The sequence below is a fragment of the Siniperca chuatsi genome, linkage group LG17 (assembly GCF_020085105.1).
Source record: "Siniperca chuatsi isolate FFG_IHB_CAS linkage group LG17, ASM2008510v1, whole genome shotgun sequence".
Lineage (NCBI taxonomy): Eukaryota > Metazoa > Chordata > Actinopteri > Centrarchiformes > Sinipercidae > Siniperca > Siniperca chuatsi.
Window position 1 is genome coordinate 7,915,824 of NC_058058.1, and position 141,206 is coordinate 8,057,029.

The 141,206-nt window shown below is 40.4% G+C and overlaps 8 protein-coding genes across 18 annotated transcripts; 4 read left to right on the forward strand and 4 right to left on the reverse strand.

Moving 5' to 3' along the window:
- The first annotated feature begins 33,801 nt into the window (after positions 1–33,801).
- Positions 33,802–71,807, forward strand: nedd9 (neural precursor cell expressed, developmentally down-regulated 9). 3 transcript variants are annotated; one of them, XM_044172927.1, is made up of 7 exons: positions 33,802–33,863; positions 52,213–52,632; positions 64,757–64,855; positions 66,130–66,255; positions 68,019–69,194; positions 69,790–69,879; positions 70,819–71,807. In XM_044172927.1, exons 2-7 carry the CDS (start codon positions 52,219–52,221, stop codon positions 71,365–71,367), a joined length of 2,454 nt encoding a protein of 817 aa, XP_044028862.1. In that variant the 5' UTR covers positions 33,802–33,863; positions 52,213–52,218; the 3' UTR covers positions 71,368–71,807. The 3 variants fall into 3 exon arrangements, with proteins under 3 accessions (XP_044028862.1, XP_044028861.1, XP_044028860.1); XM_044172926.1 differs by lacking the exon at positions 33,802–33,863 and adding an exon at positions 35,896–36,098; XM_044172925.1 differs by lacking the exon at positions 33,802–33,863 and having other exon boundaries at positions 52,180–52,632.
- An 8,077-nt stretch (positions 71,808–79,884) lies between these two features.
- Positions 79,885–83,487, reverse strand: smim13 (small integral membrane protein 13). Its single transcript, XM_044172928.1, has 2 exons — positions 82,978–83,487; positions 79,885–81,426 (listed from the first exon to the last, which is right to left on the reverse strand). The coding sequence occupies exons 1-2, from the start codon at positions 83,051–83,053 to the stop codon at positions 81,236–81,238; spliced, it is 267 nt and encodes an 88-aa protein (XP_044028863.1). The 5' UTR covers positions 83,054–83,487; the 3' UTR covers positions 79,885–81,235.
- Positions 83,488–90,087: 6,600 nt separating this feature from the next.
- On the reverse strand, positions 90,088–101,442 carry zc3h12ab (zinc finger CCCH-type containing 12Ab). Of its 2 annotated transcripts, none has more exons than XM_044172931.1 (6): positions 101,257–101,442; positions 99,439–99,980; positions 96,442–96,581; positions 93,157–93,391; positions 92,968–93,068; positions 90,088–92,354 (listed from the first exon to the last, which is right to left on the reverse strand). In XM_044172931.1, exons 2-6 carry the CDS (start codon positions 99,948–99,950, stop codon positions 91,366–91,368), a joined length of 1,977 nt encoding a protein of 658 aa, XP_044028866.1. In that variant the 5' UTR covers positions 99,951–99,980; positions 101,257–101,442; the 3' UTR covers positions 90,088–91,365. The 2 variants fall into 2 exon arrangements, with proteins under 2 accessions (XP_044028866.1, XP_044028865.1); XM_044172930.1 differs by lacking the exon at positions 101,257–101,442 and adding an exon at positions 101,008–101,180.
- Positions 101,443–107,126: 5,684 nt separating this feature from the next.
- Positions 107,127–108,061, reverse strand: LOC122864750 (protein TsetseEP-like; the record flags this gene model as incomplete). The annotated part of the gene is made up of 2 exons (XM_044172364.1): positions 107,127–107,166; positions 107,466–108,061. Coding segments are annotated over 2 exons (636 nt in total), but the record flags the coding sequence as incomplete, so codon positions are not given.
- A 1,207-nt stretch (positions 108,062–109,268) lies between these two features.
- LOC122864751 (cell surface glycoprotein 1-like) lies at positions 109,269–112,933 on the reverse strand. The gene is made up of 3 exons (XM_044172365.1): positions 112,881–112,933; positions 109,590–112,619; positions 109,269–109,308 (listed from the first exon to the last, which is right to left on the reverse strand). The coding sequence occupies exons 1-3, from the start codon at positions 112,913–112,915 to the stop codon at positions 109,269–109,271; spliced, it is 3,105 nt and encodes a 1,034-aa protein (XP_044028300.1). The 5' UTR covers positions 112,916–112,933.
- Positions 112,934–117,452: 4,519 nt separating this feature from the next.
- Positions 117,453–126,618, forward strand: oscp1a (organic solute carrier partner 1a). Of its 6 annotated transcripts, none has more exons than XM_044172932.1 (11): positions 117,846–119,366; positions 119,568–119,597; positions 120,531–120,685; positions 121,178–121,345; positions 121,560–121,640; positions 121,741–121,844; positions 122,807–122,935; positions 123,036–123,090; positions 125,198–125,412; positions 125,498–125,558; positions 126,094–126,618. In XM_044172932.1, exons 1-11 carry the CDS (start codon positions 119,255–119,257, stop codon positions 126,214–126,216), a joined length of 1,233 nt encoding a protein of 410 aa, XP_044028867.1. In that variant the 5' UTR covers positions 117,846–119,254; the 3' UTR covers positions 126,217–126,618. The 6 variants fall into 6 exon arrangements, with proteins under 6 accessions (XP_044028870.1, XP_044028867.1, XP_044028868.1 ...); XM_044172934.1 differs by having other exon boundaries at positions 117,872–119,366; positions 125,267–125,412; XM_044172935.1 differs by lacking the exon at positions 125,498–125,558 and having other exon boundaries at positions 117,453–119,366.
- Positions 126,619–127,325: 707 nt separating this feature from the next.
- lsm10 (LSM10, U7 small nuclear RNA associated) lies at positions 127,326–130,372 on the forward strand. 3 transcript variants are annotated; one of them, XM_044172944.1, is made up of 3 exons: positions 128,176–128,194; positions 128,294–128,327; positions 128,618–130,372. In XM_044172944.1, exon 3 carries the CDS (start codon positions 128,654–128,656, stop codon positions 129,065–129,067), a length of 414 nt encoding a protein of 137 aa, XP_044028879.1. In that variant the 5' UTR covers positions 128,176–128,194; positions 128,294–128,327; positions 128,618–128,653; the 3' UTR covers positions 129,068–130,372. The 3 variants fall into 3 exon arrangements, with proteins under 3 accessions (XP_044028877.1, XP_044028880.1, XP_044028879.1); XM_044172942.1 differs by lacking the exons at positions 128,176–128,194; positions 128,294–128,327 and adding an exon at positions 127,326–127,480; XM_044172945.1 differs by lacking the exons at positions 128,176–128,194; positions 128,294–128,327 and adding an exon at positions 127,508–127,630.
- Positions 130,373–131,644: 1,272 nt separating this feature from the next.
- eva1bb (eva-1 homolog Bb (C. elegans)) lies at positions 131,645–140,755 on the forward strand. The gene is made up of 3 exons (XM_044172946.1): positions 131,645–133,081; positions 137,220–137,373; positions 138,841–140,755. Exons 2-3 carry the CDS (start codon positions 137,307–137,309, stop codon positions 139,248–139,250), a joined length of 477 nt encoding a protein of 158 aa, XP_044028881.1. The 5' UTR covers positions 131,645–133,081; positions 137,220–137,306; the 3' UTR covers positions 139,251–140,755.
- Positions 140,756–141,206: the final 451 nt, after the last annotated feature.

Genomic DNA, 141,206 nt, shown 5'->3' on the forward strand with positions numbered 1-141,206 from the left:
AATAGTAATATTCTTTGTATTTTCCTCCTGATTGTGGAGTGTGCAAAATGATTTTTTGATGTGAATTGATCCAATAGGTGGTTGTGAGCAAATATAACCCGCAGCTGAGATCAGCTTAACGAATGAATGTCTAATTGAATACAGCATACATAAGCTTTGTGTGCTTTGTCCTGTCAGCAGCTTGTCTGGTGAAACACTGGTTTCATGAAAGTGTGTGGACTCTTGACTGTGTTTTTTTTAAAGTATTTTTTTATTAAGTACAGTTTGAGCAATTTTTTGCTGTCCCAGACAAAGTAGATAATTATCAAAGAAACATGATAAAATCTTGTTCATTGACAGCTGATTTAGAGCTTTGGCAACCAAAGACAGCCAATATTATGTCCGAAATTTAGGCCCAAATTCTCACAATGTGACTGCTGCAATGCCCCGCCCACGTCTACTACCCAACCAATCACAATACGGCATGAAATGACACCGAACACACTGGCTGACACAACATTGTAAGTGCCATTTTTTAAATTAAGTTAAAATATTAAAAAAAAGGGGGCAGCACTCCAGCCAAAGCTTGTATTTTTTGTTCTGCTGTATTTTCAAACCCTGAGAGCGGCACAGACGGATGATTTGTTTTGTCCCTGCTAAAAGGTTTATTTGGGGGGGAGTTTTTCCTCGTTCAAATTGAGGGTCTAAGGACAGGGGGTGTAGTATGCTGTACGGATTGTAAAGCCCCTTGAGGCAAATTGTGATTTGTGAAATTGGGCTATATAAGTAAAATTGACTTAACATGATGCCAGTTGATACGATTTTTCCCCCCAACACTTTGTCACTAAATAGAAGTGAAAAAAAAGATGTGTCTCTGCTTGCATTTGTTTTTTCCTATTTACATGCCACTACAATTCACCAGACATTCATCACACAATCTGACAGGCCTCAAAACTGATATTGTACCGTCTGATACAAATTACGATCAAGAATTTATTAGACCCATCACCAGTCTCTCACACAGAGTGACATGTAACCAGCTGAGATCCCGTGTAGGGGCTTTGAAACCACGGATGTATTAAGATGTCTGGATACGACCCCGGTATCCAGTTCTTATAATACATCCGTACTTTAAACCAATAAAGACAAAAATGTGTGGGATGTGTCCATTTCTCTTGACATCCTATTTTCAGAATCATTTTAGAGAATAAGATGATTGCTTTTTTTTTTTTTTTTACCTGAGGCAGATGATCCAATTTAATCCAGTGTTTCCAAAACATTTGCTACCTGCTGTCTGAGCTGCATAACAGATAACACACATTCACTGTCAGTCAAAATAACTTCCTTCAGATTCCTTCGTGTTTTCTCTCTCTTTGGCTTCTTTTTTGTCGCTTTCCCTTCAAATATTTAACAAGGGTTCGGATGTACAACAGATGCCCCCGTCTCATTTTGTCCTTTATTTGTATGCATGTGGTGGTGGCCGGGGTGGGGGTCATTATGCATCTTGGCTGAGCGACTTGATGGGTCACAGTTCAGCGGTGGAGCTTCAAATGAGGAGGAAGGGAGGCCTGGCAAGGATGGCTGCTTCTTCCATTTGCATTACCTGTGTCTCTGGTGGCTGCTCTCTCACTTACAGACTCTCTGTGTCTTTCATCAGCAAAGAGCACAGAGCACCCATGGATACCTCAGCCTGAACTTGAAGACATAATGGGATCACACACAAAGGACGAGGCATACTAGGCTTTTACAGTCTCCCTTAGAGAGTATTATAAACCCACAGGCTTTATGATCGGGCACAGGGAGCCCATTTGGACAAAAGGCAGCATACCAGGGGATAAAACTGGGTTGGAAAATATTTTTTTTTGTGTATATGCGTGTGAGAATAGAGAAATTCCTGAGCATAAAACGTCCCGCTTCACCATCTGATATGTTTAGCAGAGTTGCCCCATCTCAAAGCCCCCAGAATGCAGAGTATTTTCTTGATCTGGGCTGAGCTAAAGGGGAAGGCATGCGGGCCTGATCCCAGGGTCACCACGCTTAAAAGCTGATGTGGACAGCAGCCAGTCGAGTGAAGACGCTGCCACAGAGAGAGACTGACTCAGTATGTTTGTGTGTCTTCTTGTTTGTCCTTGTCCTGCATGACTGCCTCATCTGAGTCAGGCAGGACATCAGGGACTGACTCAGGTTCTGAGGTATGAGGTATTTTGGTTTTATGTGTCCTCACAAAGCGAGACAGCTGGTGGGACACGGTCCACAAGCCTCATCTTTTCCTGCACAGTTACAGAACTGTCTTCTTTGCCAGATGAAGAAAAGATCCATTAACAGGAACAGCTGCCAGGAGAAAGCTGGAGGTGTGTTTGGAGAAACTGTGTATTATTGCTGCTGATGAAACCCTTGTTTCTTAAAAATGTCAGCTTTTCAGGGACTAAGAAAAATGTGATGAACATAGACCACAGTAAAACATGCACGTAGTACCTGTCACGCCACTTATTGTGCAGGTTTCTGAGGGAACTTTTTGTTTTGCGTTCAGTTCAGCCTTGGTGAACAAGGAGAAACTACCATAGTTAGTGTTGCCAATAAAACAAACTCACCCCAAAACATGATCCTCTTTAAGCCTTAAATGATAAGTCTGGTGAATCTATATCTTATGAAAAGATGTAAACCAACAATCAATTAATAAGTAATGTCTGTGTCAAAAGCTATTGAAAGCACATAACTGTCCCACACTGTTGCACTGATGATATGTTCCTTCATTACAATGAACAGTTTACTTTAAGTCCCACATACAGCATTCTGCTGCTGTAAATACTCACTAGCACTACAAACGCACGATTTACTCCTGTTTGAGTAACATTTGGTAAAAGCTACAGTGTTCAGCTGTTTTAGGAAATTAGTAGCCTTTTCTAAAAAATGAAATTAGATCTGTGTGTTCTGTCCTTTTAAAGATTTTGGCCTTCAGTGCAAACCAATGGGTTTGGTAGACTTTGTAGGGAAGTTTGAAAGTACTGAGAGATGGACAAAAAACACTGTTGGTTTTGGTCTTTTCATGGGATTTGTTGTCAATAAGAAAAATGTAGAATAATGTCAGCCTCATCTTCAAGAAACAAGTCACCACCAATATTTCTTCATTAGAAGAAGGGAAATTATTGTGACTATCTCTTGAGGGGAAAGAAATGTTGACTTCTTTGTTGTTTTGAAGCCAAAAACCATTGGAGGAACTGCATATTAAGGCACCAATGCACTGGCTAAGCTTTAGCCAAAGTTACAGGATGAAAATCAGTAACCAAAATGTATTGATCACAATAATAACTCTCAGACTAAAATAACAAAAGAAACAACCAGTGAAACCACCTCCAAACTTTGGCCATCAGTGAAAAAGATAAATGCCCACAGAAACTAAACCAGGTTTCACACGGCAACAGCGACATGTTTAACTATCTACCCAGATTCCCATAATAACAGGGTTCCCATCATAAATCGCCCCCTCTCTCCCATTCAGAGAAGGATCCACCCTCGTGGCTCACCAGCCAGGCAGCACATCTTGACTCCATGACACTCCTGAACCCCAAGCCACAGAGCTTTCACCAGTGAGGCCCCATGGAAAAATTAAACTGGACACTGCGAGGAAGCCCGGCTTTGTGGTCATGGCATGGGAATATGATTGGATAAACACACGGCAAAGCCTCAACCCGGTTCACTCAGTGCCCGGTGGTGATGTGATGAGAGGCAGGCAGTGAGATTTTTAATCAGTGGAGGGGGGGTTTTGGATCTGCAGGGCACATGCTGTTCCAGAAAGCATTGGTGGGTCTGCAAAGCACAGAGTTTTACAGAAGATGGAAAAGGACATTTATCCATGTAGAGCAGGCCAGGCAGCAGTGACATGCTAAGTCACTGTTTATTAAAAACAGGCCTAATTATCCAGCCCGCTCTGCCTGCCTGAGCTATTTCAGTCTGCAGTGAGCAGGTGACTTGTGTTACAGCAAACTGGGTCGTGTGTTTGTACGTCATTCACTCTCTAACCTCAGCGTGCCCCTTCTAGAAAAAAGCTCTCATTTTTCAATTAAAGCCAATCATTAGTGTGTTAGTTCCTGTTTGAATCTGTAACCAGCTGTGTTCCTGAGATCATCAGTGTGCTGCCCTACAGTGTGTGTGTGTGCATTTTAAAACAAGCCAGTTTGGTTTGAAGGAGCCACAGAAAGTACATTTACTCTTTACTTAGATTCTCTTATAAAATGGATATTTCAATTTTTTTTAAATGCCTAATAAAATTGCCAGTTTATTAGGTACACCTAGCTAAAACCAATGCAGTCTAATACAATAGCTGTATCTAATAAACTGGCAACTGAATGTAAAATATAAAAACCTTGCCTATCCATTCTTTTTTTAAATGATATATGTGGAAAAAAATCCAATAGATTTTTTTTAAAGGAGAAAGGAAATGGAAGAAAGAATTCTTTAATAAAGAATTATTGACAAAAGGAAAAAAGTTATCCAAGCTACCTAGCTTGGATAACTGTCAGTTAGCAACTTGTTAGCTTGGTCGCTAAAGACTCACAAAGTTTATTCAAGAGATGTATTTGTACCATCAACTCCAGCCTCATCACTGTACAATTATTTTAAACTCAGACAGAGGAGGCTTAGAAAGAAGTGAATGGTAACACACAACTAATAAGCTACGGCAGCTTCCTCCATTTTGGACTCTCTGGCTCTCCGTTCTCTTAAAAGAAAGCAATGGTGCGAATTTACGTGTCAAAGTTGAACTTAACGCAAAACACCCACACAGATATATTTCAGCACAGTCAGTGAATTCACTGATTGCGGCAATTCCACTGAAATTAATTTATTCTGCTGCAAAATTGAATTGCTTTAAATGCTGGTGTGACCCAGCCGTAAAAGCAGATAGTTGCTAAAATCAGCTGAAGAGTTATTGCTGAGAGCTTTTGAAATTTTTCTTTCAAGTTTAAGCTTTGTAGGCAGTTGAATTGTTTGTATTTCAACACTGAAAGTATGAACAGAGTAAGTATTGAAAGCAGGTGAACTGCCAGCTGATTGGTAAGACGTGAATGCAGTTGAAATGTCAGTTGAGATACCCACCAATAAATATGATTATAATCTATGTGACAAAGTTATTGCTGTTATGGGAGCAGAGAACCTTGCTGTTTGTTTTTAAAAGTTAAAGTCACCATTACACCTTATCTCACAAAGCAGACATATTTTTGTGGATGTAATTTTGACTAATTCACTGGAGAATACTGAAGAAACTGTTATTTAATGATTTACTTACTTATTCCCAAACTGGATATATAACAATTTGGATGGGAACTCTTTCTTTGTCTCCATCCGTCGTAGTAAAATAAACTCATCAGACTCCCAAATTATCCTGAGTGCCAAGAAGAAAAATTCTGCTATCTGTTCCTCATCACGTCTTTTTTTGTTCTCTCACTCTGATGAACTCATTTGCATGTTATTATCCCGCCGTCTTCCACGAGAGGGAATTGAATTCTAAATGCAAATTGTAGAAATAATTACTACTTGGCTGCACAGCGACTATTCAGCTCCGTTTGTTAATGGCATCATCCAGAAGAAACAGGATGGAGAATTAATTTTTATCTATAAATTTTCTCAGTTTCTTTCTTTGTCGTTTTTATTCCATTTTTGTGCGTCTCTCTCAGAGATTAATTGTTTACCCAAAGAGGAAAGTTCATTAACTAGTCATTAGCCTGCCTTTGTCAAAGTAAACCTTTGGTAACTGTGAGTCACAAGAGTGTTTTTTAACAGATTGGTGTGAGGATTAATTCAAATTCCACAACAGATTTTTCCTCCAGACTGACGGCTCTCAAGCCAAAACAGATTTCACTGTAATCACAAATAAATCATGGTGACATTTTAGTGAATTAAAGCTCAAAAACAAATACTGAAGGCCTGGACATGAGGAAAGTTTACTGATTTGAAAAAAGATGTTACATTGGCAAGAAGGTATGATTTTGATCGTACGTGACTAAAGTTTCATTACAAGATCACACAATAACACACTCAATCCACTAATGTAAAGCTCTGAAGAAAAGCTAGTAAATTGACCTTGAGTTAAGATTATTTTGATCAAAGGGATGACTATGTTACTTTTATACACTGGCACTAGCATCAACAAAATTGAAATCTTGGCTCTCCAAAAATTCTACTACTTTAACATTACTGCACCCTTTTTGGCTTTTTGGGATTTACCAGGACAGGTAAGAAAGGATTTTTAAAGACACTTTAAAGAATCTTTATTAAACAAACTTGACATTAACAAAACTGAAAGTAAATCATTTCACACTGTCAGTGTTTTTCACAAGTCCATATTTTAAGTGCAACTGTGTGAACAAGCAACAAGCTTCATCAGGTTCACTTCAGGCTCCATGAGTGAACTTGTGAATAACATTGATGCAGGCCTGAAAGAGTCCTTCTGTCATCAGCACCATTCAAAATGTGCACGAAGCAACCAAGGTTGTTAAAATTACTTTTTTCTATGAAGAAATAGTCCCAGTGAAAGCTATAGATAGAATGGTATGCATATTTTCCTAAAAAAAACTGGACATTGTTTGTAGAAACAAACATTGCTCTCATTTTTTCAAATGTAATTTTTCTATTGTTAAGCACCACAAACAAAATATCCACTCAAATTTGTTGTATAAGCATCTCAGCGGTGGATATCTCAAAACGTGTGCACATAAAAATGAAACTATCTGCACAGCTAGTAGATACCACCAGGGGTTAGTGGGAAAAGTTTTTTGCAAATTGACTCAAGTGACACTTTAAGGTTTGCACAAATTTTCTTCTATACCACATAGATACATTTATAAAGATTTACAGTAGCTCACCGGCATTGTTTAAATTAGTTTTTTAACTTTTTTCTACCTGCAATCAATTCAATTGTTATTTTAAAAAGTGTAACAGTTTGATAATTGTTTTGTATTTAATTTTTCACTAAATGTTGTTAAAATGTACAACCCTGACCAAAAGTAGTTAAAAAAAGGTTAAATACAGTAAGCACACAAAATAAAACCACAGAAATAATAAAGCAAATTGAGCAATAAAATGCAATATAATGTAAATGTGTTGCTGACAGTTTCAACATGTTGAATTGTAGAGAAAGACAGAACTGTATGACTTAATTTACATTTGCAAATGTTCTCACAGTTGTTTATCTCAGATTTCACTTAATCTCGACTTTACTTAAACTCTAATAGAGCCAACATGTGTGTCAGTGTTTGTGTGACATGCACACGCCCAGCTGATGACAGAGATGAACCTCCGTCCGTGTTTAGACAGGCTTGTCAGAGAGTCTAGCAGTGAGGCTAATGGCTGGCTTTTGCTTTTTCAGGTGGAACCACAGACAGTCACTGAGGTCAGACAGAGACGGCGGCCTCCTGCACCCGCTGCTGCTTCCTGCTTGCCTCTGCTGTCCCAGTGGAGCTTTACAGTATCGATACATCTCTTCATTCTGATATTGGCCTCGCAGTGTGGCCCTCTTCTTACATTTCTTTTCCTTTACTTGTTTTCCTTTACGTATCATTTTTCGGTGTATTGTATTTAATGTCAGTGTTGTTATTTGCTCTGTAAGTATGTTTTAAGCAGTGGTGGAAGAAGTACTCAGATCTTTTACGTAAGTAAAAGTAGCAATACTACAGTGTAAAAATACTCTGTTACAAGTAAAAGTCCTGCATTCAAATTCTTACTCAAGTAAAAGTAAGAAAGCATTATTCTCAAAATATACTTAAAGTACCAAAAGTACTCATAACGCCGGACTACCAATTTCAGAATCATATTTATTATATCATTGAATTATAATTAGTGATGCATTAATGTGTACATCACTTTAACATTGCAGCTGGTAAAGAGGGGGCTAATTTTAATTACTTTATATACTGCTGGGTAGCTTAACCTACAACAATACATCATAATTTAATTGTTGATTTTTATTTTGTATTAATATTACAAAGTAACTAGTAACTAAAGCTAACAAATAAATGAGTAGGGTAAAAATGTGGTGGAGTAGAAGTATAAAGTAGCATAAAATGGAATTACTCGAGTAAAGTACAAGTACCTCAAAATTGTACTTAAGTACAGTAGCCTATAGCAAGCTCAATACTGATAAGCAGATCTATGGTATTAGATATTCGAAGATATTTCAACATGAAATATTTGATTTTAGCAACTTCCGTCCAAAAATACTGGTATCATAGTGGTAGGACTTAAACATACAGGAACCTCTAGGAGGGTTAAACCTGCCAGTGACATAAACAGACACGTTCACTCACACTTTGTCGTTTGGTGTCTGTGCTATCAGTCTACCCACATCTCTCTCACTCTCTTTTTCTCGCTGAGTCTCTTTCTCACCCTTAAACACAACAGGAGCTGAGATAATCCTCTCAGAGGAGCCGCTGTGGTGACGCGAGCCTGTGGGTGGTCTTAATGGTCAACAACCTCTCTGTCTTTACACTCAAAGAAACCAAAGCTGATGTGAATCGACTGGCAGCTTCTCTCACTTCTGCTTCGTCTTCCCACCACCTCAATGTATTCACTTTTCACCTGATCAATAATGAATTATTTTTGCTGCTAAATACAAGGAGCTGATTGCATCAGCTGTATGTAAAGTTAAACTTGTTAAATACTTAAATTAAAACTGGGCTCAGCAGAGACTTACACATCACTAAAATGGGTTGCACCACGCAAACTAGGTCTTAAGGGATTAGTTGTTACTAAATATTTATACACATTAACTGCCAGGTGTGACTGTTATGCATGTTAGCTAACTAAGAAAGCTAGCTTGCTAGTCTAAGACTGAAATAGGTAATGGGAAACATCTGACGTGATTAATGCCGTGTCTCCACCATAGACTGTATAAAATCAGGACGTAGTCTTTGTGACGTCACCCATAGGTTTCTGAAGTCAGTCAGTGTGGTGGCTCTGGCCGACGCCATCTTGGCAGTGTCTGACTCCGCCAGCTCCCGGATAATCCGAAAATGGGCAAAAATGTGGAGCGTGGGTGAGCTGAGGTGGGCCGAGTGAAGCCGGCCACCTGTGATGGCACCCACCTGTCACTCAAAGTGGCCACATCCTTAATTATGCATAACTTTAAGCCTTAATATAATTTAATAATAATAATTTTTATAATTTAAATATAAAAAGACCTCAGGTGGATGGCCTGGAGGCAGGGCCGAAAGGTAGAGCAGGATGACCAGACGAGTGGAGCAACTCAGGAGGTCGGTGACGAAGGCGAAACCCCTCCAGAGGCTGGACTGGATGCCAGCGGCGAAGACAGAAACTTCGCTGGTGGCGAAGGCGGAACCCCTCTGGAGGCTGGCAACGTGGCTGGAGATCTGAGCAGGAGACCGGCGACAGGGCAGCAGGGCTGGAGACCGGCGGCAGAGAGGCTGGCAGAGGAGCCGGTAGACCCAGTGATGCCAGGAAACCAGGAGGCTGATGCTGAACAGGAAGTGGTGATTGCAGCAGCTCAGGAACAGGAGACAGCCATAGCTCAGCAGGGGCAAGACGATGCTGCAGTTCAGGATATTCAGGAGACTGCGGATCAGCAGAAACTGGAGATTCCAGCCGCTCAGAAACAGGCGATCAGGCGAGTCAGGAGGTTGCGGCCCAACTGGAGCAGGAACAGGAGGTTGCGGCCCAACCGTAGCAGGAGACGGCTGCAGCACAGAAAGTTCAGGAGGCTACTGCAGTTCAGGAACAGGACACAGCTGTGGCTTAGCAGAAACTGGAGACTGTTGTAGCAGTGGCTCAGCGGATTGCGATCCAGCAGAGGCAGGACATAGTAGCTTAAGTTTCTTAAGTTGTAATGGTGCAACGCAATTTAGTAATTTGTAAACTAGCTAGTAGTTAATAAGAACTTAGGAATGACTTTACACACAAACTTAATAAAGGATATAAGAATAGCTGGTGCAACCCAAATCAGGTGTGTTGATTCATGTCGCACCACGGCAAAGATGGGAAAAAAGACACAAGCCTTTCAATAATCATTTTTCTCTTTCTGACATCTCCTGACCTTCCTCCAACACAAAATATTTCCATCAGTTACCCCACAGGGCTTGCTGCTTTCTCTCAGCCTGTTTCCATGCACATCCCGCTCCATGTTGAATCCCTGATGACAAAAACCTAGACTCAGTAAATCTCCTAGTGAAGCATTGGCGAGCCTCTTGTCAAATGATGAACTGCACACATGTAATGTCTCCTGGAGTAAGTGGCAGTCTGTGAGCACTAAACCAAAGGCTGAATGATGAGGTAACGCATGTCTGCACAGTTATTGTAGGAAAGGAATATCAACCAAAGAACCATATCAGAGAGCTGAGACTGCAACGACCTGATGAGCTGATTCTTTTCCTGCAATTATTCTTCATATTTTCACACCATGATAAGTCATTAACAGCATAAACATAAAAGATTTGTCACAGCGGTATAATCAAGGCTATTAAACTTGTTGAAGTAGAACTTGTTAGTTTGTTGAGGTTACTGTCTTTCTTGGTTCAAGCTACCAACACCAAGTTTTAGTATGAACCTGAAATATTTAATTAAGACCTGTACAGCTACATCGATCCCATCCACGCTTGTCGCCATTTTCATGGGAGATTTTCTGTTGCCATTTCTGCCATTGGCCCTGGCACAGGAAGATGACGTCCTTATACTTTAAACCCACCTACAAAATTAGGTTGATTTTTTTTAACTTTGAAGAGAGTCAGACTATTTTCCAGTCTGTATGCTAAGCTAAGCTAATCGCCTCCTGGTTCAAGCTCATACTTAGCGCAGACATCAGAGTGTCTCATCTAGTTCTTGGAAAGAAAGAAAACAAGCGTATTTCACCACAACTATTCCTTCAGGAGCAAGTATAGCCCCAGCTTAAAGCATTGCAACATGGCTGATTGGGAAAACGTGCTGTGTGCAGTTTTACAGGATTTGTAGGCATTAAGTTCAATTTCTCAAGCAGTTATCCCTTGTTGCCATTTAAAGCTGATACCGTGCAAAGTGTAGTTTCTTAAGAATCGAGATTAAAAACTAAACTATTTAATCAATCAACCTGTTAACGTGTTGACCTTTGATTAGAAAACTGATAAAGTAAAAGAGCAGCCAATGCATTAATAAACAGTTGCTCTTACTACTGTGGTGTCACCCTGCTGAACTTCTCGGTGGGACACATAAAAAACAAAGATTTAAACCATATTTGGGTGCAAGACCTGGAAAAACAAAAACCTCATGAGTAAACAAACTTCACACTTCATTCATCATCGACATGACTGTGCCAGATTTTACATCTGAGTGACACTGGAGCAAGGGTTAGGTGTCTAGTATTTAGCTTTCAGTCTGGTGCATGTTTACAAGTATTGACTGAACTCTCCTGAGGCACACAAAGAACAAATGTGGTGTTTTTTTTCTTTTTCACAGGAGACGTTTCCCTTAAGAAAACATGCAGCGCTGTCAGCTCACGGTCCCTCAGCAGCTCTGCGAACACGTGCTGTCAGTCTGTCTGAGGATGAATCCCCGGGGACCGTCCGGAAGACAAAATGACTGTGAGATACGTGATGAGTGCAAAGGTCAGGGGTCGGGGGGCCTGCAGGGTTTAACCTTAAACTACACGCCACAGATTCAGTCATGCAAACCTGCAGATGGCTGTTTGAGGTCATGTTGTTTCATCCACGGACAGTAAAGCCAGAGTTGTTGAATGAGAATCTATTTTTTGGTGTATCACGATCATGGACAGATTATGAGACAATGGGCCCCTGGGCACAAACATGTAAAAGGCCCCCCACCTCTCCTACACAGCAGCAAAACCTCCAGACTGAAAGAGATACAAAACAACTAGACTTTGTAATAGTTTTGCATTTCTTTGTGGTTGTTATTTGTCTTTTTTTGGCCATTTTGCATCTCTTCATGGCCGTTTTGTGTCTTTTAGAGACCGCTTTGCGTCTCGCTTTCGTCGGTTTACGTCTCTCCCTGGTCGTTTCGTGTCTTTTTGTGGTCATTTTGCGTCACTTTGTGGTCATTTTGCATCACTTTGTGGTTGTTTTGTGTTATTTTGTGGTCGTTTTGCGTTTCTCTCTGGTCATTTTGCATCTCATTGTGGTCTTTTCACATTTTTTTGTGGTTGTTTTGCATTTATGTGGTCGTTTTGTCTCTTTTTGTGGCAGTTTTATGTCTCTTTGTGGGTGTTTTGTGTCTTTGTGGTAATACGGCACATCATTTTGTGTCTTGTTGTGGTCGTTTTGCATCTTGTTGTGGTCATTTTGCACCTCATTGCGACCTTTATACGTCTCTTTGCATTCATTTTGCATGTTTTTGTAGTTGTTTTGCGTCTCTTCGTGGTCAATTTGGGTCTCTTTGTGGCTGTTTTGCGTCTCTGTGTGGTCGTTTGGCGTCTCTTTGTTGTCATTCTGCATATCTTTCAGTGACATTTTGCAGGTGAAGTCCATGGGGCCCCCTGACCACATGGGCCCCTAGGCCTGTGTCTGGTAGGTGTAAATGAATCAGAAAAGGACATAGCCATGTTGCTCAATTAAACAACCCCCTTTTCTTTTGTTTGGCCTCATGAGTCAACATCTCACTGAGCTGCATGGTGGCATATGTCATGCTCATTCATTGTGTGTCCCCTCCACGGTCCCCAAGGACTTCTCTTAACAAGGCGGGGGAATACCTGATCTCTCTTGTGCTTTAAGTGGTTATCTCTCAGGTTACACTCTCTGCTGGGGATGAGGCTGTTGCATTTAGTTCCCTGTTTTCCCACAGAAACTCAGAGTAGAGAGGCCTCAGTATGTTCTGTCCTGCATGAAACATTGGAAACCAGACACTCCTCTCTCCTCGATCCAGGCTGAAGGGATCGGAGCACGCAGGGAGATCATCTTTCAGCTCTCACGTCTGAATGTGGCTTTACCTGAATGGGCCATGCCGGGTTCAGGCTTGTCAGCTCTCTACTGTAGATGCTAAAAGAGGAGCTGCAGCATTAGCAGCTCAGGTAGTTTCATTCATGACCTTTACTGACCAGCCTTCATCTCACACACCTCACTTTATGACAGTGAGGAGTAATCCTGATAATTAAAGCAGAGATCTAACGATATATGTATCCCCACCATATTAAATACCAAAATGATAAACAAACTGTGGTTTGAGAGTGATGCCAGTAGCCAATACCAATAAACTTAAGATTTTTAACAGTGAAATATATTTAAAAATATCTGCTATTTGGGCTGTATGCGCAGATACTGAATTATTTTACTTCAAACAAACATTTTTGGAAATGATTCCTCAAATTTTGTCCTTATAGAGCTGGAACAGACAGTATGATAGTTACAGTAAATATAATAAAATCTGTTCACAATATACTTTTCCTGGAAATGACATTTTTATAATCAAAAACTGAATAAAAACAAAAATACAACTGAAAATATTTTGACAAAAAAAAAGGTTCACTTGCCAGCTTTTTCGGAAGCTTTCAACTGTCTTCCTTAGCAGGTGGAGTTTGCTCAGTTATTAAATAGAAGAAGATTTTTCGTCAAACTACTGTTTCTATGGTCAATAATGAACTTTCATGCTGAAAATAATATATAGCAAGTATATATAAGTAACTGATAACTAATCCATCTTCACCTTTTGGAATAATGTCATGGCATTTATAAATTCTTCTATTATTTTTAACCTTTATTCAACCAGGAAGTCTCTTGAGAAACATTATTTCATGAGTCCTGGCCAAAATGTCAATGTAGTGTTATGTGCTATGGTGCAGCAAATTTGTACATTTTGTCCCTTTCATGTAGTCGTTTCTTTACCATTGTCGTAAGTCAAAACTTCAAGAACTAGTGACACTTTGTGAGTTTTTGTATGTATTTGGAGACCACTACAACAAAAAACAGTCAAAATAGATGGATTCTTGTTCACACACAGCTGTGTGTCTTCAGCTCAGTTCAGCTGAGTTCAGGTCAGCCCGTCATGGTTCAACAGGTGTTTTTACCATCAGACATCACAGCCTCAACACCAACACTGCTGCTGCTTCCCTCTTAGCATTTCACCCACTCTAAAAACTCAGCTTCAACCTCCATCTGCAGGGACAACGCAGTCACCTCTAGCTTGGTTGCACAGGACTGTGCATAGCTAAACAACTAAACTAATAATATTTTTCCACCTGAGAGATGCTCAATTCTCCTGGAAGACATTAATTTAGTGCTAAGAAGATCTTTGTGACACACAAACCTACATTCAGGAGTATAGAACCATGTAAACCAAACTTTACTTAGTTTTCCTGCCTTTTAAGACTAAAATGCCTCACCGTGGTTTAAGTTAATTGAAGTTATGCAACAATAGGGTATTTTAGAGCCAACAGACTTTTTGGTTTATATTTGGATGCTTTAGCTCAACATCATCACTGTGGCAAATCATTTGACCACCTTTTTATTTGCCACTACATCAATGCTGACATTGCATGTAGTGGATTTACAACCTCCGTTCTGCTGTTTGGGACCTAACGCCCCTCTGGCATCGCACCAAAAGTCTGGTTCTTCATGTAAAGAAGGATTCTTATGCTTCAGCACAATGGGGATGTTTTATTTTCCGGTGGAGATTCACACGTACAGGGCCTGGGTATGTGGGTCGTGTGTGTGTGTGTGTGTGTGTGTGTGCTTATGTATACATTAACAGGTGTTAGAAACTGTAACACCAGAGGCCAGACCAGAAACAAGACAGTGTGGAGGAAATGGATTTCTGGACGTGAATATTTAACACCACCATGTAACTCTGACTCTGTGACCGGCTGCTCTGTTGTTCCTCAGAGTGAGTTACTGCAGTTGTCTTTCTTGTGGAGTCAGTCTGCTGGTTAACTCATTACAGAAACACCCATCAACTGCGAGACACCAGCAGTGGTGGAATGTAACTAAGTACTTTTACTCAAGTACTGTTAAGTACTAATTCGAGGTACTTTACTTTAGTATTTCCATTTTATACTACTTTATACTTCTACTCCTCTACATTTGTCTGACAGCTTTAGTCACTTTTCAGATTATAATTTTTCATACCTTTCCTGTTTGGTGAAAACCATGTATCTCCAAATGTGGTGATTTTGAATTAGTATTTTCTGATAAACTGAAGGATGAAGTGTTTACTCTCCTTCCTCTTAAGCTAAATAAACTATTTAAACCCTCCTTGGATGAGCTGGAAAATGCATCGTCAAAAAGCTGAAAACTGTTTTTCTGAGCTCATGAAAACTTTTTAGAGATACGTGGTTCTCACAGGACAGCAACGCTACAAACAGATCTTATAGACCATAATGCATTGCTGTAGATTAAACTACCCAACTGTATATAAAGCAGTTCAAATAAGCTCAACCTTAAACATCTACATCAGTAAAATGCAACATCCACATGAATGCAGCAGTAATATCAATCCAGAAACATCAGATATGATAATAAAACACTGACAGGGAACATTTTACTGCAGAATGAGTACTTTTACTTTGATACTTTAAATACATTGTGCTGATAATACATACTTTTACTTCACTAAGGTTTTGAATGCAGGACTTGTAGTGGAGTATTTTTATTGTGTGGTATTAGTACTTTTACTTGAGTAAAGGTTCTGAATACTTCTTCCTCTACTGTCTGGTAATCATACTTTATATACCGAATCATCTTTTTACCTATTGTAAGTTGTTTGTTTCCTGCCATAGCGTGCCAAATTTAATTCTTCCTTGAATTGTATTCAGTAGAAGTGGCTCACAATTTTAATGTCAAGCCACTAAACCGTACTTTGTAACTTTTGATTGAATAAACCAGAGCAAAATCTGATTTTTACAATCAGTCCATGTTGAGGATAAATTCAAAATAAGCATTAGTTCAATACGTTTTCGTCTAAATCTTAAACCTACAAATCAAAAAATCAGAGGTTAAATTACCCAGCGGGACACTGCAGCATAATTTCATCCTCCTATAAAAACAATGATACCACACACTCCCACCACCAGGCACAAAGCCATGCCATGGATTACTATAGTACCTCAGAAGCTACGAACTGGTTTCCAGCATGAACTCATTCTGGATGAACATAAGGATTCTTGGTTTCCCTCTTTAAGTGCTTCTTGTTCCTGCTAATGGGCTGCTGGGAGGGCAGAGGAGTACATGGGAAACAAGCTTGTTAATTTATCTTACAGCAGGATTTCTATGGGCTTCTCTTATGTGACAAAGGGGGGCGAAAACAAAACCAACTGGCTTGTTCTCTGGTTTTGTTATGCAGTAAAAACCTACCAGTCAATGAAGAACATTCCTCAGTGTGAACAGGAGTATAGACATGTTAGTTAAAGCTCAGATGATAGCCAGGATAACAAAGTACTATACTGTGGCCTTAATTTCATGTGTGTTTTCAGAACGGAAATAAAAAAACTACTGTTAACTGGAGCTAAGTGGAGCTAAAATATATCAACCCTCATTTAAAGAGTTTGGAGGGTGCTGTTTTTTAGCCTTTCCAAAACAAATCAAACACAGACACCAATACGCCGCTCCAGCCAGCTGAGACGAAAAGGAGCGTTTCTGATACTTCCCCAAAGACTTTTTCATTCCTTTCAATTTATTTATATATCGCCAATTCATAACAGAAGTTATCTCATTGCACTTTTCCTATAGAACAGGTCTAGACCACACTCTTGCGCATTCTTGTATTTTAAAAATACAAAACTATTTACAATACATTTAACACATTGTCATTATTTTAGACTGCAAAAACTGATGACTTAAAGTGTCTGTTTTTGTTAATCTCTAAAACCGATTTATTTATGACATTCAAAGTTGACACATTGACAAACCGTCAACACGTTTCTTTCTAAAGCCCAAGGTCGGTTGAGGGTCTGAATGATCAAACTGTCACCAGGACAGAAACAGTCAAGTTTATACTGAAACCAGCTTCGGATGTTTCCTAAATAACATGCACAGATTGGAGAGGCACCACAGGGAAGAGGGAAATAGACTCTTCTGTACACATGTAACCTTGAAATGGGGTTTAAATGCATAATGGGCAGGGGATTTATCATTATAATCCAGAAGAAGGGCACTGATGTAACGCTGTGTTGCATCATAAAACACTTTATACAGATTGGATGAACTGTTTTGGTCAATCTGTAAATCACCTGTATGTTGCGTCATGAAGCCAGTTTGTTGACAGTGAAAACATGTTTGTTGACCTCAGTTCTCCCCTCGGTGCTCTTCATGTTGTCTGGGATGAAGACTGAGCACCACAACAGCAGGGCCAGTGGCCCCAGCCATCGGCCCGAGGCTGGGGTCACTGTGTATAAACCACAGTTTGATCCCTTTGAGTTCACACATACACATATATTATCTCTACAGGTCATGTGTCCAAGCGACAAGTCAGGGTAAAACTGGTATTTTTAGCAGTATTTTCCCAATAATCCTGGTTTATTTATTTTTAGGTTTGAGCCAGAAAGCCTCTTTATGCTTTCCCATGGTGGAAGTATTCATATTTACTAAAGAGAAGCAATTAGTCAATTAATTGATTAGTGGATTTATAGAAAATGTATTGCTTTTCTGTTTATATCAGTGTAAATTGAATATCGTGAGGATGAAAGGATAGGTTTGGTTTTATTTTTCCCAAGTTTTGTGTGTGCATCCAAAGAAGAGCTGAAACGATGAGTCCATTACTCGATTGACAGAAAATGAACTGGCAGCTATTTCATCAATTACTTGTTTCAGTAATTTTGTAAAATGCTAAACATTTCCTGGTTCCAGCTTCTAAATCGTGAGGATTTTTTCTGCTTTTCTTTGTCTCATGTGATTAAAAAAATGATTATCTTTGGGTTTTGGACAGTTGGTCAGACAAAACAAGACATTTGATATCAGCTTGGGCTCCAGGAACTTGATGATGGGTATTTTTCACTATTTTCTGAGATTCTATAGACCAGATTATCAGCAGATCAAAATATTCAAAATAATTCAAAACAGCCAACCAGTTAATTTTGTACAATAGGAAAAACTATTTCCAAAGCCACAGTCTCCAAGTCAATTCGTCACAATAAACACGAAGCCTTCATTTGGTTTCTCCCTTATCGTCTCGTTTCATTGTGCCCAAGCATTGTCGTATCAGTGCACTTCATTATGTTTCTCTCTGTTCGCTGTCAATCAACTGCTGCCCACACAAAGAAAAAAGAAACTCTGCCAGGATATGGGGCGAACATTTTGGGTGTCTTTGTTTGCTGGAACAGAAGTTAATTTCAAGCTTGGTTTGACACAAAGAATGATAAGAAAAACCTGCTAATTACGCATGGCATGCATTGCTAACAGATTGGGTGAACTATAAACTAAAGGAAGACAGGAGTAAATAGTCGATAAGGGAAGAACAAACCTTGAAATTTTGCGTCTGATGCTGAGACGTCCTGACAGCTCAGTAAAACAAAAAGCTGCATCTGTTCTGCAGAGACGGATGTGAAACCAGCATGGGAGCAGGTATGAATCCCCGCAGGCCTCCACGCACTCAGTCTGCTCTCTCCTGTTAAAGCTCTGACCAATATTTCATTGATTTTTTCTCCCATTTCTGTGACAAGGTAGAGAAAAGGTTTCAAAGACATCACATCCTCAGAGCTCTAACCCAAAAGGAGCAGCAGTGGAAAAGGCTTAAGGTTGTCGTGCCGGTGGGACTGCAGTCTGGCTGGGCTTTGCCGAGAGGGGCTCGCCTGGTTAGGAAACAGCCGCCATGACCCACTTCTCTGCTCCGTCTGAAGCTCGTCTCTGGATTTGATGTGGTGAAATCGGCTGAGCAGACGTGGAACAAAGGTGGTTTTAGCTTTATGATCTCTTAAAGTGTGGACCTCAACTAGAAGTGGCTGTACACAAAGGGCAGTTGAATCTGACCGATATACTGTAAAGTACATTTACTGAAATTCAATTTTGAGATACTTGTATTTTACTTGAGTATTTCCATTTTATGCTACTTTATACTTCTACTCCACAACATTTTGGAGGCAAATATTGTACTTTTTACTCCACTACATTTGTGTGATAACTTTAGTTGCTAGTAAATTTGCGGAATTACATTATCAATACAAAATATGAACAACAAATATACTGATATATTATTATAGGTTAAGCTACCCAGCAGTATATAAAGTAATTAGAATTAGACCCACATTCACCAGCTGCAACATTAAAGTGATGAACACGTTAATGCATCAATTATTCTAATCCAATTACTGTATATAAAATATATATGATTCTGAAATGGGTCATTCTGCATAATGAGTACTTTTACTTTTGGCACTTTAAGTATATTTTGATGCTATACTTTTGTACTTTTACTTGAGTAAGATTTTGAATGCAGGACTTATTTGTAACAGAGTATTTTTACACTGTAGTATTACTACTTTTACTCAAGTAAAAGATCTGAATACTTCTTTCACCACTGACTGTAAAGTACAATTAAAAACTGACCTGCATACAAAGTTGCACAAACTGCAATTTTGTTTCATTTTCTAATTTACAAGCAAATAAGCTGACAAAGAAACCACCAACAACAATGGCTGCAGGGAAACAGAAAGAGAAGAGACGTTATAGCAGGTTAGTTTGTTGGCACTTTAACAGACACAGACTTAAAACTGGTTACTGGATCATGTCTTTTCTGTGAGCTCCATTCTTGGAAGTGAAGATTCAGTTCAAAAGATACGGCTTCAAACATGTTAAGGTGTGTGGATTAAACCAGGTTTTAAGACCAAATCTGTCACCAGCTACTTATTTTAGAATCTAACCAAATTTCCACCAGATCAACAGTCTTTTGATATTCTGTTTAAATGGGGTTTTCCGACTCCAGATTAATTTCCCAAATGATGAACAATCTGGCTCTTGGACAATCAGATGGATTTCTGACATGTAAGAAATTTTGGTCTTCTCCATGCTCAATTTTCTCCTCCATGTCCGTTAGTTCACACACACCTGTGTTAATCAAATTAAGCTGCTGGTTCGGTCTGATTACAACATTTAATAACAATTATTGTAAATACAAAAAAATGTATCCTACAGATCCAGTTAACCTGTAAATTCCTGCTTTCTTGAGTAAAGGAGAAACACAACCGGTCAGGTGACATTTTAAACCAATCACAGACAATTACCCAGTGTGAGAAAGATATTGACACTGGCTATAATGACAACAGCAGAAGTTTTCCTGTTTATTTCATGAGCTTGTTGCAGTGCAAAGCAATAAACAACTCAAGATGTGCACCAGAAAAGGTTGAGAGTCATCAGCCTGAACTTCTGCCTGATTATAAACAAATGAAGAAAGCTTTTGTTTGACATCGAAGTTAGACTGTTGTGTGACGTCCACAACAATGCAGACTTGTTCTTTATTTACACCACTTTGTGTTTTCTGCAAATGTCCTCCTTCCACCTCAGAAATTCTTTGAGATCCACTTAAACATTTAGCCATTGCTGTGGAGCAGGATAACAAAAGAGCTTAAGTTGCCCTTGTGTTCATTCACTGGAGACGTAGTACGGCAAACAAACAAGGAGAGTGAAAGGCTAACCCTGTTGTGTGGAGTCAACTACATCCTGTACAGTATAATCCCTAAACGGAGGTCTTTTGTTGTGAAGGGCTGAGCTAACTGCAGGGCGTGGTTGTATTACTGTACCATACCTTGACAAAGCTGTCAGGAGGAAATACAACTGCCTTCAACTAACACAAAAACCAAAAGAAAGAGGAGAGCCAGGGAGGTTGATATGAACCAGTCTGAAAGCAGAAGTGAGAAGAAAAAAACAAAACCTCAAATGAAAGCTTTAGTATTGTTGTTTTGTCCTGAAAACACCACATGAATTATAGTTCAGACATAAAAAGGCATGCGGTCGAAAAGCTTAAATCATATTCATAGCTCTGAACAAAATCAGGTCATTTCATAATGGGAATGTTGTATCCCAAATGACAGACAAATCCAGCCTCAGTGTGACAGTGATATACAGTAAACGCCCCTGCAGGCTGGAAACAGGTTGAGGATGGCAGTGATAAGTGAGAGAATGGCTCACCAGACTTGTTATTATAACAGGATGTGGCCATTTGTGGCTCCACTCAGCACACATCCAGCTGCAGAAATGCAGAATAGGAAATTCTGCTGATAAACTTTCTATTGTTCCAAAGTGCCAAGCAGACCAACAAAATAAACACAACATGGGTTTGTCCGCTGGCTAGTCCAAACAACAACACTGGCCTTGTGAGATGGATGTAGCAAGGTGCTGTGTATACCACAAAATTAAAAGTTAAATGTTTTTTGTGTATTTGTCTGCACATTAATAACATAAGGGTAAAAAACATTTTTATAAAACTAAATGGATGTCAGTCAGAAGCACTTACATCAAGAAAGTGACTATTTATAGCAAATGGTTATAGTTAGATTTGGGGAGGAAAGCCTCTGGTCTTGATTGAATATGATTGGATGTCACTAATCAGCTGGAAGCCAAGCAGCTGAAGAATGAACCAGTGATTGTGAAGCATGAATGAAGCAGCTGATCAGCAAATACTGAACTAACAGTATGCCCCTTTTGTGTAGGGGAAGGTCTCCCAAATACAAAAAGAATTGCAAATATAATCACGTATAATAAAAAACATAAAGCAAACAAGATTAATGTAAAAAGGAATTCGTTATGAGCAAAATATCTGCTACAAAGGTGGATTGTATTTTCTTGTCATGAATTTTGAGGCTGTTCCCGTCGACATATTAAATAATTGTAAAGTTTTTTGGGGGCCAAAGCATCTACAGTTTGGCTAAGGTGATTTGGGCTTGCTTTTAAAACTCACATGTGCTGATTACCAGACTGCTGATTACTGCTGCCAACTGACATTGTTTGATAAGTTTAATTTTTTTTAAAGGCAAAGTAATTTACTTAAACAGCTGGGCACTGCAGATTTTAGCAAATGTTACTCAAACAGGAGTAAATAGTGCATTTGTGGGGGACTATTTTCAGCTGCGGATTAATACACATTTGGTGCTCTAATAAGTATTTCAAGCAGCAGGACGGTGTGTGTGTGTGTGGGATTGACTCAAACTACTCACTAAAATTGACTAAATTGAATTTGCAGCTGATTGTGCTAGACTGAAAAAAGGAACTTAAGTTTTGGCAGATTAAAAGGAGTTTATTATTAGAAAGTCTCTTTACAGAAACAATCATACGATCATATAAAAACCACATACAGTAAATATAGATTGTAGTCTTTTAAATCTAAACAGTCCTCTAGAGATTTCGTTAGCGTGCCCTCAGTCAGGACTCTTCTCGCTCTCAAACAAACATCCTTCCCCTCGCTTGAAGCGTAACGTGGCCTCCTCACAGTTTGTGTGCATAATCAGATGAAATGTGGTCTCGGTAAGTGGGTGAAGCCGGGATGCGGGCTCGGTTCAGCAGCAGTGGAGAAGCAGCAGTAAAGCCTCATGGGAGCTTCATGCAGGCAGGTTATATCAGGTCAGGATTGGAGCTGGATACCCTGCAGCGGCCGGCAGAGTTGGTATCCTGCCCTGTTTTCAATCCAGCCGACTGCTCGGGGACCAGCTCTGGTGGAATTGGTTTAGCCCCAGGTAGCAGTGGATGAGGAATCCATATTTTCAGCTAAGTAGGGAAATCTGCACTGCTGTTCGGAGCAATAACCTCAACATCAGTGGTGAAAACCAGACGTGTATGGCTCAGAGACAAAAGGTTGGCTGTTTGCATTGTTCCTTTTGTGTCTTTTTATGCAGGAAACAGCTTTTCCATCAAAAAAAAAAAAATTGGTATATTTTATAGTCGTTGAGCTGAAATGAGCTTTGGATAGAAATGCAGACCAAATGGCACACGATATAAATTTCCAAACACTGTATTTCATGCAAGAATAACGCAACAAAAACACCATTTCCCAGGATCACAACACATCACATCTTTGACTCAAGCCCCAGTTGTTTCATCCATGACTTGGAATATGAAATGATTTACAGTGAGGCACATTTTTCACCCACATTAAAACTCAGAGCTGCTCCCCACGAGCCAGAGGAATACAAATATAAACATCACTTAAAGTTCCTGCGCCCAGATGAACTCAATAGCAAAAACAAATGGCTGGTTAAGTCAGGCACTGAGCCTTGTGCACATTCTTTCACCAAATGGATTTTGCATCTGCTGTGAAGGTTTTTGTCTCTTTTTCAGCATCTGCTGCTTCTGAAATCTGAATACAGAATCAATCTGAGGTGGTAAAAGTTTCTGGAAATGTTCTTGTCATGTGAGAGTACAGAAACCTGACGGGCATTAGTGGGAAAGAAATAAGAAAAATGTGATTGTGGTGACCATTTTTTATTTTGGCAAAGATTAAAAATGCACTTGTACAAATAATATATAAAAACATGCTACTCTGAACCATTTTGGAAACATTTCTTTAAAAAAAAAAAGCAACATTTCTGTCACAGACATGTACATTTACTCATGCACTCTAGTACTCTAGTACAATTTTGAGGTACTTGTACTTTACTTGAGTATTTCCATTTTATACCGCTTTAAATTTCTCCTCCACTACATTTCAGAGGAAAATATTGTACTTTTCACTCCACAACATTTATTTTGACAGCGTTAGTTACTAGTTACTTTGCAGATTCAGATTATTAATACATAATATTAATCAACTAATCATTCCATAAAGTGATGGATTAAGATTAATTAATCATTCCATAAAATGACGCAAGCAATGTATCTTAAAATTCATGGAATACAGTAGAAACCATTATGTACTGGAAATACTGGGCAGGCAATACAAAATATAAAATATTTAAGTTCAAATAAAGAGGAAGGGGACGAAACAATATGGTACCAAATACGTAAAGGTTCGTCAGTGAGTGTACATTTCAGAAATTAAGAGAATAAATATTATTTTCATGCATTTATAATTAATAAAACTTTGATACAACTGTTTTTCATGGGCCTCAGCTCAATTATGGGTGCACATGTGCATGCACATATACATGTATTGCTTTGGTATCGTTTCAGACACCCTCATGAGCCTTTAAACACTCCCAGCTAGTTGATGAGTTGATGGAAGACACCTTTTGCTGATTACGTTCCTTCTGATTGGCCAGTGCTGATTGTCTGATTGGCTATTTAATCCTCTAGAGTGATGTGGTCTGTAAGTTGCCGATAGTCTTATGACAAAAACTGTTGCTTTGTTCCTTTCCTTTCATTCATTTTGTCACCGTCCAGTGAAAACCATGTTTCTCCAAATTTGGTGATTTTGAATTTTTCACATAAATTGAAGGATTAAATGTTCTGTTATGGGCTGAGAAAACTCTCTTACTTCTTATGTTACCCAAAACATTTAAAAACCCATTGGGACTCTCTCAAAAATGCATCATCACAAAGCAGAAAACAGGGCTGTTCACACTTTGGATATACATTGTTTTCACAGGACAGTGAACATATGAAATAAATTGATCTTTTTGGCATCTCAAGAACCTCTGTTAGTTCTTTGTACATGACAATAATGCTTAACGCACCTGATGTTTTTGGTCAAAAGCACAAACCTTTCCACATTGTTGGTTTTGTTTCAGCCAAATTAGCCGTCTGAAAAAGTATAAAGCAGCAAATTTCAGGTTAAAAGTATTTTACGGAGCAGCAACATTGCTCAGCTCTGAAAAAACTAGATGTATTCAATCTGAAGGCCTGTGTATAACTACTGTGTGTGGCTGCTTTTATTCAGATTGACTCTGACTGCATGGGGGGACATGACATTGAGATGAAACCACTCCGGATGGCCGAGAGCAGAAACTGGATCAAACTGCTGACCACAAGTTTGGCTGTGTTTATGCATGTGTATGTGTGTAAGAAAGAGAGAAACAGAAAGTAGAGGACGTTTACTTGATGGTAGACATATTGGAGGTCCTCAGCTGACTGGCTTTCTAAATATAAAACTCAGCCGTCTTGAAAATTCTTGAAAAAGACATGTTTTGTATCTGTGCAGATGTTGATGCTGAGGTTTCCTCACTGGAACATCAGATCAATCATTGTGCGCTAACAATCACTGCCTTGTTGTAAACATCTGTTTTGTATGCTAGCTAATGTGCTAGTGGCTTGTAGATGAATGTTTTCATGGCAGTCAACAGAAAGGGGTCAGAAAGGGAACATACATGAAATATACTTTGGTTTAGCACCAGGAGGATCTTTTCGAAGATCTACTGTAACTATGCATGAAATGTTTTCCTTTCTAACAAACCAATTAAAGTGTGTGCGTGTTTTGCTGAGTTTAAATGCTACTGCTGACAAATAATGGCACGGATTCTGCACAAGGTTTAACTGAGCTAAATTCAAGTATTTTGGGGGCATTTTTATGCCTTTATTAGACAGCGGACAGTCGAGTGACATGCAACAAACATACATATAGGTCCTGTGTTGTGTCCACTGACGACTGTTTCCCTGGTTGGAGAAACAACTGACCAATCAGCGTTTAGTAGACGGGATTAAAAACGTCATCTTCCTACATAGTTAGCTTCAGTAGCTACATGCATGGAAAATAGCAACAGAAATGGCAACGCAAAGCTTGAGATCTGTTGTTTTAAGTCAACTTTAAAAAATGACAATTCTTACCTGTATATTTTTTTATTGTTGTGAAAAACAAAACATGAGGTTAGCTTCTCGTTTGGTAGCAACTGCTATCGCGGCGTCCGTTTCAACTGAAAATGACGATACCGATAACGTTACCGATTGGTTAAGGGCAAAACACAACAGATTAACCCCTCTTCCCAACAAGAAATGGATTAGGCTAGGGCTAAAGTTAAATCAAAACATGTCTACCCTTGGTTTTAGGAATGCTAATGTTGGTCTGTTGATCGGTCATTTTGGGCCAGACTGAAATATCTCAACAACTATTGGATGAATTGCCCTGAAATGGTATCCGTGGTCCTCAGATAATTAATCCACATTACACTGACTTTCACTGGTTTGTAGCATGCTGAAACACTGAACTAAGATGGTGAACAGTGTAAACATTATACCTGCTAAATATCAGCAAGTTAGCATTATCATTGTGTGCATAGTTAGCATGCTGGTTTTAGCATTTAGCTCAAAGTACCGCTGTGCCTAAGGACAGCCTCACAGAGATGCTAGCATGGCTGTAGACTCTTAATCTTGCTTTCAGTCAACTTTCTCTTTCCATTTTTGTTTTTCAACAGATAGCCGGTTCGTGTGACCTCCAGGGTGGTGCCAGACATGCTTTCAAAGCCTCTACTCCTACAGCTTGTTGATGTAATCTGTTTGTTTCCATTTCACATTGAACAAACATCATTAATACCAGTGATGTCCCTCATTTCACCGTGTCTCATCATGTCTCCTCCACCCACAGCCAACACCAAATCCAGATGTAAGCCAAAACGCTTGCTTTACTTTTCAGCCGCAGATCCCGGGCAGAGCTCCGTGTCCTGACAACATCGACCAGAAAGCAATCAGAGCAGTTCAGACCCTGTTCTCAAGAGCCACAATTAGATTTGTAGCGTTTTCGCTCCAGACTTGGTGTTGAGCAATCCGCCAGCCCAGACTACACCCTGCTATGAGTTCATTAAGAAACTACCCACACTACACCCATTCATCTCAGTCAGCAGGGTATGCAGGAAACCAGAACCCCATTTCCAATACACCGCCAGCCATACCAGAAGCACACACTCACAAAGACCTCAGCACGGATGGCTTGCATTGTATCACTGACTTTCCTTCCTGCATATTCACATACTTGCTCAACCCCTCTGGATATGATTGTGCTTTGCCCCCATTGTGTTTTGGTAGGGTTAAGTTAAGAAAACATTTACACGCAGGTATGAAAACAGGGGAGCAAAGCCATAGTGAACATGAGAAGTGCTGGCTAAATAAAGCAGGAAGGAGAAAAGGTTAATGTGTACAGTGCAGCCAGAAGAAGCTAAAAGCAGGTCACTTGGCAGAGTTTGTCTCGCAACAAAAAGGTAAGTAACAGAACCGGAGGTGGAAGGCAAAGGTCTAATCGTGTTTGTTTTCTGTGCGTGTTTTTGTGCATATTTAAACATGTGCGTGTGTGTACTTGAGTGCACTCTGGAGCGCCGTATTTTGAAAGCCGGGGGCACTGGCGGTCCTCACCGTCCACCAACAAGATGGGGGGGGAGTCGTTGCCTCGTTTAGATCCTTCACTTCCCAGAATTCCCACCCGCATCGCCCCTGCCCGCAGAGCACAAAAGGAGGGATGGATCCTCTCCATAAATAACCAGCAGAGCAAAGCCAAAACCACAGTTTTTCCTCTCCATGCTTTGTTTCAAAGCCCCGGACAGCTCACTCCAGAAAGTAGCTGTCCAAATGTGCTGGATCCATCACACGGGCAGATAAATCTCTGGCACACATTTGAATAAAGGAAAAATAAAAGTACAGAATTATGTAGATAGAGGAGAAGAAAACCGTGAGCTGAATCAGATTAGGCTGACTTGTCTGCACATGAGATTATAAACACAGAATAATGTCAGAACGTGTTTATATTGTGCGTCATGGAGAGTCCAATCATCTGAAACATCACTTTAACTTAGTGCTGAAATGCTTAGGCGAAAATCACCAATTTTGACAATAGATTAATTGTTTTAGGTCATTTATTAAGCAAAAATGTCAAATATTTGCTTGTTCCAACTTCTCAAATGTGATGATGTGTCTGTTTTATATTATTTAAATTTTTTAAGTTTTAACGTGTTCAGACAAAACAAGAAATTAAATGTCACTCTGGGCTTTGGGAACTTGTGTATGGAGAGACCCAAAGTGTTTGACATGAAATATATAACCAAGACACAATGAAAGGAATAATCAGTGAATAAATACACATAAAACAGTCAGCTCATTAAGACCAAAGCAAGAGCCAGTAACATAACTGGCTCTGCCCTGTTTGTCTTGGTTGACAGACAAAGACTTTGTAATGAAAATTGGCATTATGACATAAAACATTCTTTGGGGGAAAAAAGGACTATTTGAAATAGAAACTACTGGCATTAAATAAGAAGAATCTGCAATATTCTGTTATTGTGAAAAGAAGCAGGAAAAAACAACATTTCATAATATAATTTTATATTAGTACTAATTTGTGGGTTATGTTGCTTACAATGATTTTATATCTTAATTTATTATTTTGTTCTTTTGTGGTGTTTTGCTACCTTAAACCAAGAGGCTCTGCAGTGGAGTGCTACCATTTGTTTCCATCTCATTTCTCCTGTTTTTTGGGTAGTAGTTGATTAATTTGTTATTTTGACCTGGGCTCTCCCTGCAGTTCAATTTAAAGCAGCTCTAATCAATATTTTATATTAACAATGAATCAGATGAATGCATGTAATGTGAAAGTTGTGACAAACCAACAGAGAATTATCACCTGACTCTGCAGTTTCCCTTCAGCTCGTTGTTTTGGTTTTACGGCCCGTAATTTTACTGTTTTGAGTTAAAAGGGGAGTGAATATTGGACTTAAATTTATCAATGTTTTGTTTGACATATTTCTCCGATGCCCCAATTAATAGCTTCTGTATTTGGTAATAAAAGATTCATCCACTAAAGAATCCAACTCCTCATATTCTTCATCTGGCTTTATGTAACACCTCTTTCTTCTAGACCAACCTGGGGTCATAACAATAACGATAAATTGATGATGAAAATTGTTAGTTGCAGCCCTTCATTAAATGACACACAAAAGACTTACACACATACACACAGAAACACCGTCATCGTCTCAAGCTCAGCTTAAAGTGTCTCATTTCACTTCCACAATGCTGCAGCTTTAAAGCACCCTGGGATTAGTGGCTTGATTAAAGCTGCGTGTGCTCACACATCCCTGCAACACACACCACATACAGTAAACACACATGCTTACGGGGCCACACACACACACGCACACTCTCCAATCAGACATGGAGGAGAGGGGGTCAATACGCTCAGTCTGTCACCTTGCCAACTGAAGGTCTTATCATGCTTCCAACCAGGCGGAGAAGCATCTTGCAGCAGAAATGTGAGTGTCAACACGTTATCAGGCATCAGCTTCCTCAAATCACAGCCCAGACTCTAAATCCTGGACCAGTCGTTCCCCGACCTTTTCTGTCTGATGAACCCCCACAGACCCTTACACTTCGACTCAAGTACCTTCATCAACACCAGCCATCATGTTTGTCGATTTGAAATGATTTTTAACACAGTTAATCATATGGAATTGTATTGTTACAACATTATTTTCATACAATTGAACATTCACTGTTTAGTTTTGGCCAATATTTGTAATGACCAGTCATCAAATGTCTCCAAAATCTAAAAGAAAGCAAATTTTCTCCCCTCAACATTCAGTGTTAAACTGACTCCCAAAACACACTGAATGGTCACTGAACTCCATGTTAATCAGCAACAGTGTTCATTTACAGACTGTGCAAACACCCTGTCTGACTGAAGATTTCGCCCTTGCTGTATTCAGACTTAGAACTGAAAAGTCTTCTCCTGCTGTGGATTGAGTGACATATATACAGGCTTTGCTGGTCAGTTGAGTGGATGATTGGGAGCAAGACCTGATTCTATACTGTGTCAATATCACACGTATGACCTTGGTGTACTCGCATTTAAAGTGCAAAATAAGTATTTTTCCCCGCTCCTGTTTCCACTAATAAAGCTCTGCTGTATGCAGGGATCTGTATGTCGTCTGAATTTTAAAACCGCTCTTGACACTGAAGCATTATCCTGCAGTAGCTGGTGACAGGATGATGAACAGTTGGCTCTGCAGCAGAATACAAGACCAATCCAGAGCCAAATTACTCACAGGGGAAGGTGTGCCCGGGCAATGTACAATGAATGAACAAGTGAGAGGGATTAAAAACAGAGTGAACATTGAACTCTGGATTTTAAAAGATGGCCTTGGCGTCCAGTTAAGAGTAATTCACGTTCACAGTGAGCGCATACGTGTGCAGCACAATCTAAGTCTAATACAGACTTTTATGGCCTTGTTTTTCAGCGACCGTGGATCACTTATATCACTGCCAAGTTGAAGGCCAAATAAAGCAAAGCCTTTAGCCGCGTACAAGGAGCTATTCAGGTCATTGAAATACTACTGTGACAATCAGACGTAAATGAAACCCTTCATGTTAGTGAGGTTGGTCAAACTGGAGCCTTGGAACGGTTGCTAAAGGCTACAGAGCTATAGTGCTGTGACTGTTTCCTCTGATCTGTGGTTGATTCAGCTAATGATGCAGAAGGGAATCAATCTACTGTAATGTTTGAGCAGTGTGACTGAGAACTTTAAGCTCAGCGAGAGTAGTTTTTAGACTGGGAAATGTGATGACTTGGAAAAGACTGATCCCAGTTTGGGATCATTGTGGACTTCACGGAGTTCACTCTGGAGGTGGAAATCACAAATCATTTAAATCAGATCATTTCACCCAATTCAGTACAAAAGCCTTTTAGTCACTGACTATGTACAATAGTCTGTTTGTTGATTTAAAGGAAAACATTTTGGGAAATAAGCTTATTCACTTTCTTTCTCAAAGTTAGTTAAGAAGATTGATATCAGTATCAAGTCAGTTCATTAAGTATGGAGCTGCAGCCAGGAAACGATTAGCCTAGCTTAGCATAAAGACAGGAAGCAAGGGGAAACAGCCAGCTAGCTAACTTTCCCTAAAAAAACAAACAGACAATGTTGTTTTCAAATTTGTGTGTGTGTGTTTATGGATTAAACAAAAAAAGAGTTTATTAGTAAGCTCAGACAAGCAACAGAACAATGCAACCACTCCATAAACTTTAAAACTAAACACTGAAAGGTACTTTTTCTATAAATCCTTATAGCTGTCTTGGTTTCAAAACAGTAACGTTATGTGTGTGTGCGCACGGCACTGCGCGCAGTAGTGTTAAATGTTAGCCTAAACATGTAAAATCAATCTAGATAATGTCATATCTGACTTGCAGTCCAAGACCAATGTTGTTGAATCATTGCAGCTAAATGTTAGCAACCTGAGTCAGCTGTGTATTTGCTGTCTTGAACACACCCCATTTCTCCTGCAAATAAATGACCTGAATCACTCACTCAGTGAGGGAGTGTATCCCTGCACGTTCGCTCGCTTTGAGGATTTTGTGTTATAGATCAATTTTCATGCCATCATGGCCGCACCTCTAGATCACCTCTTCTTCCAAAGAACAAGAAAATAAATACCTGAGGCAAGTCTGCAGTTTAAAAGCAGTGAGCAATAGTGTTTTGTCAGAAGTACTAAGAATTTACGAGAAAAGTAATCAGAGGGAGGATCCGACTACACGTTGTCTTTTCTTTTCTGTCTCAGGTAGATGGATGAGAATGTGTCCACTCCAAATGTGGATGTAATGAGAGCATTACCTTGAAACGTCACTAGTGGATGTGCTAATAAATTGCACTTAAGGGAGCTACAGTGTGCGGAGCCTTTTTCATGTTTCCACTCCAAATGTCGCCACGAATCCTTAAAGAGTCTGAATTTTGTTAAGGGTCAGTTCACCCAAATTAGAAAAAAACAACCTATTATTATTTCACTTACCTCTAGTGGTATCTCACCATGCAGATAGTTTGGTTTCAGATATCTTCCTCTGACATTTCTGCCTTTACACCAGTGAAGATGAATGAAATTTGGTTTGTGGTGCTCACAGCACTGAAAAACTTCCCAATTTATGTCCACTGCAGTGCTAATGCAGGAAGCAGTGTGTCATTAAGGCGTGGACCTCTGACTTTTTTTATAACCACAATCTTTTCCAAACCTTAACCAAATGTTCTACCTAAGTAACCATACCCCAGCCATAGTTAATTTAGTTGCTACTGTATGCACAGATAAGGTGGAAAGCAAGAATTTAAAAAAAAAGCTTGGCATTTGATGTAAAAAAAAAAAAAAGTCGGTTTTGCAGAATTATGTGTCAACGTTCGTGTCTGGCGTTAGGGCTTGGCAAAAACGGTGACATCTCTTTCCTTAATCAGTGTCCCTGTTACTCTGGATAATCCAAAGAACAAGCTGTCAACAGCTTTCTTCAATAAAAACGAAAACATGTTGAGGTCTGTGGGTTTTCGGAGTGATGAGACACTTTTTCTTCGGGAAAAGAGATGCTACTGCTGAATTGCTAAATGTAATTTTTCCATTCACCTCCTCGGGTGGCAGAAATCTGAGAGACGGATATCTGAAAACAAATAAAACCAAAACTATCTGCATGGCCTCTGAGGCATAACTTCTCAAAGTTTTGTGTACAAATAGCAGAAAAACATCATGACCCCAACTGTGTGTCGGACTCATATTTTCTCACTCTTCTGTCTTGTGTGTTTTGTGCATTCCTCTGTGCTGCTGCCCCGGCCACAAGGCTGCACAAGGTCACAGGGCACAAAGAACGAGACACTGAGGACGGGTGGGGGGCCTCGCCTGTCTGAGTGCAGGCTGTGGAGGAAGGCAGCAAGGAGGGTGGTGGAGGGGGGTGGTCCCATAAATCTGCCTGAGCTGGTTTGCGAGAGTTTGAGAGACAGTGTTTCACAGGCAGCAGTGAGGGGCCACCTCCACCTGGTCTGCACACAGGAGCTGTTGTCAGGCTTCTCCACCAACCACCAACCAACACCTCCTGTTTCTGTCCATCCACCGAAACAGCAGCGAGGATCCCTGCTTCAGGCAACAGAGCCCTTTGATCTCCACTTATGGAAGATGTATGGCTACTCTGCCCTCTGTTAAACCTGGGTCAGATCTGCAGGGGCACTTATGTAACCCAAAACATCACAGACACCTGATGGCACCTAAAAGGCAGGCGGCTCATTTTTCACTCGCACAATTACCGGCTATTTCCGCGCTGAAATGTGCTATAATAACACTGAAAGACCTCTGCATCTTTAAAGACTGGAGGCCCTTTCTGCTCATGTAATACAGTAGGTGTGAGACCACAAATATTGCGGCCATGGTGGCAGTTGTCATGACTACCGGGGCTCGCCGCTCGAGCCCACATGCCAATACAAATCTTCCCCCGGCCAGTGATTGTTTGACTTCTCCCCTGAGATTGAAAAGGAGGATTTTGGGGCTGTAACTCAAGCTTGCAAGAGGAGCTCTCTAAATCTTTAATTTCTCCCAATGAAGAGCTGATAAAGCACGTCAGGCTTGAGTTGAAACCAGCCAAAATGACACGCCACTAGAGACTGAAGACCGATGTACTCATTCAATCCAGCCAAATGTTGTGAGGAGAGGATAAACAACCTTTTCTGCCTCATTTCAGGCTGTTTTCTTCTGAAGCGTTGATATAAACAGATGGGAAAATTTGTTTTGTCATAGGAAACAGGTGCTCACATGCACATAATCACATGCCATACACAGAAAAAAATAGCCCCCCATACCCACTTGTGGTGCAGAGAATGGGCTCCAGCTGGGCATGGTGTATATTACACAAACGAGTGTTTTGAGTGCCCTTACAAGAGGCATTCATCTGAGGATATGAGTATTCACAGGGGACAATGACAGCAGATAGGGTCCCCTGTGATTGTGATAAATGAGCTGACACAAATTAGAGCACTCGGAAGCACATGAGAGGCAGGCTAATTACAGGAGATTTCTACCCCTTTAGAGAAAACAGCCTCAATAACAAATGCACGTTAGGCCTGTATGTGTGCTAAATGTTAGAGATGACAGAAACAACTTATTTTCCATTGGTGTTCTGTGTTCATGAGCTGCAGATCTTGAGTGCGACAACAACTACTTTGCAGAGACGAGCTGTGTGCACTGAGGAGGTGTTAGCAGGGTGGTGCAGACAGGCACAGGCTTTCCTGTCAGCTTGTCAGAGATCAGCTTGGGTGTTTCTTGTCACCTCCATTAGATGCTGAGCTGAGTGTACGAGGTTACATCTCTGCTATCATCTGCACTGTCTTCACTCAAGCCAGGGTGAGCGCTGAAAACAACCTGTAAATTAATGTCAAATAATCTGTACTATCTTTGAGAAACGCATGTTTTTGTTGTGTTGTTAAGTGTAGTTTCAGGAATTTATTTGGAACTGTATTTTGTATTGTACAGAGAGATTGAGATTTTTTTATTCATGATGTTCTTTCTGCTTTGTGAGTAACTTCTTCAAATTAACCAGTTCCACCAGTTCCAGGTAATACTTGTGCTCGTTGATAGAGTCAGCAAATTGTAAAGTTGGTTGTAAAATTGGTTTTCAGATTGTAGGAAACACCTCCAAGTTACGAAGTTTCAACTAGCTACGCAGTTTTGTGAACCAACTTTCAAAGAAGGATTTGTCAAGACCAGTGAATTACATCTCTGGATATCAGTAGTGTTGATTCATATTCAGTTTAGATTTCTCCTTATTCTGAAGAGCATTTCCGCAGGTGGAGCAGTGAAGTGCAGCAATGATAGTCTTTTAAAAGAAAATACGTTACATCTTTCCCTAATTTTTACACGTATCCCTTCATCTTGTATTCCAAACGTTGATATCACAAGAGAGAAATCACAAATACCAATTTTTTTGTGCAGCCTGTGTTTTCAATGTAAACTAAAGCTGTAGTTGTTGATGTTTAAGTACATGTTTGTGTCACCTGAGCTCTGCAGTGCAGCTTTGGAAAGACAAGTGTTCAGCACAGGCTGCAGCTCAGAGGAAAACTTATTTATTTATGTATTTATTTATTCATTGAAGAGCAGGGTGATGGTGTTCGGAGGCATGGGTAAAAAAGGATGTGTTACTGGGTGTTGTAATTTTCTTCTGAATCAACAGAGACATTTCCCTGCAGATGAAAATGCTACATAATCGCACTTCCTTCAGGGTTCATTCAGGGTTTCACTGCTTCTGAGGAAAACAACCAGCACTTTTTTATTTTTATCATATAGAGGCACAAGAAACTTCCTGATATGTAATCAGTGAAATCATGTTTTAAAAAAAATACTTTAGCTGAAGTATATTTGCTAAATCAGACATTATTCAATTCAATTCAATTGTATTTATATAGCGCCAATTCATAACAGAAGTTATCTCATTGCACTTTTCCGTATTGAATCTCCAGATAATGTATTTCTTATATCTGTCAATTTTTATGTCGTTAAAAAACTTAATATTTTGCTATTTTGGTTGTTTGTCCATTGTGAAGTTACTGTAAACTAAATACATCGCTATGGCGAAGCGACCGCTGTCTCTATTTTGATAGCCGTTCGAGTGGACAGACTGTTGAACCAAACTCCATTCTAAAAGCATGTGTTTTATGGTAGGGCCACATTTTTTCACAGTAAAAACTTTAGTCACACCATCACTAAGACTCTTTTCTGATTCGCTTTGATCTACAGGCACAATCGGCACACATGCCATTTACTCAGTAACATCATTAACTAACCTGTGATGATGTGTTTGCCACAGAGCTGGCCTACACGTATTGAATGGCCGGCGTCTCGCTGTTTACCATTTTCATCTTCTCTGTGGATGGCCTGAAGCCACAGATCTGTTCTTTTACTGTACTTCGCCCCATGGGGGGAAAAAAGAAATAATAAACTATACATTTTTTTATTTTTGTGTTTGACGTGCAAAATGCAAAGCAGCTTTAATTTAGGGGGCGTGGTCGTTCTGAAGACAGGAAAGTGACGTATGCCTGCACTCATATGGTACCAATATAATATTGCCAAAACTTAGAGCATGATTATCCCCCAAACAACAAGACAAAGGATCGACAAAATCCATTAATATTAACTTTTTTCATCAATTAATCAATATATATTTCGGGACATTATTGAACCACTGCTGAATAAATGTCTTTTTATGAGACTATGTCTGTTGTTCCGGATGCACATGATTTAATCTGCAGGCCTGATGATGACGTCAGTTTTCTAACAGAGCAGGGCGTGCGGTTCGAAGGGGGCGGGGTCAGATTGTTCCTTTCGACCAATCAGCGCCTTTTTATTTAAATGAGCTGGTCGACCGTCAATGTGGTGGAGAGCGATCTGGTGAAGCGGAGTAGAGAGAAGCGGTGCGGATTCCTGCGTGCGCGTTTCTCCCGTCTGTGAAGCGCTGGATGGCTGGTTAACCACACAGAAAAACACTCCAGTTACTCAGATGTGCAGCTCTTTGATGCGATAAAGCGGATCTATTTCTCACTTTTTCCTGGAGTCACAGAGAAGAGCTGCAAGATGAAATACAAAGTAAGTGAAGCGGTACAGATTGGATCGGTAGTTTCTGTCTGTTGTGTTCATAATGTGCGCTGGAAAAATTAATCTACAACTAAACTGGGCTCTTCAGAGGAGTCGACGAGGGTGCTATGATTGGGAAACTTTTTCACTTTTGGTTTCATGGCGGTAAATATAGGCTAACTTCTTTTAATGAGCGCATCCGGGTTTGTTTAAAGAAAAAACTGAACTGGTTAAAACTAGGAAAACTACACTTGCTGTCACTCTTGTCACACACAGTGTGTGTGTGTGTGTGTGTGTTATTTGAGGCTACTGTTGTTGGTATGTATCATCTCTATCTCCAGGATGCATTTATTGCCATCACAGGGGCGCAAATACGGTAAAAACGCACCCTCCGCCCCTTAAAAAAAGTAGAAATAGGAACAGAAATGTGTTGTCTCTCATGTGCTTTTGATCATTTGTGCTCATATTCTCCTACCAGTGTCAAAGACTGTTAAGCCACTGTAAAAACATTTCACTGAGAGTCCAAATTGCCATATAAAAAGTATAAAAAGCACATTCATTATTGCTTTATATCGTAACGTGTGTCCCCTTTAATGACTCCTTATTGCTGCTGGACTTTGTTTGGTTATCGTTTTATTTGGCTGAGATTAGCTGCGGGCAATATGGATAAAATCTATATACAGTTATGTATATTTTCTAGAAACGCAATTAAAAAACTTTCAAAATACACAGGACAGTTATTTTTTTAATATCTGTTACAGCACCACACTGTAGTGTATGGTAGTATATTTTCGATTGATCAATTAATTGTTTGGTGTTTTTAATGTCAGCAAGTAGCAACAATTGACAATCACAGGTTCCCTGAGCATCTTAAAATGTCAAAACTCAAAGATATTCAACTCTTACATCTCATGAGCCAAAGAAAAGCAGCAAATCCTCAAAACTGAGAAGCTGGCACTAGGACATGTTTGGCATTTTTGCTTGAAAAATGATTTAAACGATGAATCAGTTGTCAAAGTGATTTATTATTATTAATTGTCTTAGTGATTGATTTGATAATGTTTCAGCTCTACTGTGATAAATTACATTTTCTCGAAACTCAAAAACTGTTTTACCAATAAAATAACCAGAAGTCTGTTTTTTGGGGGGCCAATCCAGTGAGTTAAATGACATCATCACATTGATGCAGTAATCCTGTTGATACAACCAGAGCTGTTAAAGGGAAAGTGACCTCTGTATAACATAACAGAAAAATCTCCTGTTGACTCTAAGGTCGACAAATTTATCACATCATGTCCTCAAACTGTCCTTCTTGCTCTGGTCTTGATTTGATCTCTCAGATTACTCTTTACCTCAGCTCTGCAGCCAATCAGAGGCTCTGTTATGACTGTCACCGTGAGTCATGGAGGTTTATTTTGTGACTGACAGCTTGATGTCAGCTTCATCTGAGCTCCAGGAAGCTTTGGGTTGACTTTTGTGGAGAGTTGACATGTTTTGACCCCTGCTTTGTGAATGCACTGTTTGGGGAAACAGGGCATTTTGAAAGAGACTTGGGGCCTCACCTCTCTGCTTTATTCCATTTATCTTAAGCTACATACACTTAATTCTCGCCATATTAGGGAAACAAAAACTGTACTGTCATGCAAAGCTGGGCAAAGTGTTTGGATGATTCAGTGGTTTTCGAGGGCAGTGGCTTCACTTTTTCACTAGCTGTTTGCTGAAGTGTGAAGTTGCCAGAGTTTTGGCTCAGACTCTCAACTCAGTACAGTTCAAGCTGTAAGCTGTGCAATTTGGGTCTCTGTTCTTCAGCGTCTACTGGGCCTGGTGTCACTCTTTAGCAGGGTGTGGTTGTGATTGGAGGGCGTCCACGCTGTGTATCTGCGTCATGGTCTGACTCATTGTCCTGTCAAGTACACAGTTCATGGAGCGGAGAGAGCCGCAACAGTCCAGGGTGATGGTGATGGTTTTGGGCGCCAGGCCAGTGAGCGTAGCAAGGATTTCAGGGGGAGGAAACAACTTTGCAACCAGGTCTCCATGATCACTGTTTTCATCCTAAACAAGAAGATCTTAATAAATGTGATCAAAACCCGCATTTCCAAGCTGTTATATGTGTGTAGGAAGTAGATCTGTACCTTATGCAACCTCTCTGACGTAAAACTGCGTCTACACTTCTTGTTTGCCTCTACCACATTCAGGCAAGACAGGGAGAGTATAGAAATCATGCAGAGTGCTCTTTGCTTATGATAAACGTATCTGCATTATGCAACACCGCCAGAGTAAAAGTAGGGCGGCAGGGAGAGAGAAGAAAGGTGGGAAATCAGGCAGCCAAAGAGGCCTCGTCTTGATTAGACAACACGTGTTGCGTCACTACTCTGTTTATCAAGTTTCTTTGCAGGTCAGCCTCTCACGCATCCTTTAAATATTGTCAAAGTTTACCATGTCCCCTATCAGATCTCAGCATTTGCTCTTGATCTCAGCCGCAATGAATTATTCGCAGCTATATTAAGCGCTCCTTTCCTCGCTGAGTGATAACGTTAATGTTTCAACAGAAGCTTATCGAGGTCGCTCCCCCGTCCCCCCACCGCCCCCTCCTCCTCTCTGACATCAGAGATAGTTTCCAACAGTGTGTTCAGGTGTGAAGGGAAGGTTTGTCTTTCATAGGTCACCTAATGCGTGTAATCCCCTTGATGGGTTCGCACACAGACGGATCTCTTACAGCGCCCGTGAGGCCCAGGGGTTTCTGATGAGGAAGAGCATGACAGACAAAGAAGCTTAGCTTAGCATAAAGACTTGAAACAGGGGGAAACAGCTAGCCTGGCTCTATGAAAAGGTAATAAAATCCACCTACCAGCACCTCTAAAGCTAACGCGCTATATATTGTTTACTTCGTACAAAAATCGAAATGTTGTTTTACAGGGCAGCTACAGCCAGCAGCCAGGTAGTTTAACATAGCATAAAGATTAAAGAGTAAAGTGTTTAGTGTTTAACCCCCCGTAAAACCCCAAGTTGTTTTTACTTTTTGGTTTTTTACAGCTTAAACAAATGAGATATAACATATTAATTAGTGAGCTTTAGAGGTGCTGGTAGGCAGATTTTGTTACCTTTGGACAGAGCCAGGCTAGCTGTTTGCCCCTGTGTGTCTTTATGCTAAGCTAACTGTCTCCGGGCTCCAGCTTTATATTTACCGTACAGATATGAGAGTGATATCAGTCCTCTCATCTAACTCACCACCAGAAAGCAAATAAATGTATTTCCAAAAAATGTCAAACTGTTCCTTTAAAGGTTTATGACACAACTTTCTGGGGCAAAATAAGTTTTAAAAAAAGTCCTCTCGCCCAGAGACTTCCACAACCTTTTAACTCATTCCTTCGTAGCTGACGTAACTGTTGCAGAAATAGCTTCACAACCACAGTGAAGAGTGATTAGGTGAACCCACATTCTGGCCAATGTGTGTGTGTGTGTTTTCCTCAGTGTTTCTTTTTTATGGGTTAAGGTTCCAGGCACTGATCCAAAAAGCAAAGAGAGCTGGAGGAGAGCGGAGCAGACATTGTTCTGAGAGGGAGGAGGAGGAGGAGGAGGATCTGTGATGCTGAAAGGGCCTGCAGAAAATGAAAGAGGAAGTTGTGGGGGGACGACGACAGGGCAAACAGAGTTGGATGTATTGGGGGGGAGGGGGTCGAGGAGCACCCCGTGAGAATGAGAGCATTTCAGGCGATCGTGCATGGGAAGGTTGTTTGGAAGATGCACATGATTGTTTGAAGGGGCCCCTTTACATTAGTAATGAGTCTGAGCGTTGTGCAGGAGGTGGCGTTGTGTAGAAAGAGACATGTGTATTCTCCTGAAAGAAGAACAGAGCAAACGATCCTTTCCTCTGCTTGTTCGTAATTAACCTTTCGAGAAACCTCAGCAAGTTTTACGCACACGTTCAAGCAGTGAAATCGCTTTTCCATGTGGCTTTTTCCTACTTCCACAGGCTGTCTATCTTATTATGAGATTGAATTCAACACAGACCATTTATTACCCCACTGTCTGTTAAAACGTCGTGGTATTACTATTATCATGCTGTGACGTCGAGTTTTTTCAGCGTCTTCAGTACATTTCAGTGCAGATTTACTTGCCCTTGTGCCCCAAATTCGCTGCTGTGCAAGATTTTCAGTGAGCGTGAAGAGCTTCTCCCCCAGCGAGAATGAATAGCAGTCCTTCTACCCCCCAGTCCCCCCTCCCCGCTGCGTCCTCGCACCGTGAGCCAGCCATTAACATTTGAAAACGGTCAGCGGGGAGACAGACTACATTGTGTGCTCATTTCAGCCAGAGAGAGAGAGAGAGAGAGACTACCCAACATCAGCAACAATGCATATAATCATTTCCATGTTTGACCTTTGGCGGAAATAATTCTCGCCACCCCCTTCTTCTCCCTGAGGAATGCCAACTATTTTGCAGGGTCATCTCTCAAGATGTAGTGGGCCTCTGTCAGCTTGGTTCGACCCTGTGGAGAGTCGGTCCTAATGGCAGATAAGAGGAGACATGACAGCTGGGAACACCGGGGAAGAAAAGTGTTTAATACCACTGAACTGAATTAGTACACACAACCTGTCAGTGACTTTAGCTGAACATGTGATGTTAGCATGATTGTGCATCTCAGAAGAGCTGAAAAGATGAGTTGTTTCATAGTCTGCAGCTGTTTGATAATCAATTAATCATGTAAGTCATTTTTCAAGCAAAAATGCCAAACATCTCTGGTTCCAGCTTCTCAAATGTGAGAATTTGCTGTTTTTCTTTGTCATATATGACAATCAAACTGAATATCTTTGGATTTTTTATGTTGGTTGGATAAAACAAGCTATATGAAGACGCCATCTTATTATAATGTGCATTTTTCCCTGTTTTTTGACAAAATGATTTAATCTAGAATAAAACCAGCAGATTAATCAATAATGAAAATAATCGTTAGCTGCAGCCGTACATCCCAGAAGTGACTAAACTGATTCTTTAAATTGGTTTCAAGTGATTTCTAAACTTTATGAAGGACAAATCCTCCCTCACCTGCTTTTAAATTGTCACTTATCCATCATTATCCATTTCCTTGAGTTATTTTATGATGCAGAATGATAAAGTATACATTTTGGAATTCCCACTTTCTTACTTTAGCTATAGTTTGTGATTTCTAACATTTTCCTGAACCCCTTTTAGCAGCTCTCAGAGATCAGGCGTCAATTTGGTGCATTCACCTGTAGATTATGTGTTTGTTGAAGCTTCTGTTGGTAGAGAAATTGGAATCTGTTCCTTTCCTACAAAAGCTTTATCTGATTATTGAAAGTTGGTGCAAAATCGGCCAAAAATAAAAATGAGAAACCTTTTTTGAGGAGCGACACTAAATTTATTGTTGATCACTTGGGACATCCTCCTCATTAAAGTAGCAGGAAATGAATCAAAATGATGTTATATGCAGAGCTGAAACAATTGCTCAGTTGACTGAAACTAATTTGATAATTGATAAATTGTTTCAGGATTTTTTGTAAAGCAAGAATTGCAAATATTCGCTGGTTCAAGCTTCTCAAATGCCAGGATTTAGTGTTTTTTCTGTTTTCTATAAAAGTAAGTTGAATATATTTGGGATTTGGAAAGTTTGTCAGACAAAACAAGACATCACCTCGGGATCTGGGAGCTTTTGATAGCCTTTTCTTTTCCACAATTTTCTGGCATTTTATAGACAAAACAATAAATCAGATAATCAAACAAATACTCACCAAATGAATATATGATCACATGGTCAACCGCTGACCAGTTAGCCACATAAATAAAGAACATATAAAAGCAAAGTACATCATCAGTAGATGTTTTCAAAAGCACTAAAGTGTTAAAGATGGTGAATCTTTCCCTCTAATAAACAAAAGATTTCTCCTTTTATCTCACATGCCCTTCGAGTTTCAAAGGGGGAAGATGGCAGCCTCAGTCATTGGGCTTTCTGTGTCTGTGAGATCTTTTGCGTAGCGTGAAATCGGGAGGACACTGGAGTGAATCTCCATCTCATTTGGCTATTCCTATATGTAAAACCATTCAATGTGGCCCTGCAGAGATACCATGAAACATATTTCACATCTCGGCTAATGCCCCCTGGAGGGATTAGCTCTCGTCTCCGGGGGTTACCACGATGCACTCATGTACCCTCGTTTGGCATCAATGCCAAGCTTGGAAATAATCCACCTATCTACTCCGCCAAAACCAAGCGCTTCTTGGCTGGGGCCCCACGAATACCATCCATACTGTCGTGTTGTGATGCTGTTACTTTTTTGACCCCTGTGGGTGCAGTAAATTGTCTTTTCAGGTCAGAGGTCAGTGTCAGCAACCAAACAAAGCCCCTAGAGCTTGCAGAGATTCATAGCTTTGCTCAAAGTCACTTCAGCAGCACGGATGCCTGCCAACATGGGGCCTCAACGTGAAGGACAGTTTCTCTTCCTGCTGCTTTACACCATTCACGCAGCCCTGGAATGAGTTGGAAGAATAGGAGAGGCAACGTTGCACAATATGCTTCCCCAGCCGCCCTTTCAGTTCACAGAATTCGATATACTTTTGAGAGAATATCTCCAGTGTGGCTTTCACTTCTAATTATAGGTTGTACTTGGCGTTCAGGACCAGAGCGAGGGAGTCCAAGATGTGAAGTGATAAGACTAGGTCAGTCGTAGCCTGGATCTCTTTGAGTTCTACAGGAGGCAGGAAGTGCTGCAGGCTAAGGAGTGGGAGGGAAACAGAGGAGGGCGTCATGTCAAAATTCCTTGTAGTTTAGGTGACAGTAAAAAAATAAAACAACTATGATGAATGGACAGAGTGAGGAGAGGCTGGAGAACAGTCATTTAAAGCAAGAAGTTACTCAAATCACTTCCTGTGACTAAATCAAAAGGTGGCTGACAGTGTTACAGTTGTGTACTGCCCATGTCGTATTTCATCATCATTTTTACTGCTGTCATTGGCTGAGGTGGCAAAGTCCACAGTCAGATTGGTATAAATTAGGCAACTAATTATTATTTTCATTATAAATTAATCCGATTGATGAATCGTTTTGTTCATAAAATGCCAGAAAATTGTAAAGAATGACCCTCATAATATCCCAGTCACAAGATGACCTATTCATATTGTGTACAATCCTTAGAACAAAATGCCAGGGAGGGCTAAACTGCACAGTACTACACAGAAAAATATATTATTATATTCTAAGTTATTTTGACTAACTAGTGCTAGAGTAGTCACTGCATCACCGATCTTGTGGTGTGACCTTGCCTTTTAATGTAAAAATATTGATCATTACATCTTTAAATCTTATCTCAACACAAGCAGCCACACAAGAACTGTAAAATAAAGTGCTGAGGTTTGATACCCACCCTTCAAAGAGGACTAAAATGTACATATTTATTTTTGTTTTGTTTTCAGGGAGTTTTAGTCATGCAAATTCACTGACTAAACAAATATCTCAGCTCTCAAACGGAGCATCAGTGGTTTGTCGCAGCTTGCAGTGTGGTTAGACACAACATGGCACCATCACATCCTGTTGAAGACAGTTGCCACGCTGTTGCTGTTTAGATATTTTGGGGTGTGGAGATTTCCTAGTGAGTGCTGCAGCTCGTGAATCACAAATGAGAGAGGGAAGTCGGTGGGTGTCATATTTACACTGGGGATACAATAGTCTTTTATGCAACACCATGCAGAATGAGTAGAGCTTTTTGTATCAGTCTGTAGGAGTGTGGTGTCTTGATATCTGTGGTCCAATGAAAATCTTCAGAGAGATATAACTAAACAACAATTAGTCACAAAACAAAATGATGCTATTCAGTATGTTGGAAAAGAAACAAAACAACAAGCCTGGGATTTCTCTCTACTAATCAATGGCTGATGATCACAAGGCTGGAATACGCTATTGATTGTTCAACAGTTAGTTACAGCTCTTGTCATGCCACTGTAACTGTGTCATAAGTATTGATTTACAATCAATCAGTCATTGTGTGGCAGCAGTGCGTGTGCTGGATCACGTTTCCCTGTGTGCTTATCGGCTTAAAATTAAACCACCAAAGTTGTGACATGGACCTTTTTTTTTCCATGAGACTTTTTCAGAAATAGAGGAGGTGAAGTTTCAACGAGCCTGCTGTGTAATTATGTTAATACTCTGCCACTGGCTTGCAAAGAGGCTGTAATCAGAGGGTCAGCCTTCCTGAAAACTGTCCAAATGAAGAAATTACCATGTACTCAGTGCTCTGAACCGCTTACGATGAGCCCTCCCTACCCAGAACCCTTCACACGGCCCATTTATTTGAACTGGCTCTCACCCGCAGCAGGCTGCACTCTGAGGAATGGCTCGTAAAAAGTCATCAGGTCCTCATTACCGTCATTACTATAATTATTTTCTATATTTAACCATGTGAAATGAGGCCAAATGAGTGTGCTGGTTCGCCCCTTTCTGGAACCACCCCGGGACACGTGTTACAGTGGTACGGCCCTAATTTTCACACGACGAGGTACTGTGTTATGTTCTCACAGTCGGAGCGTACCACTTTTTTTGGGAGCAGGTTCTGTTTGTTTGGGTTGAAAACATCCTCGTCTCTTTGAAAGCAGGGCCACTCCCGTTGCCGTGGTGACGTGGGTTTCTGCTATGTGGTGCGGTTGTGTTTTTGGCCGCAGGAGAATTTGAGTATTTGTGAACTTGTTTAGCCAAAGCCACCTTCATTATTATTAGATTGATGTGTACCCCAGAGAGGCAGAGCCAAAACCACCCAGAGAGCTCTTGCTGAAAGCAAAGGTGGGGCCCTTTCAGCAAGCGGTAAAGTTACATAAGGGACATTTTATTTTTGGATTGGTCAGCACAGGCTCTCCACACAAATGAGAGGACGTTCTTACTGCTTGTGTTCAGGCAAGACGCTGGTGGAAAAAAATGCCTTGTTGACGTAGAGGTGTGTGAGTCTGAGCAGAGAGGGGCTCAGACCGTTGGCTCTTCAGGCTGTATATCGAGCTCCAGGTGCGAATCTGGACTGCTCAGCTTTGCACGATTCCTCACTTTCTAATGACGAAAACATACAAGGCCGTGAGAGCGTCTCTGGAGCCAGATGTTGCAGAGGGCAGTATGAGACCAGGATACCCTGAAATAAAATGTGTACTTTTAAATGTCTTCTGAACCTGTTTTTCGGTAATTAGGCGAACGTTTGTTAAGCTTCATCTTTAACATCTTTGGAGCTGAAACAATTACTCGATTAGTCCATTGACAGAAAAATAATTTTTGACAATTGATTAATCGTTTCAGTCATTTTTAAAGCAAAAATAGTGGAAAAAATGCCCCAAATTCTCTGTTCCCTGCCTCTCAAATGTGAGGATTTTTGCTGAAAATGAAAGAAACAAAGAGACAAATGAAGTAAAATCTGAATAAACTTTTAAAATATTTAACTTCAGCAATTTCCCAGAGCTGAAGGTTACGTCTTCAAATTGTTTTTTGTCTGACCAACAGTCAAAAATGCAAAAAGATATTCATGGCTAAAACTCAGCAGCAAATCCTACCATTTCTGAAACATTGTTTAGCTTGAAAAATGATTCAAATGATTTATCGATGATTAAAATAGGTGCCAATAACGAATAATCGATTAATGGACGAATTGTTGCGGCTGTAAATCACAACAAATGGTAGAAGTCAATAACAAACATTTAACTGGATCAGGTCACAAAGAACTAAGGTAAAATAAAACGTAGTAAAGTTAAATAAAATCTGAATAAACTCTCTGAAAAGTCTTTTTTTTTTTTTAAGAAGAAATTTAAAGGATACTGAATTAGACAGCCTTATTTCCTCAGACATATTGTTCAAGAGCTTGAACCCTGACAAAAAAACCTGTGTATGAAGCAATACCCACGCTCATATGGGCCTAAAAGGTCAGAAATATAAAGAGCAAAGCCATTAAAAGACCTTAAAGAGTCTTGAGATAAGATCTTGTTTTTACCATCTGTCTCCACCTCTGCCACCCTGTGTTATTTCATTAAGATTTGAGGTCAGGACCAGAAACTCTTCATATTTACATGGCAGTGCCTCGCTGACTTATAACAGATAACTTCCTGGAAGCTCGCACTCATCTGTGGGTGAAGCAGAAGGGGCCCTCCCTGCCTGCCTGACAAATGGCAAACACATGTGTTTATAGGAGGATCAATGACAAGTGGTGTAGTCACTGTGTTGTGACTAACCAATGTTTATGCCAGAGATGTGACGCCCGCTTTAATAGTCAGTTTCACCTGCTCCGATGACAGTGGTGCAGCGGACTGAAGCAAACAAAAACACGACAACAGAAGCTGAGTCTTCCCCCTCTGCATCACTTCAAAAGGATCTGCATGGAGCTGTTAGCCATTATAGCTAACAGCTTGTTTGTTCAATATGATTAGGGGTGATCTTTTGTGTTTCACATCAGTCATTGTGTTTGAAGTCTACTCTGGCTCATCTATGACTCGCTCTTTATTGGTGGAGGGGCTATTAAAGTAATCATTTATATTGTCTATGTTTACCTGCCCACCAGCTCTGCCCCAATAAAACTAAACCGCAGTGAGAACGAGGGTTAAGTGTGAGAAAATGTGTCCAACAGTTCCCTTTTGGGATCCTTGTGGTCTCCAGACTCTCCACCACAGATGATTCTGTATGTGTTCATGTTTATTTTTTCCACAAACTCAGACTGATGTCTGAAAAAGTTCAGATCCAGAGTAGTTTGCTCATGATTACAGTGGTTTCGTGGTCAGTGATTACAGCTTGAGCTTTTTATCAAGGTGTTAGTAATCCTAATCGACCTTTTAAGGTATAATGATTATAGCATTTAGCGCCTAATATTAACCCGTGTGTTTTGTTGACATTGGCTTTACTTCCTCATTGTTTCAAGTATCAAGTCAAGTATCTTTATTGTCATTGTAGAAAACAGCGAAGCATCACCCTAAGCCACGTAGTGCAAAATATAGTATAGAATAGAGAAATAGAAAGAGGTAGTTGCTAAGAATAAATAGATATTAAATAGATAGTCAGTACTTATTTACACATTAAAATAGAATGCGAAAACACAGTTATCAATAATAGTTCCTAGTGCAAAAGTAATAATCACATTTGCAAAAGCATCCAATTTTATGCTTCAAATATATTTTTCTTTCATCTGACCTTATTAAAACCAAATATGTAGAAAAGTATTGAAGTGGTAACTTTTAACGTGGCCACAAACTGGACTTGCACATGTGATGAAGGTGACAAAATACAAAAATGACCATAAAGCATTGTTATTACACCGAACTTCTAAACAGACTCAACGCGCTGCAACTTAAAAAACATGCAAATAGTGTAATTTTAGTTTGAGTGCAGCACATTTGTTGTCAAATGTCTGAAGATGTTTTCATCATTTGTGTTTTGTGTCTAAATGTTTTCTTAAGCTGCAGTGTGCTGAGCTTCCACAGCTAGCATACATTTGGGATTTGTGAGTGCTGCATTAAAACACCAATCACAGATATAGAACATGTGGTTTTACAGCTGCGGAAGTAATCCCAAACAGAAGTAATGTAATTTTTCTTCATTTCAAAATCATGTTTATAATCAATTCTCATAAAATTAGGAAAAGTCATAAAGTATCAACGTGATAAAACAATATTAAGTATTTATTTTTTTGAGCTGTTAAAGAAGGCCCAGGACCCAAAACAAAACAAGTCCTAAGATTAGTAACAAATCTGCACTGAGGCTTCATGGACGTGTGAATACTGTATGTTTGAGTGATTGTGTTGCTGAGCTGTTGACACCTGTGAGGTATTTAGCAGAAACTCAGTGTGGTTTAGAGGACAGATGCTAGGTCTCAGTTTCTCTTCCACCTTTTCCTCCACCAGCTTATATTGTATCTCTACAAAGCGTATAGCAGGACTGAAATTGCCAGGTCTGATCAAATGAAGGTGGCTTTCAGTACCTTTTTTTTATGTGTGTGTATAAGTGCACACCTCGGTTTGTCATTGGGTGGTTGGTGAAACTGGCATTCTTGATTTGGCAGCTGGTTACAGCGATCACTGTACTTAGCAGAGACAAAGGAACATGATACATGCTGTTCCTGTGTCTGAGATGATTTAATTTCTCCTCTGAGCATCAAACACAAAGCAGTTAACTACAGAAGGACACTGGGCCTCTTGCAAGAACCACTCGTACGAACAGATCTGTTCTTAAGTGGCACGTACGAAGGATTTTTGTTGCATTCACCACTTTTCTCGTACGTAGAATTTTCTCTTAGGTACGAACTTAATTTACAAGTGATCCAGACCTGTCGTACGAGTCATGAACAGATAATCAGTATAATTTGTCGTCTGAATATTTTGTTTACTGAGAGGTAAATGATGTTATGATCTTATTGGCATATTTCGGCACAGCAGCTTCTACATTTCGGTCGTTTTTTGGAAAATTCTCTCAATCCAACAGCTGCCTCAGAGTTTTTCTGCAGGTTTGCTGTCCAGTATCATCCTCTGTTGCACCCGGCAGTGTAACATCACCTACTGTAGGATATAATATTCTCTCATCTAATATCTCAGAGACTGTCTCGTCCCCTTGACGGCCTTTCTTATTAGTCATGGGCCGCTTTTTAGTGTTTAACTTCATGTCAGACCATTACTCTTTATTCTGTCATCGTACAGCACTGCTCTGAGCTTTAATATTAATATTTTCTATTGTTTCAGGTCCCCTAACATCACTACTGACACTGCTAAACCTGTTATCTTTTCGTTTGCAGGAGTTGAAGCTCCGTAGTGTGAAATAATTTTTTTTTGTTGTTGTTTTTGTTTTTTTACTCCTTGGTAACATTTTTGTGAATGAAACTTTCCCACAAATGCAGCAGAACAGGTCACCTTTATATGGGAATTTTATGGGCGTTGATTATGCCAATGATCAAATCTCACAAACACGCACACCTCCTCTTGAACAGGTGGCATTCATGAGGCTAAAACAAGCGATTTTACAACAAATTTGTGCAGTTAAGAGAGTTTGGTGAATCTGACGTGGAAGACTCGTACGAGCAAAAGTTTAAGAATACAAAAATGTTCTTGCATGAGGCTCAATGTCTCTTTAAACTTGTCCCTCATTTCTCAGAACAAATATATTCAAACTGTAATTGGAGCTGCAGTTGTAGTCACAGTAATCAGCATTTTGTTTCCTCATGGATGCCTCTGCCAGCCTTGATCAAATTATTGAAATGAGCAGACATCCAGGTCCGCTTCCCATTGGGCGACGTTGACCTCTGGGGATCACAATCGAACTTGTTGCAGCTAGCTGGTGGCAGGGGGTGATTGTGAGGTTGTAATTGTGCGACAGACGTTGCTGGCTAATGGCCCTGACAGTGTACTTAGTACAATAACCCGGCCCGCAGTAAGAGATAACAATGTTTCTAGCAGAGTTTCACATGGGAACTGACTGAATCAGGCCGGGTAGGAAAGAGGAAGGCCAAAGAAGGTTCAAGAAAGCCTCAAACCAGCAGCATTCACAAAGTGCGCTTCCTGATTCTCACACTGAGCTACTGAAGGGTGAGGTGTTAATAACATGTGCCCCAAAGAAAAGGTACTAGAAAGACAAGTGAAACTGACACTTGTCCTTTTAGAAGCTGTATTTGGAGGTTTAAACAGTTGAAGTCACTGTTTTTTTGTTTTCTCATAATCCTCACTCTGTAGAAATATTTCTTTTTGATCCAAATGTTCATGTAGCTTTTAGTCGATTTAGGAATCCAATTTTATCCTCCATTCGGCTCATTTCATCTGATGTCAGTGGATTTAATCCAGTTCACTATGCTGCAAGATTTAAAGTCAGCAGCGGTGTGTTTTCAATCCTGCTGTTCCTCCCCAGTGTCGTCTTCATCATAAGACTTTTTTTTGCCATTTAATTGCTGAAGTAGAGGCAATAACTGTGAACAAACAAGAGATGTATTATTTGTTTCAAAAATAAATGAAGTGGGGTTGGTCGCATGAAACACAGACGAGCTCGGAAAACTGAACACTCTCCTCTGCCTCAGTATCTAACGTTAAGTTGCCCTTGAGCAAGGCCCTTAATCCGTAATTGTATTTATGGAGCTTACATAGCTTAAAGTTCAGGACTGTTGTTGTGCCGGGCAGCTCTCAGGAGTTAAAGTTTGTTATTATGTGAAATATGAAGCAGCTGAAAAGGAGTATTCATGCTCAGTTAACTCCTTCCCTGGATGAATAAAGGCTAAAGGAAAAAGATTGACGCATTTACTGAGGCAATTAGTCTCAAATGCCTCTCTCAGACACAGAAGTGGCACACTCTGGGGCTTTTCCTATCTCCAAAATCTGTGGTTTTGTGTCATTATCCCTCAGCCCTCACTGGCCCCTTAGATAACTGTGCCCTGGAGCACGGCGCAAGCTGAGAAAATCCCATCAAGTTCATATTGGTTTGAAAGACATCTGGTGTGGAGCTGGGGGCTAATGCAATCCTGCATGGTAATTTGAGGTTCAGAAAGAAGTTCACCAGCATGTCATTCACCAAAGTCTCTTAAAACTGCCATAGAAGTATTGTAAATAATAGTAAACACTAGTGTTTTTTATTTTAGGAAATACGCTTCTTCGCTTTATTGTGGAGAGTCAGATGAGGACATCGATGCCACTCTCATGTCTGTACGATAAATAAGAAGCTGCAGCTGCTTAGCTTAGCAACAAGACTGGAAACAGGAGGAAACAGCTAGCCTGGCTCTGTCCTGGACCACTGATGAACACGTTATATCTCGTTTGTTTAATCCGTACAAAAACCCACCTTTAAAAACAACTAGTGGGGGTTATGTGCCGAACCATTTCTTGCCCGGCAGCAGCGACTTCCTGAAGTCTTGTCGTCACCCTGAGGTTGCCAGACAACCAGCAGAGACTCCAGGACCCCCTATAAAATTGTTTTTACACTTTTTTGTACTCTTTGTTTTTGTAGAGATTAAACAAACACGGCATAATGTGTTAATTAGTGAGCTTTAGAGGTGCTGGACAGAGTAAGGCTAGCTGTCTGTTTCCCCCGTTTCCACTCTGTGCTAAGCTAAGCTAACCAGCTGCTTCCTGTAGCTTCAGATTCAGATTGTATTTACTCTAGACCACACATCGTGGTACGGAGTGTAAACATAAAACAAAACAGCACTACAAAGGTAAACAACCAGAATAGATCTTTAGCACAAAGTAATTTAAAGAGAGGCAGAACATTACTCAAGAAAGCACCTAGTTTAGATGCTATCCTTGGTTTATCTGTCTGCAGTTATAAGTTTAAACATATAGACGGATGTTTTACAAAGTCTTTTGGCAGGTACTTCTTTCTATTCTCAACAATATTTGTATTTTTACATTCAAACAAAACATAATATTCAACCCCCAGGCAGTTTCCATTACATTGATTACAAAAGCTTTATTCCTTTCCAGGCCTTTGTATCTTCTTGTTATTATGAAAATTATAAATAGCCTAGGCATACCTCCTGTTTTCACAAAGTAGATTCTTTTCAAATTTAAAGGAACAGCATGTAGGATTTAGTGACATCTAGCGGTGAAAATGCAGATTGTAACCATTTGAACACCGCTCGCCTCAGCCCTCCCCTTCCAAGCGTGTAGGAGAAACTACGGTGGCATGTAGAAACATGGCGGTGCAACATGGTGACCTCTGTAGAAGGGGACCCGCTCCCTCTGTAGATAAACGGTTCATTCTAAGGTAATGAAAACCCAGCAATTCTTATTTTCAGGTGATTATACACTAATGAAAACATACTTCTAAATATTATATTTAATTTCTGCCAATAGCTCCTCCTAAATGTTACATACTGGACCTTAAAGTCCTCTTTAAATTCACAATATAAGTCACATGATGACATACTCTGGAGCTCATAGTGCCACTTCTGCAGGAACTGAGCTTTTCTCTACTCATACTTAAAGTAAAGAAATGAGAGTGGTATCGGTCTTCTCATCTAACTCTCAGCAAAAAAGCAAATAATCAGATTTCCAAAAATGTCAAACTATTCATTTTAGTTTTAATAGGATTTACTCAAACCTGACAGTATGTGACAGAAGGTAAAAGCTGTTGTTGCTACCTGTTAAACTGTTAAACCAAATATTTGTCTAAAGAATGTCTTTCTTTCTGCAGAACCTGATGGCCAAAGCGTTGTATGACAACATGCCGGAGTCCCCTGAGGAGCTGGCCTTCCGTAAAGGGGACATCCTGACGGTCATTGAGCAGAACACGGGAGGCCTTGAGGGCTGGTGGCTCTGCTCCCTGCACGGCCGCCAAGGCATCGCCCCTGGCAACCGTCTGAAGCTGCTGATTGGACCCATGTTCGAGGCCCAGTCGCCAGCAGCAGCAGCCGCCGCCGCCGCCGCCGCTGGCCAGTCCTCTCCTCAGAGCTCGGCCTATCAGCAGAAGGCTGGCTCGGGGGCTCAGGGGATCTACCAAGTGCCACCGTCCCTCCAGAGTCCACAGCAGAACATCTACCAGGTTCCTCCTGGACAAGACATCTACCAAGTCCCACCAAGGAGTACTCTAGCTGCTGATAACACTCCGAGCAAGGTGAGGCAGAAAGAAAGGAGACTTTAGTTTACATTTCCCTAGGGCTGCAACTAATGACTATTTTCATTATCAGTGAATCTGTCAATTAGTTTTTTGATTAATCATTTAATACAATCATACACCATGGAGAGCCAATAAGGCTGGACCAGCTGATTTCACTGATTAGCGTTCCTTCAAGTAGAGGGGAGGAACTCATCAGTGAAACCACCTGCCGAGGTGATTGGTTGGAAGAACACCTGTGGACTATTGGATCTCTATGGCAAATTATTCGTCAATAAAATGTAAAAAAAAAAAAAAAAAGAACTGAAAAATTCCCATTACATGTCGCCACAGCCCATTGTGACATCTTACAATTGCTTGTTTTGTCAGCCAAGCAACAGCCCAAGAACAAAAATATTCAATTTACAATGAAATAAAACAGAAAAAAAGCAGCAAATCCTCACACTTGAAAGGCTGGAACCAGAGCATGTTTGGCATTTTCACTTGATTTCTCCAAAGGGTTTTGGCTTTCATCCTTAATCTGATTAGATATTCAGACATTCTCTTGCATTGTGTTTTAAACATAGTCATAAAGTAGTGGGTTACAGACTTTAAAAAAACTCAGTATTCAATATTTATCTTAGGGGGATGAAAGCATAGATAAATAGAAAATGAGTGGGTTTAGAGAAAATGGAGACTGGTCTGTTCGCTGACCTCTAGAGACAGTTCTTTGGGATCAGAGCGGATTTAAAACATAACATAAACTCTGGTGGGTGTGGCCTTTGCTGGCGAGTGTGGGTATTAGATGTGATAGGACATGGCATTTACACCATGACCTGTTATCCTGCCAGTCTGCCACGACTCTCATCGGTGTGATTGCACACGCAGAAAGATTGTGGGTCTGCGATGTGAAATGTGGGCAGGGTGTGCCGGGCCTGGCGCTTACCACAGAGCAGGGTAGTGTTTTTGTGCAGTGCTCCCATTTGGCTTTTCTTGTACATTGGCACACTGTGTGTACTAGAGCCAGTCTAAGCCACAGAAGGGCAGTGAATATGGGAAAAACTTGTGGAAAAGCAAACAGCACAGAGCTGTTTTTTTGGATTTTGGTGGAGCCCAGCTGCCTGAAAGTAGTTTTTTCTGTATTTAAATGCTGTACACAGGGTCGCTGGCAAACCCATTACACCTGGCATGGTCCTTCACAGTATAGCTATATATATAATATAATATAATATAATATAATTCTCCAAGCGGTGTGTCCATTATATGTTATTTTATTGGTTGGATGGTATATCATTTAAAGCATGTATCTAAGGCTGTCCTAGAAATAACAGCCTGTTGTTGCACACAGAAACAACCAGATTCCTGGTGAGTCTCACATTTGTTCTGATACATATGCAGATGAATTGGACAAATAATATTCTTGTATGTTTATTCGGTTACAACACAGAGGAATAACAAGGATAAATGGGGCAAATAGAGAAGATTTCTAAGGGACATAGAGACATATAAAGACTTACCAGTAGAAATATAGAAAGCATCAGATGTCTGAAGAAATAAGTACAATTTAGAAATATAAAAATAGACAAAAGAAAATTAAAACATGAAACATTTAAAAAAGAGAATATTGATACATTGCTACATAGGAATATGTCAGTAGCTACTGCACAACAGCAGATCCAACATTTGTCAAAAAATGTACAATCCATAAAATTGTCTAAAAATCAAACTGCTCATTGTGTGCGAACCAGATTGGATATTGCTGATTTTAGCTGGTTTAAAGCGAAACTACATTACTTTTGACAGAATAATTAACAGGATTTCACTTTAACAAACAAACAGTTTAATTCATAAGCAATAAAACACGTCCTTAATCTGTGTGTAACGACCAGTCACTTATGGCAGGTAATGTTAGCTGATGTTAGCTAACATTGGCTACCATAAGGGACTGGATGTTGGCTATTATTAGCTACCAGCTAACATTAGCTACTGTAAGCAACTGGTTATTCCATTTTACTACGGCAGGTAAGGTTAGCTAACATAAGCTACCATAAGTAACTTGATGTTGCCTAATGTTAGCAAACATTAGCTAACTTCCAGCTAACATTAGCTACCATAAACAACAGGTCATTCCGTTATCTACCGTAAGCACCTGGATGTTACTTGCTAACATCAGCTAACATTAGCTACCATAAGTAACTAGGTAATTCCAGTCACGTATGGTAGCTGAAAAGCTCAAAATTAAACTAGATATTGCTTTATAACTGACATTACTGAGCTAGTTTGTTGACATGGACTCTTCTCAACTTTGTTACACTACATTTTATCATCTCCTTTTATCCAATAATTGTCATTTATGGCAACTGTAGCCATTTTTCAGCAAACAAGGGTGAAGCAGAGTGATCCTTCATTACAAATGGAAGTCAGTGGCAGGTGTGTGCTTAAACAGGAAGGAAGAATATTCCTGTTTATTCAACCGTTTAACTAGTTCTAGCACCTCAGACCAGCTCATCCCTCCAGGAGACGAATAGTAATTACATGCTGGATGAGCTTTTGATATCCTAAGGGTGTTTTTTTTGTAGTTTTTTTTTTTTTTTAAATAAATCAGCTCCAGCCATCATAGAAATGAGCTAAGGTGTGCATTTTAGTAGGTAAATAGGCAGCAGGCGCCGAAGGCTTAGAGGACTTTGTGTGATTCACTGTTTGATAAAGTCAGTCAGAGCTAGGGGGCTGAGAGGAAAGACCTGTCAATCAACCTGCAGCAGTCCTGTCAACCAACACCTCTCTTTTCCACTACCAGGCTTCAAGGCTTAACTGAGGAATGGTATTAAAAAAGGCTTTGGTGATAACATGGAAAATTAAATGTGCTTCTAATGAGAGTACGTTTTGTGCTGTAATCATGTTATTGGAGAGATTAAATTAAATCTTGGACTGTTAACTTTCCCTCCAATCTGTGGTTATCAAAGTGGTGCAATTTTCGGCGGTTGTTCCTGTCTATTAAATAGAAAGATTTTGACTGTGTGTTATACTTACGTCCATGTGTGTCAGTGTATTGCAGGAGTCCAGACAAGGCTCTGTTGTTTTCCAGTGACGTCTGACTGTTGGACAGAAGCGCCATCAGTCTCTGCGGCCACAGTCGGCCCTGTTAAAGCCAAACAGCCATATCTGTAGTGAAAACTGCAAAGAACGATTTCAGGGAAAGTGTTGTTGGCTCAGAGTGGAAGTTGAAGGAGTTATTTTGGACATCCAGGGTTCAAAAAGTCCCCTTCATTTTTTGCACAGACATTAATTTAGCTCTTTGGTAAAAAGTCCCAAAAACACAAGGAAACATCCAAACTGATTTAAAATTCACCGTTAACAGTGAGCAGAAGCTAACAATTATGTTTTGTAGAAAACTGATAATACTTTAACCAGTTTTAGTCCGTTCACTTTCAAATTCTGAGTCAATTAACTATTTCTTTCTTTGAGAACGACGAGTTTGAGCTTAAATACAAGTTAATCAACGTTAAATATGACGCACAACTCCTCTCCAACATACTATGCTTTAATATATTATTGTTAATCTTAACTCAGGAGTGGGGTTGACTCTCCATTTTTCAACACAAAATGTACACATCACCAAAATTAAATACGTGTGGTGTTTTGTTCCAAATTGCAATGACAAAGCGTTTGCAGTTTTGTTTATTGTAGCTTCTTCTCTATAGAAACAGTGGCTAAGTATTTAGAGCATTTGACCAAACCAGTGGACAAAATAAGACTGTAAAGCTAAAATAATTCAGACTGACAGCCATAATATAAACCTATAGTACAGAATTACCCAAGAGACTTTAAAGTGGGAACAGAACCAGCAGCACCTTCCACTTTGAAACTCTATAAGCACAGTACACTGCGTCGTAGTATTTGTGGAGATAATTTTTGCTGACATGAAATCCAAACCTTGACCTTTGCTCTTCAAAACACCAAACTCAGTCTTGTTTACTACTGCGTGTCTCTGTGGAGCAGTATTGATGACAGGCTGCGAGCGCTGACTCATGCTGCATGCGGTGGGATGTGCTAAGAGCCGATGGAGCTGAAGGGAAAACAGCCATTTTCTTGTTGTCAAGTGCAAACGCGCATGTGAGCGCACATACACACACACACACACACACACAGATACACGCTCGCTTCCCAAATGATTATGGAGGCTGATGCAGGCTTCCTAGACTGAAATCCCATCTCAGATTACTCTAAAGCCTCCCGCAGAGAAAGGTTCCTGCATGTCCTTCACCATGTGTGTGTAGAGTCATGTCTCGTCTGCACATATCCTCCAGAATGCGTCCTCGGGTTTGCATGCCAACTCCGCAGTGCAAATCCAGATTGGCGACTGGTTATTTTCTCTTCATGTGGTGTGGGGCTCTGGTATATAAAGGCACACTGAGGTTTGGCGCTCTCTGCCTCTCTGGCTGTTTGGTTTGATGCTGTGGCCTTGTCCTTGGGTGACCCTCCTGGGAGGGTGAGCTGCACAGCTGCCCCCCAACCCCCACCCCCTTCAAGACCTCCGAGCTGGGACCTTGTGGGACAGATGCCTGGAGCTCTCGGCCACACAAAGAGGCTCCTCACATGGAGGCCAGGAGAAGAAGCCTTGCACCGCCTGCTCTCAGAAGCCCATCTTTCATCTCAGTCTGCTGCTCTTGATTTCCTCTTTTCTTCTTCAGCTCTGAAAGGTGTGTCTGTTTCACTCCGTCAGTTTCTCCTCAGTGTTCAGAGTGCGCTTCCGCTTCCCCCTCTGACTCAGGCGCTGAGGTCACGGTGTTCAAAGATGGGTTGGGTTCAGAGTTCAAAGATCTCCGCCGAGCTTCTTATCTACTCCTACCAGACGGCCTTTTCATTCCTCACTTCCTGACTCATGAGGTCTGCTCCTTGTATGGGCATTTCCTCCATTCACTGTGTCATACCCATAGATCCAGTCTGCTCACTGGTGCCATAAAGAGGTAGGGGTGCAACAAAAGGATTAATAAACTCCCACACAACTCAAGGAAGTGCTCTGATAATTGTTTATGGGCTACGAGGGTGTGCCATCTACCTTAATCAAAGTCCCCTTTTGGAAGTAACCAGGTTATGTGAAATGAATGGCTTGTTTGTTTACTTCGGCCATATTTTCTCTGCCTAATCATGCGCACGACAATCTCAGCACCAGATTAGTGAGTTATTTTTTCCTGGAGCAAGCCAGCTCCTTCAGACGCCTGTCTGCTTGCCATTGTCGCAGTTGTGATGAATCGCTGGCCCATGAGGTTTGACCGAAGGGGCAAGGTCATAAATCAGTTGTACTGTGTGCATACTGAGAGGACTTTCTCCCCTTGAAAGTTTTTAAAGCAGAGAATGTGATAAAGTAGCAGAAGTAGGAGGAGAGAAGACAGGAAATGCTTTGCTGAAAGTTAACATTTTTAGGCATGGCTGTAGAGATGGCAATTACCAAAACCCAAGTTGACCTTCACATTGCCTTTTTTTAATCCAACCAACTGTCCAAAAGAGATTCAGTGTCATGTAATAGAAGACAAAGAAAACCAGGAAATGTTCACATTTAAAAGCCGAAGCAAGTGACTGATTTTGGCATTTTTAACCACACTAGCAGCTCTATGGATGATAATGTCGGCCAGTTACTTGGTCTGTCCGCCACTTTGGTCCAGACTGAAATATCTCAACAACTACTGGATGGATTGCCATGACATTTTGTTGACATTCATGGTGCCTAGAGGATGAAGCCTACTGACTTTGGTGAACCTCTGACAGCCATGAGGTTCACATTATTGCTTTTCAGTGAAATGACTCCACACCTATTGGATGGATTGCCATGAAATTTGGTTCAGACATATATGTTTCCATCAGGATGAGTTGTAACAACTTTGGTGATCCCCTGACTTTTCATCAAGCGGCATCATCAGGTCAAAATTTCAGTTTTGTTCAATACTTTGGTTTAAGACCAAATTCCTGCAAAACTAATGACATTCCCATCAGCCTCAGCTGTACTTTGTGTTGGTAAACATTATACGTGCTAAACATCAGCATGTTAGCATGCTAGCATTAGCATTTAGCTCAAAGTACAGCCTCAAAGAGCTGCTAGCATGGCTGTAGATTCTTAGTCTTGTTCCCTATTAAGATTAATGCTTAGGGGTCTGTAATGGCAAGAACAAATAGACTCTCTGATATAACATATACATATGACTCTTTTGTGTACCAGGCATATAATTGTTTGCCGTCAATACTTGATCTGTGTATTATTGTTTGGACTGCGTGATGAGAACAGTTCATTGATAATGATAATACGGAACTATAAAACACGCCATTGACTGTTATGTCCAGGCTTCAGGGACACTCTTCTCCCCAGTCTGAGGAGCCTGACCCTGAAGACTGGATAAATAACTGATGCTCCTTTCCCTCTGTACTCATTCAAAGCAGATTATACTGATGTATGTTTTTGCTGCTGTGAGTCCGTCTGCAGACGCATGAAGTAAACCTACAGAAAGACAAGTGGTTGCCTTGAGTGTTTCTTTAATCCGCAGAATTGCCACTACAGGTCATTCATTTCTGATTTCACATTATCCTCTTATTTTCTTAGAGGATTGTCTCATGATATTGTTTTCTTAGAAAGTAAACTCTGAATGTCAGACACATCTTTTAACATTACTTCTCTTCAGATAATCATGCCACCGGATTAAGAAGCAGCTTTGATCAGAGAGGATGAAAGATGATCCTTATTAGTGCTAAAATCAGTGTGTTCTCTTTTAATGCTCCTCATTAAGCCCGCTGTCTGTTTAGGTTTAGCCACTTGGACGTGTTATGGAGGCGTCTGACAGCCTCAAAGGATTCACAAGTTAATTACCTGCATTAATTAGTTTGGCACTTTAATAGGCTGGTGCAGCTCCGAGTGGCTGAGGGGAACATTATCGAGCAGTTCTATGGGGCGAGGAAAATAATGGCCCGCAACACTGCAAGAGACGTCTTTGTACTGTGATTCAGCAAAGCAGAAAAGAGCATGTTTCTTAGCAGAAACACACCCTACATTTAGGAGATGCAGTCACATATGACAAATAGCATGGTTCGATTGGCGCAGCTGGTGGTTCAGTTTTTGTTTTCCTTGCGCCCTTGGCTGACACCCATTAAAAGGTGAACCTACATGCACTGTGCTGACAGAGCTAAAGGTAGAAACCGGGGAAAGCTCGACGTCAGTGTCATTGTGACTGTCTTTTATAAGCCGACCTTTGTTGAAAAGCCTCATTAGGGTTGTTGATTTGTGTCACCAGGCTATTAGTGTGTGTGTATGTGTGTGTGTGTCTGTGGGGGGGTGTATGTTACCAATGAAAAGGTGTGAAATGATGATTTCCTGTGAAATCTTGCCACACGCAGCTGCCATTTCTCACCCACAGGCAATTGTGCAGAAATGAACCATACAAGGGCTGGGCGATATGGTGGAAAACATTATAAGGATATTTACAGATTTACAGATTACAGTCTTCCAAAAGATATTCCCTCATTTAGTGTTTTGATGATGGTGGTGTTCAATTGGATTCACATCATTTTCATACTCAAACCTTTCAGTGACAGGTGGAAGCATCTGTTATTGTTACTGTATGTTTCCCCACTTATTTATCCAGTTTTTTTCTCAAATTTGTCATCCAATTTTATATTTGATATTTTTTATTATTTCAATATGGCAGATGCATGTCAAAGCTATGAACTGTATCCACTGCTCTGCATTGCATGAAATCAAAGTCTTCATATTTGTAAAACAAAAACTTAAGTAGCCAGCTTAGATTTTAATTACAATTGCACAGAATCATTCATTCGATATTTGTAAGTCAAGTTGTATTTGTATTGCACCTTTCAACAAGTGCTTTACATACGACATAAAAAGGCAAGATGTAAAAGAAGCACAAGGTGATTTAAAAAGAGTAAAATAAAAAATAAGCTAAAACTGAATGAAACTGATTTGACAGGTAATTAAAAGTTACAGTGCAGTGCAAGATATGAATGAGTAGTCCCAAATTTAATTCAGTAAAATGCAGTTGCAAACAGAAATGTTTTACGCCTTGATTTAAAAGACGTGAGAGTTGGAGCAGACCTCAAGTTTTCTGGAAGTCTATGTGGTGCATAAAAACTTAATGCTGCCTCTTCATGTTTAGTTTTGACTTTGGGGACAGTAAGCAGACCGGTCCAAGATGAAAGGTCTGGACGGTTCTTCAGGTAGCAGCAGATCAGAAATGTTTGACTTTTTTTTATTTATTTAAAACCAATAGAAGTATTTTAAAATCTATTATTTGTCACACAGGAAGCCAACGCAAATCGATCTAATGTTGTGTTCTTTTTGTAAAGCGATAATAGTCATATGATCACAATATGATTGTGCTGAAAGTTGCTAAACAATAATTTATTATCTACTGCACAAACAAGCTCAGGAGGTAGTTGCTGACGTTATGACGACACCTCTTAAATGATTCTGAAGTAAAGCTGGGAAGTCCTACCTGCCAAAACCTGAGCCTGCCAGGATGCTAAGTAAACACAATACTGCTGAAAGAGCTGTGAGTCACTCACCATAACGCGTAGGAGCGTTAACAAGGCATCTATTTGGGTCCTCTGGGCACTAGTTTAAACCTGATCCCTCTTTAGTCACTCCATTTGCTCTGCCTCCTCCATGAAGGAATCCTAAGAGCCTATCACCTAAGTGGGAGCAAATGTTTGCTCTGTCGCCCCAGCTCGTCATGATGTCATCGCTCTCTGAAAGGGCTGCCACCGCCGCCGCCATGCAAGCGCCAACCTCATTGGACGCGGTAAATATTTACCCACTAGCAATTACAGCAGCGCCGAGCGGCCTTGGAGCAACAGCCTGCTGGGTAAACAGAGGGTGGAGATGGGAAATAAATGAGCAGTGTGCATCTGGCAGTGGCTGAGAGGAGACACTGATGAGAGGAGCCACTGATGGGGAGTGCTACTCAAAGCAACGAGATGTACCTGTGGAAAAGGTCACTGAGGTCTTTGACAGACACCACGCTGCCATCTGCATGTGACAGCTGAGTCCAGACCCCCCCCCTTTATCGTCAACACACAGGCTCAAACCGCAGGGACGGCAGCCGGGCTAAAGTGACCTTTTACCAAGCATCCCTTTGTAGTTACTTAGTGAAAAGCTATCTCCCTACTTGCTGTGTGCTCTGCCTTTTTTAATTATTTTTTTAATTTTATTTTATAAACAATGAAAATAAAATATTTAAAAGTTAGAAATGCAGCTCTCAAGCCTTGCGAATAAAACTAAAGCAACTTAAGGTACTTAAGTAAACAATTATTAAAATTAGGCCCGATATCCGAAATTTGCGTCAACATTCGCACTCCTTCTCGGAGTCATAACTCAGTCAAATCTGAACACACAGACATGATGCACATAATTTTAGGTTCAGTGTGACTCACACCTCGCAAGGATTATCTCTGATGTCCATTGCGAATAAACATCCATAAATCCGCTTAGAAATCATAGAAAAAAGACGCTCCCTATAAGTCCAGAACTTTCCTGAGAATCATCACATTTTCAAGTTTTCTTCAGTCTCAAAGTAATCCAGTAATAGTTTGTCTGTACATCTATGGGTACGTTGCAAACAGGAACTGCTAACAGCTTTTAATGGTGACAATTTACCAAAATTTAAACAAATATAGGCTCAGTGGGGTTCAAGTTGTAGTCCCCAGCTGTAATTAACCAATTCATATGAACCAATTACCCATAGTACATACAGTATAGAGTACAGTAAACCAATTGTACAGTAAACAGTCAGATGGTACATCCATGAACAAATGAAAGTAACATGGTTTCCATGACTGTACTGTGTATACTATAAAGTAGATATAGCATCCTTTTTTTTTGGCAGTTTTAACAGCCTGAAGTGTGCGAGCAACAGAGCGTGACAAGAACCAAAAGCAGCAAGGCTATTTATTCCTCAGCTGGTTTATTTCAGAGCCCGGTCTGATGCGTTTAAAGCTCACAGTGTATGTTTCAGCTCTGACCCCACAGTCCCTGTTGGGAATGATGTATACAGGGACAGGAATGCCAGCAATGAACACCTTAAATCACCATGGGCTTGTTCAGATTGGACTTATGAGAACCATATGGACTACTGTTAGTCAGACTCTGGCTCAGATGAATGGCATTCCTTTCCATACTAGGCGACGTGCTCTCATTTTCCGTTCCTCTCACTTTCCCCCTCTGTTACCTTTTTTCATAAATCTCTTTTACAACCCCCCCCCCCTCCTCTTCATCTCTGCTGCTTCCTCAGAAACATTAATCCCATTCTGAGTTGGCCTAGGTTACAGCTCCTACTGCTCACGCTCCGATAAATGTCTCCACAGTACGAAAGATGGTATAAGAATATTAACTCTGCTATATGGCGACTCATGAGTGGATATTGGGACTAAAGTCTTATACCTCCCTGGAGACTTTCCCCTCTGCCAGAAAGCCATGAGTATGGTTCCTATTTTCTAGGCCTATTAATGAACCCTGCTCACTCCAGAGTGGCGATAGTGGTGCGTGGGGGCAGGAGAGGAGTACTGGGCTCAGGGAAGGACATTCCCAGCATTCCTCTGTCTGTCTGATGCAGCAAGGAGGTCTGCAGCTCTGCTTTTAGAGGGCCGACTGGCGGGGGACACTGGGATTAGGAGGTGTGGAGGGACTGATTAGCACTAACAGGAAAAGAGGAGGGAAAATGTGATTAAAAAATGTCACGGGCGTATGTGAAAAAAGCAGTACGTGTTTTGTTTTTTCCAAGCGGTAATCACACCATTATTCTGTAGCCTGTCTGCACCACAGCGTAAAATATTTTAAAGGTGTATTAAATCCTACAGCGCAGAATTCCTGGGTTTATAACAGGGTTGTTCATCAATACCAATGACCCAATGATTACTTCACCAGGTTCTGAGATTTCTGGATTTAAAAAGACACACTCCAGCCAGTACTACGATAAAACTTCTCCAATACCCTTTTAATCATAAAACATCTTCCATTCAGATGGAGTAAAAAGCTTGGATTTAAGTGCTGCTGAAGTTTTACTTTTGCTCATTTTATTGCTCAACTGAACCACATTAGTTTTATGTTTTATTTAGTCTTTATTAGTTGAACTGCAGAATTGTGATATTCTGTCTGTTTTCCAGTAGAGCCCTTGGTTGAAATATTAACCCATCAGTCTTTAGTTCTGTATTCATTTTTCTCTTGCTCTCAATATTTCAGCTTTTAGGCTAAAAACACAATCTTCTATACAGCCTTACTTTATCTGGTACTGTATGACCATTAGCTAATGTGGTCTAATGTTAGCTAGCTTAACTTGCACTTCTTTCTCTTGCTCTTAATGTTTAAGTTTTTTGAAAAATTATTATTTTAAAGTAAAGAGCTCAAACGATTATTTGATAAATCAATTAGTCGACTGACAGAAAATCAATCAGCATTAACAATACAATTTTCTTGTTTCAGCCTCTCCTCCAGTGTCAGGACTTGCTGCTTTACTCTGTTTTTCTATCACTGTAAATTGAATGTGGCTGAATGTGGAAAATGGCTTTTGGGCTTTTGGTCAGACAAAACAAGACATTTAAAGATTTCACCCTGGGCTCTGAGAAATAGTGATGGGCATATTTTGTTATTTTTTGACATTTTATTGACAAAACAAGTAACCAGTTAATTGGAAAAATAACCGATAATGAAAGTAATTGTTAGTTACAGCCCTGATTTTATTTATTTTTTGTTGGTATTTTTGCCTTTATTAGATATTATCCAGTATCGAGCTGACAGGAAATGGTCCCAGGTCAGACTCTTTGCTCTGCAGCTCCAGGTCTCTGTTTATCTCTTGGTTTCCTGGGTTCTTTACAAATAGCCTGAAACAGGGAGGATGTTGGTCCGTCTCTGTTGCCAGAACATATTTGCCTCAACTGTAATCACTCATTGTCCCCGGGTCACTCGAGGACTGGGAATGAAAACAGGCAAAAACAATGGAGAACGAGGACAGATGTACAGAGGTCTGAGAGCTGGGTGGCATGGAGTGTGTTTGTAATTTGTATTTGTCTGGGCCACTGCTGTTTCCCAGGTGTCGTTTTTTAGACAGCAGCTCTGATTGTTTGTCTCTCCCACCCTGCTGTGATCGGACAGGTGGTGACCCCGACCAGAGTGGGACAGTCCTACACCTACAGCCCAGGCCAGCACAACCAGCAGGACCTCTATGATGTCCCACCCAGTAGATCACAGGGGGTAGGTGTCTCGTGTTCCCACTGTGTACAGTTTACCAGTATGACCTTCTGTCTACTTAAAAATCTAATAGTAAAGTCTAATGTAAATCTAATAATGTGAATAACCACCAGTGAACATTGTGATTGATTTCAAGGGGATTTAATTGACATTTTGGCTGAAATGTACTATTACATATAACATAAACAAAAAGAAAAGAAAAATGATCAAATAAAAACAAGTCAAAAGTAAAATGTCTGAGCAAAAGTTTTCATGAAAAATGCCAAACGGGCCATAAAAGCATTTTTTTCTGTAATATCAGTTTTCTTAATTTTAGTGTTTTTGCATATTTTAGCACATTTACTACAAATCTCACATACTTCACATTACAGCTATGTTTTAACCATTTGAATGCATGTTTCCTACCTTTTCAGGCATCCACGTTTCCATTAATATCCGTATATTAAAAAAACTCAGTCAGCAGGTTCTTGAAACTACCTTGAGTCGTAAAATCCATCACAGTGTACATTTAGTCTGCGTTAATTTTTGTCAAAGTTGCATTATAGAGAAAAAATAATGCAGACTTGAGGTTCACTGTGGTGGATTACACAACTCGAACATGTTTCAAGAGTTTCAAAAGTAACCTATTCCTACCAAACAGAAAAATACATCCAAAAAAATGGCAAGAAGTGTAAAGCATGCAACTAGTATGGGTCTTTATTTGTTAAAGCTTAAATGGGTTCTGTGTTGTGTTTTTGATCAAATCAGAATCAATCAGTTCTGGTGATTTAAAAAAAAAAAAAGGCAACTGTCCCGTATGCACCTTTTGCTCTGATCCACCACAGTTAAACATTAAGAAATAAATCAATCAGTCATTCAAACAAACAAATCATCTGTAGTCAACACAGCAAGAATAGTTTGAGGCAAATACAGTAGGAGGTCTGCATTTGTCAGAACGAGAAAACTGTTTCTTTGATCTTCTGCATGTTATGTGCCACATATCCTGTTCTCTGCAGTCACATTATTTTCTCAGAAAGGATCCTTGACAGTTTTGTCCTGTCATCTTAAGCTGATAAACCCTTCAGTACTGTTGTGATGTTAGTTTTGAATAAAGCTAGATTTATGGTATATATATGCATTATTTAAAGCAAAACAAATGGATCTTCTACCAAATAAAGGGCTGCAATTTAACATTTTTAAAAGAACAACCTAGTTCTTGGTGATCATAACTGATACTAAGTTTTATGTGAGGTTTTACCCTTATTTGGTGTTTATCTTATGTTTCTTTCATGTTTCAGGTGTACGATATTCCACCTGGTCAGATGTATCCCGGTGCCAGAAATCAAGGCGTCTATGATGTTCCTCCGTCTCAAATGGACCCCAGGACACAAGGCGTTTATGACATACCTCCCTCTTCACAAGGGGTAAGAGAACATTTCAACAACAAGTTAATCTTCCACCACAATGAAAGGGCACATCAGTCAGACAAAGTTGAATTAAGGAAGTGGTAGCTGCTTATGACCAGAAAATGTTATTTTATGTTTGTTGATACAGTTCCTGGTATTTCTCTTAATTGTAATAAATGAATAATATGTCAGACGTCATATTTATGACATACTTGAGGCAGCGCTAAATTAAAGCTTTGCCTGCCAGTTGAGTTTAACCAAAACTCCATGAGTATGGTTCTGTGTCTGAACTCTCCAGCAGGGGAAAAAAAAAAGTCAAGGACATAACTCTTCTCTTTCCAGACCCTCTAAGATTTCACCAGACTTCCAGACCCGACCAGGCAGAGCGCCATCAGTTTGTTTGTAATAACCTGAAATATGCTGGGACCTGTTATTTGCGTCGTTCCTGATTACAGTTTGGGCAGGCCTGTCTAGCTGTAAAGAGTGCATTTCAAGGCTGATGGAAATCACTTACAGGCCACCATTTTATTCACCCCACTGCGCTCCCATCATGCTCTGTGCCATGAACGTCAGACTCTGCTCTGTAAAGTTGGTGGGAGGTTAAATCTTTGTTGTAACTCTGACTCTGCATTAGAGGAAGTAATCAAAGGCAGAAATTTTTAGGTTTTAAATATAGTATCTACACAAGACAGAAGATCTTTCACTTCCTCTATTTCTAACTGCAGTTCTGCTGTACAAACTTTGAAAACCCACTGACATTCACTGCGTTTACATGCACTCAGCGGGTTACAGTCGACTTCTTCCAGTAAGCTGATTTTTTTTAAATGTCATGTAAACATTAAAAATGGTTTCACACCTGGAGAACGCAGATTTATTGTGCATGACAAAAGACTGCAGACAGGGAAAGTAACGGCAGAGAGACTGGACGAAAGAAGAGATCAGTACACAGAGTGATGCGTCCTTGTATTTAAAATAATTCAATTCAAAATCCAGCTAAAACTGTTGCCTCTAAACTAAAAAGTAGCCTCTAAAAGCATAAATACGTTGGTTGCCACTGCAGAACATTTGACTATTTGTCAAATTCATACACGTCACGCTGTGAGGAAATGCTGCTCTGTCAGTCTGTGGTTTCTGTCTCTTCTACTGTTAAAATAAGAAAGCCGTGGTTCCAAAATAATGTCGGGGAGAAATCTGATTACTGACCTTCTGCATGTATACACGGATTTGCAGTAATCAGGTTATTACAGAGTATGTAAATGTGTACTCTGATTACTTACTGACCTGATTTCTCTGATTAACCTGGTTATTTAAGTACTTCATGTTCCTGATTTGCAAGGAAAGATGGTGTGTTGTTTTGGTACAAACCTAACCATGTTCAGGTGCCGTTTGCTACAGAAACAGGCAGGTTTATTGGCGTCCCTGAAGAGAAGAAACTTTGTTTGTTATATGATTTAGGTGAGATTGAAGATAAAGACCATTTTATATTTTATTGCTCGTTATATGATGATTTAAGGGCTACTCTTTTTAGTAAAATGTCCTTCATTTCTGATGAGTTTTTCTGGATGAATGATTATAAACTTGAGTTGTGTTTTAGAAATGGAACCTTTTGTGTGGCTGATTTTATTTGTAGAGTCTGGGACAGAAGACAAAGTTCTTTGATTGCAATGTGATGTAAGAAGTTATGTCCATGTCTGACAGATGTTTCACCATTGCACACTGATTGTGCTGCATGGTTGTGAATTTGCACTGAATGTAAACCTAATGATTCTCTTCACCTGCAGGTCTACTCGGTGCCTCCCTGCAGGACCAACCCCGCCCTCCAGGAGGGAAACTACGACTTCCCACAGCCTCTCAAACACAAACAGGAAGGCATCTACGACGTACCGCCACCTGTCCTCACCAAGCCCACACAGAGCCCCCAGTCGCATTATGATTTCCCCCCCAGTGTGGAGCCTCCTGCACATCACAAACACCCAAATACCAACGGAAACGAAGGCATTTACGACGTACCTCCACCCGCCCTTCATCCAGGGGTGGGGTCTCAGAGGGACATATACGACATCCCCCGGGGCATGCAGCCCCCCCAGCACAGAACTTCGCCCGCTGACAGAGACGGAAGCAAAGGCATCTACGACATCCCCGCTCAGGATGCTCGTGCAGTAGCAGACGTGACGGACGGTGTGAACCGTCTGTCAATCTCCAGCACCGGCAGCACGCGCAGCAGCATGTCCACCTCCTCGTCCTCCACAGGCTCCAACTCCGAGGGCCGCCTCGCTCTGGATGTGGATGCTGCCGTCCAGAGGTTGTACCGCCTGCAGCAGGCCTTGGAGGCCTCAGTCGGGGGTTTACATTCAATGGCAGCTTCCCCTCACTGGAGGACTTTTCCCTTCATGGAGCGCCACACTAACGACGTCCGCACAGTGCTAGACAGGGTCCGGGCTGCTCTCGGGGACTTTGTTGTGTTTGGCAGAGGGGCTGCAGCAAACGCCACAGCTCTATCAGACTCCAGCCTGCACACTAAGCTGAAAAGGCAGCTGGGACGCCTGGAGGATTCGCAGCAGATCCTCCTGCAGATCTACCAAGGCCTGGAGAACTGCAGCTGGGCTCTGAACACCCTAGCGTCGTCTGGCAAGCACCACAACAAGAGCGACGACCTGGATCGCTTCGTCATGGTCTCCAGGACTGTTCCCGATGATGCCAAGCAGCTGGCCTCCACGATAGGCAGCAATGCTGAGCTGCTGTTTAGGCGGACGCACATGGACGGGTCTTTCTCTATCGGGAGCACACCTGATGAGAACATGATCCACCCGCTCACCTCCCCCTCCTCTGATAACGACAACTACGGAGGCCAGACCAAGCCCTTCCCCGTGCCCTCCAGCCAAGACAAAGACAACATGAACAACAGCGAGAAGTGTGTGAAAAGCTGGATGGAGGACTACGATTATGTGCATCTCCAGGTAAATCCTCAGAGTGAGAAAAGCCTGGGCTAAAAAGATGTAACTCGGATCATTACGTTAAAGTATGTGTAGAATTGTAATGGGATCAGTGCAGCTATCCTGATGACACAAGTTTTTTTTGCGAAAATTCGTTAGTCTAAGTGTTGCTTTTAGCCCAGGGTCCGGTCCGTTTGGGGCATTTGTGTCAACCAGAAAGTATTTTTAATGCTACAATTAGATGTCACCAAAGTCAAAAGGGGCTTTAATACATGATCTGTCTTGTTTCTGTGAGAAAACCTTAGATTCTTACATAAATAGTTTTTTATGATGACACAGTATTTCATCCTAAATCAGTGTGTTATGTTAGCAACAGCTGTCAAGTTAAGTCAAGTCAATTTGATATACAGTATATAGACAATATATAGCCACTAAATTGAAGATTTCAATCTTCAATCCTTCTGGGGCTTTTTTAGGATTTGAAGGGTCATAGCCTACACTCATTCCTTTATTTGCTTTATTCCCACAGACTTTATACTACAGAGAGTGTGTCTAATTCATGTAGGATGCATCAAAGGTCAAACCTGGGCGTTTCTCACCTACTTGTCTTCCTCCACAGGGCAAAGATGACTTTGAACGTCAGCAGAAGGAGCTGTTGGACAAAGAAAACATTATCAAGCAGAGTCAAGTCCAGCTGGGCCAGGAACAGGTGAGGCTTTCACTTTCTACATGATTCTCTATTATCAGTCATAAATATTTATATATTCATACCTTACCATCAGATACACACAGCTGTTGACCTTTTGGGTCTCATGGGTGCAGAGACTTTGTGAGACAAAAGTCAGGCCAGAGGGAGTCGAACATTTGGAGCCTTTTTTTGCAGCCAGATGGCCCCTCATAGCCTTACACATAGAAAATAACTAAACTGAGAGATTAGATGCCCTGAAAACATGTTTTCTCAAACAGCTTCCTACTATGAGTGTTGCCGTTCGACATGAACACACAGTTTTCTGCCGAAGTTGGAACATTTTGGGGTGTTTCATGAGAGAAATCTGTCAGTGCTCTCCTCATTGGTTTGAAGTGCAGCATTTATGCACATTTAAATCAAAATGTAATGACAATTGTTGGGTTGTTTGCTTACGTTTCCCGACTGCTGTCAATCAAATCTGAAACCACAACAACACAGTTCTGATCTAAACTCTTAATAAATAACTAAGGATGTTGTTTTTTGAACCTTAACTTTGATTGTTGCTTACTTAGTCATTCATATTTAATGTTATAGACAAATACAAAACCAAAAAATATTTCATTCACCATCATATATGATAAAAACAAGCGGCAAATCCTCATGTTTGAGAAGCAGGAAAAGAGCAAATAATTTGGCATTTTTGCTTGAAAAAAGACTGAAACGATTAATCGATTGTCAAAATAGTTGATACATTTTCTTTTGATGGACTAATCGATTGCGGCCCTGGTTGGAAGCAGATTTCTCTTTTTGTCTGTCCTATAGCAAGGGGGCAGAATTTTAATCTTAGATGCATTTTCACAGAGTTTGACCTCAAATGATTATCTCAGTAAAATCAGAAGGATGTGATAAATGTTAACAAGCAAGCTCGGAAAATAATAAAAATCTCGTCACCCTTCACAGATCAATCAGTTCAAGAAGCTAGAGCAGGAAGTGATCAAACCCGTGGAGAACGACATCACACAGTGGATCTCACACCAACACTCGGGCAAAACCTCTGCCTCCCCCTTGGACTCGTCCTCGTCCCTGTCCCCCTCCACCCACGTTTGTGCTCGGGACCGCCAGCTGCTCAGCTTCTACTCCGAGCAGTGTGAGCAGCACTTCGTCACGCTCCTCAGCGCCGTGGACGCCTTCTTCAGCTGCGTCAGCACCGGGCAGCCTCCTCGCATCTTCGTGGCGCACAGCAAGTTCGTCATCCTCAGCGCCCACAAACTGGTCTTCATCGGAGACACCCTGTCCAGGCAGGCCTCAGCTCCCGAGGTGGCCAACAGGGTGATGAACTCCAGCAACGTGTTGTGTGACTTGTTAAAGACGGTGGTGGCTGCGACCAAAACGGCCGCCCTGAACTACCCGAACACAGCTGCCATCCAGGAGATGGTGGACAGAGTCACTGATCTCTCGCACCACGCACAGCAGTTCAAAGAACAGTTGCTGCAATTGGCCAATTTGTGATTTTCAATGTTGCTCCAGTACATTTCACCACAGACTCCATGTGTACATTAATCTAGCATAAATATATATATTTACAGTATATGTATATATATGTATTGCTCTTCATCTTTAAGCTTGTTTTGGATGTTGTAAATAGTCTGTTCTGTAAATATTTGCTCTATTTTTGTGTAGATTGTTTTATATTATGGTATGAATATATATGTAGCTGCAGTATTGGTGTCTCTGTAGGATTGTGTAGACATTTTTCACAACATTCCTGCCGCATATTATGAAGCACCTTATGAGATGTCCTGTTTTTTGTTATTTTTTCATTTTTACCTGTAGAATGTCGTTGTTGTGTCTTACTGCTGGGTGTGACAGTAAATCTCCTTGTAAATCACATTAATGTCGATTTAGGTGTGTGGAGCTCTCCACAAAGTAAAGGATTGTTTTTAACCATGTGACTGTGTCGTTTCATTTCTGTGACATATCAGATTTGTTATAGTAAAAGAGACATTCCCAAGAGAGGAGGAAGAGCGCAAAATAAGTCAGAGGAAGGTGTTATTTGAGTTATAGTTTGAATTTAGTAAACACATTTTTAAATGTAGCTTGGATGTTAGGAAAGGTCACAAGGCAATACTAATTAATTTCTATAAATATTGATAATTTTCATGCCAAAATGTTATATTCTCTCTCAGAAATGTATTTGTCACACTTTTATAAACTCCATATAGGCAATTATGGGACACCGAAACTCTAAATAATATAAAGCTGACTAGCCTTTTCTGCCAGAGCTTGATGAAGACCATAAGATGCAGTTTGAAAGCTCTGGAAAAACAAATTGCACAAGATTTATATTTGAGCATGGGTGGAGACAGTAGTTTGACAAAGAAAATCATAATTCTCTCAAGGTCTGTGTACGAGCTTTTTTACGGAGTTAGGTACTACTTTCAAATCAAGTATGAACTTTAACACTGAAATATGACTCTTGTATGTAGTTTTTCTGGAGCTTTCAACCACATCTCATGGTCTTCATCAGCAGACGGTGTTAGCTCAGTTTTCATGTGAAGCTCTGTGGGGGGAAAAAAGCTAGTAAGTGGACCTTGAGTTGAGATTTCTTTTTGTCAAACTACTATTTCCAAAGTCAAAAATGACTCACGCCCACATATAAAGCTTTCATTTTTCAAGGGCTTTCAACTGCATCTCATGGTCTTCATCAGCTATTGGAGTTTACTAAGTCATGTCAGCTTCTGGCAAAAAGAGCTAACAAGTGGACCTTGAGTTAGGATTTTTTTTTTACTTTTAATTGTATCTCATGGTCTTCATCCACATATAGTGTTTGCTTAGTATCATGTCAAGCTCCAGCAAAAAAACACAAAACATATAGTAAGTGGACCTTGAGATTTCTTTTAGATAAGATTTCTTTTTTGTCAAACTACTATTTCCAAGGTCAAGAATGAACTTTAATGCTGAAATATAAATTGAATGTAAATATTAGTAATGTAATAATAGTAATGTAAATTGTTTAAAAATAGTTTTTCTGGAGCTTTTAACTCCATCTCAGGGTCTTCATCCAAGAATGAACACTGACACTGAAATATGAATCTTGTATGTTTAATATCTCTTTAAGTTTGGGGGACGTCACTATTTCAGTGGTAAGAAACAGAATTTACATGAAGAGTTAATTTATCCAAAAGCTTTTAGTTAATAAACAGTCACCTTTGCAAATAAAATATCATTGCAGGTTTTTTGTTTTTTTTAATGCAACTATGGTAACCAAACGTCTTGTCAAACTCAATAACATCCTCGTGGACCCCTGCGGGGTATTTCTGATTTCAAGTCATATCTGATCAGAGTCATTTGTACCCCCTAATCTTAAAAAGGGGTCAGTTAAAGATGGGGGCTGAAAGCAGGACAGGGCTGCTGGATCAGGTGCCTGTGCCAAGCATTTCTTCACTTTGCTTGCAGAACATTAGATATGACACACAGAGAGATTAATGAGGGGCAAGTACAGGACGAGACATATGTTCTCTGGACCGTGAGAAACGTCTTTTTCAGACCGACCCTATCAGCTGCACCACATTATCTGTGGTTCAAAGTGTAGTGAATTGATAAAATGTATAGAGTGACGGAGCGTCTTCTTGGGAACATAAAGTCGGAGGTTTGGGTGTGTACAACTACAGTAACTAACTGTAGGATACAACAAAAAACAGCCTTAGTGTTTTTCTCATTTTCACCTGCCCCTCTTTCATTATAATCTGAGTGAAATATAGTCTCTCCCTGTGGAGAAGCTGCTTTATAGAAAATCTCATTAAAAATCCTTCAAGCTCACACAGACTGGCACTTACGAGCAATCTAACTGTTTTTATTATTCATTGCATTCCTCTCTGTGCTCTCCAGAGAGATGAGAAAGAAAGGAATTTGCAATGACTTTAAAAATGGTTCCCATTTAACACAAACTGCAGACAGACATGGTAAATCAGGAGACGTCAGGTCCATATTACAAGTCTGTCTTCTCTGCTAATCTGCCCTGCAAAGAGAGCAGAGAGCAGAAACTACAGAAGCAGTAAAGTTGTGAAAAAAGTTTTCAGGCTGGCTGGTAAACTGAGTAACAGATAGAAAAGTGTAATGCCTCCATTTTAGGCCTTTTTAGGCGGATTATTTTATCCAAAAAATTATTTCCATATAACCTACATAATACCTAACAAGACTAAGACTATGCTATGCTAACAAACATGCTCACATTTAATCAGAATCAGCTTTATTAGCCAAGCATGTGAACACATTTGACTCTGAGATGACAGTTACTGCTACTTAGCTAGCTAGTTAACTTTAGCAGGAGATTAGCTGGGTTTGTTTCTCCGTCATGATCGGATTTTCCTACTGCCTCATTCAGTTTTGTTGAATGACTATCTGCGTGTTGGTTCATCAAAATTGATATTTTTCAATTACAGATAAGAGCTAGGGAAAAATCAATAAGTAAATTTACTTTTAGCAAAGGCTAGCCATGGCTATCGCATCAGCTAGCTTTCACTTGATATACAGTAGCTCTCTTTATTTAGCTGTTGTTTTGCTTTTGTCACACATCATCTGAGAATTGGATAATTGATAATATACATGAGGACAATATCCCCAATCATGTAGTTACTGGGTAGTGTTACCAGTAATTACATGTCACCCACTGCCATCAAAGAGTTTATGGCGCAATTGTGCCTCCTGATGTTGTCATTGCCATTTAGCTACTCAAGTAATGTGCTTAAGTACAATTTTGAGGTACTTGTACTTTACTTGAGTATGTCCATTTTTTGCTACTGCATACTTCTACTCCACTACATTTATTTGATATCTTCAGTTACTAGTTAACTTTAGCTAAGGCTAGCCGTGGCTATCTCACCAGCTAGCTTTCACTTGATATAGCTCTCGTTGTTTAGCTGTTGTTTTGCCTTTGTGTGGCAGTAATCTCAAGACATCTTGTGGCTCTAAACAAGTGCGGAAAATAGCTTTTGTCTGATTAATGCTTGAGACCTGGGGAGAGCTTGGTGAATCAATGAGTTATTTTAGTCCTGGCAGCTCTAATACATCCACTCAGGCCAGAACACAAAGTCCTGGACTCAACAGCAGCAGCAGCTTCTGTGTGTGTGTCACCAGGGGTAGCGTGCCAAACATCTCATAAATGTCTTTGGTTTACCACAATTGCACAACCACGCAAGGTGCTGCAGAGACAGAGAGCTGAAGCTGCATTTTGCTCAATCCCCTGAAGCAGTTGTCTCCACGCTCCCCGATGAGATACCGTCTAGTCGAGCAGAGAAACAGCAAACAGGTGTTGGACTGCTGAGATGGAAATTTGCAGTGATATACAAGAGCAGCAGCAATCAAGAAGTCAGCTGTTCACCTGTCTGTTGAGTGAACAAACAGTGAAAGGTCATCAGAGAGGTAAATGTGCAGTACCTACAGCCAACAACAGGAGCAGAGAGCTAAGCTTGCTCTTGCTGTATATCTATAGTTAGAGGAGCAATGGAGAGTCTATGTCATTTCCTTGGCTTACCACAATAATTTCCTGTAAAGTATTTGCAGGCTCTGAAATTACAGCTTCGTAGCTCAGCAGGGCCTCCGTTTCTTGAAAAAAAAAAAAGAAGCCCCAGCTGCAGGCAGAAACACACTCAGCCAGATCTGAGGGAGAGGTGGCATCATTAGTATGAATAAAACTACGAGTGAAGGTTTGCCTCAAAGTCAATTTACTGTAAGGGTGGTTTGTTAATTTTATGCATCTGTTTTCCAGTAGATGGTGGATGCAGGATATTCTGGACGAGTGGATTCTCAACATTTGAGTCATACCACAGTGAAATGTAGCAATTACTGTACTCAGATCTTTCACTTATGTTCTTGCAGTGGTGGAAGAAGTACTCAGATCTTTCACTTAAGTAAAAGCAGCAATACCACAGTGTAGAAATACTGCAAGTAAAAATCCTGCATTCAAATCTTTACTCTAGTAAAAGTACAGAAGCACATACTTAGAGTACCCAGATTTGAAGTACTCATTATGCAGAATGCCCCGTTTCAGAAGTAATTATTTTCGATGCATTTACTTTAATGTTGCAGCTAGTAAATGTATATACTGCTGGGTTTTTAATAATACATCAAAATGTATTTGTTAATCATATTTTGTTTTAATAATCTTAATCTGTAAAGTAACTACAGCTTTCACATACATGTAAGAGCAAAAAGTACAATATTTCCCTCTGAATTGTAGTGGAGTAGAAGTATAAAGTAGCACAAAATGGAAACACTGAAGTACAGTACTTGAGTAAACGCATTTAGTTATTTTTAATCACTGTGTCCTTGGTGTTTTTTATGCCTCTGCGTCGGTGAATGGTTTTGGCCGGAGGCATCATGTTTTCGGGTTGTCTGCCCGTCCCATTCTCGTGAACGCAATATCTCAGGCCTTGAGGGAATTTCTTCAAATTTGGCACAAAGGTCAGTCATCTGGACTCAAAAACCGTGTTTTTTTTTTGGCCATAACTCAAGAATTGATGACACTTTTGACTCAAAGGTCAAGGTCACTATGACCTCAAAATGACCTTTGAGATGTTTTTTGGCCATAACTCAAGAATTTTTTCCCCCCCAGTTTATTTGTGCATATTAATAAACAGTACTGTTAATAAACATTACTTACTGCCAGAGTTAGCCAGAAGGCTAATTTTCATCCGTAGTACCTGGCCAGGTGTGAAGTTGGCAGCTTAAAGTCAATCTAAAGTCAAGAAACAGCGCAATTGATGTGGTAATTATGACAGATTTTCATACAGATGTTTAATGGGATACAACGATGAAGTGATGACTTTTTTTTACCAAAAAGGTCAAAGGTCAACTTCACTGTGACATCATAATGTCCTGGAAAAACACTTTTTTGGCCATTATTCAACACCATAACTCAGGAACAGAAGGGGAGATTGTTCATTGAACATGCTCATGTTTTTGGTGAACAGTGAACTGAACGTATCCCTTTGCAACTAATGAACGTGACCGCGAGAGTTAACGACGTTCACACACTGTGTTTTAGGGCACCCAGCATGCCGGTGTTTTGGGTCAAAGAATCTGATGGGTCACAGATTTTTGAAACGACACAGGGAGCTGAAGCATCCGACCAGTCTTGGGAAATATCTGCGAGTGAATGATGATCACAAGAAATCATTAAAGGGTAAGATGAGCCGCAAAGTTCCTCCACCCAAGTCAAACTCACAGCATTTTGTAAAGGAAAAATAAAGGAAGAAATGTACGTGAACTGGTTCATTTTAATCTGTGTGAACTGAACTTTGAGCTAGCTCTTGTGAAGTGTGAACTTGCACAACACTGGTGACCTTATTTCATTGGTCAGACACTGAATAGGTGACACTTTTGGGTCAAAGGTCATTGCGACCTCTAAATAGGTTTTTAGCCATAATTTAAGAATGAGTTGGGCGATTCCAGATTTCACACACATGTTGACTGGGACGACACAATGAGTAAACAATAACTAGCACAGTACGGGCTTTCCTCCGTCTCGTCCATTCTGCCTTTCACTTCCTGCCTCATTCTGAATTTTGAGCGTCATCTGAATCACATGACTGCAAACAATATACTGAATGCCAGGAGAAAACAAAAACACCACATTTTGTGTAGCTATACTCTATAAGAATCCATCTTTACATAGAAATCAAGTACCTGTTTATCCAATACATCTATGATAATCCTTCATTAATCAGTTCAACAATGTATATTCACTGAACTCGTACATATGTATCATCAATATAGTGATAACTTCCATTTAGCCAAAAATACACTTTTACCTTTTTATTCAGTTCCTTCCAAGTACTCACTGCATATATTATGAGTCTGGACAAACATGGATGTAAACTACAACTTGACTGGCTGGCGGAGGCATACAACCGCGGGGGCGGTAATTCTAGTTTGGTTCTCAAACTGCAAATATGAAAATGTAACTGCAGATGCAGTTGTGAGTGAAATGATCATTTGAGTTTCAAAAGAACTGACTGACACAGAAAAGGGTCTAAAAAACCACAAGCTCTGAGGAAATTCAATACATTTCAACGTAGTAGTATATGTAACGTACTGCTTTACCCTTTTGTTTCTCAAACTTTCCAATTTGAGAAATAGATCTGTATTAAAACTCAATTTTATCCTTTAGATGTCGCTGTGCTACATGTTTGCAGTCACAATCATTGCATCCTTGCATTGTATTAAGTACGAGCAGTTTAGGAATAAGCTAATGACCCTTGAAGATGAAATGGATTAAGCCTTGTCAAAGACTAAAATGGCCTTTTAAAGCCAGACATACTCACATAGATCAGATTATACATACAGTAGATTCATTCACTGCATTGAGTTCTGGGACATTAATTCACAGCAGCAATTTGAAATCAGCCAGCAGAGCTAAAAGGGTGCAGAGAGACGGGTTAGCAGAGGACTTCACTGGAGTCAGGACATGTGTTTTTGTGTTAGTATTTGTTTTATTGTTTGTGTTTTATTTTTGTTTGTTTTAGCATCTGTTTTTGTGAATTCCTCTCAAAAACAAACCAGCTGCACTGTTTGTCCCAGAGTATTAGAGAAACTTCATGAACCCTTCACAGATGAAAACTATGCAAATAAACTATTATTACTGTATTAATATTTCTATTGATTAGAACATTTTCCTTTTTTGTCTTCACATTTGATGATCCAGTTTTAAGTTGAAACACATCTTCAAACAAAAAGATCCATGTGAAAGGATTTTATTCTTTATCTACATGGATTCATAATCACAAATACTGAATAGACCAAAGTGATAAAACAGCTACAACAACTAAAGTGTTTTCCTTGAAGCTTTTTGTTATGGTGCTGTTTTCTACCACTGCGATACTGCCACCTTGTGTTCAAACTCTAGGATGTCAGGGAAACATCACGGTTCACGGATTTCACCAAGCTACGAGACTTTGAAAGTGTATAAGAAGTTTCTTTGGTTCACAAGAAAGTGACACAAACCAGCAGGGCTGTCAGCTTTTTATCTGTAGGTACCAAAGACACCAACGTTGTGCACAAAGTCTGCCTGGAGAAACATCAAGTTATGTCATTACCAGTTCCCAGTGGTGGAAGAAATATTCATATGTTTTACTTAAGTGAGAATAGCAATACCACAGAGCAGAAATACTCTGTCACAAGATTTTAAGTATTAATGTCAAAATATACTTAAAGTACCAAAAGTGCTTCTTATGCAGAATGGCCAGAAATTAATGTGTACATTACTTTAATGTTGCATATGGTGGAGGTGGAGCTAATTTTAATTACTTTATATACTGCTGGGTAGCTTGTGAATTTATTTAAGTTTTACCTTGACCTAATAATTCATCATAACTTGTTTGCTGATTATATTTTGTATTAATAATCTGAATCTGGAAAGTAACTAGTAACTAAAGTTAGTAAATAAATGTAGTGAATATTTGCGTGGAGTAGAAGTATAAAGTAGCAGAAACTGAAAATAATAAAGTATCTCAAAATTGTACAGTACTTGAGTAAATGTACCTAGTTACTTTCCACCACTGAGGTTAGCACATTGACTCTTTGGGGCAAATAAACACAAACGGTCCAGCGGTCAAATTCATGCAAATGGCGCTAGGCGAAAATTATAAAACAATTATCATCTTTAATCGGTTCTGATTATTTCTCGATTAATCGTTTGATCTATATAAGATCACAAAACACTTAAAAATGCCCATCACAACTTCCTAGAGCCCAAAGTCATCAGATGTCTTGGTTTGTCTGACTAACTGTCCAAAACCCAAAGATATTCAATTTACTGCAGTCAAGGTGAGGAAAAGCTGCCAAATCTCACGTTTGAGAAGCTTAAACAAAAGAATGCTTGAATTTTTCAAAATAACAATCGATTATCAAAGTAGTAGCCGATTAATTCACCCGTCGATCGACTAATCACTTCATCTCTAATGAAAATGAATTTCCAAATGGTTAATGCATGGTTATTTCCACGTGTGTGTATATAGAATGAGGCAGTTTATGAAGTATTTTGTATGTTTAATACACAGACAATTTATAGCGAATATAAAATAATACTTTGAACCATCAATCACATTTCCTCCAAAGTTAGTTTTCCTAAAAAAAACTTTTCCACTTAAGAGGCAAACAGGTCAGGGCTCAACATATTTATGGCATTATTTATTTGAAGCTACTGCTCCACTGAAGAAGAAGAAAAAAGGTGCAAGAGTTACACGAGTTGTACCTGGAGGGAGAATATTACATAAGTATCGACTTGGCTCTGATTTGCACTGTAATGGAAATGAAGCTACTGTCGTCTATACAAAAGGAAGCCATGTAACAAACAGTGGATGCCATCTAAACAGGCACTGGTACAGACGGAGGCACAGGGGAGGGGAGAGGGTTCAGACACCACTCAGGCCGCAGGGAGCCTCGTTTCAGTGCTCCCAGAGATCAGCTAACAATGTGGAGAGCTGCTTCTTAACACCAACCGTCCTTGAAACTTTCCCCTGACTCTTCAAGTATAAATCTATAAAAAAAGGACAAGGTGAAGGAGAAGTTGCAGGAAAAAGGTCACATTTTACACAACTGGAATGAAGCCGTGTCATTTGGCATCTTCCTTGGAGGTTTTTGGGCCATTATCTACTGGATGGTAGTCCATAATAATATGTATACTGTGCAAGAAACAATCAAATGACAGCATAAACATTCCTTTCATTGCACTTTGTTACGCTTTTAAAAAAAATGAAATTATCCATGGTACAAATCACTTTCAGTTTTGAGTTGATCTTCAGTTGTTAAAATGATGTAGACGAGACTTTTTAACAGTTATCTTCCTACTTTGTTCAAAGAAAGACTTACTTCTGTTAAAAACAGACTTACTTCTGTTAAAAACACAAGATTAAAACATGTACATAAAGAGAATTCACATCTCTCTTTGTGTGATGGAGCATCTTTATACTCCACAGAGGTGGCAGGAAGCAGCGTGGCCGCTCATGAAAGCTGGCCATCACTATTGCAGGATAACAGGAGGAGCATGAGTGGAGCCCCACACTCCAGTACATATACGACTGTACATAATTAAACATATGAACAGATGACAAAGAAATGGACAGTAATGTACGTAAATGGCTTTTCCCTTTTGAAACCAGCATATCTGCCTGGTCAGTTAAAAGTGTCCTGTTTAAGAGGAGGGCTGAGTGTCGACTACTAAGTGTCCACAAGGTCCTTGTGTAGTGTAGAGTGCAGGGTCAGTGGGAAACATCTGTGATGGTCACACACACGACGTTTGTATAGGGCTGACGAGCAGTCATGGTAAGAGAGGTTTCATGAGTAGTTGTGAAGGATACACAGTGGCCGTCTGGGTCGTCTATGAAGTGCTTTCTGGAGAGGTGACTCTTTGGCGTGCGGTCCTGGGCCGATTTCGTGTTGGGGCGTTAGCTGTGCGTTCACTCTTGGTTTCGGACGGCTGCGTTTCGGCCTGTGGGGTGCCAGCGTCCCCGACAAGTTCACGCAGGAACTTGAACTTGGACAGGAAGAGCTGCCAGACTACATACCAACCTGAGGGGTAAAGAAGGGAAAATAGATATTTACAGGCATAATAAAGAAACTCTTAAAACCAGAGGGGCTCCTTGTAAGAAAGTTGCCCTTTGTGCCTCTCATGTATTAACAAAACATTTGAGACACAGAGGTTAACATGTTTTTCTGAAAAATAAAATGCTCACTAATCTCTGAACGGTTGTTTAACAAAACGTACCACTGTTTTGAAGTTATTTCACGAATGCTCAAATACTCTTTTAACCACCTGAGTGAAAACATATTCTGGCAGCTGCACGATAAAGAAGACTTTTAACCTTTTTCCCAAATTGCGACTGTTGGCAGCCACAAATGACACTTCCTTACTCAATTTGTACACCATTAACCAAAACTGAAAAGTATTATATGCAATATTTGTCTATATTGATGTTATTTTATAAACACACTATTTTGTATGAAAATATATCTTTCTTCTGTTATAAAAATGAACAAGGACATATAGAATTTATGGCTACCTGGATAGGAAATAGAGTTATAACTCGAAAAATGGGTTAAAAATAAAAAACATTGTGCAGTGGACGGAATATGTTTTCATCTGGATGGACAAAAGAGCAGTGGTGAAATGTGAATACGTACATTTACTCAAGCACCGTACTTACGTACGGTTTTGAGGTACTTTACTTGAGTATTTCCATACTTCTACTGCACTACAGAGGGAAATATTGTTCTTTTACTGCACTACATTTATGGAACACCTATAGTTACTAGTCACTTTTCAGATTAATATTTTAAATACAAAACAAGTTATCAGCTTATGAAATATGATGCATTGATATAGATTAAACAACCCAATGATATAATAATATGACAGGGGACATTCTGCATAACGAGTACTTTTACGTTGATACGTATTAAGTATATTTTGCTGATAACACATTTGCACTTGTACTCAAGTAGCATTTTGGATGCAGGACATTTGACTTATAATGGAGTACTGCTACTTTTACTTTAGTAAATTATTTGAATACTTCCTCCACCACTGTAAAAAAAAAAAAAGTCTTTACATTTATTTTCCGTCTTTCCCTGCTCTACCTACACCTGTGCAGCTGGCTCAGGTGTGTCCAGTTAAAAGCGTATCATGAGGTGGAGGCAGAGGAGGGAGAGATGGGCAAAAACACAGTGTGGGACTGAGTCAACATGCACCTGCAGACTTGAGCGGCCATGTTTATGTTCTGACATCTGCCAGGCTCCTCCTGTGCGCCTGATATAAATAGAAACTCCTTACTGTAATCGAAACTTGTCGGTCAAAGACATTTAATACACTCTGACCTGCCATACAAGCCAATTTTAAAGGAATAGTTGGATATTTGGAGGCAAAGTGATTAACTATTCCTGAGAATCAACGATAACCGATACACCGAATCATTCAGCCAATTTATCAGCTATTGTAGCCTCTTATTAGCTAGCAGATTTGCGTCCTAACTAAATCAATCCGATGACGACAGTTGAAGCATTGACTAAATTGCTTAGCGAGTTTTGTAAGTAACTCATGAAGGTTATCTTATTTAAACTCACCAAACAGCATGAAGAGCAGCGCACAGACAAGTGTGGCCACAATGACCAGCAGTGTGAGCCCGACACTTTGCCACATCTTAGCTGGACACTTGCATAAAGAAATGGATGCGGTGTATTTTGCTGCTTCTCGCCACACCAAAAAAATGTAGCTAGGTCAGGTTAGCCGCCCGGCAGCTGAGTTAGAGAGCTAGCCGAGACGAGAGAGAGAAAACAAACAGCAGCACATCGCAAACTCACACCAGCTTGTTTGCTAGCGTGTAGCTAGCTAGCTTATTAGCTAGCTGGTTGACAAACGCAGCCGCAGTAGTTTAACAAGCCGAGGGAAGACTGTAACATTAGCTAACGGTAGCTGGTCTCAGCGGGGTAAAGTCCTTATTCTATGTGCTACATAACTGCAACATGTATTTGCTAGTTCTCACAGAGGAGTAGCTACAGTAACTGGGTTAAGACAACAAAATCAGCGTCATGAAACCGACTCAAACTGCGACTGCGCAAACTGCATTTGACTTCCGGGTAGTGTAGCTCATTGAGTCGGGTATCTCTGCAGACCGGAGACTTTGAGTGGGCGGGGTAACTGTCAATCATTCATGTGTCAATCAAAAACTGATTTCACCAATAAGCAGCCTGGATCAGTTTTTAATTCGGCTAATCATCTTTCTCGTTGGGAGAAAGGGGGAGGTTCTACACGTGTTGCCTCGTTTCTCAATGTTTAGAACCGACGTTTTCCGCTATAGTCAAAGGATCAAAGTATCAACAGACAGCAACGTTTTTAATCAACATTTTAAAGTGGAAGTTTTAATCATAACAAAATATAGTAACTTTCACCACTGCTCAATCACAGACAGCTGTAGGATAATAATGTGATTTAAACTGTAAAAAAGCACAGTTGAGCAGTCTAAACATACAGTATTAGTATAAAAGTGAAATTCAGCCTGCTCAAAACATGAAAATACATGAAAAATATCATTTTAATTTCAATAAGGAAGGAGCCTACTGTTATTAGTTACTTCTATACTTGATTACTGGCATTGTTGCATTATCAATGTTACACCAGGGTCACATTACATGTTAATAACTTTTTTTCTTTAAACTTTATTGAACAATGCAGATAAAAATCTGCGTACACAAAAATAAATGAAAAACAGTCAATGAAATATCACAATTTTACAATGGCTTCCAGAAGAGTGGTAGGTGTTCGTGCTTCTCCATTGCAGAAGTTGTTTCGGGAGGCATAAAAGCATTTCACATCAACTGAGAAAAAGTCTGAAGTTGGATCACTGTTCGTTATATATGATGTATCCCTAGCAGAGAAAGAAGTTTGGGGAGAGTCATCAACTTTTCTGGTGTTAATATGAGCAGAAAAAAACAAAACCATGTGTTCAAAAAAATTAATTAGTTTACTAAAGCAACCGGAAACTAACAAAGCACGTTTTTGCCCCAAAATGGAGTAACAGCAGTTAAAAACGTGTAATAATGATTCAGATTACAAAATATGCATAAAGGAGGAATATCTTTATATTTAGTTATGAAATGTTAATAACTCTGTCTTCCTTCTTTACTGTAACTGAATCAGTGCATGAAAGCACTATTGTATTTATTCACAAGTCCAGCAGGAGGAGTCATTGTCAAACGTCTGTAACCTGGTGAATCGTTTTCAGGAAGCAAATCCCATTTCTAGGAAAGCTGTCTTGTGGGTGTAGCTGATGTTTTCCTGTATTTTGACGCTGCACAGCTAATGAGCAACTAGAGCCTTTCTGCAAACGTTCTCGCTATCAGATCAGGTCCTTTTTTAACTGGACTGTGTGAGTTGCACGGGAAGCTGCATTTAAACAGTATTAAAAGAGGCTGTGAAGCAGGTAAAGTAGCTGATGTCAAGAAGTGTCTCATCTGGAGATACATGTGTTTCAGTGGTAGAGCAGGAAGAAATGTGCCGCTGTGTCCTCTTTACACTTTATACCTTCACAAGTTAACAACACTGCTGAGGAATTACAGGACGTGAGGAGACATTTAATAAATTCAAGAGTATATTTTACATAAAGTATCAGAAAATGTAAATACAATGTGTACACGTCCATGTCATTCACTCTCATTCTGTGTGAAATGAAAAGCGGTGGAAATTAACTAAGTACTGTACTCAAGTACAGCTCTGAGGCACTTGTACTTTATTACCATTTTACGCTACTTTATACTTCCACTGCATCACATTTTGGAAGCCAATATTGTACTTTTTACTCCACTACATTTATTTGACAACATTAGTTACTAGTTACTTTGCAGATTCAGATTATTAATGCAAAATAGGAATCAACTAATAAATTATGATGTATTATTAGAGATTAAGCTACTCAGCAGTATATAAAGTAATTAAAATGAGCTCCACCTTTACCAGCTTCAACACTGAAGCGATGAACACATTAATGCATCACTAATTATAATACAATAATATAATGAACTTTATTCTGAAATGGGTCGTTCTGCATAATAAGTACTTTACTTTTGATACTATAAGTACATTTTGATGCTAATACTTTTGTACTTTCACTTGTAACAGGGTATTTCTTAACTGTGATATCGCTACTTCTTCCACCACCGCTGAAATCTAGGAACAGCAAGTCATGTCTTGACTTGCAAGTGTATCCTTTCATGTACACCTGCCTAAGTATTTGCATATTATGTTAAGACGCAAACAAAACATGAGTCATACTTCAAGATGGCATTCGTCCAAAAGTCGTCCAGCCCAAGTATGTGAGTCTAGCTCACGTACCTGAAAGCCCTTAGGACTCTTCTCTCTGTATCGTATGAGGTGTTTCACCTGCAGGATTATTATTCTCAGGTTTTTGATTATTATTTTATAAGTCTAAAGCGGTTATAACTGATATGTTTATAATGACAATGTATCAAATGAAAATGTGAAAACAATGTGACGGTGTGAAAGGTGTCACTCGTAGTGATGAACCTTCGTTGTTTAGATGTCCGGACCGCAAATATACTGTTTTGGTTCACTCTCACTGCTCTCATAGCGTCGTTTTCGGCCGCAGCAGGCAGCTGTTTGTCCCCGAAAAAGCTCCAAAGTACCTGCTCAGCACCAAACAGCAGACAGACATACTTAGCGACTAGCTGGTGAACATAGTGGAGCATTTAGTAGCTAAAGAGCCAGATATTTCTCTCAGGAGTTGGTGGAGACCAAAACAAAGCTAAAAGAAAAATTAATATTGGACTTATATCCTCCAAATGGCCAGAAACATGACTCCAAATTAATTATAATGTTGCTCCGTAACTGTCGGATGTGTAAATAAACAACTGTTTGCTAAAGAGTTCACCACATCACCTTTTAAGGTGATGATATGCTAATGTTGTGATTGCAACTTTCTGTTGCCCACAAGTGGCCAAAAAAATCAGTTATCGCAGGTTTAAGAACAGAGAGAGACGACTTGTTTTCACATCTGATTAAAAAGTTGCTAAAGATCTCAAAGTTCAGCAGACCCTCAATCAAATAAACACATGTTGTTTGGTGAAAGTTCTCTTATATTGGTTTCTCTTCCCAGGAATCTCACCTTTTCCAATGAAAGTAGGATGTTTGACTTTCACAGTGTTGACTTGTGGTCTCAACATGTATGGATGCCAGATAAGTTTTGTTTCTTTTTTTAAGAAGTTAAGTTGTTTTGTTTGACAAAACCTGTGGATGGAAAGACTTAGTATTGGTATCTGTGGGGACACTTTGTAACTGATAGCGATTCGTATTATCAGTAGGGAGAGATGACTTGTAAGAAGTAGGCGATTTGTAAATTTGTAACGGGGACCCCCCGCTGTAGGGCAAGGAGGGCTTCCTTGTGCCTTTTTTTCAGAAGCTAGCCTATTTTTTGCCCCTTGAACTGATTTTTAGGGGCATTTACTACACTCTGAAATAAATGCTCATTTTGCGGCACAAACTGTTTTAAACCGTTACAACACTGTGGTTTAGATTTGGTTATGTTTCGGTATACAAATGACTTGGTTAGGTTAAGGGAAAGATCTCTTCTTTAATCATGAACCTGACATTATTTATTACAAAATCCTCCTACCAGCTTTAGAGGTGCTGGTAGGTGGACTTTGTTACCTTTGGACAGAGCCAGGCTAGCTGTTTCCCCATGTTTCTCCATGTCTTTGAGCTAAGCTAAGCTAACTGTCTGTAGCTTCATTTTTACTTAGTCGTGAGAGTTGTATCGACCTTCTCATGTGGCTCTTAACAACAAAGCAAATAGGCATATTTCCCAAAATGTCAAGCAATTTCACACTGCTACAAGCTGTTGTTTGGTTAAATTATGAGTTCATATGAGGGTTTTATATGTTTCTTAGCTACTCCAGGACTCTCACACAGCGTTGTCAACACTCAGAGTGATGCAAATCACAAACAGGCCACAGTTCATCTGACTCTGTGAATGCAGATGAACATTATATTGTGTTATTTTATATAGAGTGCATACAGTCTTTACCTCTCAATGTGAACACAAGCGTGTTGGTACACATCTTAAACTGGAAATACTAAGTACAAGTTCCTCAAAATTGTACTTAAGTGCAATACTTGAGTAAATGTACTTTGTCCATAACCTCCAGAAGTGCTAGTTTTTGTACATTGCATCATTACATGGGCCTATATCCATTCATAAATGTTTTCAACATCTTAAAAATGCATGTTTTACTATAATTTCAATTAATAATCATTTTTTCTTTCCTGTGTAACTGTAGCTTTAGTGGCCTAATTTCACACAACGATCAGTGAAGTTTTATTTTATCTCACAGTATCTACAGTCTACTGAAATTAGACATTTCCTTGTTCCACATCCTCACTCAGGTACATTTGTGTGCCTGTAATTTTCAAGTGCGTTTGACTGTGTTAATATGTATTGAGTCAGTGTCAAATTGCACCGTAAGCAGGGAAAGTACAGTAAGAGCACATCAATGGAAAACTGTTTCCGTGAATGACTCATAAATCTTTGGACCCAATGTTAGAGTTGGTTTTTTCCCCCGCCAGCAGCTTGTTGTCTTGCTAAGCGTCCCATGACTAAACGTGCGGACTGTTTAACAATATATGAAGCAATCACTGACCACGCTGCTCATTATATTCAACACTTGCCTCATGCAAACACAGTACAGTACAGTATAATGGACGCTTAAGTGTTTTTTTCATGTTTAAAGAAATCTTCTCGACTGATCTGATTTCAAATGAAACTTTCTCCACAATCCGCACATTCTGTGTTATCTGACACCAACAAAATGGATCATCATTTGATCCTCCTGCAAACACATTTGAACAACCTGCTTCTTTGGCTTCTCAGAAATGTTCCTTTTTGTCTCTGTGTAGATGACAGAAATTATACTAAACTGCAGTTTAGCTTTGGTTGTATGTTGGAGAACAAGTTTTGACAGCTCGTTTGTTTTAACCTGATGACCTGCTGACTGTATGTGTTCAGACGGCACAAGAGATGTTTTACAGAACATTCAGTACATAGGCATCAGTGCTATGGAAAGACAAACATGTTTTGCACAACTACTGTAGTACATGTATATACGCCTCAACTTGTTTGCATATAGTCAGTTGTGGAATAACTAAGTACATTGACTCACTGTACTTAACTACAAATCTAAGGTACTTGTAGTTTACTTGAGTATTTCCATTTTATGCCACTTTAAACTTTTACTCCACTACATTTCAGAAGCAAATATTGTACTTTTTACTACATTTGTCTGAGAGCTTAAGATTAAGATTTTTCATACAAAAGACAACTACCCAACAAAGTATAACATAGTTAAAATTAGCTCCACCTTGACTGAGTACAACAGTAAAATGCTACTTACACATTAATGCATCAGTAGTAATAATCCCTAACACTCACTGGGGCAATTTCTGCCTTATTTTTTATACTTTATATATATTTTCTAACAATACTACTTTTACTTAAAGGTTAATTTCCAGTGAAGGAATTTGACTTGTAATGTAGTATTTTTATTATTGCAGTATTGTTACTTTTAAAGTAAGTTTTAAGTAAAGGATCTGAATGCTTCCCCGACCAGTAAATGTATTTACGTTTCAAACAGTATTTGAAATCATTGATACACCTATGCAGACATGTCAGTTTGTCTTTCATATGTGACAAAGTTGTATAAAACCTTTTGAGGCTCCAGAAGGAGCAGTGCGAAGTCTGGTAAATTACCTCAAGTGATGTCACTTGAGTCAGCGTCGGTTGCGGCTGAAGACTACAAGGCAGAAAATGGAAAAAATCTGGGGGTGTGAAGTTAGAAAGAAGTGAGCTTACCAGACCCCTATAGCCCGCTCCTCATCTCTGCTGCAAGCCATTACTAGTTTAACACACCTGAATCTCAAACACAACTGTTATCGGTCGAATTGCATTGTGGGTAATGTAGGCACCATGTTTTGACAAGGAAGAAGAATGTGTGGAATAAAAAAGACGATATCTCTGGTTCTGCAACATCGATTTTTATACTTTTTAAAAACTGTCCATTAGTCCAACAATGTTATAGGAGTATTTATATTGCAGTATTGCTACTTTTACAATAGGATCTGAATACTTGCTACTCTTCATACGGTATATGAAATAACTCATACACTTATGCAAACAAACTTGTTGGACAAAATTAAATTACCAAAATATTTCCATCAATAAACTGTTGACCTGAATGGGTGTGAACAGAATTTACTTGTGCAGACAAGATTCAAGTCAAGGACTGCACAGCTCACACACACACACACACACACACACACACACGCACACATACGTAAGTCAATCAAAGGAGCTTTTTGATAGGGGTGTGTGAATGTGTTTTGCACCATATTCACTGCAGCAACTGTAGCAAAACTGTGAGCATATGAGTTTCTAAATTTGTGATTCGTAGAATAGGATTTGTGCACCTGCAATGAAGAATTGGAGAAGGTGTAACTGTTGTGTTGTGTTTGTGGGAGAGAAAAAATCTTCTACAAGTTGACAACTCCTAAAGCATTTTTCTCTTTCTACTGATACACGTGACTATTTTCTGCAACTAAAGATTCCACTGTCACAAGTGCTCAGTTGTTTCGCTCCAATAACACCTTCATAATATTCAGCTAGTCTTAACTTTAAGTTGACTCAGAGTATTTTTTATTTTGTAACAATGACATTCATAACTGTTACACAACATTGAAAGAAAAACATCCAGCTTTGTCATGCTCAATCGACCATAGTAATAGTATGAATGTGACTATAAATTACACACTGACAAACATTTTTGTTAAACTGTCTCTACTAATGCTCTACTGACAGCCGTATTTTCATCTTGGGTCTGATCCCGAAAAGCAAAACAGTTACAGAACATCAAATTTATCATATTCTCATCTCAATATGGACAAAGTATCACAATAACAAATGCAAAAACACATTAAAAAAACAAAACTGGGAATACAGAGCATTATAAAGCCAGTTTTAAGTTTCAAATCTCATTTTCTGTGAGATTAAAGGTGGGGTATGCCATTCTAATCCAATACGTCTTTTTGTCAAATTCACCAAATATCTCCTCATGGTCTGCTAGCTGTCCGTGTGCGCTGAAAAAAACCCACACAGCACTGTTCCAGCCATGATTTGTGTGTCAGGTAACGTTAAATGACTTGCTCACGGACATTCATTTCTGTAGGGACAGTTGGCTAACCCACAACCCAGCTAACGTTAGTTACATTACTTGCTGTGTTGTTGTTCACTCTATATCATGGTATTTGTCATGTTATTGGATTTCTCCAGAATCGCATACCCCACCTTTAATTATTATTTACAGTAAGCGTTGGTTTTATTAGTTGTGCACCACAATAACGCAACATTATCATTTCATCATGACACTTTTACTGAAGGATTGGTACAAATTCATTATTGTTCAACCCTATTTAATAGTTGACTGTGAAAGCGGTGCACAGTGCCAATATGACACAAACACATTTTTATATGTGAGTTTCAAATCTCATCCATGCAAAATGTAAAATTAACACCTCTGTGACAGCATCAGTAGGCATAATAAAAGTAGATTTTATGGCAGAACAGTTGTACTGGATTGCATTAAATTGTACCTAATAAAGTGGACACTGAGTGCATTTTATGAGTAACAGGGTGTTTGCCCTTTTAATCCCATTAAGTGGCATTAAAATCCACTTTTTCCTTTTACATTTTTAAATAAAGATACAATTTGTATCAACTGCATACTGGCTCTTATTTTATCCAGTTCACTGAGGCTACTTACAATGTAACATAGTTCCAAAGCATTCAAATACAGTTTATAGCAAGGTGGATACCACAATACAAAAATACACAAACTCATGTTTATCTTTTCAGTCTTTCCACTGAAAGACGTGGGTTCAGACTGGAACTGGACTCATCTCAGTGACCGGTTCTGATTCTGCAGCATGAGGATCTCAGCAACCAGCATCTGTGGATCCATCATCTGAGGAAACATGTCCATGGCCGTGTCCACCAAGTGGGCACTGAAGATAGCGAGGAGCTTCTTCCGGACAACCTCTCTCTCCTCCCCGCCGCCGGGACTTGGTTGTGACCCCTTAGGAGGCTCCCAATGTAAGCGTTCCCCCGGCAGGCTGCGGACCACAGGAGGATGAGCCCTGAACGGATCGGACCAGTACCGCTGCTGGTGGCGGTGGCTGCGGACTCTGCTGTGCTGGAAATCTGTCGGCTGACTGTACGCCGGCATGCTGACTGGGTATGCACCGTAGCTGTCGTAATGAGGCGGGCCATAGTGAATCATATCAGAGCTATGGCTGCTGACAGGCCCGAGGCTGTAATGCTGGTTGTGGTGCAGGAAAGCTGGTGTGGTCCCCCGAGAGGAAGGGCCGTGTGAGCAGCAGCTGCACTGTGCGCTTCTAGGAGGGCAGTTCTGCTGTCTTACACTGTGGGTATGCTTAGAGCTCCCATATGTTGCCCCATACTGGTGATCACTCTGAGCCTCCATTAGCTGACTGTCTATGGAGCCTAAACCAGAGTCCAGCTGTTCCTGAGAGCCACTATACCGCACTGAGCCGTGGTCAGAAGACGAGTGTTGGCTTGTCTTCTCCTTTCTAGATGTGGCCCTCTTGCTGGAGCGGTGACTCCCCTTCACCTGAGCTACATGTTCATTTTTATGATCTTTCTTTGAGGAGCCACTCTCGTGTCCCAGGGTCAGTTTCCTTCCCATATCCTCCACCAACGAGAGGCTCTGTCCAGGCACAGGACTAGAGAAAGCTGAAGATTGTGTCAGAGAGGTGGAAGGGTGCTTAGCGTTCTCCCGAAGCTCATCGGCAACCGAGCGGTTGGACTGTTTGGCTCGCTCTGGATGGTGGAATTTACACTTGATTCCATAAGTACATTTCTTTCCTGAAAGAAGAATGAAACAGAAGATTTTAGCAGAAGAGTTAAGAGTCTAGAGCCACGCTGGCGGCTCTGTGAGATACATGCTAACGTCGGCCTGCTAACATGCTCACAATGACAATGCTAACATGCTAATGTTTAGCTTTTTACTGTTTTATATATAGCTAAACGCTAAAAGCTAACGTCAGCATGCTAAAATGACGGTCACAATGCTGTTGTTGATGGTTAGCAGGTGCAATGTTTATCATGTTCACCATGATAGCTTAGCATGTGTGCATGCTAACGTTTGCTAATTAGCACTAAACACAAAGTACAGCTGATTTGATGGGAATGTCATTAGTTTTTTAAGTATTTGGTCATAAATCAAAAACCTATTGGACATGGTCAAATTTTTTAAAGTTAAGGGATCACCAAAATTATTACAAGTCAACCTGAGGGGAACATGAATATTTGCACCAAATGTCATGGCAATCTATCCAAAAGTTGTTGAGATATTTCAGTTTGGAACAAACTGCTAGCATGGCTAAAAACATTAACGTTAGGCATAACACGGACAGCATTTGTGTTACATCTCAACGCCAGACAGGACCAGTAATGTGTTATAGAAGTTCTCTCTCACCATAAGGGCATGGCTGTTTTTTCTGGGTCTTCGGGACCCTCCGCAGGAAGTTCTCCAGGGTTGGTCCATTGCGGCCCAGAGGATCATCAGGAGGCATAAACCTGCATCAGGGTGAAATTCAAACATTAGTCTTAAAGTACAGCTTCACACATAGCGAGGGAAGCTCTGTATCAAGAAGGCAGAACTCACTTGTTATTAACGAAGGAGTACATGAGCAGCCTCTCCTCAATGAAGCGCTTCCACTCCGGCTTCTCCCCCTGAAGGTCTCGGTACATGTCGTTGGACACGACAATGCCATCAGACTCATAGGCCAGCTTGACGATGAAGCAGTCGTCATTACAGACCACCCGTTTGCCTGCAACACGTCGCGATGGTGTGAACACCAGAATCTTCTTCTTCTCCAGGTCTCGCAGAATGTGCTGATCTGTAAACCGAACATAAAGTCACATTAGGTAATTGTTAAACCTGCAGTAACCGATTTTTGTTTGGCCACTTGGTGGCAGCGGAAACAAGTGTGAACACAACATTAACCTGTCATCACCTTTTAAGTTGATATGATGAACTTGTTAGCAAACAGATGCTTATTTACACATCCAGCAGTTACAGAGCAACATTATCATTCATTTGAAGTGGTGTTTCTGTCCACCTGATGAATGTTAATCCAATAGATGAGGGCAGGCATACGTCACTTTCCTGTCTTCAGAATGACCACGCCCTCTTTTTAGTGAAAACAAGCGCTGTAAAGTGCCAGCGCCAATTGAAAAAACTAGTAGCACCATGCCTAAAAGCTGCTACGTTGCATTTTGCACATCAAACAAAACAAAACAAAAAACACTTTACAATTTATTTTTCCCCCCAAAGATCTAAGGACAGTAAAAGAACAGATCTGTGGCTTCAGGCCATCCACAGAGAAGATGAAAATGGTAAACAGTGGGACCCCGGCCATTCAATACGTGTAGGCCAGCTCTGTGGCAAACACTTCATCACAGGTTAGTTAATGATGTTACTGAGTAAATGGCATATCTGCCGATTGTGCCTGTAGATCGAAGCGAATCAGAAAAGAGTCTTAGTGATGGTGTGACTAAAGTTTTTACTTTGGAAAAAAATATGACCCTACCATAAAACACATGCTTTTAGAATGGAGTTTGGTTCAACAGTCTGTCCACTTGAAAGACCGGAAAGCAAAGGGGAAAACGTTAATAGTCAACATAAATTGAATTGACCTAAGTTCAAATAATGAACCTTGTAGCAAGTGGGGCTAAAACTGACCTGTTTTCTACTTCTCGGGTTGTAGTAAAAGGTCGGATAATAAGCACAAATGGCTAACAAAATAGAGACAGCGGTCGCTTCGCCACAGCGATGTAATTAGTTTACAGTAACTTCACAATGGACCGACTACCAAAATAGCAAAAAATAAAGTTTAACGACATAAAAAGTGACAGATGTCAGAAACACATTACCTGGAGATTCAATACGGTATGTCAGGTTAGTCCACTTAGTTTCACATCAACCCCTATTTTTTTTTTTTTTTTCTGTATAACGACGCCGATCATTGATCAGCAACGACATAACATAATTGTTTGCCTGACTGACCATAGGATTTGGGCTCCTACTAGCTAAAAAGCAATACAGTATTTTTATTTTATGCTATTAAATTGGCAAAGACCTCGGAATTTGCTTTTACTGCCAGTCAAATGAGAGGGGCTGCTTTCACCCAATAGGGGGCGGGAGCTTGACGCAGGGGCAAAGTATAAAGATGTGCTGCTGTCATCTATAGTCACTCTTCTTTTTGCTATGTTTTTGGTCTCTAGCTCTTTAGCTGCTGAATGCTCCACTATGTTCACCAGCTAGTCTCTAGCTGTGTTTGTGTGCTGTTTGGTGCTGAGCAGGTAGTGTACACTGGGTTTCTAGAGCTTTTTCACTGAAAACAGCTGCCTGCTGTGGGCTAACACAACACTATGAGAGCGGTGAAAGTGAACCAAAACAGTAAAGTTGTGGCCAGACAGCTAAACAATGAGCTGAAACTCCCTATAAAGCTCCACAAAGCTGAGGGGAGCTGCAGAGTTGAGTGATAATTCTCTGTAGGTTCATCACTACGAGCGTCTCCTTTCACATTGTCATGATACATTGTTTTTATAAAAATGTCCATTTTAGCCACTTAAAGTATGTCATACACAAATACAGGCACATTACATTTCAGGAAAGCCACTGTTGCATTTTAATTTGGGTCTTTCCCAGCAGACAGATTTAACCCATTTAAATATTAACTAAGGGCCCTACGTACTTCCTGTAAAAAAAACAAGCAATCTGTTCATCTGCATAAAGCAAACAAGCAGTGCCAAATGTAGGCCACCAAAGGCTGTTAGAATCACTGATGTTGATGGTTATCTTTTGGCATCATAAATCATAGGAAAAACCCTGCATTTTTTGTTTTGAGTTGTAGCTGCATAGATTACAGATAAGGGTCATTTACTTTGCATTTGGAAAGAAAAAAAACCTACATGGGGTATTTCCCATTTTGAGCAATACAGCTCACATCAGCAGTTGCATTAGTGCAAAAATCATGTCCTGTTCTTTTAATAGAGCTGTTTTATAATCTTGGCTCTGGCTTTCAGGTCCATTTCAAATGGGGCTGCAACTAACAATTATTTTCATTATTGATTATTAGTTTCTCTAATAATCTTTTAGTCTATAAAATATTAGTTCATTATAGTGAAGGATTCCTGCGCTCCCCCTTGTGCCTGTAGATCGAAGCGAATCAGAAAAGAGTCTTAGTGATGGTGTGACTAAAGTTTTTACTGTGAAAAAATATGACCCTACCATAAAACACATGCTTTTAGAATGGAGTTTGGTTCAACAGTCTGTCCACTTGAAAGACCGGAGAGCAGTGGGTATTTTAATGTTAATAGTTAACATAAATTGAACTGACCTAAGTTCTAATAATAAACCTTGTAGGAAGTGGGGCTAAAACTGACCTGTTTTCTATTGATTACTATGCCATTTAATTTATCCAGTAATCTTTTAGTCTATAAAATATTAGTTCATTATAGTGAGAGATTCCTGCGTTCCCCCTTGTTTTATTTCTATAAAATATAAAGAAATAGTGAAAATTGCCCTTTAAAATTTCCCAGAACACAAGTTGACATATTTAAATGTCTTGTTTTATCCGGCCAGCAGTCTAAAACACAAAGATAGTCAGTTTACAATGATATAAAACAGTGAAAACCAAATTCTCACATTCGAGAAGCTGGAACCTGTAACTGATCAATTAATGAACAAATCATTTCAGCTCTACTTTCAAACATGACATTACAGGCATTTCTAATCACATAAATAAGCAGAATTAGACCTGCAAGCAGTAAGCACCACGCCTTGCTTTCAATTAACAATGAGGCTAGTGTTGTGTGATTCACGGATAAAGGCAAAGCAGGAAGTAGAAAACGTCAAAACAAATGTGAATTCCCATCATCTTACCTGTGATAGGAACATCTGGCCTGGGCTGCTCCTTCCGCCACGACGGAACAAACACGTGGATTTCGGTGTGACCTCTTTCCAGGAAGAAGTTCACAGCCAACTGGATTCCAAGACAAGAGAAAACTTCCTTGTTCCCATGGCTGAATGAATGAATGGAAACCAAAGAAAGGGAATGAGAAACCGGAAACACATTCACACATCACACGGCCTTTATAATGTCACTCTCTGATGTTCAAACGACAGCACAGCGCTTATCAGTACACACCTTATCTCAAAATTTGCTAGGTAAATTTGAGGATCACAATAGAACAAGCCCAATTGTCTCAGACAGGTTGACCTTGATGATTTAGTCATAGATATTATACCAACAAAGACTGCAAAGAACAACTACTTTCATTATTGATTAATCTGACAATTATTTTCTGGATTAAGCGATTAATTGTTTGACCTATAACAGGTGAGAAAATTGTTAAAAAATGTCCATCACAAGTTCTCCGAGCCCAAGGTGACGTCTTCAAATTGCTTGATTTGCCGACCAACAGTCCAAAATTCAAATATTTAGAATTTGCCAATATTTTTGCCAAAGCAAAAATGAGAGAAACGTCTGAAAAACTTACATCATTTGTGATGCAAAAATATTGGTTCTGGCATTTGTGTGTGGTTTAAACTAAGCTGGTTGTTTAGCAACAGTTTAATTATCATCCACTTAGTATCTAGAAGTCTGTGTCAGCAGCAAACAGTGATGTCAGATCATATCTAACCTGAGGAATAGCTACAAATCTAAAGACATGACACACTGTCCCTGTATATTTACTTTAGCAGAGTTACTGTGAAAATATTACAGTTGTCAGTGTTCGGAGCCCTCTGGGGCTTTTTGGATGTGTCAAGTGAAGACAAACGAAAGAACAAGGAAGCTTATAGAAGAGCTGCGGTGTAAAATACTGTAGGCCTGTTCCTGTCGAAAATGAGGTCTTTCTCTATAAGCAGCGCTGGTCTTCAAGGAAACAACAAGGCACTCATATATGTACATGCTCTGATTTGCATACTCGAGCTGCCTTTCTGCAACGTGCCTGAACGGGAATACCTGGGAAATGCAAGAGGACAGAGGGGTGTGTTACTCTGCAGAGTTGCACACTGTACTTTTTGTCGTCTGATTCCCTCACACCCATTTTCTCTGTTCTTCAAACTGTGTGTGCATGTCTTGGAAGGTGATAGAAGGAAAAGGTTGCATGTACCCAGAGGCAGAGTTCCCTAAATGACTGACAATATATAAGTCTAAGTGGTGCTGAAAAGCTGAGCGGGTAACAACAGTTCCTGCTCGTCTTTTAACTCTCTAACACTGAAGGAAAATATGACTGACTGGGAGAGGCCACGGTGCACATGCTGCTCTTTTCTGTCAACCACATAAAAGACAACAGTTGGGTGAAGCTAAATTGCCAAACTGGTGTATCATCCTCTGAGTAATATGAAAAGTGATCTGTGTTGAACAGTCCCTCAGGCGATGCACAAGATAAATCAGAGTCAGCGAGCCCGTACTGTATTCCTGACTAACGCGGCCAAATTTGTCAAAAACATTTGTCATTTAGGTTTAAAATCAGTGATCTCTTAAAGTATTATTAGATATATTGTGCTTGTAAAGCGGCTAATAATAGCCGTGACTTTTCCTCTAGCAGCAACATGATGTTGACATTTGTGGTTTTGAGTGAAATGTCTTGACTTGAACTATTAGATTGAATTGCCATTTTGTAATTTTGTACAGACATTCATGTTCCCCTAAATCACTTTGGTGATCCTCTGACTTTTCATCTAGTGCCATCAGCAGGTCAAAATGTACTTTACTTTAAGACCAAATACTTGCAAAACTAATGACATTCCCATAAGCCTCAGCTGTACTTTGTGTTTACTGCTAATTAGCAAATGCTAGCATGCTAACACACTAAACAAGGATAGTGAACATGGTAAACATTATACCTGCTTAACATCAACATGTTAGCATTGTCAGTGTAAGCACGTTAGCATGCTGATGTCAGCATTTAGCTCAAAGCACTGCTGTGTAGCCTCAAAGAGCCGGTAATCTTGTTTTTATTATTATGAGTAGTAGTAGTAGTAGCCTAGTTGTAGTAGATATTGCTAATAACATGTAAGACTTAATTACACATTTCATGTGTAAATTTTGCTTTCGTTTTTAGATGTCATACGTGCATCAGTGTTAAATATGCTACAAATGCTAACAAGAATATGTTGATTCAGTCTAAAAAAAATCACTCTTAGTTTATTAAATCTTCACCACAAAAGCTCCCATTGTATCTTCATGCACTAATTATAACCAAAATCAGGTAAATGTGAGTCAGTGAAGCTGGAACCTCCCCTCGTTGCCTAGCAAGCACATCTGCTTTCAGCTACATATCACCTCAATGAGGACGGAGTTGATCTCCAAAACAAATTAAGAGTGAATCGTCAGGTGATTCGAGGTGAAATTATATGTCTGAAGAATGTCTATTATGGTTTTACTTTCCCTGGTGATGTTTCTACATGTGAGTAGTTTGACTAAATCTGCAACATAAAGCCCCTCATGTGTAAAATAGACTTTGCTTTCAGCGCGAACCCAAAAAAACACTAAAGGTGAAATAAATAAGGGTTCATTCATTGCTGCTCTGGGACAGATTATGGTAATAACTGTAACTTTAAGATTCGAATAAATAAAAACAAAAAACTTAACAGCTTTCCTTACCCAAACAAAGATGAATCAGTAATGAAAATAATCATTAGTTGCAGCTCTAGAACTAAGTTGAATTTTCTGTTGAGCGACTAATCAATTAATCAACGAATCACCGCAACTCTAAATTATATAAAACAGAGAAAAGCAGCAAATTGTTACATTTGAGAAACTATAACCAGTGAAATTGGGGTATTCTTTTTTTTAAAATGACTTAAACTTTCTGTAGATCAACTAATCAATGATTTCAGCTGTAGTTTTTACTCTGTGGAGTTTCTCACCTCATGGCCACGTTGCTCCCATCTATAACAACGGGTCTGAGAGCGTCTTCATCCTCACCGCTCTCCTCTCTGATCTGAGGAGACCATACAGTAAAAGGCAGCAGCAGGTTGGGGTCCAAAGCCTGGAGGTCCCCTCTGGGCACCAGCACCGACATTGTGGTCACCGGTCCCTGCTTGGCCTCCTGACTGGCCCCGATCCTAACCAGCTCCCCCAGAACTTTATCTGTGTCCATGTTGGGGCCGAACTTCTGCTGAACAGCCTGAACCTGAGCTGTGGAGTACCCGAGCTTGCGGAAGAAGTCCAGCTGGGCCTCCAGGTGCTGGGGGTCCGGTGAGGGGTCGGGTTCGCTGGGATACATTCTCTCACAGGAAGCGCCGGAGGAGTTTGCAGCCGGGAGGAGTGAAGGGAAGATCCATGCAGAAGTGTGAAAGTATGTGAGGTTCAGAGAGGTCGTGTTGGGGTGTTCAGTCCACGGGTGTACAGAAGGGAAGGGAATAACTTCAGCGTTCATCTCTCGCTGCGGCCGATCATGTTCCTGTACCTGTTTGGAAAAAACACAATATACTGTAGCTGTCGCTGTGACCAGTCCGTGATCCTTAAAGACAAACATGCTCTGTTTTCAGCATCTCACATGTGAGAATTTGCTGCTTTTCTTTGTCATATATGAAATTAAACTGAAATATCTTTTGGTTTTGGACTGTTGGTCGGATAAAACAAGGAATGTGAACACTCCACTTTCAACTTTGCCAAATAATAACAGTAATTTTCCACTATTAGTCATTTTATAGACAAAGCTATGAATCAATTAATTGAGAAAATAATTGGCAGATAAATTGAGGTAACACTTTATCTGGATAGTCCGTCTACAGATCGTTTATAGAGTATTTGTAACATTTCAACAGCTTATTAGTTGAGTTCAACAATTCAACTGTTTCACAAATAAAACCCTTTTCTGGGTTTGGTTAGGTTTAGGCACAAAAAACATCTTGGTCATGAATTGTCACATATACTCTATTGATAATATGTTAAACATCTACAGACAAAGCGAAACAGTTAAAAAGTTACAAATACTCTATAAACTATCTGCAGGGGGACTATCCAAATAAAGTGTCACCTAAATAGTGAAAATCATTAGTTGCAGCCCTAGTTTAACAATTTTTCTTTTGTAAGCATAAATAATAATGTTTCTTTCTCTGAAACTTACTTTGCGGCTTTATGTATAACTTCACTTTATTCTTCTTTCTATCTCATACACCTTTTATTTTGTTCTAAATCAGATTATTACTTATTTCTTATGATTATTTTCATTATTGATTAATCTGCAGATTTTTTGATTTATGAGTCATGTTTTGTCTATAAAATGGCAGAAAGTAATAAAAAATTGCACATCACATGCGGTTTACCAGAGCTCAAGGTGACGGACTTCAAATGTCTTGTTTTGTCCAAAATCCAGAAAGATTCGCATCACAATAACATAAAATAGAGTAAAGCAGCAAGTCCTCACTTTGAATTTGACATCTAATTGTTTCAGTGCTTACCACTATATCTTTGCCTCTCTGTAAACTTACCGTCCTCATACCATCTGACAAAAGTTGAATGTGATACAAAAGGAGAAGAGAGAGGGGAAATAAACGATCATAACAGAGATTCTTGTGTCATTCTCTCACTATCTAAATGAATGAAATAAACTCCTCCGTTTCTCATTTTGCGGTGTAAACACAGAGCAGCAGTCTAATTGTGGCTAACTGAGTTTAAAAAGTCGCTCCTGCTATTTCCGCCTCCACTTCAACTCAACAAGACACGAGAGAGAAACTTACCTGCGAGTTGTAAGAGTCTTTAAAATCCTCAGATGAGCTGTTGACTGCGTCTTTTCGCTCAAGTGAACGAGTCTGTCACAGCTGATGAGTGCCGCGACGAGCAGCTTCTGTTTGACATTTGAGTCGATACAAGGAAGTTGGGGTTTTTCCTTTTTTTTGACATCATCAAACAACCAGCAGACGACCAACGTGGAGGTTTGGGCGAGTCACATGCTGAGGCTAAAATAAAAACTGTTAAGTGATAATACACTCTGACACCCTCTGTGTTCATTCATTTCACTGCTGTCAATTACGCACGAATAAATGAGGAAGATGAAGACAATAAATACCTGTAAAAGCAGAGGTGGAAGAAGTACCAGTGTAGAAATACTCTGTTATAAATAAAAGTCCTGCATTCAAAATTTTACTTAAGTAAAACTAAAAATACAAAAAGTAAAAGTATTCATTATGAATAATATATTTTATAATATTGGATTATAATTATTGATGCATTAATGTGTTTATACTGCTGGGTAGCTTGTAAATTTCCCCTCCAGGGATCAATAAAGTCTTATCTTAACCTGTAATAATTTATCATAATTTATTTCTTGGTTATATTTTGTATTAATAATCTGAATCAGCAAAGAAACTCAAGCTATGATATAGTTATGGTTATATTTCCCTCTGAACTGTAGTGGAGTAGAAGTATAAAGTAGCAGAAAATGGAAATACTCAAGTAAAGTACAAGTACCTCAAACTTGTACTTGAGCAAATTTGTTTGTTACTTCCCACCACTGTAGAATTCACATCCACTCATGAAAAATACTATAAGATCTATAACACAGTAAATTTAAACCTAGCCTATTTTTCACAAACTTTTAATAATTTAGTAGTTAAACTCAGAAGATAATTATGAAATCAATTTTAAACATTTCTGTCTTTCAGTGGTCAGATTATGTTCTCTAAATATATCTATAACATTTGTTCTATGGTGTTATATCACTTTATCTCATATTTAAGTGCCCATAATTGATCTATTATTTAATATATTTCATGCTATCAGTTCCAGATTTACCCACTAGGGGGCCCCAGGGCAAAAATTAGCTGTGTGCGTTTCTGTCGCTCTCTGTGCATTGTGTATGTGTTAGTAAGTAGTTGGTATAAATGTGTGATTTGAAACATTGTTTTGAAAAAGATGGTTGTTTTTAATCTCTTTGCCGTCTCTAGTGAGGATTTATTTGTCACTAAATTTCTCTTTAAATACCATTATGTGGTTTTTACGAAGACCCATTCCCAATACATGCATTATTGTTTCTAGTAGTTAATAAATTAGATGACAAAAAAATATAAAAAAAAGAAATACTCAGTCTTTTCTTCCAATTTATTTACGTTTTCAGGACAAAACACCATTCCACAGTTATCTTTTCCAGAACTTTAGAAAATATCATTTATTTTAGTCATAAATTTATTATTCGATTTATCCTCTAAAACAATTACGCCTTCTCCACTGTGGTTCTAGCTTGTGCACCATTTTAAGAGGGATGTTAGGGAGCACAGCGGGATATGACTCAGGTACTGCTGCAGGCATAGTGGCTGGTGGATTTATCAGTTGTGGTCTGTGTTCTGCTGACTTAGGTCCATGTGAGTGTTCATCTTTAATTGTGGTGTGTGACTCAGGTGTAACTTTCAAGTCATGCTCAGATGTTGTTGATTCCACCTCAGGTCCTGCTGCATGTGTGGTGTGTAACTCAGGTGGTGGCCCAAATGTTGGTGATTCGGCCGCAGGTGATGGTTCAGGTGTTGGTTCTGAGTCCTGACCAGATGTTGGTGATTCTGATGCAGGCACTGCTTCAGGTGTTGCTCCTGAAACTTGCTCAGATGTTGGTGTTTCTGATGCAGGCACTGCTTCAGGTGTTGGTCCTGAAATTTGCTCAGATGTTGGTAACTCTGGAGCAGGTGCTGGTTCACGTGTTGGTTCAGATGTTGGTTCTAAATCTTGCCCAGACGTTGGTGATTCTGGTGCAGGTGCTGGTTCAGAGGAGGGTTCAGAATCCTGCACAGATGTTGGTGACTCTGGAGCAGGTGATGGTTCAGGTGTTGGTTCTGAGTCCTGACCAGATGTTGGTGATTCTGGTGCAGGTGATGGTTCAGGTGTTGGTTCTGAGTCCTGACCAGATGTTGGTGACTCTGGCACAGGCCCTGGTTCAGGTGTTGCTCCTGAAACTTGCTCAGATGTTGGTGATTCTGGCGCAGGCCCTGGTTCAGGTGTTGGTTCTGAGTCCAGACCAGATGTTGGTGACTCTGGCGCAGGTGATGGTTCAGGTGTTGGTTCTGAGTCCTGCCCAGATGTTGGTGATTCTGAAGCAGGTGATGGTTCAGGTGTTGGTTCTGAGTCCTGATCAGATGTTGGTGATTGTGGCGCATGTGATGGTTCAGGTGTTGGATCTGAGTCCTGACCAGACGTTGGTGATTGTGGCGCAGGTGATGGTTCAGGTGTTGGTTCTGAGTCCTGCCCAGATGTTGGTGATTCTGAAGCAGGTGATGGTTCAGGTGTTGGTTCTGAGTCCTGACCAGATGTTAGTGACTCTGGTGCAGGTGATGGATCAGATGTTGGTTCTAAGTCCTGACCAGATGTTGGTGATTGTGGCACAGGTGATGGTTCAGGTGTTGGTTCTGAGTCCTGATCAGATGTTGGTGATTGTGGCGCAGGTGATGGTTCAGGTGTTGGATCTGAGTCCTGACCAGATGTTGGTGATTCTGGTGCAGGTGTTGGTTCAGAGGAGGGTTCAGAATCCTGACCAGATGTTGGTGATTCCGGTGCAGGTGATGGTTCTGGTGTTGGTTCTGAGTCCTGACCAGATGTTTGTGATTCGGCCGCAGGTGATGGTTCAGGTGTTGGTTCTGAGTCCTGACCAGATGTTGGTGATTCTGACATAGGCACTGGTTCAGGTGTTGCTCCTGAAACTTGCTCAGATGTTGGTGATTCTGTCGCAGGTGATGGTTCAGGTGTTGGTTCTGAATCCTGACCAAACATTGGTGATTCTGGCGGAGGTGATGGTTCAGGTGTTGGTTCTGAGTCCTGATCAGATGTTGGTGATTGTGGCGCATGTGATGGTTCAGGTGTTGGATCTGAGTCCTGACCAGACGTTGGTGATTGTGGCGCAGGTGATGGTTCAGGTGTTGGTTCTGAGTCCTGACCAGATGTTGGTGATTCTGGAGCAGGTGATGGTTCAGGTGTTGGTTCTGAGTCCTGACCAGATGTTGATGATTCTGGTGCAGGTGATGGTTCAGGTGTTGGTTCTGAGTCCTGACCAGATGTTGGTGATTCTGGTGCAGGTGTTGGTTCAGAGGAGGGTTCAGAATCCTGCCCAGATGTTGGTGATTCCGGTGCAGGTGATGGTTCAGGTGTTGGTTCTGAGTCCTGACCAGATGTTTGTGATTCGGCCGCAGGTGATGGTTCAGGTGTTGGTTCTGAGTCCTGACCAGATGTTGGTGATTCTGGCACAGGTGATGGTTCAGGAGTTGGTTCTGACTCCTGACCAGATGTTGGTATTTCTGGCGCAGGTGATGGTTCAGGTGTTGGTTCTGAGTCCTGACCAGACATTGGTGATTCTGGCGCAGGTGATGGTTCAGGTGTTGGTTCTGAGTCCTGACCAGATGTTGGTGATTCCGGTGCAGGTGATGGTTCAGGTTCTGAGTCCTGACCAGATGTTGGTGACTGTGGCACAGGTGATGGTTCAGGTGTTGGTTCTGAGTCCTGATCAGATGTTGGTGATTGTGGCGCAGGTGATGGTTCAGGTGTTGGTTCTGAGTCCTGACCAGATGTTGGTGATTCTGGCGCAGGTGATGGTTCAGGTGTTGGTTCTGAGTCCTGACCAGATGTTGATGATTCTGCTGCAGGTGATGGTTCAGGTGTTGGTTCTGAGTCCTGACCAGATGTTGGTGACTCTGGTGCAGGTGATGGTTCAGGTGTTGGATCTGAGTCCTGACCAGATGTTGGTGATTCTGGTGCAGGTGTTGGTTCAGAGGAGGGTTCAGAATCCTGACCAGATGTTGGTGATTCCGGTGCAGGTGATGGTTCTGGTGTTGGTTCTGAGTCCTGACCAGATGTTTGTGATTCGGCCGCAGGTGATGGTTCAGGTGTTGGTTCTGAGTCCTGACCAGATGTTGGTGATTCTGACATAGGCACTGGTTCAGGTGTTGCTCCTGAAACTTGCTCAGATGTTGGTGATTCTGTTGCAGGTGATGGTTCAGGTGTTGGTTCTGAATCCTGACCAAACATTGGTGATTCTGGCAGAGGTGATGGTTCAGGTGTTGGTTCTGAGTCCTGACCAGATGTTGGTGATTCTGGAGCAGGTGATGGTTCAGGTGTTGGTTCTGAGTCCTGATCAGATGTTGGTGATTGTGGCGCATGTGATGGTTCAGGTGTTGGATCTGAATCCTGACCAGATGTTGGTGATTCCGGTGCAGGTGATGGTTCAGGTTCTGAGTCCTGACCAGATGTTGGTGACTGTGGCACAGGTGATGGTTCAGGTGTTGGTTCTGAGTCCTGATCAGATGTTGGTGATTGTGGCGCAGGTGATGGTTCAGGTGTTGGTTCTGAGTCCTGACCAGATGTTGGTGATTCTGGAGCAGGTGATGGTTCAGGTGTTGGTTCTGAGTCCTGACCAGATGTTGATGATTCTGCTGCAGGTGATGGTTCAGGTGTTGGTTCTGAGTCCTGACCAGATGTTGGTGATTCTGGTGCAGGTGTTGGTTCAGAGGAGGGTTCAGAATCCTGCCCAGATGTTGGTGATTCCGGTGCAGGTGATGGTTCTGGTGTTGGTTCTGAGTCCTGACCAGATGTTTGTGATTCGGCTGCAGGTGATGGTTCAGGTGTTGGTTCTGAGTCCTGACCAGATGTTGGTGATTCTGACATAGGCACTGGTTCAGGTGTTGCTCTTGAAACTTGCTCAGATGTTGGTGATTCTGTCGCAGGTGATGGTTCAGGTGTTGGTTCTGAGTCCTGACCAAACATTGGTGATTCTGGCGGAGGTGATGGTTCAGGTGTTGGTTCTGAGTCCTGACCAGATGTTGGTGATTCTGGAGCAGGTGATGGTTCAGGTGTTGGTTCTGAGTCCTGATCAGATGTTGGTGATTGTGGTGCATGTGATGGTTCAGGTGTTGGATCTGAGTCCTGACCAGACGTTGGTGATTGTGGCGCAGGTGATGGTTCAGGTAATGGTTCTGAGTCCTGACCAGATGTTGGTGATTCTGGAGCAGGTGATGGTTCAGGTGTTGGTTCTGAGTCCTGACCAGATGTTGATGATTCTGGTGCAGGTGATGGTTCAGGTGTTGGTTCTGAGTCCTGACCAGATGTTGGTGATTCTGGTGCAGGTGTTGGTTCAGAGGAGGGTTCAGAATCCTGCCCAGATGTTGGTGATTCCGGTGCAGGTGATGGTTCAGGTGTTGGTTCTGAGTCCTGACCAGATGTTGGTGATTCCGGTGCAGGTGATGGTTCAGGTTCTGAGTCCTGACCAGATGTTGGTGACTGTGGCACAGGTGATGGTTCAGGTGTTGGTTCTGAGTCCTGATCAGATGTTGGTGATTGTGGCGCAGGTGATGGTTCAGGTGTTGGTTCTGAGTCCTGACCAGATGTTGGTGATTGTGGCGTAGGTGATGGTTCAGGTGTTGGTTCTGAGTCCTGACCAGATGTTGATGATTCTGCTGCAGGTGATGGTTCAGAGGAGGGTTCAGAATCCTGCCCAGATGTTGGTGATTCCGGTGCAGGTGATGGTTCTGGTGTTGGTTCTGAGTCCTGACCAGATGTTGATGATTCTGGTGCAGGTGATGGTTCAGGTGTTGGTTCTGAGTCCTGACCAGATGTTGGTGATTCTGGTGCAGGTGATGGTTCAGGAGTTGGTTCTGACTCCTGACCAGATGTTGGTGATTCTGGCGCAGGTGATGGTTCAGGTGTTGGTTCTGAGTCCTGACCAGACATTGGTGATTCTGGCGCAGGTGATGGTTCAGGTGTTGGTTCTGAGTCCTGACCAGATGTTGGTGATTCCGGTGCAGGTGATGGTTCAGGTTCTGAGTCCTGACCAGATGTTGGTGACTGTGGCACAGGTGATGGTTCAGGTGTTGGTTCTGAGTCCTGATCAGATGTTGGTGATTGTGGCGCAGGTGATGGTTCAGCTGTTGGTTCTGAGTCCTGACCAGATGTTGGTGATTCTGGAGCAGGTGATGGTTCAGGTGTTGGTTCTGAGTCCTGACCAGATGTTGATGATTCTGCTGCAGGTGATGGTTCAGGTGTTGGTTCTGAGTCCTGACCAGATGTTGGTGATTCTGGTGCAGGTGTTGGTTCAGAGGAGGGTTCAGAATCCTGCCCAGATGTTGGTGATTCCGGTGCAGGTGATGGTTCTGGTGTTGGTTCTGAGTCCTGACCAGATGTTTGTGATTCGGCCGCAGGTGATGGTTCAGGTGTTGGTTCTGAGTCCTGACCAGATGTTGGTGATTCTGACATAGGCACTGGTTCAGTGGAGGGTTCAGAATCCTGCACAGATGTTGGTGATTCTGGCGCAGGTTCTGGTTCAGTGGAGGGTTCAGAATCTTGTACAGATGTTGGTGACTCTAGAGCAGGGGGTGGTTCAGGTGTTGGTTCTGAGTCCTGACCAGATATTGGTGATTCTGGTGCAGTTGATGTTTCAGGTGTTGATTCTGAGTCCTGTACAGACGTTGGTGATTCTGGCGCAGGTGATGTTTCAGGTGTTGGTTCTGAGTTCTTACCAGATGTTGGTGATTCTGGTGCAGGTGATGGTTCAGGTTCTGAGTCCTGACCAGATGTTGGTGATTCTGGCGCGGGTGATGGTTCAGGTGTTGGTTCTGAGTCCTGACCAGATGTTGGTGATTCTGGCGCGGGTGATGGTTCAGGTGTTGGATCTGAGTCCTGACCAGACGTTGGTGATTGTGGCGCAGGTGATGGTTCAGGTGTTGGTTCTGAGTCCTGACCAGATGTTGGTGATTCTGGTGCAGGTGTTGGTTCAGAGGAGGGTTCAGAATCCTGCCCAGATGTTGGTGATTCCGGTGCAGGTGATGGTTCTGGTGTTGGTTCTGAGTCCTGACCAGATGTTTGTGATTCGGCCGCAGGTGATGGTTCAGGTGTTGGTTCTGAGTCCTGACCAGATGTTGGTGATTCTGACATAGGCACTGGTTCAGGTGTTGCTCTTGAAACTTGCTCAGATGTTGGTGATTCTGTCGCAGGTGATGGTTCAGGTGTTGGTTCTGAATCCTGACCAGACATTGGTGATTCTGGTACAGGTGATGGTTCAGGTGTTGGTTCTGAGTCCTGACCAGATGTTAATGATTCTGTCACAGGTCCTGGTTCAGGTGTTGGTTCTGAGTCCTGACCAGATGTTGGTGATTCTGTTGCAGGTGATGGTTCAGAGGAGGGTTCAGAATCCTGCCCAGATGTTGGTGATTCTGGTGCAGGTGATGGTTCAGGTGTTGGTTCTGAGTCCTGACCAGATGTTGGTGATTCGGCCACAGTTGATGGTTCAGGTGTTGGATCTGAGTCCTGACCAGACGTTGGTGATTCTGGCATAGGTGATGGTTCTGAGTCCTGACCAGATGTTGGTGATTCTGGCGCAGGTGATGGTTCAGGTGTTGGTTCTGAGTCCTGACCAGATGTTGGTGATTCTGGCGCGGGTGATGGTTTAGGTGTTGGATCTGAGTCCTGACCAGACGTTGGTGATTGTGGCGTAGGTGATGGTTCAGGTATTGGTTCTGAGTCCTGACCAGATGTTGGTGATTCTGGAGCAGGTGATGGTTCAGGTGTTGGTTCTGAGTCCTGACCAGATGTTGATGATTCTGGCACGGGTGATGGTTCAGGTGTTGGTTCTGAGTCCTGACCAGATGTTGGTGATTCTGGTGCGGGTGATGGTTCAGGTGTTGGATCTGAGTCCTGACCAGACGTTGGTGATTGTGGCGCAGGTGATGGTTCAGGTGTTGGTTCTGAGTCCTGACCAGATGCTGGTGATTGGGGCGCAGATGATGGTTCAGGTGTTGGATCTGAGTCCTGACCAGACGTTGGTGATTCTGGAGCAGGTGATGGTTCTGAGTCCTGACCAGATGTTTGTGATTGTGGCGCAGGTGATGGTTCAGTGGAGGGTTCAGAATCCTGCACAGATGTTGGTGATTCCGGTGCAGGTGATGGTTCTGGTGTTGGTTCTGAGTCCTGACCAGATGTTGGTGATTCTGGTGCAGGTGATGGTTCAGGTTCTGAGTCCTGACCAGATGTTGGTGATTCGACCGCAGGTGATGGTTCAGGTGTTTGTTCTGAGTCCTGACCAGATGTTGGTGATTCTGGCACAGGTGATGGTTCAGGTGTTGGTTCTGAGTCCTGACCAGATGTTGGTGATTCTGACATAGGCACTGGTTCAGGTGTTGCTCCTGAAACTTGCTCAGATGTTGGTGATTCTGGCGCAGGTGAAGGTTCAGGTGGTGGTTCTGAATCCTGACCAGACATTGGTGATTCTGGCGCAGGTGAAGGTTCAGGTGTTGGTTCTGAGTCCTGACCAGATGTTGGTGATTCTGTCGCAGGGGATGGTTCAGGTTTTGGTTCTGAGTCCTGACCAGACATTGGTGATTCTGGCGCAGGTGATGGTTCAAGTGTTGGTTCTGAGTCCTGACCAGATGTTCGTGATTCTGGCGCAGGTGATGGTTCAGGTGTTGATTCTGAATCCTGTCCAGATGTTGGTGATTCTCGTGCAGGTGGTGGTTCAGAGGAGGGTTCAGAATCCTGCCCAGATGTTGGTGTTTCTGGTGCAGGTGATGGTTCAGGTGTTGGTTCTGAGTCCTGACCAGATGTTGGTGATTCTGGCACAGGTGATGGTTCAGGTGTTGGTTCAGAATCCTGACCAGACATTGATGATTCTGGCACAGGTGATGGTTCAGGTGTTGGTTCTGAGTCCTGAACAGATGTTGGTGATTCTGGCATAGGTGATGCTTCAGGTGTTGGTTCAGAATCCTGCCCAGACATTGGTGAATCTGGCGCAGGTGCTGGTTCAGAGGAGGGTTCAGAATCCTGACCAGATGTTGGTGATTCTGGTGCAGGTGATGGTTCAGGTGTTGATTCTGAATCCTGTCCAGATGTTGGTGATTCTCGTGCAGGTGGTGGTTCAGAGGAGGGTTCAGAATCCTGTCCAGATGTTTGTGATTCCGGCACAGGTGATGGTTCAGGTGTTGATTCTGAATCCTGTCCAGATGTTGGTGATTCTCGTGCAGGTGGTGGTTCAGAGGAGGGTTCAGATTCCTGTCTAGATGTTGGTGATTCTGGTGAAGGTGATGGATCAGGTGTTAGTTCTGAGTCCTGACCAGATGTTGGGGATTCTGTCGTAGGCACTGGTTCAGGTGTTGCTCCTGAAACTTGCTCAGATGTTGGTGATTCGGCCGCAGGTGATGGTTCAGAGGAGGGTTTAGAATCCTGCCCAGATGTTGGTGATTCTGGTGCAGGTGATGGTTCAGGTGTTGGTTCTGAATTCTGACCAAATGTTAGTGATCCTGGCACAGGTGATGGTTCAGGTGTTGGTTCTGAGTCCTGACCAGATATTGGTGATTCTGGCTTAGGTGAAGGTTCTGGTGTTGGTTCTGAGTCCTGCCCAGACATTGGTGATTCGGCAGCAGGTGATGGTTCAGATGTTGGATCTGAGTCCTGTCCAGATGTTGGTGATTCTGGCGCGGGTGATGGTTCAGGTGTTTGTTCTGAGTCCTGACCAGATGTTGGTGATTCTGATGCAGGTGATTGTTCAGGTGTTGTTTCTGAGTCCTGACCAGATGGTGATTCTGTCGTAGGCACTGGTTCAGGTGTTGCTCCTGAAACTTGCTCAGATGTTGGTGATTCGGCCGCAGGTGATGGTTCAGGTGTTGGTTCTGAATTCTGACCAGATGTTGGTGATTCTGGTGCAGGTGTAGGTTCTGGTGTTGCTCCTGAAACTTGCTCAGATGTTGGTGATTCTGGTGCAGGTGATGGTTCAGAGGAGGGTTCAGAATCCTGCCCAGATGCTGGTGATTCTGGTGCAGGTGATGGTTCAGGTGTTGGTTCTGAATTCTGACCAGATGTTGGTGATCCTGGCACAGGTGATGGTTCGGGTGTTGGTTCTGAGTCCTGACCAGATGGTGATTCTGGCACAGGTGATGGTTTAGGTGTTGGTTCTGAGTCCTGACCAGATGCAGGTGATTCTGGTGCAGGCGATGGTTCATTTGTTTGTCCTGAGTCGTGCCCAGATGTTGGTGATTCTGGTGCAGTTGATGGTTCAGGTGTTATTCCTGAGTCCTGACCAGATGTTGGTGATTCGGCCGTCGGTGATGGTTCAGGAGTTGGTTCTGAGTCCTGACCAGATGTTTGTGATTCTGGCGCAGGTGATGGTTCAGGTGTTGGTTCTGAGTCCTGATTAGATGTTGGTAACTCTGGAGCAGGTGCTGGTTCAGGGGATGGTTCTATGTCCTGTTTGGTTTGTGGCTCAATTGTCATTTGATGCTTCTTTCCATCATGTCTATGTCCTTTTTCTGCACCTTTACCACAATGGCATGGTTTTATTTGAATGATGTTTTTAACAAGAACAGCACTGGGGAAGTTCACGCTTAAGACACCTAAGCAACCTGGGTTTAAGGAAGTTTTACCATGTTGTACCACAAATTTATTAAGCTTCTTGTTAACTGTTTTAGCCAATGTTTTAGGACTTTCCCAAGTTGATGCTGCACTGTCAGTAAGCAAAATTTGATGGTCACAGAGGTGTGATTTCATTTGCTTTATTTTGTCTTCAACATTTTTTAGCTTGTTAGATTCGAAGAAAAATGATTCATGGTTTTCTGTTCCAGAATGGAACATGTTACTTCGGAGAAGAACAATCTTGCCTCTTGCCTGTTTCATGTTTGGTACTGAGAACTCGATCCATATTTGATTTTTGAACTTTGCGATCGATTTATCCATCAGTTCTTTGACTTTCCTTTTGAATAACCCATGTAGTGTCACTTTCAAAAGCACAGTCTCACTGCTATGGACTTTTAAGAAATTGTAAATGATTTTCAGGACTTCATCAAATTTAATTCGTTCCCAAAGCAGCCAGTGACTATTCTGGATATAAACGTGCTTATGAGTGGGCAACCAAATCCCAGCATGCAAATCAAAATACCGTATTCCCACTTTAAGTTGCTTTTCCAAATTCCAAACTTGACATTTAACAAGTGGTCCTCCATACAATGATAAGCTTTCGTGTGTTCCAGGAATGGAGATAGCAGAAATTGGAGTCTCATCAGGTATAGACTTCATCCAGTTCAGGTTAAAAAATCTTGGATCTATGGCAGGGTTATCATTGAAACCTTTTCCTGAACCCGAACAGGAGGTTATTCTGGAGGGGGACAGATAATAATGACAATTGATGATTTAAATATTTCTTTGGGAATTTCAACATCAAAAATTAGTTTAAATAGTTATTTAACAACAGGGGGGAAAAAACAGAAAAACTGTCCAAATATGAAAGAAATATTTGCTTAATATGTTACCAAGCCATACTAAGTAATGCGATAAGGCACATTCTTTTATGCACAACAGGGAGATTGTTGAGAAAAAATACAACTCAATACAATTATCAATGTTAAGTTCAACTTACATAGAGAGAAGCCAGAGGTACTGATGGATCCCCATAATTGGTTTGTTGGCTAATCTATGGTCCGGTGAGCTCAATCAATATTTGTTCAGCTCTCTTTCACAGATGTGTTTACATTTTTGTCTCAACTGTCAATTTGTAAAACGTTTCACAAGCCTCGAAAAACTTTTAGCTGTGGACATGACTGTGACAAATAGGCAATTGTATTCCTTGGATTGAGCTGCTGTGACAGTGAGTATAAAGATAAACTTTCATTTGCATGTTTCTACTCTCTAATCTTTTATTTGGAATGGGAGGGAGAGACAAAGACATGTGGGCATCATAAACTACTTCCCACCACTGTGGAATTCACATCCACTCATGAAAAATACTATAAGATCTATAACACAGTAAATTTAAACCTAGCCTATTTTTCACAAAATTTTAATAGTTTAGTAGTTAAACTCAGAAGATAATTATGAAATCAATTTTAAACATTTCTATCTTTCAGTGGTCAGATTATGTTCTCTAAATATATCTATAACATTTGTTCTATGGTGTTATATCACTTTATCTCATATTTAAGTGCCCATAATTGATCTATTATTTAATATATTTCATGCTATCAGTTCCAGATTTACCCACTAGGGGGCCCCAGGGCAAAAATTAGCTGTGTGCGTTTCTGTCGCTCTCTGTGCATTGTGTATGTGTTAGTAAGTAGTTGGTATAAATGTGTGATTTGAAACATTGTTTTGAAAAAGATGGTTGTTTTTAATCTCTTTGCCGTCTCTAGTGAGGATTTATTTGTCACTAAATTTCTCTTTAAATACCATTATGTGGTTTTACGAAGACCCATTCCCAATACATGCATTATTGTTTCTAGTAGTTAGTAAATTAGATGACAAAAAATATACAAAAATAATCTGGCTTTTCTTCCAATTTATTTACGTTTTCAGGACAAAACACCATTCCACAGTTATCTTTTCCAGAACTTTAGAAAATCTAATTTATTTTAGTCATAAATTTATTATTCGATTTATCCTCTAAAACAATTACGCCTTCTCCACTGTGGTTCTAGCTTGTGCACTATTTTAAGAGGGATGTTAGGGAGCACAGCGGGATATGACTCAGGTACTGCTGCAGGCATAGTGGCTGGTGGATTTATCAGTTGTGGTCTGTGTTCTGCTGACTTAGGTCCATGTGAGTGTTCATCTTTAATTGTGGTGTGTGACTCAGGTGTAACTTTCAAGTCATGCTCAGATGTTGTTGATTCCACCTCAGGTCCTGCTGCATGTGTGGTGTGTAACTCAGGTGGTGGCCCAAATGTTGGTGATTCTGGTGCAGGGGATGGTTCAGGTGTTTTTCCTGAAACTTGCTCAGATGTTGGTGATTCTGGTGCAGGTGATGGTTCAGGTGTTGGTTCTGAATTCTGACCAAATGTTGGTGATCCTGGCGCAGGTGTAGGTTCTGGTGTTGGTTCTGAGTCCTGCCCAGATGTTGGTGATTCTGGCGCAGGTGATGGTTCAGGTGTTGGATCTGAGTCCTGTCCAGATGTTGGTGATTCTGGCGCAGGTGATGGTTCAGGTGTTGGTTCTGAATTCTGACCAAATGTTGGTGATCCTGGCACAGGTGATGGTTCAGGTGTTGGTTCTGAGTCCTGACCAGATGTTGTTGATTCCACCTCAGGTCCTGCTGCATGTGTGGTGTGTAACTCAGGTGGTGGCCCAAATGTTGGTGATTCTGGTGCAGGTGATGGTTCAGAGGAGGGTTCAGAATCCTGCCCAGATGTTGGTGATTCTGGTGCAGGGGATGGTTCAGGTGTTTTTCCTGAAACTTGCTCAGATGTTGGTGATTCTGGTGCAGGTGATGGTTCAGGTGTTGGTTCTGAATTCTGACCAAATGTTGGTGATCCTGGCACAGGTGATGGTTCAGGTGTTGGTTCTGAGTCCTGACCAGATGTTGGTGATTCTGGCGCAGGTGAAGGTTCTGGTGTTGGTTCTGAGTCCTGCCCAGATGTTGGTGATTCTGGCGCAGGTGATGGTTCAGGTGTTGGTTCTGAATTCTGACCAAATGTTGGTGATCCTGGCACAGGTGATGGTTCAGGTGTTGGTTCTGAGTCCTGACCAGATGTTGTTGATTCCACCTCAGGTCCTGCTGCATGTGTGGTGTGTAACTCAGGTGGTGGCCCAAATGTTGGTGATTCTGGTGCAGGTGATGGTTCAGAGAAGGGTTCAGAATCCTGCCCAGATGTTGGTGATTCTGGTGCAGGTGATGGTTCAGGTGTTGGTTCTGAATTCTGACCAAATGTTGGTGATCCTGGTACAGGTGATGGTTCAGGTGTTGGTTCTGAGTCCTGACCAGATGTTGGTGATTCTGGCGCAGGTGAAGGTTCTGGTGTTGGTTCTGAGTCCTGCCCAGATGTTGGTGATTCTGGTGCAGTTGATGGTTCAGGTGTTGGATCTGAGTCCTGTCCAGATGTTGGTGATTCTGGCGCGGGTGATGGTTCAGGTGTTTGTTCTGAGTCCTGACCAGATGTTGGTGATTCTCGTGCAGGTGATGGTTCAGGTGTTGTTTCTGAGTCCTGACCAGATGGTGATTCTGTCGTAGGCACTGGTTCAGGTGTTGCTCCTGAAACTTGCTCAGATGTTGGTGATTCGGCCGCAGGGGATGGTTCAGGTGTTGGTTCTGAATTCTGACCAGATGTTGGTGATTCTGGTGCAGGTGAAGGTTCTGGTGTTGCTCCTGAAACTTGCTCAGATGTTGGTGATTCTGGTGCAGGTGATGGTTCAGAATCCTGCCCAGATGTTGGTGATTCTGGTGCAGGTGATGGTTCAGGTGTTGGTTCTGAATTCTGACCAGATGTTGGTGATCCTGGCACAGGTGATGGTTCAGGTGTTGGTTCTGAGTCCTGACCAGATGCTGGTGATTCTGGTGCAGGTGATGGTTCAGGTGTTGGTTCTGAATTCTGACCAGATGTTGGTGATCCTGGCGCAGGTGATGGCTCAGGTGTTGGTTCTGAATTCTGACCAGATGTTGGTGATCCTGGCGCAGGTGATGGCTCAGGTGTTGGTTCTGAGTCCTGACCAGATGTTGGTGATCCTGGCGCAGGTGATGGCTCAGGTGTTGGTTCTGAGTCCTGACCAGATGCTGGTGATTCTGGCGCAGGCGATGGTTCAGGTGTTTGTCCTGAGTCGTGCCCAGATGTTGGTGATTCTGGTGCAGTTGATGGTTCAGGTGTTATTCCTGAGTCCTGACCAGATGTTGGTGATTCGGCCGTCGGTGATGGTTCAGGAGTTGGTTCTGAGTCCTGACCAGATGTTGGTGATTCTGGCGCAGGTGATGGTTCAGGTGTTGGTTCTGAGTCTTGATTAGATGTTGGTAACTCTGGAGCAGGTGCTGGTTCAGGGGATGGTTCTATGTCCTGTTTGGTTTGTGGCTCAATTGTCATTTGATGCTTCTTTCCATCATGTCTATGTCCTTTTTCTGCACCTTTACCACAATGGCATGGTTTTATTTGAATGATGTTTTTAACAAGATCAGCACTGGGGAAGTTCACGCTTAAGACACCTAAGCAACCTGGGTTTAAGGAAGTTTTACCATGTTGTACCACAAATTTATTAAGCTTCTTGTTAACTGTTTTAGCCAATGTTTTAGGACTTTCCCAAGTTGATGCTGCACTGTCAGTAAGCAAAATTTGATGGTCACAGAGGTGTGATTTCATTTGCTTTATTTTGTCTTCAACATTTTTCAGCTTGTTATATTCAAAGAAAAATGATTCATGGTTTTCTGTTCCAGAATGGAACGTGTTACTTCGGAGAAGAACAATCTTGCCTCTTGCCTGTTTCATGTTTGGTACTGAGAACTCGATCCATATTTGATTTTTGAACTTTGCGATCGATTTATCCATCAGTTCTTTGACTTTCCTTTTGTATAACCCATGTAGTGTCACTTTCAAAAGCACAGTCTCACTGCTATGGACTTTTAAGAAATTGTAAATGATTTTCAGGACTTCATCAAATTTAATTTGTTCCCAATGCAGCCAGTGACTATTCTGGATATAAACGTTCTTTTGATTGGGCAACCAAATCCCAGCATGCAAATCAAAATACCGTATTCCCACTTTAAGTTGCTTTTCCAAATTCCAAACTTGACATTTAACAAGTGGTCCTCCATATAATGATAAGCTTTCGTGTGTTCCAGGAATGGAGATAGCAGAAATTGGAGTCTCATCAGGTATAGACTTCATCCAGTTCAGGTTAAAAAATCTTGGATCTACGGCAGGGTTATCATTAAAACCTGTTCCTGAACCCGAACAGGAGGTTATTCTGGAGGGGGACAGATAATAATGACAATTGCTGATTTAAATATTTCTTTGGGAATTTCAACATCAAAAATAAGTTTAAATAGTTATTTAACAACAGGGGGAAGAAACAGAAAAACTGTCCAAATATGAAAGAAATATTTGCTTAATATGTTAGCAAGCCAAACTAAATAATGTGATAAAGCACATTCTTTTATGCACAACAGGGAGATTGTTGAGAAAAAATACAACTCAATACAATTATCAATGTTAAGTTCAACTTACATAGAGAGAAGCCAGAGGTACTGATGGATCCCCATAATTGGTTTGTTGGCTAATCTATGGTCCGGTGAGCTCAATCAGGATTTGTTCAGCTCTCTTTCACAGATGTGTTTACATTTTTGTCTCAACTGTCAATTTGTAAAACATTTCACAAGCCTCGAAAAGCTTTTAGCTGTGGACATGACTGTGACAAATAGGCAATTGTCTTCCTTGGATTGAGCTGCTGCAACAGTGAGCATAAAGATAAACTTTCATTTGCATGTTTCTACTCTCTAATCTTTTATTTGGAATGGGAGGGAGAGACAAAGACATGTGGGCATCATAAAAGTGGTGAACAGATCATTCAACAGATGAGCTAGTAAAATGTGGCTTCAGGGACAGTCATGGAGATACACAAGTCAATTCAGCTGGCTATCCTTTACATACACTGCATGTAGAATTCATCCATGACCTACACTAAATTCTTATAATGCAAGATTTTTCAAAACAAGCACTTATATTGCAACAACATATCAGTATGCGATATCCATGTAGACAGCTACACTCCATGGCCAAAAGCATGAGGACACCCTTGTCCACATACTTCTGTGTACTTTTGGTTTGGGCTGTTTTGAATGGTTTGAGCTACGCACCTTGTTACAATTAAAATAAATCTTAAAGCAATTGTTTGTAATTTTGGTAAATATGTGTAAGATGCAGATCTTCTGTTGAGATGATAATTTTGAAACACCACTCTCATGTTTCCTGTCAAGCCAGTTAGCTTACCTTAGCATAAACACTGGAAAAACAGCTATCCTTGCTTTGTGCAAAGGTAATCAAAACCTGTCTACCAGCACTTCTAAAGCTCACTAATTAACACATTATATCTTTTTTTTAATACGTACAAAAACTGAAGTGTAAAACGACACGTTTTGGTTTAAAGGGGGTTATGTGCGGGACTATTTCATGACTGAGCTCAGTGACCTGGAGAATTTTCATCACTGTGAGGTTGCCAGTCAACCAGCAAAGACTCCAGTCCAGATATTTTAGAAAAGACAGATCCCTGACTTCAACTCCATCCAACACCTTTGGGGTGAACTGGAACGAGCCAGGCCTTAGCTCCCAAAATCATTACCCGACTTCACTAATGCTCTTGTGGCTAAATGGGAGCAAATGGCCAGGTTCTAAAATCTTGTGGAAAGCTTTCCCAGGAGAGTGGAGGATATTATAGCAGCAAATTAATACTCAATGGTTTTGGAATGAGATGTTTAACAATCACATAGGGGTGTAATGTTACGGTGTCCACATACTTTGTTTAGGTTACCTCATACAATTGGCCATAGTGTTTAATAAAATGCAATGTAAATGTCATTATTTGGTTCCTTAGGCCATACGTTCATGTTTGCATCATATTGTTATTGTCAACAGGCCTATAAAGCACAGACTTGTGATATACAGTTGGTATTGTTGTCTTTTTCCAGAAATTTGGGATATAGGCATACAGTAGCTGTTCACCTTCTGTGGTTGGTTGCGCTGTGCTGTCACGTCATCCTTATCCTGGCCAATAAGCTTGTGTCTGGCGAGCTCGGCCTGTGCTGATCCTCTTCCCGACCACCTGTTGCAACTTAGTGCGATAGGTTATCTGCAGAAGCATGATCAGATAAGACTTAGCATGGACAATTTGTTACCAGTAGCAATTCACAACAGGAACAATCAGATAATGCTTTTGAAATGACAAGAGTGCTTTTGATCTGCAAGGGGCTCAACTGCTTCTAACGCCTACTTCGGCACCATCTTTTGCTCAACTAGGAGTTAATCCCTTCTTTGTCTTTGCAAAATGTCTGTGAGAACTCTCCCCCTGGTTTTCATTAATCTTGGTGGAGAGATGCTTTACATACTGGACCAACGGCTGCGAGCTCACAACACGTCTGAGGACAATTCAGAGAAAGGTAGAGGTAGCTAGAGAACAGACAGGCTTGGTAGGTGTGTACGTGTTTAGCCTCTAGTTGTCCCTCCTCTTGACAAGCTGTAGCTGTCAGATGTCATTTTATAAACTGACAACGTGCATCTCATGCTTCTCATGCGCAACACCCCAAATGACAAGTCTATTTTCTTTCTTTTCTGTCTTGGGAAACCTAACTCGAATGCAGGAGTGTGGTCAGAAAATGACAGAAAAAGAGGTATCCATGCCATACTTAAGCATATTATAGTTTAGTCAGTTCCTTCTGCCCCTGTAGTGTCTACTATTAGCTGTAACACTAATTACTGTAAATTGTGGTCCATTATACAGTAGTAGTCACTAGAATAGCTGCCCTAACACAGTAACTACATATTTGATCAAAAGTGCGTAATGACAGGAATCTGACTTTTTGGCATCTGTTTTACCATGATTTCATGAAAACAGCACGTAAAATTGTCATAGAGAGACAGACAACTAGACACCTAGCTAAAGCAGGAGAGGAGTCTTGACGAGCTAGGGAGATAGCCACGGCTAGCTAAAGCTAAAACTAAATTTGCTTACCAAGTAATGTAATTGTAATACCGTATGAAAAATAACCATTTTGATTAACTAACATGTTGATAATCAATTCATTCTATCAGTTTTGTAAGTCCACATAACTAAATGAGACAGTAGCTAACCCATTCATGATGGAGAAACAAACCTAGCTAAACTCCTGCTGACGGTAACTAGCTTAGCAGAGTAGCCGTAACTGCCATCTCAGCTTCTCACTGGTGGGGTTAAGCTACCTTTAAATCACATATTTAAATGTATTCATTTGTAGATTGATTTATTATTCTTTTTTTATACTGTAAATAGTAATACTTAACAGACAGGCAGACACAAGATAAAGATCCAGTATCTGTATTTGTGGTTCTTATCTAGGTTCTTAATCATCCTGAAAAGGCATAAAATTAAGGCTAACAACCTATTTGATACGCAGATTGACTGAAAACTTTAAACCATTTTCTTTTTACTTTTTCACTGCTTCTGTATTTACTGCTCTCTGCCTTTGTAAAGCAGCAGCATAGCCCAGTGAGGACAACCGGCTATAGAAACAATGTAATTGCATTAACATCATAACAAGCTCTTTCGTCTCTTCCCCCATTCATAGTTATGAATGACATCGTTGGCACCATGTTTAGTAAAGCCTTTATGGATGAACTTCTCAAACCTCAGCAGCTGTATTCTCACAGGACGCTGAAAGCAGTGCTAACTCGGTTAGCACACGCCTCCATCATGAGGCTGAACCCAGCCAGCATGGACAGGGTATGTACAAGATAATAGGAGATTAAGTATTTTGGGGAAAGTCCAAGTCAATGCTCAAGTTCCTAAGAGCAAGTCTTCAAAGGCAAATTGTCACTTTGCAAGTCATTCATATCTCTGATTGTCGACCATTAAAATGACATGACTTTTAAACGTTTTTCTTTTGAAGTTGTGTTAATAGTGTTTTTTACATGTCTAAGACCAAGTCATTTAAATCCACGATTTCACACATAGATATTTTTGTTTTTCAAGTCTAAAGTCAATTAAAGTCTTCAAGGGAGTCAAGCCTCAAAATATGTCAACTCTCAAGTGTATATTTTTGAGTCATAAGTCCAAATCTTCATTCTACAACTTTTGTACTTGTTGCAAGTCGTCATGGAATAACAATTTGAGAAAGATGCAGGGAAAATTGTCAGTTAGGCAGCAAAGAAGTAGTTTTGTTTGATTGAAGGGGTGTTCATATTTTCATAACTTCTTTCCTTGTTCCTCCTGTAGCTTTATGAGCTGATGGTCATGGCGTTCAAATATCAGGTCTTCCTTTGTCCACGCCCAAAAGACTTGCTTCTCATCTCTTACAATCACATAGATACCATCAGGGAACTTGTAAAAGACACTCCTGTGGTCGTGAACCAAGTGGACGAGACACATAGAAAGATCATTGAGGTATACTGACAGCTGTTATTAAATCAACCTTGAATTAACATATTCCATTACCGATTGCTCCTTGTTGAAATGTTCAAATCCAAATACAGATGTGGTACATATCACCCCAGGATACAGTAGTCGGTGTACAATAAATTAGTCCAGATTCCAGCTGTCAGATTGTATCGCCTGTATCTGTACATCCTGTGTGACCTGTTCTTGTTCCTCATTGTAGGTTTACTCATCTTTATCAGAAGGTGAATTCCAGCTTCTCAGACAAACACTGCTCATATTTTTTCAAGACATGCATGTTCGCGTGAGTTCTCTGCTTTTTACTCATCCCTTCATACACATGAGATGAAAATATAACAGCTTTTTTTTTTTATTAGCGATTTTTTTTAATTCCCTCCTCTTAGGTGTCACTTTTCCTCAAAAATCAAGTCCAGAATCCCAACGGACGTTTTGCCCTGACAACATCAGGCCCAGTGCCTCATGGGATAGATGTCCCAGGGCTTATTAGGTAGGCAACTGTGCAACAACATGGCACTGAATGTGTTCTGGTAGTTAGAAATCTGTTGAACTATCAAATCCTACACCCCCCCTTTTCTAGCTAACATCTATCATGTAGCATTTATTCCACTAGCATTCAACAACTACAGCAGAATGTTAAATGTTTAGCCACATTAGCAGCTATGCTGTAGGGATGAAAGTGTTGGTCAGTACTCCACTTTGGTCCAGACTGAAATTTCACAACAAATATTGGATGGTTTGCTATGAAATTTGGTGCAGACATTTAAGGTCGCCAGAGGATGAGTCCTAATGACTTTTGTGATCCTCTGACTTTTCATCAAGCACCACCAGAGGTCAAAGTATTCAATTAACTAGTGAAATGTATCCTTATCTACCTAAGGATAGAAACAAAAACTGACATGGACTCCCTTGGGATGAATTGTAATGACTTTGGTGATTCCTTAACTTTTCATCTTGTGCCATTTGTCCAATGCTTTGGTTTCGTTTAAATGCCTGCAAAACTAATGACATTCCCATCATCCTCAGCTGTAGTTTGTGTTTTTTTTTTTGGCAATTAGTGAATGTGAGCATGCTAACACGCTAAACTAAGGTGGTTAACATGGTAAACATATTACCTGCTAACCATCAACTTGTTATCATTGTCATTGTGAGCATGTTAGCATGCTAACCTTACAATTTAGCTCCAAGCACAGCTGTGGCTGTAGATTTTTGTAACTTGTTAAATAGTATTTATCTTAGAAAATGGTAAGAAAGTTCTACAACATGTTCCAGCTTCTCAGAAAAAGCAATAAAAGAATTCCTCTTTGAGAGTTACTGTACAGTAGCTAACAGAGGCTAGCTAGGAAAGCTAATTACGCTTCTAAAGTTAAGGCTGACCTGATTTATGTGCTTTTTTACTTGGGAAATGTCTCAATATTCCATTGTGTCATCATCTGCTTCCTGTTTCCACAGGACGTTTGACAGAAAGGGCAGAGAAGTGAGACGAAGTGAGTTCCCCACAGGAGGAAGTTACACCAGCCCCATCAGAGAGGGATCTTTTGAACTGCATGGAGACCGAGTCATCAGACTGGGCTTGAACATGTATGTATGAACTGTATACTGCTGCATCATTATGAATGTTTAACAAATACTGTATCTTATATGGATGACACTGCTGTGTTTTGTGTTTTACGAATTAAAGATACACTGTGAACCATCCAGAGGAGACACACACATCCAAGGCTCCCTCTGTCAAGGTAATAATATGGAGAGTTTGCTGAATTTAGGGGCCCAAAGGCTCAGGTGGCACCTAAGCCAGGACCTCTGTTTGAAGTGACTGTTACAAGCGTGTCTCACTGCAAAGTCACAAGGCTCATTCAAAAGTTGGAATATCCTGATAAATTTTTTGCTCCTACTCTTTTCATATGATTTATATTTATTATATTATGTGTTAATTTACATAAACTAGCTGCACAGTTCATCAGGCAACAGTACACCTAAATTAAAAATGAATTTAAATACATTTTACAGCACAACAGCTCTGCTTTAAGAAAATCTAACCTGCATCACATGCTCCCATTGATGGTTTTCTGTAATATGTTGTATAGTGCGCCACAGTATCTATAGAGAGGTGTGGCTCTAAAGATAGCTTTGGGAAAGATTTGTACAGCCTCTCTTCATCTCTAGCATGAAATAAATATTGAATTTGTGTTCAACTAACAGCAGAACTTTATGTTAACCTGCAGAAAGAAGGTGTGTCTTTACGTGTACTTAAGTAAAATTACTAATACCATACTGTGAAAATACTCCAGTTAAAGTCCAACATTCAACACCTTAGTTTAGTTAAAGTATGTATTATCAGCAAAATTTACTTAAAGTATCAAAGTAAAAGTACTCATTATGCAGTAAAATTGTCCCTTTCAGTGTTTTATTATTATATCAGATATTTCTTGATATTACTGCTGCATTCATGTGTATGTTGCATTTTACTGCTGTAAATGTTTAAGGTTGAGCTGATTTGAACTGATTTATATACAGTTGGGTAGTTTAAGCTACAGCAATGCATCATGGTCTATAAGAACCACGTATCTCTAAAAAGTTTTCATGAGCTCAGAAAAACAGTTTTCAGCTTTGTGATGATGCATTTTCCAACTGATCCAAGGAGGGTTTAAATAGTTCATTTAGCTTAAGAAGAATTTTCTCAACCCCCAAAGGATCTTAATCCTTCAGTTCATCACAAACAATTCTAATTTAAATTCAGCAAATTTGGAGATACGTGGTTTTCACCGGACAGGAAGATTATGAAAAATTATAATCTGAAAAGTAACTTAAGCTGTCAGACACATGTAGTGGAGTAAAAACTACAACATTTGCCTCTGAAATGTAGTGTAGTAGAAGTATAAAGTTATATAAGATAGAAATACTAAAGTAAAGTACAAGTTCCTCACATTTGTGCCTAAGTACAGTACTTAAATGTACTGAGTTACATTGCACCTCTGCCCATTGTTTCATAATCCGTCCATGCTTACTGGCACACCTAAATTTATATAGTGCTTTTATCCGAAGCACTCTCATTCACCCATTTACACAACCCCACACACACACACACACACACACACACACACACACACTATGGCAGCGAGCTACCATGAAAAGAGCTGGTGTAACTATCAGGATCGAACAGCCAACCCTGTGATTAGTGGACAACCCGCTCCACCTCCTGGGCCCCAACCGCCCCTCATTAGTGTTATTAGTTACACCTGTAACTAGCATAGCATATATACATAAGCATATACTCAACTAAAATCTTTACATAAATATATAAGTGGAAGTACTCAAGTACTGTACTGAAGCACTGAGATACTTGTACTTTACTTAATATTTCTACTCCACTGCATTTCAGCAAAAAATATTATACTTTTTACTGCACTACATTTGTTTGACAACTAGTTACTAGTTTCTTTGCAAATTCATTAAATAATTTTACATACAAACCTTACGATCACCTTATGAAACATGATTTGATGCATCGTTAGAGATTAAACGACCCAACTGTACATAAAGTAGTTAAAAGTATCTACCCCTCAACCACCTACAACATTAAGATGCTGCTTACATATTAATACATCAGTAATAATGATCAAATTATACAATATTTAATAATATAACCATTTTTCTGCATAAGTAATCTTGTGTACTTTTACATAAATATGATTTTGAAAGCAAGACTTTTACTTGTAATTGAGTTTTTTTACAATGTGGTATTACTAATTTTACTTAAGGATCTGGATACTTTTTCCATCACTGCACAATTCTCTCATTCTTCTCACTTTTTTCTTGCTTTTGATTGCACATTACTTACAGTGTAATCTAGGCATGAGACCATATTTCTATTCAGGTATAACCTTCCTGTGCACCTCCATCCTGCTGCAGAAACATGACACTCCCAACCTACTGGCCAAAGAGGAGCTGAACCTGATGGCTCGTCTGATGGGCAGCATGAAGGCCGAGAACATGCCCAAAGCTGAAACTGGCCTTCGGATCAACCTGTTTACTACAGACCAAGAGGAGGAGGAGGCGTGAGTGCTTTTCTTTTCGTTTCTCATTCTCTGCAATTAAATTAACAGTAATTCCCACAAATATGACTTTCATTTTGGTTAACAGGGAAGCTTCAGGTGGAGCTGAGGAGTCCTTGTTTGGGGTGATAAATATTCAAGCGATGCAGGTACAGTAGGGTAACTGTAGACTGTTGCAAACCAGCTTTTAGTTATAAACTGTCTGTTGGAAACGTCTAAACCTGAAAAAGGACTTGCAGCATGATAAAAACAGCAGTCACTGATGTAGCAAAGAAGGTATACACACCTTATTAGGCTGATAATGTAACTGATAAATAGATTAAATGTGATATTTGAGGATATGGTCACAACATTAATTCCCATTTTTCCTTTATAGACTTTAGACGGTGTAGTCCCTCATTCGTCCAGGAGTGTTCTATCGTAGAAAAGGTTTCAGTCGTAGTCATCTGGACACTGTTTTCAGAATCAAGACGTTTCGGCTCCCATCCGGAAGTCATTCCCAATTGTGAAAAAATTGGACGGGAACAGATGAAAACAGTGTCCAGATGACTACGACTGAAACCTTTTCTACGATTTATAGACTTTAGTTAACCAATTATTAGCCACCCTCTTAATAGCGGCCACATCGTTATTTTTTAATAAATATGTGAAGAGTTGAGATGTTTGGGTTTATGTTTGATTCAGGATGAACAGGCTGCGACTGCGCTGGCTCGAATCGCCGGACAGTTTGCAGAACAAGAAGAGCAGCCTGAAAATCCCAGCAGCAACAAAGGAGACGACCTGCTGGCCATGATGGACAACCTCTGACCTCTGCTGTGTAGTTTCAATGAGACGATCAGACACATGTATTGTTTCAACTTTACTGCCTAACTCTCTAAAGTCTATATCTCAGGTAAAATCACATTATCTGCCACTGTGAGCTTCTGTTTAATCTGTAAATTATGCAGTTGTTGATGTATTCAGTTCTACATCTGGTTGTTTAACAATGAAGTATATTAGAGAGTAAGATAAATATCCAATGACTCATTCTGTAGCACCTATGCTATGACTGACATCAGACAAAAAGCTTTTTATTGCATTTAACTATGTTTTAAATTACTAGCACTTGGAAGTACCACATGAATGGACTACAAATTGTAAGACCTGCTATATTTGATAATGTGTTTTCTATATAATCATTTTGTGTTTTCAGTAAAGCATTTATTCAGATTTTTTTTGTTTGTGTTCTGTTTTTTACACTATGTAAGACTAAATTAGTCGTTCTGATGCAGGGATCTTGAACAGGCTCTAGCAAAGTCTGAACTTATTTCATTTCTCTGTTATTCATTAATTTTAATGATGAGATTCTTAACGTAATGACCAAGTTGCCTTAGGATCTGGTGATTTAGGCAAATACGGTGCATACATATAATATTTCCGAAAATATCATATTAAAATACATGCTGTGTGTAAATATACTGTATGAGAAACTGTATTTATCACTTCCATTTGTTTATTTTTTTAGGAATTTTAATGTACTAAATATGTTTTTTCCTTGACAGTATTACTGTTTTATCAATTTTACATGATCCCTTTGATCGTAATTATGATCACTGATTATTCTCTTCATATTTTATTTGATTCATCATGATTCTGTGTTATATGTTTTGTATGTGCGGCTGCTATCTTGGCCAGGACACTCCTGTAAGAGAGGTTTTTAAACTTGGCAAGGCCATTTTCTGGGTAAATACATTTATATAAATATATATATATATATATATATATATATATAAATATATATCGGGGACGTATATATACAATTACTATACGAAGTTTTAACAGATGAATATAATTAGAGAGTATACGAATCCATAATATTCAGGGATTTTAAACATTTAGCAGCCTGCAGAGGGCGCTCTCGCTCTGTGTTGAATCAAATCTGCGACGTAAAGTGAAACGTCATCACGCTGCGCTTCCTGGTTCGGACTTGTTGCGGGAAAACAAACTTGTTAACATCTTTGAACGGTTTATCTCCACCTGTAAACATTTGGTGTGGGGGTTTTCAGATGAGATAAGGATTTAGCTAATGCAGGTAAATGTAAGAGTAACTGTATAACATGTGCTCTCTAGAGGCTCTGTCGTAGTTTTAAAAAAAAGTTAATTGGGTCGCTGCTAAAGCTAACAGTGAAGCTTGCTAATTCAACTTCTACCAGTGTCTCATAATAAAACTGGTCATTTTGAGGTGAAGACACAAATTAAATTATCTGCCTTCTCTGTAATATCCAGCGTAAACCTATACCAATAATCACATGTTTGACTTTTTTGATCGCCATCGGTTTTTGTAAGATAGAAATATGTTGTTTTTTTTTGACTGTTAGAGGTTAATTATGTGTCTAATTTGACAGCTGAATTAATTTCAGGCTCACAATCTGTAGTAAATATCAGTAGCAAACATGTTGTGGTTTGATACCGATGCTGCTTTTTAAGGCTAGTATTAGCCCATATCAATAGTTTAGCAATGGTGGCCAAAGTTTCTTGCAAGTTTGTTGAGGTGTAAGGGACAGTAATTAAAAATACTAATATCCTCTACCTAATCATAAGGGTTTTTTTTTAAGAGATCTTTCATTTCTCAGAGTGATAATACCTTGCCCTTTTTCTGTGCATCTCAGAGATGCTGACTGACTCTTAATTAGTGCTTTATTAAATGCAGGTGTGCTTAGGCCTGTGGCTCATCAGTTACAACACAATTCAGCTGTACATGTATGTAATGTATGTTGCCTGCTACAGCTGCCTCAGAGCGATAAAAGTGAAGGCCATTTTCTATTTGATCAAAGTATTTTTTTTAAATAACTTAAACCTATTCTTTGCTTGTATTTTCTAATTTACATTGTTTGAAATTTAACAGTGTATAAATTATGTTTTGAAGCTTCATTGATGAGGTAAGTTACTACTGCAGTTTTACAGCTCTTTTCAGCTCTAAATATGAGTTGCTTTGATTAGAAGTTTTCATATTTCCCAGATTTTGGTTTCTCTTCACTTCAGTTTTACGTTACTGACCACAGGACCAGAATCAGTGGAATTAGTACAGCATGATGAAAAGGCTCAGTTCACTGTGTCAGCAGCACATGGACAGACTGTAGACAAACATTAATGAAACATATTACACAGTAAATAACTCACAGTTGCTAATTAATTGTATGATATTAGCTAATCTTCTGCCTGTCTGCAGGTGTCCCTGGCCTCTGGAGATCCTCTTCATCAGTCCATGGAGTCACAGGGAACTGAATCCCCGCCGTTGGGCCCGAGGCCAATTGAAGTCATCAACTCCATCCGGGAGCGCACAATCGCAGAGAACAGCATGGTGGTCCTGCTGCAGGGCCTGCAAGGTGAGGTGACCACGGTGGACCTGAAGAACGAGAGCACGGCGCGGGGCCGCGTGGTCAACGTTGATGCCTTCATGAACATACGTCTGGAGGATGTGCTGTACCGGGACAGACGGGGTCAACTCACCAAGCTACAGGACCTGTTTGTCACTGGCAGGAACATCCGATACGTTCACATCCCAGACCATATGGACATAATGAAGACCATGCAGAGCCAGCTGGCCAAGATTCACAGAGTCCGCAACTTTACCAGTGACGGAGGAGGCAGAAAAGAGTACGCCAAGAACACAAAATAACTTTTCTTTTTCATAGGATACAAACCTCAGTTGGATACAGCTTGTGCAAGGTTAAGACCAGTCCCAAAACACTTGGAGGCAACAAGCAGTTTTTCTTATTTATTTTTCAGATTTGAGGACAAGCATCACACTAGATCAGCAGTTTACAACCTGAGGAGTCACAAAATGATTCAAGGGATAAGAACAAAAAAAATGCACAAAAATACTTATAGTGAATACTTTTACCTCTTCAGGCCTTTAAAAATCCCACAAATGAAACACTCTTTGGTTTAACTGCTGACAACTTATGTGCACACTAAGGCCACGACCTGTGATGACGGGTCACAAGCTGAAAAGGTTGGCAATATAGTCTGACTGATTCTGATTTTTGAGGCTGATACCAATAATAATATTTGAGTTAAAAAAAATCAAATACCGTATATTGAGTGATACTCATTTTTTTAAAGAAACGCATAAATTGGGCTGCAATTAACAATTGTTTTCATTATTGATTAATCTGCTGATTATTTTCTTGATTAATTGATGAATCTTGTGTACAGAATGTCACAAAACTGTAAAAAGTGACCATTATAATTTCCCAGAGCCCAATGACGTCTTCTAATGTCCTGTTATATCTGACCAACAGTCTAAAACCCAAAGATATAGAGTTTACAATGATGTGAAATAGAGAAAAGCAGCAAACGAATAATCGATTATCAAAATACTTGCTGATTTAATTATGTCAATTGATGAATCGGCTAACTGTTGCAGCTCCACACATGAACATTTCTGATGAGGATCCGTTCTATTTGTTTTTAAAAGAGTTGTGGTCAAGATATGTACTGAGCGGGACATTTTACAGCGGAAAAATAATCTTGTCAGTTCTCTCTGGTGAACAAACTATGTAACGGAGACATTTTCTATCTTTCATCTTTGTATTTCATGTTACTTATCAGCCAACATGTACAACGATACCAATATATCTGTGATAAGCTGATATATTGGTATCATTCGGGCTCTTGTGTGGAACCACTGGGTTGCTATTGAGTTGAACACTGTCTCTTTGTGTTTTGGTAATTGGGTTTAAGGTTTGTAATTGATACAAACAAACCGTCTTCAATTTATTTTGAAGAAGTAAGAACAATTTTTTGAAATACATACAAGAATTATGAATAGAGATGCTTAGAATTAACTCAACCGTCTGGTCCAGCACATAACCGCTGTATTAAAAATTAAATGGAACATATTACAATTAACAGTGGGTGGAAGTGTGGCCTAGAGTGTCAGTGTATTTGCTCTTGACTAAATTATGGCATGCACCATAAAGCCCGTCTGTCTCTGTGAAACCAGCCCAAAGTTAATAACTGCCCATATGCAGGAAAACATTAGTCATGTTCAGTGCCAGTCTGGTGGGGGGAAAAACAAGCAGGCGTGTTTCCACAGCTTCCACCTCCACAAATATTTCCGCTGCATGCATCAGTGAGCTGTCACTCTCCTCCTGTGATTGGTGCTGTGACATCCAGCCGGGCAGGACGGGACTCCAATGGAAACAAGCAGAGCGGGTGAAAGGAAGAGAGTGTTTCGCTTGGAAACTGCCATCTCAGTGTTCTCCCGATAGACAAATACGATTGGGAATTTGAGGAATTCGCAATGCGGTATGTTATTCCTACACAGTGTCAGGAAGAGGACAGGCCTGACATAACACAGGCGGATGCAGCTGGTGCAGATAAACCCTCCACTGTAGATGGATGGGAGTGCAATCTCCAGCCATGTCATTTAGACAGAGTGAAACAGCATTAAATTAAGAGCAATGTGCACGCAGGAATGTCCCTTGGCGGTTGGATCATTGTTTTGACTTTGGCCTCAGTGTGTTTTTTAGGGACATTTTTCTCTTGACTGCTTTAAAACCAACCTTGAGAGCGTCTGAATGACAGCAGCCCACACAATGACTGCTTACTGCTTTGCTAAAAACATGACAGTGCCACATCAACCCTCACTAAACTCAGAATAGCACTTTACAGAGGCTCAACCGCATAAACAATTCTTTTACAATACATAACACGGTCTGATTTAGTGTCACAGACTCCACCTGTGGTCAAAGAAGTACTCAGATCCTTTACTTAAGTAAAAGTACCAGTACAACAATGTAAAAATACTCCACCCAAATAAAAGTCCTGCTTTCATTTTTTTTTACTTTAGTAAAAGTACATAAGTATTAGCAGCAAAATGTAGTAAAGTACTTGATTTGCAGAACAATGGTCCCTGTTATATATTGAATTATTAGATTGTTGTGTATGAATAAATGTGTAAACTGCATTTTACTGTTGAGGTGAAATTACTGTAGCTGTATCTACTTTATATACAGTTAGTTTAGTCTGGTGAGTCTAGGGGTCAGTCCCTTGGGGGTCGTGAGTTATTAATGAGGTAGGAAAGAAGAAAACACACATTTCTGCTACCAGTGGTGGAAAGAAACTAAGTACATTTACTCAAGTACTGTACGTAAGTGCAATTCTGAGGTACTTGTACTTGAGTGTTTGTAGTTTGTTACTTTAAACTTCTACTCCACTACATTTCTGAGAGAAATATTGAACTTTTCACTCCACTACATTTATCTGATAGCTTTAGTTACTTTACTGATTAAGACTTTACATAAAAAGCATATCATTAATTTAGAAAATACAAAACATTGTTAAAGATTAAACCTGTAGTTCCCAACCTTTTTGGCTTGTGACCTCTGATTTAAAAAAAACAAAAAAAAAAAACAGTTTTTAGTTGAGGCCCTGTGTCACACATTTAATATTTCTGAGTTGTTTTCAGTTTCACCAAAGAGACATTTCCTCTCCAAACTTCTCAGATGTTTTCATTTAAATGATGTCCAAGGCCCAAAGAAGTAAAATGTTCCGCTATTTCACAAATAAAATCAAAGATTAGAGAAAAGTCCCACAAAAAATGAAAACAGATTTGTGTAGCAGAACTTTTTTTCTTCTTTCCTCCTCAGCTCACAACCCCTCAGATTTATCTTGTGAACTAGCTCCACCTCGACCGGCTGCAACAGTAAAATACTATTTACACATTGATACATTAGTAGTAACAGCCTATTGACATTATGTATATCAGCCACCAAGATAAAAGTCTTGTTGTTTTCAAACCTCAGACCTTGCTCAGAGGTCAGCATGAAAACAGTTTAGATCAGTTAAGATACAATTAAGTAAGCTAAGACTATACTTAAAAATGATGAAATATAGTGGAGTAGAAGTATAAGTTGGCATAGTACTAGTACTTAATTACAGTACAGGAGTAAATGTACTTAATTACTTTCCACCACTGGACTCCACCAAACAACAACACCTGCTGGTCTGCGCTTTGTGCCGCTCCACTGTTTGTTTAATAAACTCCGTTGCCTATTTTTCCCTCCCTTGACGCTGAGATTAAAATACAAAGAGCTCCATTAATCCACGAGCCCCTGAAGCACCGCGGCCCTGTGCCCACAGCAGCCGACTAGTTATTTCCTGTTCCACCCTCCTGGCTTAACAGTGAACAGACTTACTGTTTGTGGCCAGCAGAGGAGAGATCACCTCCCTCTGGTCAGCAGTGTGGCTCACATCTGCACAGAGGAGAAATATCTCCAGTTCTAAATGAGGACTCTATAGTGTAGTTTACCTGCATTTCTGGGGCTTTTTATTTTGGAGTCAGATGCCAGTGGTACAGGCATGAGTTTTACTCATCTGTCTCTCAGGAAAAGGAAACACCTCCTCCTCAACACGAGTCTGCAGCATTTCTGGCTGGTCCTCCTCTAAAGGATGACAGGGAGTGGATCATAGTGGAGGGCTGCTCCCTCTCCGGCAGTCCAGCAGCAACATCAGCTCCTCTGTCACGAACACTGAGTGACCGACAACCTCTCACCGCTTCTCTGTCCACATTATGGGATCTTATCCAAGTGTTGGCTGACAGACCAGGTCCAAATCTGGATCAAAATTTGTTTTTCAGTGGAAACTTTGTGTTCGTCAAGCTGTGCAGCTCTCATCCAGGACCAAGGTGAGTGATGGTCTGACTTCAGATGATGTTTATCTTTTGCTCTTTTTCTTCAAATATATTTAATTTTCATGTAAATCAAACTTTTATTGCACATCACAGGGGGCTTTCTGTCAGGAAAATTGACTGTCAGACCTTTTTAGAAACTCAGATTTTTAACATTTTTACATTTTCACAAGGATCTTCCCAAATATACTACAATTGCTGCTGTCAGGCAGTAAACAAGGAAACAAACTAGTTTATTAGCAGGGCCTGCACCATGTTGTTTACAATACCACAGACCATAAAATTCTTTATAGTTGCAGTAGCTACAACGTGCCAAGAATCATCAACACTTTGAATATACATTCAAAGAGAAAACCCAGCTTGTTTCATGTATTCTTACACTTTCTTGAGACCTCTTTTATTCACTTTCTACTGTGCTAGATGGAAGTATTTTTGACAGCAACTCCCTGTCTGAGAGACTGTAAACATTTAGTGGAAGCAGGGTTGACTGCTGTTGTAAAATAACTTATTTGGTTTTCAGGTTTCATCTTTTGACTTAAATAGGATTATCTAAGGAGGAAGTGTGGGAGGGTTGAACGGGAGTACATTTTATGGGGTTACATAAAACAGCTACAGCTGCCGGGCTTTGCATGAGTATAGTTAAGTCGAGAAGTTATTGGACTTGTCTGGAAATGTTAGGTGTTAAATCTGTCTGCCCGAGACCGCGGCTGCATAAAATGGACATTTGTCTCCCTCTGGTATTTGTGTTGTGCTTCCAGCTCGGACAAACCTCGCCACAAACTGCCTGAATTTCTGTGGAGCTCTGCATAAAAATATATGTATAGTGTTATTCTGTAAGTGAGAAAGCAGAACAAGAGTGCTTCTGCGAGGACACAGTTTTTTAAACTTATTAGTGTTGTTGCAAAGTCTCCATCTTATTGATTCTGTCTATAATTAAGTCCTAAAAATATCAACCTTTTTCCAACAGAAATCATCTTGTTTCAAGACATTTCCAGAAACGGGTGTCTGGAGCTTAAAACGTGAAAGAATAAGTCAGGTCACTGCACTAAAATAAAGAAAAACTAAACTTGATTTTGCAATAAAACAACTGATTCACATTGGAAAAAAATATTCTTACTGTTTCAGTAAGAATATTTCAGTTCATGATGCTTGCACTTTCTTACCGAGTAACAAGACTGATTCTCTGAGTGTGAAGCCAGCAGCCTGTTAGCTTAGGTTAGGAAATAAAAAAGATTGTGCAAGACAAAATTATTAGTGTTTCAAAATGTTCTCAATTTTTTCTTGCCAAACACTGTTTAGTTTTACCTCTTCAGGCCTCTAAAAACTATTAAAGGAAAAACACTTATTCACTTTCTTGCCGTGCGTTAGTTGAGAAGATTGATTGACTCACATGTCTGCACACCAAATATAAAGCTATTAGCTTAGCATAAATACTGGAAACAGCTAGCCTGGTTCTGTCCAATGGTAACAAAATCCACCTACCAACACCTCACTAAAGTTCACTAATTGTGAACATTGTGATTTGTTTAATCCGTACAAAAAATGTGTAAAAACAATATTTAGATGTTTTACAGGGGGTTATGTGCCAAACTATTTATTGGTCCAGAGCAACTGCCTGGCAACTGTCTGCTACAAGAAATATTTTGGCACTTAACTTTCCGTAAAACAGCAAATTGTTGTTTTTAAACTTCGGTTTTAAACAAACAAGATATAACGTGTTATTAGCTTTATAGGTGCTATTAGGCGTATTTTCTACCTCTGCACTGAGCCAGGCTAGCTGTTTCCCTCTGTTTCCAGTCTTTATGCTAAAGCTAAGCTAACTGGCTGCTGGCTGTAGCTTCATATTTAGCGTACGAACACGAGAGTGGTATCAATCTTATCATCTAACTCTCGGCAAGAAAGCGAATATATCCCAAAAATGTCAAACTATTCCTTTAAAGACTCAAATTACAGAAAATATGGCTTGATAAGAAGGTAATATCTGCAGTGTGATCAATGTTACAAGTTTGATAAATAGTCTGGTGGGCATGTAGAACTACTTGGTGTAAAGGCCAGTCTTTAATTAAAACAAACACTGTTTGACTACACCAACTGAACCGAAAACTAAATTGCCCACTTATGCTGTTATGGTCTGGGGCTGCAAATTGAGGGTGCAGATGGAGTCGTGCTTCTTCTGTCTGTGAGTTAAATGCCGAACAGAAGGCAGTGCTGGTTGAGATCCACTGGTTCCCATGAGTCAGTGGACTTGAGTCAGCCACCAAACCAACTAACAGTGTAATTGACACCCCCCAAAAAAAAAAAAGCCTTAGAGAGTTTACAGGGTCTGCCAAGAATCACCAGGATAAAGATCAGGGTGGGAGAGCAACTCAAGCCCCCAGTGGCCATGATTGGAGCAGGGCACGATTCTGTTGTCCCTGGAGAAAAAGCACCAGAAAGAAAAACATTCAGCTCCCACACACTTTGTTGTTGTAATGACAGGGAATGTGAGGGGGTGGGAAATATCATTCATCATGTTTACATCGAGCTTTACTGTAACCGTGGGACCATCTGTGACAGGGTTTCATACCAAATCCCCCACTTAAGCCTCATCTAACCCTCAGTTTCTCACTCGCTTAAAGGATCGGTTCACCCAAATTACATTTTTAGGGACTATTTGTTCTGTAGAAGGTAGCTTCAATGAGGTCTGTGGATTATTCAGTAACCAGGGATTGTTTCTGGAAAGACATACTTGTGTTGCTGTTGAGTTTTTGTTGGTTTGTCGGTCGGTCAGTTGGTTTACCACTTTGGTCCAGACTGAATAATCTTAACAACTATTGGATCTATTGGCACAAAATCCAGATATTAATGGTCCCCACAGGAGGAATAATGAATTTGGTGATTACCTTGACATTCCTCGAGCCTTAACCAACCCAACCAACGAGTACTAACCAATCAGAGAGAGTGCTGGCAGAAAGCTGGCAGGAAAAAAATTACGCATTTCACCACCATCCACAATTAGTTTAAATTTTTTGCAGCTGTGAGCAGCTCCTCTGCTTAATGCATTGCATTGTGGGACAATAGTGTGCATCAACAACGCACATAAAAATTTGCATTCAGTCAGTATGCATTTCTAGAATGCATACTGACTTTTTTGAGTACACTTATTTTTGTCACTTTTCCAGTGTGAACACACTACAGATCCAAAACCTGCTTAGATTTAGTTACAGTATGGAATTGGGACACAGCTCTTGCCTTGTTTATACATCATTTTGATATGACTTTCTCATAAGGCACCCTTTGTAAATGGTTTATAGGTTGTAACTAATGGCTTTATTAATGGTAACAAATAATTTACTAATGCTCTGTAGATCAGTAATAAGTCATTAATTAGAACAACTTTTGGGTTGCCAGGCTGTGATAAATAGCTTAGCTTAATTACTTTGTCTTCTTAGATACTTCTTTAGTTCATCAAGACAACTTCTCCAATAATGGACATTCATAATTCATAAATAACTTATTCAACATTTCCAAGTACAGTTGTGATGGATTATTGTAACAACACTTTATTAACCTTTACTAACGTTTATATATTTATGACAAAAGTGAGAAACCAATGAGCTTTTATTAACAGATTACCAACATTTATAACTGCATTATTACCAAAAGATAAACACCAGCAAAAGGGATTATCACAATGGGGAAAAAATGGTTCTGAATTAATGGCTTCTATAAAGCATTGTAGATTTATGATTTATTAATGATTAGTTACAACTTATAAACGCTTCATAAAAAGTGCCTTACCAACATCAAACCCCATTTTCCTGGATGCTGGAAACAGCCTCCTCAGGCCCTGATGTCATAAATATAAACATCCTTATCGGACACAGAGGGCCCCGCATTGCTGTCCTCACCGCAGGCCTGAGTGTAAAACACTTATAAGGAACACAATGTCCTTGTCTGCTGACCTCTGACACCAGTTTAGATCACAGGAATGATGGGTGGGGAACACATTTTGTCACGCTCTTGGCATCTTGGATGAGCTCAGTCTTCCCTAGTGGGTTTAAAAGTGAGACTATTTGTTCCTTATTAAAGAATAGTGTATCAGACTGAAACATTAATGCTAAACCAACTGTCTGCTTGTGTTTGTTTGTGACAGGATCTGTTGTTGGTGAATAGTGCAGGAGTTCAGTGTGCAAAAGAAAGTCCTGGAGATGGTAGATATTTGAACCCACAGTGAACCAGGATGGAGCCTATTAAGCGAGACATGGAGCTGCTCAGTAACAGCATGGCGACCTACGCTCACATCAAAGGTAAAAACTCAGTGTCTATAACTGTGGTTCCCAAGGAGTGTAGGAAATAAGTCTCCAATGTCATACGGTAACGACAAAACCACAAGTTGTCCTTTTTACACTTTGGTTTTGTTAATTAGTGAGCTTTCGAGTTGCAGGTAGGCGGATTTTGTTAACTTTGGACAGAGCAAGGCGAGCTGTTTCCAGTCTTTATGCTAAGCTAAGCTAACCAGCTGCCTTAGCTTCATATTTAGTGTACAGACATGTGTGGTATCAATCTTCTCATCTAACTCTCAGCAAGAAAGCAAATAAACATATTTCTCAAGATGCCAAACTATTTCTTTAAAATTGAGTTTGAAAGCACATTATTTTCAAGTCTGTCGTAAAACAATACTCACTACACATACTCCATATGTACTTTAAAAGGGTTATCAGTTTATCATTCGCTGTAATTGTTCCTCCTATCCACTGGCCATTAAGACATACTTGGAGAAAAGCAGAAACATTGGGAGCCACTGATCTAGATCACTGCAGATCTCAACAGAAGATTTTTCTTTTGTGCTTTCAGAATTCATTTCACTGTCTAGCCTGAAACAGTTCGAGGGACTTTAGTATCCTGTTTTCTTTGGCTCTCACCACGGCTGTACTTTGACAGCGTATCTGCTCACACTGTTGAATTTCTGGTGCTCAAAAGTAGGCGGTAGAAAAATAATAGAGCAGACAAGCAAACACACGTACATGTGATTTAGTTGCAGTGGTGGAAGAAGTACGAATACACTGATGTAAAAATACTCCATGACAAGTGAAAGTCCTGCATTCAAAACCTTACTTAAGTAACAGTTAATAAGTATTATAAGCAAAATGTAATTAAAGTAAAAGTACTCGTTCTGTGGAAAAATATGACATTATTAGACTGTTAACACTGATGTAATGATACATAAGCAGTGTTTTACTGTTGTAGCTTTTGGAGGTGGAGCTAGTGTTAACAACTTTATATACTTTTGGGTAGTTTTGTCCAGTGTTCCCAACTTGAGTGTCACAAGATAAATCTGAAGGGTCGTGAGATTTTTATTTCAGTTCTTTGAGCCTCAGACTGTTTATAAATTAAACAATCTGAGAAGTTTAGAGGGGAAATGTCTCTTCGGTGGAACTGGTAACAACTCATAGACCCAACTAGACACAGCTTTTTTTGTAATGAGCCAAAAAGTTTGGAAACCACTGGTTTAATCTTTAACAAGGCATTTTATTTTATAAGATTATTATAAATCTTTTTAATGTAAAATGTTAATCTGAAGATAAGCTAGTAACTGCAGCTGTCAGATAAATGTAGTGAAGCAAAAAGTACAATATTTCCCTCTGAAATTAAGTATAAAGTAGCAGAAAATGGAAATTCTCAAAAAGTTTCTCAAAATTGTACTTAAGTACACTGCTTAAGTAAATGTAGCCTACTTAGTTACTTTCCACCATTGTGTTTCTCTGCCCACACAGCCAATCCAGAGAGCTTCGCCCTCTACTTCATGATGGGCGTCTGTTTCGGCCTGCTCATGGCGCTGTGTCTCCTAGTGGCCGGCATCGCCTGCAGGACTCGCCGCCGCAGCAGGCCTCCCCCTTCCCCCGAGAGGAGACAGCTGAAGGAGTCCAGCGAGGAAGAGGAGGATGAGGAGGATGAGAGTATCGCAGAGGAGATCCCCAGAGTGACAATGGGGCCCATGAGTGATCGCAGCAGCCAGTCTAACGGTACTCTGAGGAGCGTGAATGTGTTTGCGTCAGCCGAGGAGCTGGAGAAGGCACGACGCCTAGAGGAGAGGGAACGAATCGTCAGGGAGATCTGGAGGAACGGACAGCCAGACATCCTGGTCACAGGGACGGGGACTATTGGACGAGTGCATTACCACTAATAGACACTTGACGGTGCCCTAGAAATCCACCTCACAGACTGCAAAGGGCAGGACATACACAGGACATTGGATAGAGACCTTTTCACCTTGTATGGCAACCCGAAGTGTTCAATATTGAAATAAGGGACTGTACGAAAATGATTGGGGTGGTGAGGGGGGATGAACTTTGTGTTCCTTACCCCCACAGGGTTTTTAATGTTTTCTTTTAACCCTCCTCTTGATTCAGAAACAACACTAAGAGTCTACAGCCAGGAGCCACGAGCTAAATGCTAATGTCGGCATGCTAACATGTTCACAATGACAATGCTAACATGCGGATGTTTAGCAGGTGTAATGTTTCACCATCGTAGTTTAGCATGTTAGCATGCTAACATTTGCTAATTAGCAAAAGCACAAAGTACATCTGAGGCTGATGGGAATGCCATTAGTTTTGCAGGTATTTGGTAATAAACCAAAGTATTGATGAATTGAAATGTTGACCTCATGGTGGCGCTAGATGAAAAGTCAGCGGATCATCAATGTCATTAGGATTTATCATCTGGGAACCATGAATGTCCGTACCAAATTTTGTGCCAATCCATCTAGTAGATGTTGAAATATTTCACTAGATAAGTGAAAACTTTGACCTGCTGGTGGCGCTAAAAAAGTCAGGGGATCCTGAAAGTCAGTAGGTTTAATCCTCTGGGGACCTTGAATGTGCAAACCTTCTTGGCAATCCATCAAATAGTTGTTGAGATATTTCAGTCTGGACCAAAGCAGTGGACTGACCATGGCTAAAAGAAACTGCAACACCGTCCACCGCCACAGTGTTAAAAAGGTCCAACTTGTTTACTCACGTACCCCAATTTAAATGAAATAAAATACAAATTTAGATGAGAAAAAAAAAAGTCTTTACCTTCAGCCAAAAGAAAAATTACAATACCCTCCCCCCTTTTCTGACGCCCGCTCCCTCCTAATAATGTTTGTACTGTCCCTGAATAACAAAGACATTATGAATTAATCATATGAATAAATACAGACAAAATGTGCAGTATATCCATGATATTTTCAAATAATCAAATACATTTGTAAAACTCAGCTCAATGTTACGAGCTGAGTTTACCTGTTCGTCCTGATTGAAAAGTGGCATTATGAAATAAAACAGTCTTTGGAGAAAAATAGCAAAAAGGGACATATTCAAACAAAAACTGTTGGACTAAAATGAAACTTCCCATGAATGAACGCTCTCATTGTGAAAAGAAGCAGGATAAAATAACTACATAATAATGAGCTGAGTTAAAAAAAAATTATTAAATTATTTCACAGTGTTACATATTTTGTCTGTATTTATTCATGTGGTTATTTATTTCAAAATGTCGTATTCATTAATTTAATATTGAACACCTTTTGTCTCCTTAGATTTTGCATTATATTGCTTGTGACATAAGACATATTTGGCTTCATCTGTATTTTACCATCTTTGCAATGTGAATAATTAAAAGTTTAACCACTTTTTGAATCAACAACAGGGATGCATTGGATCTGTGATTGTTTGTGTGTCAAACAATACGCTTATTTGCTTTCTTGAGAGTTAGATGAGAAAATTGATTACCACTCTTACACCTGCATGGTGAGTATGAAACGTTAGCTGGAGCCGAGCGACGGTTAGCTAGATTAGCTTAGCACAAACACTGGAAACAGGTGGAAACAGCTAGCCTGGCTCTGTTCAAAGGTTTACTGGCACCTCGAAGTGTAAAAAGGACAACATGGTATCAATGTGAGATTGCCAGGCAACCAGGGACACTCCAGGAACTAACCGCCCAAAGAAATAGCTAGGCCCAGTAAAACACAAAATCTTTGTTTAAGTTATTTTTCAACAGTATTGGAAGAAGTAGCCTACTCACATCTTGTACTTAAGTAAAAGTAGTTGTACCACAGTGTAGAAATAGTCTAGTCTAAAAGTACTCATTATGCATA

What these genes read in the sequence shown, in the direction of transcription:
- nedd9 (XM_044172925.1), top strand. Translation starts at nt 52,195, where the DNA reads ATGTCTTTCTTTCTGCAGAACCTGATGGCCAAAGCGTTGTATGACAAC. An exon ending in CACCCAGTAGATCACAGGGG is followed by an intron (nt 64,856 to 66,129) that starts GTAGGTGTCTCG and finishes TTCATGTTTCAG; the next exon opens with GTGTACGATATTCCACCTGG. An exon ending in TACCTCCCTCTTCACAAGGG is followed by an intron (nt 66,256 to 68,018) that starts GTAAGAGAACAT and finishes CTTCACCTGCAG; the next exon opens with GTCTACTCGGTGCCTCCCTG.
- smim13 (XM_044172928.1), bottom strand. Translation starts at nt 83,053, where the DNA reads ATGTGGCAAAGTGTCGGGCTCACACTGCTGGTCATTGTGGCCACACTT. An exon ending in GCTGCTCTTCATGCTGTTTG is followed by an intron (nt 81,427 to 82,977) that starts GTGAGTTTAAAT and finishes TTTACCCCTCAG; the next exon opens with GTTGGTATGTAGTCTGGCAG.
- zc3h12ab (XM_044172930.1), bottom strand. An exon ending in GCCAGATGTTCCTATCACAG is followed by an intron (nt 93,392 to 96,441) that starts GTAAGATGATGG and finishes TTCGGTTTACAG; the next exon opens with ATCAGCACATTCTGCGAGAC. An exon ending in AAAACAGCCATGCCCTTATG is followed by an intron (nt 92,355 to 92,967) that starts GTGAGAGAGAAC and finishes TTCTTCTTTCAG; the next exon opens with GAAAGAAATGTACTTATGGA.
- LOC122864751 (XM_044172365.1), bottom strand. Translation starts at nt 112,915, where the DNA reads ATGGGGATCCATCAGTACCTCTGGCTTCTCTCTAT. An exon ending in TACCTCTGGCTTCTCTCTAT is followed by an intron (nt 112,620 to 112,880) that starts GTAAGTTGAACT and finishes GTCCCCCTCCAG; the next exon opens with AATAACCTCCTGTTCGGGTT. An exon ending in TCAGAACCAACACCTGAACC is followed by an intron (nt 109,309 to 109,589) that starts ATCACCTGTGCC and finishes CACCTGCTCCAG; the next exon opens with AATCACCAACGTCTGGTCAG.
- oscp1a (XM_044172932.1), top strand. Translation starts at nt 119,255, where the DNA reads ATGTCTGTGAGAACTCTCCCCCTGGTTTTCATTAATCTTGGTGGAGAG. An exon ending in CACATAGAAAGATCATTGAG is followed by an intron (nt 121,346 to 121,559) that starts GTATACTGACAG and finishes TCCTCATTGTAG; the next exon opens with GTTTACTCATCTTTATCAGA. An exon ending in TAAATATTCAAGCGATGCAG is followed by an intron (nt 125,559 to 126,093) that starts GTACAGTAGGGT and finishes TGTTTGATTCAG; the next exon opens with GATGAACAGGCTGCGACTGC.
- eva1bb (XM_044172946.1), top strand. Translation starts at nt 137,307, where the DNA reads ATGGAGCCTATTAAGCGAGACATGGAGCTGCTCAGTAACAGCATGGCG. An exon ending in GACCTACGCTCACATCAAAG is followed by an intron (nt 137,374 to 138,840) that starts GTAAAAACTCAG and finishes CTGCCCACACAG; the next exon opens with CCAATCCAGAGAGCTTCGCC.